This window comes from Eucyclogobius newberryi, unplaced genomic scaffold, assembly GCF_026437365.1.
Source record: "Eucyclogobius newberryi isolate DKJ021-1_F unplaced genomic scaffold, fEucNew1.0.hap1 SCAF_14, whole genome shotgun sequence".
NCBI lineage: Eukaryota > Metazoa > Chordata > Actinopteri > Gobiiformes > Gobiidae > Eucyclogobius > Eucyclogobius newberryi.
Window position 1 is genome coordinate 29802420 of NW_027315768.1, and position 115000 is coordinate 29917419.

The 115000-nt window shown below is 38.9% G+C and overlaps 3 protein-coding genes and 1 long non-coding RNA gene across 4 annotated transcripts; all 4 read right to left on the bottom strand.

The window, feature by feature from the left end:
• Positions 1-12358: 12358 nt before the first annotated feature.
• On the bottom strand, positions 12359-19045 carry LOC140359214 (carboxypeptidase O-like). Its single transcript, XM_072444080.1, has 11 exons — positions 18929-19045; positions 18788-18845; positions 18632-18733; positions 17698-17808; positions 16816-16932; positions 16031-16124; positions 15159-15251; positions 14962-15071; positions 14697-14781; positions 13464-13544; positions 12359-12635 (listed from the first exon to the last, which is right to left on the bottom strand). The coding sequence occupies exons 1-11, from the start codon at positions 18991-18993 to the stop codon at positions 12415-12417; spliced, it is 1137 nt and encodes a 378-aa protein (XP_072300181.1). The 5' UTR covers positions 18994-19045; the 3' UTR covers positions 12359-12414.
• Positions 19046-29723: 10678 nt separating this feature from the next.
• glsb (glutaminase b) lies at positions 29724-92618 on the bottom strand. The gene is made up of 18 exons (XM_072445194.1): positions 92199-92618; positions 80266-80362; positions 79033-79154; positions 78375-78504; positions 69266-69345; positions 67243-67406; positions 65581-65639; positions 58821-58853; positions 57801-57859; positions 55087-55153; positions 54038-54088; positions 52980-53156; positions 49266-49397; positions 48197-48289; positions 36868-36929; positions 31149-31225; positions 30982-31045; positions 29724-29946 (listed from the first exon to the last, which is right to left on the bottom strand). Exons 1-18 carry the CDS (start codon positions 92525-92527, stop codon positions 29799-29801), a joined length of 1944 nt encoding a protein of 647 aa, XP_072301295.1. The 5' UTR covers positions 92528-92618; the 3' UTR covers positions 29724-29798.
• LOC140359942 (uncharacterized) lies at positions 45745-47788 on the bottom strand. Its single transcript, XR_011926893.1, has 3 exons — positions 47598-47788; positions 47274-47467; positions 45745-45839 (listed from the first exon to the last, which is right to left on the bottom strand). It is a non-coding gene; the product is annotated as an uncharacterized lncRNA (long non-coding RNA).
• A 2930-nt stretch (positions 92619-95548) lies between the features above and the next one.
• Positions 95549-111929, bottom strand: LOC140359948 (signal transducer and activator of transcription 1-alpha/beta-like). The gene is made up of 23 exons (XM_072445202.1): positions 111799-111929; positions 111588-111726; positions 110050-110145; positions 109802-109867; positions 109623-109701; positions 108403-108485; positions 108173-108324; positions 106886-107044; positions 106156-106251; positions 105430-105489; positions 105322-105351; positions 105135-105225; positions 103455-103499; positions 103300-103383; positions 102849-102950; positions 101082-101217; positions 100180-100220; positions 100029-100105; positions 99353-99492; positions 98942-99121; positions 98105-98165; positions 97952-98027; positions 95549-97156 (listed from the first exon to the last, which is right to left on the bottom strand). The coding sequence occupies exons 1-23, from the start codon at positions 111924-111926 to the stop codon at positions 97013-97015; spliced, it is 2265 nt and encodes a 754-aa protein (XP_072301303.1). The 5' UTR covers positions 111927-111929; the 3' UTR covers positions 95549-97012.
• Positions 111930-115000: the final 3071 nt, after the last annotated feature.

Below are 115000 nucleotides of genomic sequence, written 5' to 3' on the forward strand. Positions count from 1 at the left end.
ACCAGAAAAGTTACACAATGCACCTTTAAATGAGAGGTTATTTTATGGCACAGTAAAAATCATTTAACAATATATGACTTCATCTTTCAGGACTTATAGTTGGACATAGCGACTTTGCCAGTATCTTGAAATATGCGTCTTTCAAATATCCATGGATCTTGGCCATTTGTCTCATTATTATTTAAAAAATGTTGACAATTATACGCAGACATCACCTTAAAAGAGTTTCGTCAACATACCGTATTTTCCGGACTATAAGTTGCACCTTTTTTCATAGTTATACTTATATGTATACTTTTATATATACTATTTATATACTTATACTCCAGAGCGACTTATATGTGAAATTTTTTGTTATTTTCACACTTGCAACTGCATTTCATACTCCAGTGCGACTTATATATGTTTTTTCTTCTCTATTATGCATTTTTTGGCTGGTGCGACATATACTCCAGTGCGACTTATACATCAGAAAATACGGCAAACAAACGACGGTTGAAGTAACAAACTGCATTTTGAGGTTTACACATTTAAACTCTCTGTGCTAAACTTTTTCAAAACCCACTGCTACTTTATGATCTCACCACTTCCTCCAAAAATGGTCCTAATCTTCTCATTAAGGAAACCGGGCCCGTGTGACCGCGCCCGGCCGTCTCCTCACAGTTAAAACAAAAAGCCTATTAAAGTCCACTCGCGCACGGCTCATTTGGGCCGGCGCTCCGGCTGCGAGGGTGGCGTCTCCTCCCCATTTGAGGCCAACGACGTCGTGATGGAAAGCCGTGTTTTTTCAGATCATTAGTCGCCAACCTACAGGGCACCGTCCGACCCTCTGTCCCGCGGAGAAGCCCCGGCGGTTTTATGGTCCGGGAGAGTCTGTCAGAGGTTGTAAACAGCAGACAAAATAGTCGCGCCATCGCCGAGGAAGTAAACAAAGGAAAACAAAATAATAATACGATTGAGGCTGGACAGTGAAAAGAGAACAATGGGGATGAAAACACTGATTTTATGTGTGATTGGAGGAAAGCTAAAGAAATGTTATTCATAATACTACACACACTTTGAAATAATTGCCGTAATGTTTGTACCGTAAAGTACTTGCCTGACCTGCCAGCCCCGCCCACATTCTGTTCGAATGCGTCTCGGTCTGGACATGGAGTCAGAGCCAATGAGATCGTCGGTCATCCAGTTACCGACAACGCGTCACACTGAGATACGGAAGTAGCGCTTTCCACCCCCGTTCCAAAACATTCAAGATGGCGGACCCGGCTCGTGACCCGGCTCGTGACTCGGCTCGTGACCCGGCTCGTGACTCGGCTCGTGACCCGGCTCGTGACTCGGCTCGTGACCCGGCTCGTGACTCGGCTCGTGACCCGGCTCGTGACCCGGCTCGTGACCCGGCTCGTGACGCGGCTCGTGACCCGGCTCGTGACTCGGCTCGTGACCCGGCTCGTGACCCGGCTCGTGACCCGGCTCGTGACTCGGCTCGTGACCCGGCAAGTAAAGTGCAGTGTGGATCCACGTTGATCTGAACTTTGATCTCTAGTTGTGCGTTCGACTTTACCCCGACTTGCTCCACCGTCACTTGTTGAAGGCGATTATAATTATAATTGGTTTGATCCTTTTTTTTTACATTTTTCAAATACCTGACCTTTGAGGCTCGTGATTATCTTCCGGTTGACTATTTCGTTGAGCTCAGTGTCATCGACGTGTGCGTGGAAAAAATTTCAACGATTTCAACCACTTTGAAGTCGTTGTTCGTCTTGACTTTAAGCTCCGCCTCCGTTGCAGCCGCCAACTCTCGTCTTTTCTGTCGTTTTCTGACAGTTAAAATACATTTAAGAAAATAAAAAAGGGGCCGTTTTAATTTGTCCAAACATGACTATTGTATACATTAATGGCCTTAAAGTTAAAAGTAAAAAAGAAAAGTAAACTTCCCACAAATGGTCAAAATAGAGAAAACTGGGCAACTATTGACATTAATTCTAAGTATTCTAACCGGCACTTTAACATTTACACATCTTGATTCTCTTGCTGATTCACCAAAGCATCTCAGAGGGCAAAGTGGTCTTTCTTGCTTATACCTAATAACTCTGAACTAATCGTGGAATGTACATGACTCCTGAGCCAAAAATATATTCGGATCAAACGTACCGCATTTTAATTTGCGCTGGCAGTATCCTGGCCTTTTGGATGCTCCTCCTCCCACGCCCGCCCACGCCGCTGCTCTCACACACTCACATATTCTCTCAAAGGTTAGGAGTGTTCAAAAGAGGTTTAGCTCAAATTTCATTATTAATAAACTTCACGGGTCCCAATTTCCATGGACCAAACTCACACGTTTAAGCCAAAAATCACCATGTTCCACAGTGTCGTTCAAGTCAATAAATTAAAGTCATTTTTGAATTATCATGTTGAGAAAGCTTTAGTGTAAGTGTAAGTTGTGCTTTATGCGTCGGAACAGTGCGTGGACTAATTTCCAACCCACATTCACTCTCATTCATGCATGAACACTGGAGGAAATGTGGGTGAAGTGTCTTGCCCAACTGCAGAGGTCTCCCATCCAAGTACTGACCACGCCCGTCCCTGCATTAGCTTCTGAGGTCTGGCGAGATCGGAGCACATACTCTGAAGATGTACAACTCTAGTATTATGGTTTCCGTTGATCCGGACAGGACCGCACTCAGTCCAGCAGGTGGCGGTATATACACCTTTTCAGTTGGCAATTAAATGTAACAGAAGAAGAAGAAGAAGAAGAAGAAGAAGAATAAGAAGAAGAAGAAGAAGAGGAAGAGGAAGAGGAAGAGGAAGAGGAAGAAGAAGAAGAAGAAGAAGAAGAAGAAGAAGAAGAAGAAGAAGAAGAAGAAGAAGAAGAAGAAGAAGAAGAAGAAGAAGAAGAAGAAGAAGAAGAGGAAGAGGAAGAAGAAGAAGAAGAAGAAGAGATTGGACTTTGACAAGTTGGTATGGCCACAATCAAGTGAAAGTACTACAAATACTGCTACAAAGACAAGAACTCTTGAGGTTCTGGAAGTACATTTCGCATCACTTTTCCCATAGTGTTTAAAAAAAACATGAATAAATAAGTTCTTCCTGAAATGTGATGAACCGTTATAAGCTAAATTTGAAGTTTTAAATGTGTTTTTGGATCCAGAACTATGGCATTATGGACATGAGACACTGCATAGCTTCTTCATGCTTTTAAACTCTTTATTATGTGAATTATTTGAAAAGTTTATGTGAAAAATGAATGGAAAATGTGTTTCTGGATTGGAAGCTCAGGTTTGACTGTTAAACTCCATTACTGCTTCTTAAACTACTATGATCAGCTCGAACAAACGATATTTAAAACATTTATACTTGTTTAGACTTTAGGTAAATCAATCGATCTACAATGAAAAATAAAAGTTAAAGAATAAAAGGAAAAATGTAGGCCGGCCTGTATGTCAGCAAATGAACCTTGTTACTTCCCACCGCTGCAAATTCTTCTGAATTCTTTTATACGTGAGACTTGCCCTCTCGAGGCCAAGTGAAAAACACAGCGCTGTCCTCGTGGCATTAGCAGAAAATGTGAACCAATTATAATGTGTCGGATCAAACGGCTTAAAGAGAACATTTTGTAACAGTCTGTTCTTTTACTGGAGTTTCAAACAAAGACTGAAACTTTCATAAAAATGGCAAACTCACAACCCGGAGAGAATTTAACCATCTTGATCACACAACTATATATATATATATATATAGAGAGAGAATATAAGTACAAGTTGTATTATAATTATATTTTTTTTAATAGGTTTTGAGGGTCTGCCAAGAACATGTCATTCCAAGCTTCTGTTTGAATAAATGTTTTGCCTCCAAGTTCCAAAATATGCTGTACATTTACTACACATCATGTCACATAATGCTACAACAATAAGCCTCAGATGAAACATTGAAGTATTGTAGTAGTGTGTGTACATAGTGGTGTGTGTATACTGAATGAATGCTTGCGATGTTCTACAATACGGCAATTAAACTACCGTATTTTCCGCTCTATAAGGCGCACTGTCAATGAATGGTCTATTTTCGATCGTTTTTCATATAAGGCGCACCGGACTATAAGGCGCATGAAGCCAAACAAAACGTGTACCACACAAAATCACTTCCAGGTCAGTAAAAACAACCAGAATTAATCCATATAAAAGACGCACTGGATTATAAGACGCGCTGTCGTTTTTGGAGAAAATTACAGGCTTTTAAGTGCGCCTTATAGTGCGGAAAATACGGTACTTGTATTCCTCTCGCTGCAAGTGGACTCGCACCTGCTTTTCTACGCAAAGCTAGATTAATGCCGTACTGTGCAACATTCCAGACGAAACAGTAACATTTCCATAGTGAAGAGTGAACCGTTACCACTTCAGTTTCTTGTCCTTTGGTTGTTGTCTCCACCATTTCTGGGCATCCAAATGTAAATAACGAGTATAATAAGTATTGAACTGCAACATTTCATCCCAGCCAGACATTTCTACATATTATTCACTTTTTTTTTAGTATCTGCAAAACCTTTTCTTGTGTTCACCAAAAAGAAAAAAGAATAAAATCCCTTATGGTCATTCTAAGTTTCACATTTAGTTCAAAGCATCCAACAAAACAAAAAAAAACACAATATGAAAGACGTTTTTAAAAATACAGCCTTACCCTGGGACAAGATGGCCTGGAGGTAAAGCATTCTCCCATGAAATAAGACTATTTTCAAAACATCTCCACGTGAATTTACAAATGCAAAAAGCCGCACTGATTCAAAGTACAATTTCAAGTTTGCAATCCTCCGCTAAGCACAACCACGTCGGGGATAGCTGTCTCCGTGCGTTGGTTCACACTGAGCTCCCCGGTGTATTACAATGATATTGACTATTTCCTGTTGTGAAGTCTTCATTTGGCCGGCGCAGATGCCCTCCTCACCTTTTGCCAATGGGCTGTGACTGGACTGATTGCTGTGTGCTCTGTAGCTCGTCTCTGCGCTTTGGACTCTCGAGGCTGCGGCTGCTCGTCGTGTAGTGCTTCTCAAGATGTGGCGAGGGTACGACCGCCGGCAAGGCTCCGTTGTTCGGAGAAGTGAGAGAAGGATTTGATTTTGGCATTGTTTTTCGTCTACTTTTTGTCGTTTCTCGTGGCTTTCTTTCTTGGTAGTGTTGTTAATGTATAGTCTGAGTTGTACTTAGCTCTGGTTTAGCCCTGGTTTAGCCCTGGTTTAGCCCTGGTTTAGCCCTGGTTTAGACCTGGTTTAGCCATGGTTTAGTCCTGGTTTTGACCTGGTTTAGCCCTGGTTTAGCCCTGGTTTAGCCCTGGTTTAGCCCTGGTTTAGACCTGGTTTAGCCCTGGTTTAGTCCTGGTTTTGACCTGGTTTAGCCCTGGTTTAGCCCTGGTTTAGCCCTGGTTTAGACCTGGTTTAGCCCTGGTTTAGTCCTGGTTTAGCCCTGGTTTTGACCTGGTTTAGCCCTGTTTAGACCTGGTTTAGACCTGGTTTAGCCCTGTTTAGACCTGGTTTAGAGCTGGTACAGCCCTGTTTAGACCTGGTTTAGCCCTGGTTTAGGCCTGGTTTTGACCTGGTTTAGCCCTGTTTAGACCTGGTTTAGTCCTGGTTTAGACCTGGTTTAGACCTGGTTTAGCCCTGGTTTTGACCTGGTTTTGACCTGGTTTAGCCCTGTTTAGACCTGGTTTAGCCCTGGTTTTGACCTGGTTTAGCCCTGTTTAGACCTGGTTTAGCGCTGGTTCAGGCCTGGTTTAGACCTGGTTTAGCCCTGGTTTTGACCTGGTTTTGACCTGGTTTAGACCTGGTTTAGCCCTGGTTTAGTCCTGGTTTAGACCTGGTTTAGACCTGGTTTAGCCCTGGTTTTGACCTGGTTTTGACCTGGTTTAGCCCTGTTTAGACCTGGTTTAGCCCTGGTTTTGACCAGGTTTTGACCTGGTTTAGCCCTGGTTTAGTCCTGGTTTAGTCCTGGTTTAGCCCTGGTTTAGCCCTGGTTTTGACCTGGTTTAGCCCTGTTTAGACCTGGTTTAGCCCTGGTTTTGACCTGGTTTTGACCTGGTTTAGCCCTGGTTTAGTCCTGGTTTAGTCCTGGTTTAGCCCTGGTTTTGACCTGGTTTAGCCCTGGTTTAGTCCTGGTTTAGTCCTGGTTTAGCCCTGGTTTTGACCTGGTTTAGCCCTGGTTTTGACCTGGTTTAGCCCTGGTTTTGACCTGGTTTAGCCCTGGTTTTGACCTGGTTTAGCCCTGGTTTTGACCTGGTTTAGCCCTGGTTTTGACCTGGTTTCGAACTTAGTAAAATTCACCTAGTTCCTAGTAATTATTTCAAAAAGTAATTATTAGACATGGCTGCCTCTGGTTTAATATTTGTCCTAGTTATTATTACTGTTGGAATTGGGATAGTAGTAGTAGTAGTAGTAGTAGTAGTAGTAGTAGTAGTAGTAGTAGTAGTAGTAGTAGTAGTAGTAGTAGTTGTAGTAGTAGTAGTAGTAGTAGTAGTAGTAGTAGTAGTAGTAGTAGTAGTATTAGTAGTTGTAGACCTTCAGACATTACCAAACCAAGTGATATGCTGAACTATATAGATGTAGTTGTAGTATTAATAGTATTATAAGGCTATTATAATAGAGTCCCAGTATTTTACCATATATATTTTTTTATTTAACCAAGAACGTCCCACTGAGATTATGGATTCATTTTTCCTGAGGACCCTTGGCCCCTGAGGGACCTCTATTGTACATGTTTTAGTTGTAGTTGAACGCTACGGGGAGAACATGCAAACTCCACACAGAAAGCCCGGGGCTCAAATCCAGGACCGCCTTCATATTGCAGGCTTAAGAAAAGATCAGAAACTTTATTTGTCCCATATTGAGGAAACAGCCGAAGAATATACATTTGCAGACAAAAGAATAAACAAAAATACACTTACACTACAGTATATCCAACCATTTAAGTACAATGATGACACAAAAGGGTGTAAAACATATTAAAACACAATACTGTAGTAGTGGTCTTGGTTTAAATGTTTTTTAAAGACATTGTTTTTCACGAGATTGAACTTTGACGCCCTCTGCTCCTGTGCATGAGCGGGAAGTCGGACATGGAGTTATTTTCCCAGTATCCTCATGTGGATACGGCGGGTCAACAGTTACGGAGCATTTGCAACGGAGGAAGCACAACTGCGAGCCTTGTTTTCGCGTCGAGGTCTAACGGGACGCGATCGGTCGTAGAGGGGAAAATGTGATGTTTGCGCTAACTTTGCGGCGGCTATTACAGCTGCAAAGGGACGTGTTTGTTCGGGCTTTTTGCAAGAACGAATGCGTGTCGTTCTACCGTGCAAAGAAAACCGTGAAAGAGGGTAAAGACGCCTCAAAACTGCGGTCGGATAAATCACTCTGCAGCTAGCGGTGAACCTGGGACAAAAGGCAGTGAGTCATTCGTGTTTTTACAAGAACCGCGCCCATTACAAGAGGACGTATCAGCAGATCCCATGCAGTCGTACTCAGAGGTAGTACTGTTTTACCGTTTCAACATAAAAACTTTTGATGGATTTGACCACACAAGGACCATGAATAAAAGTCTATCCAATATCTGTATTTCTATTCTGAAGCAACACAAATTGGGACGGGAAAATGCTTGGGAAATGAATGAATACAGAGTTGGAAAGATAAAGTGAAAGTTGTAGACACTTTGGCTAGTGCGAGATCGTACGCTCCGGAGGGACGGTCTGCTGTGATTGGTCGCTCAACGTGATAAAGTTTGTGAGCTGCGATTAAGATTTTGATTTGTTTTGATTCCACATTTACAATCCCAGGCATATAAATCAGAACGTCAACAGCCACTCTACTAAATATATTAAAATTCAATGGGAAAGAGAGGTTTATTTTGTTTTGACGGATGGACAATGGGAAAATAATGGACATCTCAATGGAGGACAAAGTCACGTGTTTAGAAAGAGTTCTGTTGGAAGAATGTGACCTGTTTTTTCACAACACCGTGTCAAAGTGCACTTTATTGAAAGGGGAGGGGCTAAATGTTGGATAAATTGTGGCAGCCAGGCATAAACAATACCACTGCAGACCTGTTTTTGACATTGCAACTCCAACCACAGAGACAGTACGTGGATACTTCTGGAACATACTTCTGGCAGCAGGAAAAAATAAATAAATAAGTGGATGACACAAACTTTGCCGACAGTAAAAGACTGGACCAACATCATAACTGAAAATGTTGAAAATGTGCAAATTTGACGGACAATAGACTAAATGGGACTTTTATTTTGGACTTTGTGTAGCTTAACACTCTTTGGATGCCTCACTTGCTTCATTTTTTATTCTTACCTAATTTGTTCTCTCTGGTCTTGTTTTTTTTTTGTTCTTTTATGTTTTTAATTTTGAAAGAAGAAAAACAGGATTAAGAATTGGACATGGGACATGGTTAAGGTTTGGCAAAGTTTAGGAAGTTCCAACCCTCCTGAGCAAACGATCTCGCACTAATGAAACTCTTTTGAAAAATCCCTGTTTTTCCACATCCATTCATCCATCATTTGAGGTTAGAAAACACTTGACTTTTTCTCAATTTAAGATAAGATAAGATATTTACCGCTTGGTCCATTGGCAATCGTACTTCAAGTTAAAATACAGTCAAAACAACATAAATACTGCTTACTTCAAGTACTTCTGATCTTATTTCTGATACATTTTCCCAGCGTACAAAGACATCAGTGGAACAGTGAAACGTTCCTCTCCATGCAGTATGAGTTGTAATGATTGGTCGGCGCCGACTGCGGCTCCTCCCTCATCGATTACCAGTGACAGTTAAAAATCAGGGCATAATTCCCATTGACCACTGCAGACAGCGCGTGAAGAATGGGACTCTGCGCATTGATTAGCCATAAGTGAATGTGGTGCAGAAGTGTCCCGGGTCGACACGGTGGAGCCCCCTCGCACAAATTAATATCTATCATGCGAAAGTGTGCGGCTTGTGTTGTAAATGACCCAGTGTCTGTAAAGTACGTGGAAATTGTGATTAAACATATGGCGCTGTCCAATCATTGTCATTTATGAAAGTAATGAATGGAAGAGTTACTGTACGTGCGCAAACTCTTATTCTTTTATAATTGTTGATTTGAGGATTAAACAGCAAATGAAGGATGAATTCTGTCAACTGTATAATTCATTAATTTATTTATATTTATGTATTTTCTTCAGTTAAAACATATCTCTCTGAAGGGAGGAGCTGGAGAGATAAAGTCATAGATAAAAGAACAAAAGTTGAAGCATTTTTAAAAATATATGTATTATTTTTTCAATTTTAAAATGAATATGCACAGAACAAAATATGTCAAAAATAAGCTACAGCACATAATATACAGTCAACATAGAAGTCACATTTAGTCCAAAGTTTATCAAATGTTCAGATAGTCTCTTTTTTTCACAATTTTTTCAATTATTATTATTTTTTTCATTTTTTTAATGTCTTTCCGTTTTTATTTTCATTGGAATCGACACATTTTGCTAGATTTGCCCAAATAAATCAAGGAAACATTTGTTTGTCAAAAGTAATCGTTAGTAAATAATAATATTTGTAAAGTTTGGTTTAAAGTACAATTCATTTTCACTGTAGGAACATTTGTCCTCTGCATCGCACCCATCAATGCACCATCATTTCAAACACCACATTTATTCCAATTACTGCATAATTTAAGTCTGAAAAGCTGACAATGCCATAAGAAGAACATGCAAACCACTCACAGAAATGAAACGTTTCTGACCAACATGGCACAAAATGGCATGTTGTATTTAGCAGTAGGTCATAAATTATGTCAGCCACCAATCGGCTACTTTAAATGTCATTATTACGACCTCATACTGTATTACTGCACTATATGTGACACTTATTTTCAACATAACAACATAACATATATACACACACGGTCGGTGACAGATCCTAACCCTCCCGCGCAACACAAACGTTTTACAATCTGGATTTTCAACATCATATCTCCATAAGAATATTCAGTCCTGTATGTCCTTGGTTTTATGCTTAATTATGACATAAACGGATCATAAAATCGACCGCAAAAGGGCAGAAATATCACTTTATATCCGTTATTTTAGAACATGTAACGAGCACAGATCACATGACCAGAGAGCAGTTAAACTAGCTACAAAAAGAAACGCAAGTAGCACAAAACAATCACAGAAAACTAAATCACAACTAAAGAAACAAAAAGGTCCCATCTGGTGCAAAGTCTGGTGAATTTGTCCATTTTATAATTAAGTCTGAATGTGATTTTTCTTCCGTCTTCTTCTGTTACCATGACAGTCCAGTCCTTGTTTGTGGGTGCAAACTGTATCCATTCATTGTGTCTATGGCGGGAGTTTTGAGGCCCAACTCTGTAGCACTTTATCAGCCTCAGTCCAATATTTAATTAGCTTTTCCTCGTGAACAATGAGCCCTTTGACATGGCGTGATGCAAAAAACATGACACATTTTCCCAACAGAATTCCCTCCAGACATGTCATTTTGCTTGTGGTCATTTTTAAAACACGATACATTTGATTCCAATTTTCTCAGCAGCGATTATTCATCATTCAAAGCACCTCCCTCACCTCAATTCTGTTGTAACCCGTGTGTAAATCTTCTCTGCATTCATTCACAATCACGCCATCATAGAGAAGTCACCCGTTGCACGTTTTTCGACGAAGAACGCGCGCGAGTCGAAGCTCAAACCTGCCCGCCAACACGCTTTGCACAACACGCAACATTATTAACACGTCGCCTCTCCGTTTTATCACATGTTTGTATTGATGGAAGACGTTGCCCCGTCTCCTCTTTTGTTTAACATAATCCATTAGCAGTAATCATCGGTCCCTTCCCTTTTGGCCTCTGCGCACGGCCATCCTTTATCCACCTTTTCCAGCTTTATCCGTCTCGTACTTCCTCTTCTGAATTACAAGCGCTCGTTACGCCGTCCCTCCCCGCTCGCCTTTGCTCGTGGCTTGTATGTGTGAATGCTTGATGCTTGTTGTAAGTGATGAAACAGGGGTCGCTCCTTCCCCCCCCCCCTATGGGCCCCTATAAGGCTGTTTGGAGCCGTGTTTCTGCTTTAATATTCCCCCGGTCCCCTGGTGTTTCAGTCTTGCCCCGGTTTTTATGTGAAGCTCGATGTGATTTCCAGCGTGGAGACACCTTTAGGGCAGAGCCATCAGCGCCCGGGCCCCATCCGTCAAACTCCAATCAGGTATCCAGATGTCAATAAGGTGTGTGTGTGTGTGTGTGTGTGTGTGTGTGTGTGTGTGTGTGTGTGTGTGTGTGTGTGTGATTTATATACAGAAAGGAAACAATAGCTCGGATAGCAGTGGTAAAATACAGAGGATAAAGTAAAGTACAGTAAAGAATGACACGCTCAAAGATGTTTCTGGTGAGTGTTGTGGAGTGGTTGAATGCAGTAAAGTGTATGAACGTTGCATAGAAACAGCATAAAATGAAATGAATCTTATGTCACGGGGTGAACAGTGGGGAAAATAAGGTTGTGATATTTTGTAAAGCTTGATTTGTGCTTTGATGATTTACTCTTTGATAGAAACTGTTCTGTTTCTGATTTTCTGTGCGGATCAATAAAGTTTGTCCAGGTTTCTGGTGTTATACTGCCATCTGCTGGAACAACATTTTAAAAAATGAAATAATTGGATATGGCCCTGATATACGGATTTACAAATGATTAAAAAAAAAATACTTCACACATTCAATTCTGGCGTCTATTTTGTCAATCATGTCACAGAAAAAAGGAACTGACTTGATTATCTGTAAAACAAAAAAGGGAAAAGTTAAGGGAAAATCAATCCTAGGACGCATCAATATCAGTTTTACTCCAATGAAGCCTACATTTGATAGATTTTAGTATATTTTATATGCATTTTGCCTGAATTTGTTCATTTACAGGTCCATAAAACTCCCTTTAAGTGATATTGGCTTTAACTCTGAATTGTGAATTGTAAAGACAGAACAGCAGCAGCTTTATTCAACCAAAAAATGTAGAAATAAAACTCATAATGTCAGATCCCAGCCATTTATTCATACTCCAAAGGGTTCAAGAACAGCTTCAAATCAGGGAATATTGTCAGGCTTTTACGTGCAAATCTGCCAGAATTCTAAGTGATTTTAAAACAAACACATAACAAAACATACTGATACTTAATAAATCAATTCCAGCGCCATAAAATGCACAATTTCAACATTTTGACATTTTGAAGATTGAGGTTAATTGAATATCTATGTATTTTTTCATCATACAAATCCATACAACTTAACATTATACGTGTTGAAAAACTATTAGAAGCGTTTACCATCCAGAGAAGAATCAAAATGAATGCCACACTGCCCCCTGCTGCACAAGGCTGGTACTGCTCCTGTTTCACACGCTCAGGAGTAGAGCGGTGATGGAGACACAGGCCGAGGTGCTGAGGAGGGTCAGGACCACACGGCTCCGTTCGAAGAGGCCCGCCACAGCGTTCGGGAGCGTGTTGTTGTTGAAGTGTTTATCGTGGACATAAGAGATGATGGACAGGGCTCCTGCGTAGGCCTCTTCACAGGCCGGCTGGATCTGGTCCTCCGGGAGAAGGTGGCTGAACTCGCCTGCAGATGAAATGCAGACACCATATTCAGTTTTTGAAATAAATATGATGTGCTATTAGATTGAATACACTATATCTACTCTTAGGCACAATGAATGACTGTCACAAGTCATGGCACGAATGACAGCGTCTCGAGAGCACAAGTCAAAACTAAAGTACTTATTTTACAGTTATAACTTAAAGTGCCTATGACATGTTTGAATGATTTTTTGGGAGTTTTACACCAATGAAGCAGCTATTTGTGGCGAAAAGTTGAAAAATCTGTTGAAAGTGACAGGAAGTGACATCACACTCATAGGGACACTCATGCCATCCAAGGTTTATGCATAATTTACATAAAAGACACAACTTTTTTGAGCCTCTAAACATTATTTAAAGAAAACAAAGGTGCTCGCATATATTTGTATTCGTCAAAATTAAACATTTTTGACATTAGATGAGTTTTGGCCCAGTGGTTGCTGGGTAAGGGAAGACATAAAGTTCTTTACAAAATGTCATTAGTTAACACAGTGTACAATTTAGGTTCGTAAGTTAAAAGAATTCAAATCTTTACCTTAACTTAAAGTAGGTTTTCAAGGTTTATTCAAGTAGAACATCAAATAGTGGTAGTGGCAATAACTCACATTGTCTAGTTGGAGCAATCAGTGTGACTTACATGTATGAGTACTTTTAGGCGGACATTGTACTTACTTTTGTGAGTTGAACTACTATTATTTATTGCAGTGTATTTTATCAATATCCTGTCTTAATATCCATTCTTATACCCTTCTTATTCTAAGCAGTAATACAGTGTACAGTAGCACAGCACTTCTTGTATGACTTATTTTACCTTTATCTCTCAACTCAAAGGTGTAGGAGAACGGGATCCCACTGAGACGAGCCCAGTCTCTGCTTGAACCCGAGTTTGGATCTGAAGATGAAAAGAGTAATACCCAGTGGTGGAAGAAGTACTCAGTGTCGTTTCTTAAGTAAAAGTACAGATACAGAGGAAAAACAAATGGTAAAAGTGCTGGTTTAAATGTGTACTTTAAAGGCAAAAGGTAAAGTATTTTTCACAGATTTGAAAGAATGTTGAAACGTTAAATTTAGTTATTTTGACAAAGAATCGTGCTGCTCTTTTGTCAACAGGAGCAATTTCTTAATATTCAAGTGAATTTCATGTGTTTATTTTTGTTTAGCTGAGGCTTGAACTCAGAACCTTCAGGCCGAACCTCATCATAAACGTGAACTGAAAGTAAAAAAATATAAATTGTAAATATACTTAAGTACAGTACTTTTACTTTGTACATTGTTACTTTCCACAGCTGTACCACATATTATATTATTCATTTTTGTACAGCAAAAAACAACAACTGCACTACCAACAGTTTGACTATAAGTATAGTTATTTTTGCAACAATATTTATGGGTCGCATTTTATGTTATTTGACCCAAAATGCAACCAGAAAACGGTTATTAAGTTGTGAATGAAACTGTGAAAGTGCAAAAAGATGATGAACTCTGTCAAAACCATCAGGAGCCCATCCTTACAGTATCAATAAGATAATCCTTTATTGTCCCACATGGGGAAATTTCATTGTTGCAACGCAAGTAGATACAGAGGTAGATACAGAAGAAAAGAACAGATCACTTATAGGAAGTTTGAAAAACACTAATCAATACAGAGGCTTTTATTTTATTTATTCTATTTATTTTATTTATTTTATTTATTTTATTTATTTTATTTATTTTATTTATTTTATTTATTTTATTTATTTTATTTATTTTATTTATTTATCTTCCATCCATCCATTTTCTTCCGCTTATCCGGGGCCGGGTCGCGGGGGCATCAGTCTAAGCAGGGACTCCCAGACTTCCTTTTCCCCAGACACTTCCTCCTCCCCAGACACTTCCTCCAACTCCTCCGGGGTACTCCCGGAGGAGTTGGAGGAAGTGTATTTATTTTATTTTATTCATTTTATTAATTTATTAGTCTATAAGATTAATGGGAAATTTAGTTCTGGAACCTCAAATGTATTACTGCACATATTATTCAATAATATTCAATAATATTGTATCTCACAGAGGATCTGAGGAGAAGTTCCCACAGTGTAGCTCATCCCATGAACCTTCTTCATTTCTGCTGCTGCTGCTTCACCTACAGAGACCTGGACACACAGTGCAAACATTTTAATGTCAGAAAAACAAACAAAAAACACCAAAAACACTATATATATATTAAATGCATTATCATTCATTCTTGTGGTCATTTACAGGCATATTTTAGATTGCCATATTTTTTTCTGCATATATTGTGGTCCAGATTCTTTAATATCTCGGCTTCTTACTAGTTCTTCATAGTTGGGAGCTTTGATCTGAGGGTGTCCATACGGCAGCAGGATGAGCTGTCCAGCAGAGTGAATGGTGAGGAAGCAGAGCACTTTCTTCATCATGTTGTCTGTAAACAAGAAACACAGGACAACAAACTACGTAAAGCTGTAAGAAGAGGGCATGTTGTTTTGAGAAGGTAGTGTTGAGTAGTTACCAATGAAGTTCATGACGGACTGGGCCTCGGGTTCAGATCCAGGTCCAGTTCCACAGTACGTGTTGGAGCAGCTGTCAAAGGACACGCCCACCGCTGGACATGACACATAAATCAGCCATACAATTGACACATAACTGCTACACGTATCAACATAATTAAAGGGTATCTAGCGTTATGAATTATCAAGTTATACAGTTTAGGGTGTGTTCTTGGTTGTCCCTGTTTGATCCATGGTTTGAGCCAACTTTAAACCTGATCTAGACTTTAGTCTTGTCTAATCCTGGTTTAGTTCCGGGTTAAGTCCCAGTGTAGCCACACCCTTATTCATGGGTCAAAAATGACGTCACAAACCTGTTGCTACTGCCATGTTAAGGACGACAGCCACATTGAAGCAGCCCACCGTGCAAAAGTCTAAAAACCAAATGATTCCTCTTCTGTGACATCCACAAAGACCCAGTTTGTCCAAAAATGGATTACTGTGGTCAGGAGAGACCAGTGGAAATCACACCAATCAGAGCGCTGAGCTGTTTGATTCAGGTAGTTAGCAGCTGGCTAATGCGAGTTTAAATATTATTGCATGGCTATGCTAGTAAACATTAGCCTACTTGCAGACATTTTTCAGATAAAAATGTCTGCAAAAGTTTGTTGTAGCAATTTGTGACTGTTTTTAAGGCTGTAGATAAGGATCAAAGCCCATTCTGTCTTCTTGAAGTATTAACTCTTTTCATCATACATTTTATGCACTATTTTCACGACTATCTAACAACGGAGATAGGCTACAGCATGCAGTGACGTCTTCAAAATGGCGGTGACAACAAAAATGTCATGTGACTGAAACCAAAAGATAGCTCAAAATGTATAGGGACACATACTTCCCCAGTTGGCGTTGAAGTTTCTGTTGAGGTCGACGCCATAACAGCTGCTTCCTGGAGGAGGAGTGGAGCGGGACTTTCTCCACCTACGAGTCTGTAAGATTAAAATGGCTTCAACTCATCAAATCTATACATTAAACTGGAAATGTAAGAGGAGAAGAAGCCCACACAAGAACAGCGTAGTGTATTCTATGCATTGTGGTGAAGAAGGATGCAAAGAGCCTTACATTGGAGAAACCAAACAACCACTGCACAGAAGACCACACCAACACCGAAGACACTCAAATTCAGGTTCACAATCAGCGGTCCGCCCTAATCTTAAAGCTACAAATCACTTATTTGAAGACAGTGAATAACTAGAACCCCTCTTTGAAAGGAAATTGTGGGTAAAGGTATAATCTGCCTCTTTGTTTACAATAGTATTCTCACATCTTTGTCAGGTGAGAGTTCAACTTCAGTGCAGTTCAAATTCTAGGTTCTCTGATGCTCTTCTTTTTGGTGTTTGTTGTAATACCATGACATGTTTTCACCGCACAGCAACACCACATGACTCTTCTGAAGATGACTGCAGACAAACACACACTGGTCTTATAATAGTATAGAAAATGATAACATCTAGAGTCAAAGAAGATCAAATGAATCTCTTTGGAATATCTATCTTATCTGGCCAGTGCTGTTAGATTGAAAATGACTTCTGGATGGGATTTGAAACGTGGTCAGATGGCAACCTTAAAAATACACGTCTACTTTGGACTATTCCTGGACACAATGCAGTATTCACTCACACTGTTGTCCACCCAGCTGTGCAGGTATCCGTCCACGTTGATGACCGGAGTCACATAGAAGTCGAGGTTCTCCAGCATCTGCTTCAGGCGCGCGCTGCTTTTGTACGAACGCACCATCTGGAAAACGAAAGCCTATCGTCGATCGGATACAAAATAGATCATAGGATTCAAACTCTGGCCCGTGGGCCAAATCCGGCCCGCCAGACATTTTAATCCGGCCCGCCGAACATTTCAAATTTATATTTAGAAAAAAAAAAAAAACACATTTAAAAAAAATAATATTAATCGATTCATAGAACCGTAGTTACATCCGTAACCGTTTTTATCGCTAAAACTACGCGTCCCACAATGCCGCCGGTGGCCGCCCCTCCCCCGCGGGGCTCTACTGCACTGCTGTGTGAGCTGCCGAGGGAGAAGAGCACTTTAGAGCAGAGGTTTAGTGGTGTGTCACTTCAGGTGTACAGAGAACTACACAGACGTGGAAATGTTAGTTAGTACATTTAAAAAAAAAATTTAGATCTTGAGCTGTTTATTTTATTATAAAGTAAAATGTTTATCTCTGTGTAGAACTGTAGATCAACTCTGAAGTTGTAATGCACATAAACTGAAGCACAGTGTTGGTGAAATTACACTTGTTTTTCTAAATACATTTCAGTTTATGAGAACAAACGTTTTGTAATTTTTTTAATCTATCCAGTAATTGTTTCAAAACAGCGTAGGCTATATAAAGCTCTTTATTTCTAATATTTTTGATATTTTTATGTTTTACGTTATGTTCGGCCCGCGACCCAGCCTGAGCGTCAAAATTCGGCCCACGGCCCAAATGAGTTTGACACCCCTGAAATAGATGATCCACGTGCTTCTCGACTTCCTCATTCAGACCTCTTTGACAAACCACTGGCAGAAAGCAGGGGCAATCCACTCTCGAGCGTGAATCCCACAGTCCATCCAGATCGCCCTCTTCTCTCGCTCCTCTGGGTTTTTGAGTCCGAGCTGAAAATGAAAACGGAAAATTGAACCCTGCCTGGACGTCGAGCCAATTTTGCAGTTTACCTCGCGGTACTATGTGAGTTTTATGGTGGAGGGACTGTTGCTTGCTTGTCTACTATGGAAATCTTAATGTTTTGCCAGGAATTGTCCACAATGTCACGGAGACGACACATGTCAAATGTGTTTTTGAGTAGGGCCGGTGCAAACAATCGTGGCTAGTTGACTGAAAAAGATAATCATAGTCGTATTTTGATCATCTTAATCGTTATCTGGACTATACAGACTCTAAAACGTACGAAAAGACCCTTTTATGACAAAGACAGGTATATTACTGAATCTAAAGGTCTGCGAATTATACGCAATTTCTAATTTTCAATACTAATATACTTTATTTGTAAATGTTCTCTTTCTAGAACCCTTAAGTCACCATATTTCCCTTTTTTCACCTTTTTATTTGGTTAAAAATGATGAAGTCTCAATGTACACCAGAAATAATTGTTTGAAAAATACAGTATCGTATTTTCTGGACTATAAGTCGCACCTTTTTTCATAGTTTTGGCAGGGGGTGCGACTTGTTATTTTTACACTTGCAACCTTATTTCATACTCCAGTGCGACCTATATATGTTTTTTTCTTCTCTATTATGCATTTTTTTGGCTGGTGCGACTTATAGTCCGGAAACTACGGTAATCACTGAGTTGCAACCCTATTTTTGTCCATAGAAAAATCTGGATTAATTGCATCAACAGTTGAATTCATTCATTCAAACATTTGAGGCAAAGAAAAAACATCTCCATTTTGTAATAAAACCTTGCACATGCCAAACCTTCATAAGCGTGATGTTTCTCCCTTCAATCGTTTGCCCATAAACCGTAGAAGAGATCAACTCTGGATTCAACTGCTCCATGTCCAACATCCAGTCATAAATCTGTGTTGAAGATTGAAACATCAAACCGCAATTTATTTTAAAGAAGTGTCTTACCTCGACCATTGGGTGATACTTTGTGTAGTCATATTTCATCTCCAAACCCTTAACAACACTGTAGAGTCATTGCAATGGAAAAAGACGCGTTTTTAATGGGAATAGTGTCCATGGAAAAGCAATGGGATTGTCAAAACTCACCTATAACAATCAATGAATCCAATATTTAGAAAGCAAAACAAAACTAGCACTGATTTAGCTTCCATATCTATACAAATGTTGCTGTTGTTGCTCGGTCTGTGCCCAGAAGCAGTGCCAATGTGCGTGCGGTCAAAGGTGTAAAAGTGGTCAATTATTATCATTTATGATCTACTTTACAATACTTAAGTGTTAAATATGTACATGTATGCAGTGTTGTTGTAGAGCCTGACATTGATAACTTAATGAAATATACTGCATGTATGAGGCAGTGACGTGCGGTGAGGTTCAGGGTTAGTGAGGCACCGACTCTTTCAGTCCGATTCACAAACGTGCATGAACTCAAAAGAGCTCCTTTAACAGGTCGTTCTGGACTAAAAAGAGGAGAAGCTGCAGGAGACTCACATTCATTCCTCACAGTTTGTGCTATACAGTCCCACTAGATCCGCCCTTAGTCCCACAAAGTCAGAAAACTCTTGCAAATAATTAATTAATAAGTTTAAACACAACATTTTTTTGGGGGCAGGTGTCAATCCTACGATCTCTTGAATTCTCTAACCACTATGCTAAGTGAGGTGTAAATGCATCTTGCGTTTTTAGAGATATCAGTCGTCCTAAAACAACCCGTTCAGCTCCGGTGTAGCTCTTCCTTTAGTTATAACCTCTTGCTTTGATTGAAAATCCAGGTTTTCGAAACGTCTTAACTTGGAAATGTAATCGTCCATATTGTCCAGATTCTACATACAGAATAATAATGAAGAAGATAGCGCACCTGTCCACACACCCTGCCGGGCTCAGGAGCGCCCTCTTCCATGAGGCACATGTACTGATGCCTCGCTGAGTGAACTTTTACTGCAGTTTCATAATGAATCTTTAAGTCTAAAACACGTTTCAGAAATACATTTCATACATTATCTAGAATATGGAAGCACTGAGCACATGGTCAGGGTGTTGTATTTGTTCTAAACAGAGGGAGAAAGCGACACATCATTTGCATTGCACCAATTCAGTTTGTGAGGAGTGTGTGTGTGCTCCAGAGGCAGAGCAGGAGCTGCCTCCTCCCTCGCACCTCCCTGTAACAAACATCTGAAGATTTTGACATTATTTGAAAAAATATTGTTCGATATTGGATTCAAACGGAAAGGGGGTTTATAATACATAATATGACAAAATATTAATATCTTTTATATTTTATTAAAAAAAATTGAATTGTTTTTGTTTTTACCCCCCAAGATTGACAGGTGAGGCACTGCCTCCCCTGAATGCACGTCACTGCTGATACTATAGTGAGTGTAGTAGTACTGATACTACAGTGAGTGTAGCAGTACTGATACTACAGTGAGTGTAGCAGTACTGATACTACAGTGAGTGTAGCAGTACTGATACTACAGTGAGTGTAGCAGTACTGATACTACAGTGAGTGTAGTAGTACTGATACTACAGTGAGTGTAGCAGTACTGATACTACAGTGAGTGTAGTAGTACTGATACTACAGTGAGTGTAGCAGTACTGATACTACAGTGAGTGTAGCAGTACTGATACTACAGTGAGTGTAGCAGTACTGATACTACAGTGAGTGTAGTAGTACTGATACTACAGTGAGTGTAGCAGTACTGATACTACAGTGAGTGTAGTAGTACTGATACTACAGTGAGTGTAGCAGTACTGATACTACAGTGAGTGTAGTAGTACTGATACTACAGTGAGTGTAGCAGTACTGATACTACAGTGAGTGTAGCAGTACTGATACTACAGTGAGTGTAGTAGTACTGATACTACAGTGAGTGTAGCAGTACTGATACTACAGTGAGTGTAGTAGTACTGATACTACAGTGAGTGTAGCAGTACTGATACTACAGTGAGTGTAGTAGTACTGATACTACAGTGAGTGTAGCAGTACTGATACTACAGTGAGTGTAGTAGTACTGGTACTACAGTGAGTGTAGTAGTACTGGTAATACAGTGAGTGTAGTAGTACTGGTACTACAGTGAGTGTAGCAGTACTGATACTACAGTGAGTGTAGTAGTACTGATACTACAGTGAGTGTAGCAGTACTGATACTACAGTGAGTGTAGTAGTACTGATACTACAGTGAGTGTAGCAGTACTGATACTACAGTGAGTGTAGTAGTACTGATACTACAGCGAGTGTAGCAGTACTGATACTACAGTGAGTGTAGTAGTACTGGTACTACAGTGAGTGTAGTAGTACTGGTAATACAGTGAGTGTAGTAGTACTGGTACTACAGTGAGTGTAGCAGTACTGATACTATAGTGAGTGTAGTAGTACTGGTACTACAGTGAGTGTAGTAGTACTGATACTACAGTGAGTGTAGCAGTACTGATACTACAGTGAGTGTAGCAGTACTGATACTACAGTGAGTGTAGTAGTACTGATACTACAGTGAGTGTAGCAGTACTGATACTACAGTGAGTGTAGTAGTACTGATACTACAGTGAGTGTAGCAGTACTGATACTACAGTGAGTGTAGTAGTACTGATACTACAGTGAGTGTAGCAGTACTGATACTACAGTGAGTGTAGTAGTACTGATACTACAGTGAGTGTAGCAGTACTGATACTACAGTGAGTGTAGTAGTACTGATACTACTGCTCCTTCCGTAGAGTCTCTCTGTGTTTGTGAAGCCTAAGGATTTAACATTTATTTATCATTAACCATTGACTTTACCCCATTATATTATTGACATTGCGCTATTCTAGTTTGTCATTCGTCCGTGTGCGTTCATTCCAGTCTCATCATGGGTTTCGTGAGCAAAAACCAAACTCGGCAGCTTCTACAGAACAAACAGAGCGGGACCTTCCTGCTGCGCTTCAGCGAGAGCAACAGAGAGGGCGCTATCACCTTCAGCTGGGTCGAGCACACAAACAAAGGTATTAATGTTAATGTTAATCTGGTGCAGCCTCATTATAAAAAACCCTCGGACAACAAGACGTACGTTGTTTCTTCTCGTTTGTCCTGTAGGAGTCATTTTCCACGACATCGCCCCGTTCACCAAAGACGAGCTGTCCAGGAAGTCTCTGGCCGATAGCATCAAAACATTCAGAAAGAAAAATAGCCTAGACAATCCCCTGATTTACCTGTACCCGGCCACGCCCAAGGACTACTCAAATTCAAATGGTATTGCTTTAAATTAAAATGTTAAAACCGTTGACCCAGGCGAGCAGAACCAGCTGTGTGGCCAACATTGTGTGAATGCAGATTTTTTTATTAATAATATTTATGTTTTTATTTTTCAGGAATCGCCAATAACCAAATAGTTGACCCTGACGTGAAAAAGATATTTGTTTGTGAGGGAGAGTAAGTCTTGTTTCAGATTTTAAAAAGCAACACATTCAGGACTTCTGCAAGGTTTTCTGTCACAAAACAATGTGCAGACATGAAATCCATTGATAATGCAATTTTATTGTTACAGTATTGTAAAAACATATTTTTTGTCTCTTTTGTACATTTTATGAAAGAACATGATCAAATGACAAAAGCCTATTATGATGATGATTATTAGGCCCGAGCGCCACAAGCTGGCGAGAGGCCTATTAGCTCCGTAAGGCCGTGCGGCGCACGCCTACGAAGCGCTCGCCCACTTCCAAACACTCACTAACGCACTCCTCCACTCACGCACGCCCCGTGCATACTAATTTGTAGTAGGAAAATGGAACATTACCGTTGTAAACGGGCGAAGCCCGTGCAAAAGTGCGCACTAAACGAGCGCTTTACATTGGGATGATGACTGCGAATGTAAATGTTCCCCATCTCTTGCATGTTCCGTGCATATAAACATGTAATGCAAAAAATGAACATTATTACTGTATAGAGGGCCAAAAACACAAAGTGGGCGGAGCCCACTCAAAATTAACGAAAGTACCCGTCAGTGACCAGGGACCCACACCATGAGGTAGGAAAACGCGAGCGCTTTCCAAAAATGTATAGTTTATGATATTTGAAAAATGGGAAACATTGTTTTCGCATCGGAATATTATTCTTTCTTTCTTCTTCTTTCTTCTCGGGACCAACCCCCCTATTTTTCACCCAGTGAACAATTTCTAAAATTAAAAAAATTGGCGCATCAGCGCCCCCAAATTTACCAAAAATGTATTGAGAGATAGGAAATGAGCAGAAAAAAATCTGATCGTAGAATCATGAAATTTGGCGCAGAGGTAGATGGTGAAAAGAGAAGTAAAAAATATTAATACGGCAACGCCGTCCACCCAACCAAATGTCGGCCATATTGGTTAAAAAATGGCTAAGCATGACTTGGGAGTTTTTCCAAACGTCGTACTTTTACGAACTCCTCCCAGGGCGTTGGCCCTAAAAAGCTGAAATTTGGTGAAAATGCTACTGAGGAGTGGGACATCAAAAGTTATTCAAATTACATTGATACCTGTCACGGTCTCTGTGCGGCGAAGCCGCAAACTTTAGCTAGAATTTCAGAGATTTCCCAAATTTAAAAATTTGCTGCCGTTTGCGCAGATAAAGTCCGAATTGCGTCAAATTAGAATCAGTTGTTAAACTCTTTGCCCTAAACCTACTTGAAGTGAAATAAATAAAGTTGGCGCCACAGCGCCCCCTACAGATTTTATATGGAGGTTAAATGTTTAGTTTTGCGAAATTTTACACAATTTGACACAAAACTCAATTTTGGCATCCCCATCAAAAAAGTCAATGAGACCCATGTCATAATTGTTATGGCGTTGCCGTAGCGATGACCGAAACCTCCCATGTTATTCCTATGGGGAAATCGCCAGAACATGTTTACACTTTAGACTTTCACGAACTCCTCCCCCTCAGGGCGTTAGCCCTATTAACCTGAAATTTGGTGAGACTCATCTTCAGGGGTAAAAGTTATCCACATTTTCATTCAAAGAGTCACGGTGTCTGTGCGGCAAAGCCGCACATTTTGTCAAGAATTCAAAATAAAATTTCTTTTTGATGGTAAAACAAAGGGTGGAAGATGTGACAGCGTCACAGATTCAGCAGTAGGTGTAATAAAAGGACAATTGGGGCGCGTTAGCGCCCCCTCCTCTTGCGGTGTGGCGAGGGCCGATCATTGCCGCTTGCGGCTATATTTATTATTATCATTCGTCGGCACCACTGAAAATTGATTTGAACGATTCACCAATTCTTGTTTTTATTATCGTATTTTCCGGACTATAAGTCGCACCAGCCAAAAAATGCATAATAGAGAAGGAAAAAAAGACATAATTCGCACTGGAGTATGAAATGCGATGTGAAAACAACAAATAATATCACATAAGTCAAGTATAAATATATAAGGCCGCAGTTATTTTATTACTTGGTTCACGGATCTGCCGCACTTAAATTATTGATTTCTAATTAATAAATAAAATATTCTTTAACTAAAATGTTTTATAAAATACTGCAGACAACGCAAAATAGCATTGAATTAAATATAAAAAGCGGTATTAAGTCAAAAGATAAGAGAGCGTGAAGCAATTTTTTGCTAAAATCCTGCGGGAGTCTTTTATTTTGGAAAGCATTGTTCTGAGGACAATGGCGACACCACAGTGGCCAGCGCTCAAAGTGGACGCTGTTGAAATGTCAACTCCGCTCTTCGTACTCAGAGACTTAGGTGCCAATTTCATCAAATGTGCTCTTTGACATTTATATTTTTCCTGCCTGTCCCCATATTTCCTTGAATCATTATATTAATGTTTTATGAAGAAAAAATCTTTTGAAATTGAAATTATGCACACAGTGCACCTTTAAACAGGTTCCACACTGCACCTTTAAACAGGTTCCACACTGCGCCTTTAAACAGGTTCCACACTGCACCTTTAAACAGGTTCCAAACTGCACCTTTAAACAGGTTCCACACTGCACCTTTAAACAGGTTCCACACTGCACCTTTAAACAGGTTCCACTCTGCACCTTTAAACAGGTTCCACTCTGCACCTTTAAACAGGTTCCACTCTGCACCTTTAAACAGGTTCCACACTGCACCTTTAAACAGGTTCCACACTGCACCTTTAAACAGGTTCCACTCTGCACCTTTAAACAGGTTCCACAGTGCACCTTTAAACAGGTTCCACAGTGCACCTTTAAACAGGTTCCACTCTGCACCTTTAAACAGGTTCCACTCTGCACCTTTAAACAGGTTCCACAGTGCACCTTTAAACAAGTTCCACTCTGCACCTTTAAACAGGTTCCACAGTGCACCTTTAAACAGGTTCCACTCTGCACCTTTAAACAGGTTCCACAGTGCACCTTTAAACAGGTTCCACTCTGCACCTTTAAACAGGTTCCACACTGCACCTTTAAACAGGTTCCACACTGCACCTTTAAACAGGTTCCACTCTGCACCTTTAAACAGGTTCCACTCTGCACCTTTAAACAGGTTCCACAGTGCACCTTTAAACAGGTTCCACTCTGCACCTTTAAACAGGTTCCACTCTGCACCTTTAAACAGGTTCCACTCTGCACCTTTAAACAGGTTCCACTCTGCACCTTTAAACAGGTTCCACAGTGCACCTTTAAACATGTTCCACAGTGCACCTTTAAACAGGTTCCACACTGCACCTTTAAACAGGTTCCACTCTGCACCTTTAAACAGGTTCCACAGTGCACCTTTAAACAGGTTCCACTCTGCACCTTTAAACAGGTTCCACTCTGCACCTTTAAACAGGTTCCACTCTGCACCTTTAAACAGGTTCCACTCTGCACCTTTAAACAGGTTCCACAGTGCACCTTTAAACATGTTCCACAGTGCACCTTTAAACAGGTTCCACACTGCACCTTTAAACAGGTTCCATACTGCACCTTTAAACAGGTTCCACAGTGCACCTTTAAACAGGTTCCACTCTGCACCTTTAAACAGGTTCCACTCTGCACCTTTAAACAGGTTCCATACTGCACCTTTAAACAGGTTCCATACTGCACCTTTAAACAGGTTCCACTCTGCACCTTTAAACAGGTTCCACACTGCACCTTTAAACAGGTTCCACTCTGCACCTTTAAACAGGTTCCACAGTGCACCTTTAAACAGGTTCCACACTGCACCTTTAAACAGGTTCCACTCTGCACCTTTAAACAGGTTCCACAGTGCACCTTTAAACAGGTTCCACACTGCACCTTTAAACAGGTTCCACACTGCACCTTTAAACAGGTTCCACAGTGCACCTTTAAACAGGTTCCACAGTGCACCTTTAAACAGGTTCCACTCTGCACCTTTAAACAGGTTCCACTCTGCACCTTTAAACAGGTTCCACACTGCACCTTTAAACAGGTTCCACACTGCACCTTTAAACAGGTTCCACTCTGCACCTTTAAACAGGTTCCACATGTAGCGGCCCCAAAACAATAAATTCCACCACATTCTTTTGATTCGACCGCATTTATTGTACAATATATATTTGCAATAGAGACATCTTATGACACATCACTTTAAACTAGAATCATGTTATTTTACATTCATTTTGTGACTATAGTATTTCATTTTGGTTTAGCCTTTTCTACACTGTAAAAACAAGAGCGTACACATTTCAAAGACGCAGTTTTCACGCGCTCGGAGCAGATGACCCGCCTGCTCGCAATAACATCGATATAAGAAGAAGAAGAATCTACAAACAACATTGGTCTCAAGGATTCTCAACCGGTGGCCCGAGACCCACAAATCTGTTTGAAAAAGAAGTAAAACACACAAATAGTTCACGGGTAAATGTTTGCGACGCTGTAAGAGGTTCATTTTGTAGACACAATCTGATTTCTGGAGTGATCGGATTACGAAACGACATGTAACCGGCTCTGATGAGAGTAGTCTGATTTCTGTTCAAACCTGTCGCACTGAATTGGGTGATGCAGTATCGATATCGTGGGCTGATGTATCGATATGTTGCCATGAGTAGGTTTTGGTTACATTTTACTCTTATTATTCTGAATGTACCGAATTTTGTCGACAAATTTGTGTTTTTTTTATGATTAAAATGTGTGTGTTTTATATTGTTTGTGCAGGTCGTAGCGTAACAAAGAGATACAGTTGTCGTTTGGTTCTCAAAAACATAATAAAGTATAACAGAATAGAGTACCAAAAATCAGATGAAATTGTTGAGTTAACACGTAATTATCTGGTTTTTTTACTGGCCATGTAAATGTACAATTTACCGTATTTTCCGGACTATAAGTCGCACCTTTTTTCATAGTTTATACTTATATACTTACAACTGCATTTCATACTCCAGTGCAATTTATATATGTTTTTTTCTTCTCTAATATGCATTTTTTAGCTGGTGAGACTTATACTCTGGTGCGACTTATACTCCAGAAAATACGGTACTTGAGCGGCCTTGTACTAAACAGTCGGTAGTTTAGACCAATATCCGACCTGTGCATACTTTAGTCGTGTCTGTGGTTAAGATACTTTACTGTATCTTACTGTAAATCTGAACAAACTGTCGCAGAAGCTTCTTCTTAAAAACTACACTTTTCAGCTTTGGCATCGTGGAAATCTGGGCCTCAAAACTCCTGAACACAAGAGATGGAGACTTTCCGACGTGAAGGAAGCAGACCAAAACAACGGAAGTGGATGACACAAACTGAGCCGACGATCTGGGCCGCAAATGATAAAAGACCTTCAACAAATTGGGAAAAATTACGTTTGGACTCGTATTTGAAAATGGTAAAACTTTCAAATGTAAAATATTCTGCGCTTTGTTGAAAAACTGAAAAAGTATATGATGTAAAAGTGTCGGTTTGAACTGCGTTTTTGAACAGATTAGCTGACAATTTGGTGTCAGCGAATGGGAATCCAACAAACACGCTGTTGTCCATGTGAATGAAGTAGTGGGAGAGGCTTGTTGGCACAGATCGGCAGCCACGTTTTCGCCCGTCCGCCCCGGGGCATATTTCAAAATGAACCAGATTATAAATGTTTTGCAGATTTTACGTGAATATTAATTGAGAAACTTGGGTCCCGAGCCAAACCGGCTGAGAAATCCTGTTTAAAATCATCAACACTCGAAAACGGCACAATCTCACAGTCTAAATATCTCGAAATAAATACCGTGTCTATTGCGTGAACCACGAGTAAAAGTACATTCGGATCAAGGCGGTGCTTTGAATCCTGCTGAGGAGCCTGCGACAGACAGGGAGAAACGGATAGGAAAATAGAAGCGGCCAGTTTATAATATTAATATAAAGGCCGTGTAGACACATGACTTCATCTGAACTGCAGCATCGAGTCTCAGAGCAGCGACACAATCAGTTTAAGTACAAACAGAACTATTCTGAAAGTATAGTGAGTACAGTGACAGCATATTTAAGGAAATGTGGACCACGACTGAAGACTGCGTTCACAACAAGCAAAAGTGCCCCAAACAACGATCGTAGATACAAAATATTGGATTATTACTGGGACATGACGGCTGGACTTGTTGTGCCTTCATTCTATTTATGTTTGTCATATTGTATTTTATTTAATTAATTAATTTAATTAATTTAATTAATTTAATTAATTTAATTAATTTAATTAATTTAATTAATTTAATTAATTTAATTAATTTAATTAATTTAATTTATTTTATCTATTTTATTTATTTATTTTATTTACTTATTTATTTTATTATTGTTTTAATTGTAATTGTAATTTTAATTGTCCTGCTTTCTGGTCATTTTTCATGTTTTTTAATACAGTATACAGTATTTACAAAATAAAATAAAATACAAATTAAATTGGATAATTTTGCCTATTCTGGCTTGATAAAAGGTGTAATTTAATCAGCATGAGAAGTATAATTTGAAAATATATTTAGTTACAGAATAAGTGCATAATGTATTTTGTAATGAAGACTTAGAAGAGTTTCAGATTGAGTTACATTATATTACACTGTGAGCTTCTTTATTACGTGTTTATTTATACAATATACTGTAAGAGAAGCTTCTGTGCAGTTTAAAGGCTAAATTTCAGTTTGTCCCGTGTGGTCTGATACACGTTTTCAAGATTATGCTAAAACCATTCAGGAAACTTCTAATGATGTCCAGTTTTATGGATTTATTACAGCGTTCAAATCAGTATTGAATATTATCTGGTCATTTTTAGTCAATTAAAGAGAAAACATTACACTTTTTGAGAGTTTTGGTTCATGTAGGCACCGTAAATAAATACTAGTAGATATTAGCAAATCAAAACATCTGGATACTAAAATTTAGCTAAATATAGAGCATTTTTCTGCATTTTTCGAATTTTTTCTGCATTTTTCTGCAAAACCAGCTCAATCCTGCAGCCGCCTCTTGAACATTTCCACACATTCACCTCTCGATCTGAGTCACTTTTGCACCGTGCGAACACAATCCCAACACAACAATAGAAACATGACACACGCCACTTTCACCGCAAAGAATGAACATCAACAGAGTTAAAATGAGCTGAACTCGCGTTTGTGAGCGTGCGTTTGATCTCCACGCCATTTTGTCTGACATTTAAGAACAAAAACTCATCGTGAAATAAGATGTAGCTCCATTTTTACACTACACCTATTTTTTTGTTCTGGTTTTCGACACAAAATGTAACGAACGTTCAAATCATTTCACGTTATCTACTGTTTTATTGCATTTTCGCTACAGTTTCTTGACATTTCTTTTATTCATTCTAAGCTGCGTATCATGAAATGTGTTCGTGAATGAGTGTTGTAAATAAAACTTGACCAAAACAAATCATAAATACCTTACATAAAGCTACAACGACGTAAAACGCACCTGAATGTGAAGAACACGTGATTTTAACTGATTTTTTTGTTGTTTTTTTTCGCAATGAAGGCGACACACCACGACGATGTAATTTAAAACTCTATATATTCTCTGCTGCTGCTGCTCGGTGTGGATTTAAAGAAGGTGCGAGTTGGTCTAGTGGAGATTGTCCAGGCTCTTGGACTCGCGGTGCGGGTCGCGTCCACACGGGGGCGTACTGTGCTTGTCCTGGAACTGCTGGAGGAGTTCCACCACTGCTTTGTGCCCGAAGTGGATGGCTTCGTCCAGCGGCGTGTTTCCCCACCTGAGTCCACAGCAGGAGGTCAAGAAAACACGGTCAGACGGCACTTAAAGGAGACATGCTGTGAGTTTTTTTTTTGTGTTCACGTACAGCAGATGTTGGTCATTATTTTACATTTTTGCCTGTTGAAAATTGGAATTCTGAGCTAAAACAGCTTAATAATAACACTAACCCTGATGAACTCTGCCTCTAACGAGCGGCAGTTTGTCATTTATGTGTTTTTGTCGTGAAAAAATGGCGACGTGACACTTTATACAGTGCTGTGGGCGGAGATAGGGGGTAGGTGAGCACTCAAGCCTCAGATGCAGAACAATAGAAGTCAAACGTGCATCGATCAATCAAACTGCAACTGTGAGTAAGAAAATGAACATTGTAAAAGCAAATACCGTATTTTACAGACTATAAGTCGCACCTTTTTTCATAGTTTTGGCCAGTATATTTGTACTTATACTCCGGAGCGACTTATATGTGATATTATTTGTTATTTTCACACTTGCAACTGCATTTCATACTCCAGTGTGACTTATATATGTTTTTTCTTCTCTGTTATGCATTTTTTGGCTGGTGCGACTTATACTCCGGAAAATACGGGTAAGTTGATTTTGCATATGTCCCCTTTAAATTAAAGTCTTGCAGTTCATATGTGGAGGTATTAGACACTTTAAAGGGGGCGTGTGCAGCTCTGACTGGTTTAAGTCTGAACCTGCAGAGGACACATGCGTCTCAGGCCGTGGCGGTCTCACTGAGCATTACAATTATTATTTTCAGTCAAAGCTATATTTGGGGCGGGGTCGTGTTTCCCGGGCACGAGCGAAGCCTTCAGCATCGACCGAGATCATGAGACCAGCAAACGAAAAGTGAGATCAATTACTACAGAAAGTTCAAGGTCATCGAGGCCAGAGCTTGAATTGTTTATTTACTGACTCATAATTGTAATGTACAAACCTTTAATAAGGAAGAATTTATTTTGGATTGGACTGTCAAAGCTTAATAAATGTGATAAATGTGATAAATGTTTCACTCAGTTTCAGGACCTACCTGTCTCTTGGGACTGGGTTCACTTTACAGGCTTCAAGAAGGAAACGCACCACCTCTCCGTGTCCTGCAGGGGGCAGTGGTAGTTATTATATCTTATGGCAGCTTTGGTTTTAGATTTACAGCATGTTCTGTATCGTTTTAGACGTTCTGCATGTTTGTGGTTTCACCTTCTGCTGCTGCCACATGCAGAGCCGTCCTGGAGTCGTAGTCTCTCTGCTCCATGTCCATCGAAGACAAGGCAAACCTACATGTGCCAGAGAGGGACAAGAGTGTCACTCTTAAGCTGTCACAACCAACCTACATGTGCCAGAGAGGGACAAGAGAGTCACTCTTAAACTGTCACAACCAACCTACATGTGCCAGAGAGGGACAAGAGTGTCACACTTAAACTGTCACAACCAACCTACATGTGCCAGAGAGGGACAAGAGAGTCACACTTAAACTGTCACAACCAACCTACATGTGCCAGAGAGGGACAAGAGAGTCACATTTAAACTGTCACAACCAACCTACATGTGCCAGAGAGGGACAATAGAGTCACACTTAAACTGTCACAATCAACCTACATGTGCCAGAGAGGGACAAGAGAGTCACATTTAAACTGTCACAACCAACCTACATGTGCCAGAGAGGGACAAGAGTGTCACACTTAAACTGTCACAACCAACCTACATGTGCCAGAGAGGGACAAGAGTGTCACATTTAAACTGTCACAACCAACCTACATGTGCCAGAGAGGGACAAGAGTGTCACTCTTAAACTGTCACAACCAACCTACATGTGCCAGAGAGGGACAAGAGAGTCACACTTAAACTGTCACAACCAACCTATATGTGCCAGAGAGGGACAAGAGAGTCACACTTAAACTGTCACAACCAACCTACATGTGCCAGAGAGGGACAAGAGTGTCACATTTAAACTGTCACAACCAACCTACATGTGCCAGAGAGGGACAAGAGTGTCACTCTTAAACTGTCACAACCAACCTACATGTGCCAGAGAGGGACAAGAGAGTCACACTTAAACTGTCACAACCAACCTATATGTGCCAGAGAGGGACAAGAGAGTCACACTTAAACTGTCACAACCAACCTACATGTGCCAGAGAGGGACAAGAGAGTCACTCTTAAACTGTCACAACCAACCTACATGTGCCAGAGAGGGACAAGAGAGTCACATTTAAACTGTCACAACCAACCTACATGTGCCAGAGAGGGACAAGAGAGTCACATTTAAACTGTCACAACCAACCTACATGTGCCAGAGAGGGACAAGAGTGTCACACTTAAACTGTCACAACCAACCTACATGTGCCAGAGAGGGACAAGAGTGTCACATTTAAACTGTCACAACCAACCTACATGTGCCAGAGAGGGACAAGAGTGTCACTCTTAAACTGTCACAACCAACCTACATGTGCCAGAGAGGGACAAGAGAGTCAAACTTAAACTGTCACAACCAACCTACATGTGCCAGAGAGGGACAAGAGAGTCAAACTTAAACTGTCACAACCAACCTACATGTGCCAGAGAGGGACAAGAGTGTCACACTTAAACTGTCACAACCAACCTACATGTGCCAGAGAGGGACAAGAGAGTCACACTTAAACTGTCACAACCAACCTACATGTGTCAGAGAGAGACAAGAGAGTCACACTTAAACTGTCACAACCAACCTATATGTGCCAGAGAGGGACAAGAGAGTCACACTTAAACTGTCACAACCAACCTACATGTGCCAGAGAGGGACAAGAGAGTCACACTTAAACTGTCACAACCAACCTACATGTGTCAGAGAGGGACAAGAGAGTCACACTTAAACTGTCACAACCAACCTACATGTGCCAGAGAGGGACAAGAGAGTCACATTTAAACTGTCACAACCAACCTACATGTGCCAGAGAGGGACAATAGAGTCACACTTAAACTGTCACAACCAACCTACATGTGCCAGAGAGGGACAAGAGTCACACTTAAACTGTCACAACCAACCTACATGTGTCAGAGAGAGACAAGAGAGTCACACTTAAACTGTCACAACCAACCTATATGTGCCAGAGAGGGACAAGAGAGTCACACTTAAACTGTCACAACCAACCTACATGTGTCAGAGAGAGACAAGAGAGTCACACTTAAACTGTCACAACCAACCTACATGTGCCAGAGAGGGACAAGAGAGTCACACTTAAACTGTCACAACCAACCTACATGTGCCAGAGAGGGACAAGAGAGTCACATTTAAACTGTCACAACCAACCTACATGTGCCAGAGAGGGACAAGAGAGTCACACTTAAACTGTCACAACCAACCTATATGTGCCAGAGAGGGACAAGAGAGTCACACTTAAACTGTCACAACCAACCTACATGTGCCAGAGAGGGACAAGAGAGTCACACTTAAACTGTCACAACTAACCTACATGTGTCAGAGAGGGACAAGAGAGTCACACTTAAACTGTCACAACCAACCTATATGTGCCAGAGAGGGACAAGAGAGTCACACTTAAACTGTCACAACCAACCTATATGTGCCAGAGAGGGACAAGAGAGTCACACTTAAACTGTCACAACCAACCTACATGTGTCAGAGAGAGACAAGAGAGTCACACTTAAACTGTCACAACCAACCTACATGTGCCAGAGAGGGACAAGAGAGTCACACTTAAACTGTCACAACCAACCTATATGTGCCAGAGAGGGACAAGAGAGTCACACTTAAACTGTCACAACCAACCTACATGTGCCAGAGAGGGACAAGAGAGTCACACTTAAACTGTCACAACTAACCTACATGTGCCAGAGAGGGACAAGAGAGTCACACTTAAACTGTCACAACTAACCTACATGTGCCAGAGAGAGACAAGAGAGTCACACTTAAACTGTCACAACCAACCTACATGTGCCAGAGAGACACAAGAGAGTCACACTTAAACTGTCACAACCAACCTACATGTGCCAGAGAGGGACAAGAGTCACACTTAAACTGTCACAACCAACCTACATGTGCCAGAGAGGGACAAGAGAGTCACACTTAAACTGTCACAACCAACCTACATGTGCCAGAGAGGGACAAGAGTGTCACACTTAAACTGTCACAACCAACCTACATGTGCCAGGGTGGGACAAGAGAGTCACACTTAAACTGTCAAAACCAACCTACATGTGCCAGAGAGGGACAAGAGTGTCACACTTAAACTGTCACAACCAACCTACATGTGCCAGAGAGAGACAAGAGTGTCACACTTAAACTGTCACAACCAACCTACATGTGCCAGGGTGGGACAAGAGAGTCACACTTAAACTGTCACAACCAACCTACATGTGCCAGAGAGAGACAAGAGAGTCACACTTAAACTGTCACAACCAACCTACATGTGCCAGAGAGGGACAAGAGAGTCACACTTAAACTGTCACAACCAACCTACATGTGCCAGAGAGGGACAAGAGAGTCACACTTAAACTGTCACAACCAACCTACATGTGCCAGAGAGGGACAAGAGAGTCACACTTAAACTGTCACAACCAACCTACATGTGCCAGAGAGGGACAAGAGAGTCACACTTAAACTGTCACAACCAACCTACATGTACCAGGGTGGGACAAGAGAGTCACACTTAAACTGTCACAACCAACCTACATGTACCAGAGAGAGACAAGAGTGTCACACTTAAACTGTCACAACCAACCTACATGTACCAGGGTGGGACAAGAGAGTCACACTTAAACTGTCACAACCAACCTACATGTACCAGGGTGGGACAAGAGAGTCACACTTAAAGGAATAATGGAGGATTTTTTGGCCCAAATCTGAGTCTTATTTCCTCGTGGCGTGGACGGCCGATTAGTCCTGCCACGTATCAATCATAGGATGCACCTATCGCTCACCTGCAGCCTCGTGCGGCTCGTCCCCAGGAGAGCAGCACGTTTCCGCGTGTCTAAGCGCATTGATCTATCATAATATAGTTCCCTCAGTGTACGGGACAAAATGAAGACGGAGAACCAGACTGTGAAACACTAGAGTGACCAGACTGTGGTACACTAGAGTGACCAGACTGTGATACACTAGAGTGACCAGACTGTGATACACTAGAGTGACCAGACTGTGATACATTGTTTGTTGATTGTTGTATATGCAGTATTTGTTGTATTTGCTGTATTTGCAGTATTTGTTGTATTTGCAGTATTTGTTGTATTTGCAGTATTTGTTGTATTTGTTGTATATGCAGTATTTGTTGTATTTGCAGTATTTGTTGTATTTGCAGTATTTGTTGTATTTGCTGTATTTGCAGTATTTGTTGTATTTGCTGTATTTGCAGTATTTGTTGTATTTGTAGTATTTGTTGTATTTGTAGTATTTTTTGTATATGCAGTATTTGTTGTATTTGCAGTATTTGTTGTATTTGCAGTATTCGTTGTATTTGCAGTATTTGTTGTATTTGCAGTATTTGTTGTATATGCAGTATTTGTTGTATTTGCAGTATTTGTTGTATTTGCAGTATTTGTTGTATTTGCAGTATTTGTTGCATTTGCAGTATTTGTTGTATTTGCAGTATTTGTTGTATTTGCAGTATTCGTTGTATTTGCAGTATTTGTTGTATTTGCAGTATACGCAGTATTTGTTGTATTTGCAGTATTTGTTGTATTTGCAGTATTTGTTGTATTTGTTGTATATGCAGTATTTGTTGTATTTGCAGTATTTGTTGTATTTGCAGTATTTGTTGTATTTGCTGTATTTGCAGTATTTGTTGTATTTGCTGTATTTGCAGTATTTGTTGTATTTGTAGTATTTGTTGTATTTGTAGTATTTTTTGTATATGCAGTATTTGTTGTATTTGCAGTATTTGTTGTATTTGCAGTATTCGTTGTATTTGCAGTATTTGTTGTATTTGCAGTATTTGTTGTATATGCAGTATTTGTTGTATTTGCAGTATTTGTTGTATTTGCAGTATTTGTTGTATTTGCAGTATTTGTTGCATTTGCAGTATTTGTTGTATTTGCAGTATTTGTTGTATTTGCAGTATTCGTTGTATTTGCAGTATTTGTTGTATTTGCAGTATACGCAGTATTTGTTGTATTTGCAGTATTTGTTGTATTTGCAGTATTTGTTGTATTTGCAGTATTTGTTGTATTTGCAGTATTTGTTGTATATGCAGTATTTGTTGTATTTGCAGTATTTGTTGTATTTGCAGTATTTGTTGCATTTGCAGTATTTGTTGTATTTGCAGTATTTGTTGTATTTGCAGTATTCGTTGTATTTGCAGTATTTGTTGTATTTGCAGTATACGCAGTATTTGTTGTATTTGCAGTATTTGTTGTATTTGCAGTATTTGTTGTATTTGCAGTATTTGTTGTATTTGCAGTATTTGTTGTATATGCAGTATTTGTTGTATTTGCAGTATTTGTTGTATTTGCAGTATTTGTTGTATTTGCAGTATTTGTTGTATTTGCAGTATTTGTTGCATTTGCAGTATTTGTTGTATTTGCAGTATTTGTTGTATTTGCAGTATTCGTTGTATTTGCAGTATTTGTTGTATTTGCAGTATACGCAGTATTTACAGTATTTGTTGCATTTGCAGTATTTGTTGTATTTGCAGTATTTGTTGTATTTGCAGTATTCGTTGTATTTGCAGTATTTGTTGTATTTGCAGTATACGCAGTATTTACAGTATTTGTTGTATTTGCAGTATACGCAGTATTTACAGTATTTGTTGTATTTGCAGTATTTGTTGTATTTGCAGTATTTGTTGTATTTGCAGTATTTGTTGTATTTGCAGTATTTCTTGCACCCTCCTCTAGGTGTCAGCACAAGCCACACGGGTAAACACAGTAGTTTATGTCTTAAGTTGTGGTTTATGGAGTTGTTTTAGACCAAGTTTGTTCCTTTTACCTCCTGAGAGCTGAAACGTCTCCTGTGTAGGCGGCAAACAGCAGGTTAATCACTGACTTCACCTGAAGAAACACAAAACTGTCATTTTAAAGAAACACATGTCACAATATGTTATGAATATGAATCATGTGGTGAGATGGAGGCAGAGCAGCAGTTCTGACACATATTTACTCATATTTACACATATTTACTCATATTTACACATATTTACTCACCCAAACTGTAACATGTGAGGACAGTGCTTCTCAAAGTGTGGTGTGGGAACAGCTGGAGGTGCAAAGGAACTCTAACTAACTTTAATAATAATAATATAAACAATAACATTAATAATAACAAAATAAATAAGATCTGAAGTACTAAGAGTAATATAATAATGATAAAAAAAATAATAACATTAATAATATAAATATTAACATTAATAATGATCAAATAAATAATAATAATAATACAACATAATAACATTAATAATAATATAAATAATAATAATAAATGGTTATTGAAACACATTCTGAAAGAGCTTTAATAACAAAGACAGTGGCATTGGTTCATCAAAACATGGAAAAATAAAATACTATTTCAGTTTTGTATCAATACTACAGACTATTCTTAAATATGATCCATCCAGACGCCTTCAGAGTCCATGTTTCAACCTTTAACTGGTTAAAACTGGATTCAAATGTAATGGTCAGAAGCTAAAATGATCGTCATTGCAGGTGAACCAGTCCCATAATGAAAAACTTGTTCATATAAATCCTTTTAATTATGAAAAAATAATCAGTCGACTAAGGAAAAAGTTGACTCCCATCGACTAAAGAAAGAGTTAATCAAGATTCAAGTCCAAATGTAAAACCTCTTCTGAGCTGGTTTATCTTAAATCTGGATTTGATGTAATCCTAGTTTGTCTATAATCCTGGACGATGGCAGAGTGAATAATAAAGCACTTTGGACACGGGCTTCAAGATTATTCATCAATAACCGGGATGATAAAAGTCACAAAATGATCTGAATAAGAAAAAAACAAAACAATCAAACCTATTAATTAGTCTCTTTATGTCACATTAATTTTACTTTATCGTTCAGACACTTTGATTTCACGAAAGATTCCACTCTTGTCTTTGGAATAATCCTTAGATTGTGGTGTTTCTCCTTGTAATTAACTGCACTAATATTGCTGTAGCTGTATCTTTGGGCATGAAATGTGCCGTGAATCTGAGGCGTTATTCTTAGGTTTATTCTTACGCGAGAGATTCATCGAAATTTGACTCGTTACGATGGGAAAATTGCAAAAGCTGCAATTATTTTTTAAACTGCCATAATTTCACCCACAGACAACAACAACAACAACAACAACAACAACAACAACTGCATAACAACTGCTAATCCTGTCGTTTAGATCTGTACAATGTGATTTTATTATTCATTAGTTTGTCAGTTCAGAGGCCTGTTTTAACATGTGAATCTCATCATGAAAACAGACATGACTTTAAACTAACTACATTAAACTAAAAACTGTAATTAGATACTGCATTTTTCACAAATCGTGTGGCCCTACCCTGCGTCTAACCTTTAAGATATTTAATAATGACCTATAATACAATACATGGCAATGAGGAGCTTTAATGTGCAATAACATACAGCCATTTTAAAAAAGCAAACGAAGAATCTAGTTTTGAGGTTTATAAGAACAAAGAAGAATCATTTTGTCCAGGCAAAGGAAAATACTGTTGTTGTTGTTGTTGTTGTGTGTGACCGTTTGGACCTGTGTTTACAGACTCGTGTGGCAGGATGAGCTCGTGCCTCGTCCCACTCCTTTCTGAACATGTGGCACTTTTGTTTCATATATGACATGTTTGTTGTTGCCATGACAGTGATTTTGAATATTAAAAGTCAACAGCGGCACATGTTTCAAACTAAATGAAATACTTGACAAACTGAACGAATTCAGACAAATGTAAAGTGACGTAAAAGAAGCGGTTGCTACAGCTACGCAGCTAAAAAATATTAATAATATAAAATACACATAATAGGCCTGTGTGAATTATGTGTTTTCATCCAATTTAATTCTATCTGTTGCTGTGAATTAAATGTATTCCTGCGACTGCCTTAAGCCATTTGTGGAATATATTACAATATATTCATTGGCAAAACAATCTAAAAAACCCCAAAAAGAAACGGCCTGAAGAAAAGACATTCTGTGAAGCATAACTATTAATTTATATCAATATTTTCTGTATTTTCTTACCTGCAAACCTTTCAGAACTGTTTTGTGTGTGCGGCTTTTCTGTTTGACAAGAAAATGCATCTTAACAGGAAACTATCTCCGCTTTAGAAAACACTGCAGAACATTTTTCTGATTTAATGTCAACATGAGATTGAACTGGACGATACGTAACGAAGGCTCAGACGTGTTTAAAACCTCTTAAGAACTCTTTATATGACGTTGGAAAGCTTATTTTTTTCACAAAACGTTTATTGCATTCATTTCATGCCATTGTATAACCCAAAAAAGCAATACAGGGCAATAAATAAATACAAAATAGCTAAATTATTTTCATACATCTGTCTATTTTTCCCGCCAAAAAATCCAGATTTCAAGAATATCAAACATATTTTCACCCAAGTTCTGTTTTCAATAAACACCAACATGAAAGTGTCTTGTTATCCCCGTGTTCTCTTACTTTACCCCTTGAGCCCGTTCTCATCCATTTATGACCGTGCGTTGTGAAAAAGCACCAAAAAGCTAACTCTGAAGCTAACGCGCTACTTAGCTTTAGCCCTTTTTGTTACAGTTTTTCTGCTAAATAACAGTGCTATAGTGTAAAAGTGTTAGGATTTGACATAAAACAGCAGTAAAATCATATAGTGCTCCCGCTAAGCTAAGCTACACTCCCAGGTAAAGCCTCCAGGGGGCGCAGCGGAGGTTGTGCACAATGAGGCAGCTAATCCATATGCTAATTAGCCTCATTTAGCGCCTGGAGGCAAAATGGAGCGCTACGCAAGAGCTGGCAAGTAACCAAGAATTAGTTGACACTTTTTTGGTACATTTTATGCACTTTTACACAATTATATATATTATAATAAGCAGCATTTCATTGCGCTTGGATCCAGAGCTCTGACAGTTCACACAGTTGTTTCTGGAAATAACTCTGGTGCATTTTAATATCTATATATATTAAAATCAACCGTTTTTTCCCAACAAATCAATATTTACACCACTTACGTTGCCTCCGCGCACATCACCAGAAACTACACTTTCACTGGACAAAATGAAAAGGTGAAATGATTCATGACGACAATAAGCGTTGAAAGACATCGTGGGTAATGAAACTTTATTATAACTTTTTACACGTGACGACAAAAAAAATAATAATCCCGACATCCACACGAGAAGCTTCTTTTACAGCCAAACGAATGAGAAAACAGTCTGAGCGGTGAGACTTTGTACACAATGGTGAACGTACGATCAAAACATGGAAATTAAAAAGGCGGCGACGATGAGGTTGGAAATGCACGTCTTTGGTTTATTGCTTTTTTTGGTTTGACTGATTTAAAACATGCACAGAGTGAACGTTCGTGGCATTTCCAAGATCATCGAGAAGCCATTCGGATCAATTATTGGTACCACTTTGCAACCGGGCCGTTCGAACAGACTTATCATGTATTAGGCCACACATTAGATTGAAAATGACATTTGTAAGTATGCTTTTAATTCAAACACTAAACGAACCTTATTGTAAAGTGATACCTTTTACAATACATTCAAGCCCGGGACAAACATTACACAGTAGCAAAAAAACAAAACCAAAAGCAATTAAGAAGAAGAACAGTGATGTGTTGAATAAAATAAAATAAAATATATATAATCCATGCAAGGAGGTGAAACAAAAGGAAAACATGGATAATTTACACGTATACAGCAAATGAATGGGGGTTATGATTGTGATTCCTGGTGTTCAAAAGCCATATTTACACCGATTTAATAATGAATCACAAGATACGATGCAGCTCGGCCCCGTCTTGGATCCTAACGAAGCACAGATTGATTGATTGATTGATTGAGAGAAAAGCGCCTCCGGTTGAGAAGCACCGGGTTTTGATTCATGTGGGGCAAAGAAGCGGGTCACGCAGATGAAGCTGAGAGATTGCGCGCGGCGTTTTGCAGAAACACGAAGCATAAATCAGCTTTTCCTGACGACGCGCTGACCTAAAAAGCGACCGAAAAGAACACGTGGAAGCACAAACGGACCCACGCAGAACGCTCACTGCAGTTTGAGGGAAAAGCGACGACGATCGTGGCAAACGACGGCCAAAACTGAAAGAAATGCAGCTTTAAATGAATCTACAACGCGTTTAAAAGTTTATCGTTTTTCCACAACGCACGACTCTTTTTAAATTGTTTTATTACACACTTTTGATGTGTAGGAGTTATTACAATACAACTATGGATGCAACACTATGGTCAAAACACTTAAAATCATAATAAGCCAAACATATAAAATAGAATTCAGCTTGATCTATACATTATTAGATGATGAAAACGAGGCTTTTGAAAACCAGGTGACTTTGAACAACATTTATCACAGAAAAACAAAAAGTCAAATGCTTTATTGGCTCCAGCAGCAGAGAGTTTGAAGGACTCACATTCTTTAAGATTTTCACCTCTAAGACTTGAGTTATGACAAAGAACAACACGTTTGAAAGCAGCCGTCCTGTTTCCTTATGTATATAATATTATATTCTCAACTACAGTTTGGGAAGTAGCAACAAAGAACAATCATTATACTAAAATACTGTATAAATATAAAATAGCAGTTGTTGGTTCACAGGAAAAACATCTTAAAAAAGAATAAGAAGTGAATAAAGGCTTGAAATAAATAAATTTATTATGGTATAAAAGTAAGATCGTCAATGGAACAAGCATAAAATATCTGTTTTACATCAAATTAGAAAACTACACTTAAAATAAAGTTATATATACTCAAATCAAGATAAATACTATATTTTCCAAGCACTTATTTACTTGTTATCTTATTTAACATACTCCTTTTCCTGTGTAATAGCTGAATATCTAGTAAAAAGTCTCCTAGTTTCCACTCTCCATCATTCATACTGCAGAAAAGCTTATATTTAACCACCACAGATCAACTTAAGAGGTGATTTTACGCTTACGACTCGTCCAAAGTGCTGCAAACATCTCATTGTATCTCTCCAAACGGGGCTGAAGAGTCACCACTGAAGAGGGCAAATACTTTCAATATTGAGAACCATCACCAATATGAGCTTTTGCAACGTTACAGCGCGAAACATGAACAATACTGCGGGAAACGAGGAAGAATAACGCTGTTAAAACGAGGAAACTCCAACTGATTCGACTTGTACAGCTAAAACATTCGCCCCGATATACAAATATATAATACAAGATAAAACAACGTGAAATATACAAAATCGGCTGGTAAATACGTCGCTAAAGCCCCTAAATGCTGGATCTGAATCTGACTGTGAAAGACTGCGTCATGTGGTCCAGAACACAGACGGAATAAATGCAAATGACGACATCTGAAATCTGATAAATGATCGTTTTTTTTCATCATTATTTAAAGTATTGTCGTCATTTTCATTACAGATTGCACCGTCGAATAAGGAAAGCGAAACAAATTATAACTCAGTCTTGTCGTGTTTAAAACGTAATGAGTAACTTTCCGAGTGGAGCGACACCTGAACATAAAAGTTTCACGATGCAGTTTATATTTTGGCGTCGAGCAGGTTAAAGTGCCTCTGACAGGTCGCACGATTCATTGAACTAAAACGCTGTCAAGAGAAATATATTTTCAATTTAGCTAAAAATTCTAAAAACTTTATCACAGAATAGCACATGTTTTAGGTTCATAATTTCACTTCCTGTTTGTATTTGATGACATCACACAAGGAAATTACCCAGCAAACACTGGGGGAAAAACTCATCCAATGACACAATTTCATTTTTTAAAAATTTGACAAATAAAAATATGAGAGTGACTTTATTGACTTTATTGTTGAATTAAAAAGTTGTTTCTTTGTGTAAATTCTGCATAAAGTGTGATGTCACTTCCTGTCATTTTCTACAGATTTTCAACGTTTTCTCCACAAATACCCGCTCGATCGGTGTGAAACTATGATTTATACGTACGACAGGGTTAAACACACCAAATAAAGTTAGAAAAAATTGAAAATCATAAAAACCTGTCATGGGCACTTTAAAACCTTTATTTCCTTAGTGGTAGAGAGTGAGATAAAACATACATATTAAGCTGATCCTACACACATCTGGACCGGTCACACCTCCTGACTGACAAAAGGGTCAAATGCAAAATGAATTCCACACGACGAGCGTTAAGTTTCCCTTGAAAATGGTCCAAACTTCTAAAACCATTTTAAAGTTATTAAGTATGAGCAGGGACTAAACCACAGCTCAATTGCACATATTACAATGCTATGCTCCGCCCACATTGGCACCGAGTCGACAAAAAAACACAAATCAAATCTTCAAAAACCTCGAGCTCCCTTTGGTGAAATGAAAAGTAAAAACTCTGTCAAACTAATAACAGTCAAGTCCAACAGACGAGTCCAGGCTTATCACTACGACAACACAAAGCCCTTATCAGACCCGTAAAGACGCTGTAGCTACCATCTACGAGCCCCGCCCTCCCCGACGCCATCCACGCCCACGACGAGCAAAAGTCGTCCAATCGGCGGCGAGTTTGAGCTTTTCACGCCGCAAAAAAAACCGAGTCGACAGCTTTAGGTAAAATGACTCGAGTTCAAAATAAATGTTAATAAATGTTAAGTCAAATGTATTTGTTTTATTTGATTATTTACTGGCTTTTATTTTAGCATCTTCTATGTTTTTACAATTATTATTATTATTACTGTTCTTTTTTGTTGTTGGCGTCGCTATGGAAGCACGCTCCTAGTTTGTGCATTTTCTGACTCTAAATATAAAAATACTCATTGGTGTGATAAATGTCAAACTTGATTGTCGACACTGTGGATCGGACTCGATACTCAATACCGATTTTGATACTGCAGTGAGAACAAAAAAAATCCCTTTTAAAAGAAATGTTACCGCATTTTTACCGTATTTTCTATATATAAGTTGCACTATTTTTTCATAGTTTTGGCCGGGGTGCGACTTATACTTATATTTGTACTTATACTCCGGAGCGACATATATGTGATATTATTTGTTATTTTCACACTTGTTTCATACTCCAGTGTGACTTATCTATGTTTTTTTCTTCTCTATTATGCATTTTTTGTCTGGTGCGACTTATAGTCCAGAAAATACAGTAACTTACTTCCTTTACGTTAGTGTGCAATCTTAAACTGTCTCTGAAAATTCTAAACTAAGAAAAGATCCAAATTTGCCATGTTTTGCTGATTTTTGATGCAGTTTCGATACTAGTTTCAGTATCGAATATTTTACAGATTTTCGATACTTTTGACCGCAAAGTGTGATACTAAACGAGTCTGAAGTACAACACTATAATCACGTGTTAACAAAAGTAGAGTTTGAATTCGAGTCATTTCAAAAACGGCAGAAGCGATCGTTTGCGGCGTAAACCTGTGTCTAATCTTTGGCAAAAACAAAAATCAACTGCAACTTCACCGATACGATATATTATTCAAAATCGGACACGTTCCACACTAAAGCAAGGCAGCGAGTGAATCCAAAGTGCAGCCGGTCATAAATCTCTTTGCATATCAAGTGACTGCAGTCAAAAAATAAAAAGAATGTCCCGCCCCTTTAAACGGCGGGACATTCAGGCCTCTACGTCCTGATGCACAAACAATCATTGCTGTTTCCCTTGGCAACGTTTTTGGGTGACATTTTTTTTAAAGAAAAAAAAAAAAAAAAAAAAAAATCCAGCATTTTTGATTTTGAAAAACATTTTTTGAGTAAATAAATTGATTTTTTATCCTTTTTTTCTTCTCCAAAGCAATCACTGAAAAAGCATGAGCTGCACTCTCCGTGTCATTCGAGTTGGAGCCTCATTGTGAGCTGGTAGTAGTAGTAGTAGTAGTAGTAGTAGTAGTAGTAGTAGTAGTAGTAGTAGTGGCGGTGGTGGTAGTAGTAGTAGTAGTACTAGTAGTAACAGAAGTAGTTGTATACTCTCATTAAGAACTGTGATTTCATTCAAAAGTTTTACAAAAGTGCTACACATCAAGAGGATACACTGTACATCGTGTGCACTGGCAAAAGACAAACACTAGTTAGAAAATACTTAATATCCTAATTTTGAGTCGTTTTGACAAATTTAAGACTGATGTTACACTTGTTATTTTTTGAATTTTGTGATGAAGAAATAAAAGTACACATTCCCCTGTAAAAACATAATTGCTTAAAATTTATCAATACATTTCAAATGTTTTAACAGTATTATTATTCAAATGCATTGTTTATATTCTATTTATTTTTTTCATTTTACGAAAATCACTGGTACCGCCCATCATTAATCAGCAAATTAACTTGAAATAAGAAGAAAAAACGAATTAAACAAAAATAATAATATCCCCAGAAAGGAATTAATCTGACCTAGTCCAGTCAAAACATCTTAAATTCACAAGTTGAATTTGAATAATTTGTCGAAACAACTCAAAATCCCGAAGTTGAATTTGAGTCATTTTCACACACATTTTCATTTTGGAAGCGTAACATCTTTATGAAGTGGAACTGAAGTAACTTGTCGAAACAACTCAAATGATTTCTCACTGACATCCACATTTCATGTGGGCACACAGTAATCAGTAGAATAAATAAATAGCGTGTGGGTCTAGTTGTGCTCGCCGCCTGCGCTGGCACTGTCCATCCTATAGACTACAGTGGTGGAGCTGTCCTGGTTGGTCTCCGTGGGGCACACTTTTTTCCACAGAGGGGCTTTGAGCGCGAGCTCCTGCTGCAGACTCTCGTAATCCATGGGCTTGCGCGGCTGCTGCTGGTTTAATCGAACACCGATCACACATTAGTATCGGGGGTTTGGAGATGCTAATGCTACAGATACAGCTAAAGCTAACAGAGGGGTCCAGTGGTTCGCAAACTGTGGCGCGGGTACGACCGGTGGGAGGGGTATTGTGTGGATTACGGGTCGGTTCGTACAGTGGATTTGGGAGGGAACGTGTGCACCTGACGATGATGTCATTGGCAGGACATATACGCAGTGTTCTCGCTGAGGGGTTTTAGCACGGCGGCCATGCTTCGGCTCGTCACCGCCACGCCCAAAAGATCCCGCCAGGTATTAAGACCACCGTGCGAGCGCCGCGGTACTTTCCCACCGCCATCCTTCAACCTCAGCCCAGCGAGAACACTGATACGGCTTCACTTTTCTTCATAACTTCCGGGCAAATAAGTAGTTTGAATTGTTAATGAATAACTTTATGGTCAAGGCCGTGAAAGGGGCTGCACCTGATCATGCCCCAGTACAGATATATTATTAAAGCTGCACTTAAGGTAAAAACTGTTTAAAATTAACTCATTCTGCTTTTCACAGTCTAAGTCTAATTCAAGGCACATTTTTTTAATCATGTTGAAACCCATTTTCCAGGCTTTATATCAGATGAACTGTAGATACACATTAAATCTACAGCAATTAAACACATCCAAATACATTTGAACTACAATATACTGTATTTTCCCGACTATAAGTCATAGTTTTGGCCGGGGTGCAACTTATGCTTATATTTATATACTTATACTCTGGAGTGACTTATGTGATATTAATTGTTATTTTCACACTTGCAACCGCATTTCATACTCCAGTGCAACTTATATATGTTTTTTTCTTCTCTATTATGCATCTTTTGGCTGGTGCAACTTATACTCCTTAAAATACTTATGCTTATAGTCCAGAAAATACGGTAGTGACTTTTTGTAGCTTAATAAACCCTCAGATTCTCCATTATAAAGATAATTTTACACTATTATTTTTCAAACATCCTTTTCGTCATTTTTCCCCGTCATTTTCTCCCATTATTTCTTAGTTTGTTCTTACATTTGATTGACGGCCGTACCTGATGTGAACAGTCTGAGAGCCACTGGACTAAAACGCCGTGACACAGTTTGTTAGTTACACTGTAGTAGTGTCACCGGAGCAATATTCTACCATAATTGTTCTGTGCAAAAAACATTTCACCGCCATCACAAGACACGGACAGCACAACATGCAACATGCAGCGACAGTGCGCTCAGAGGCCGGGCGCGGAAGAGTTCAAACTGCACGTGTTATAGTTGTTAAAAGTGGGGGAAATGCGTGTTAGTTCAAAGCACAGCGTCGGCCAATGCCTGTCCTCGCTCTTTTGTTTTGGCTTTCCGTGAAACTCACACCACGATAAGACACGGACACGTTGTTACGGCAACATCTATGTCAACTTACTATTAGCAAAGGTGCATTTTGGTTTCATAGATACTATTTGAAAAGTTCCAAAGAGTCCAAAATGCAGACACACGTTTCCCCCTGACCAGCTTCCTGTCAGGGTGAGCGGCTTCTCTGACCTGGGGACGACATTTTGTACAACACTTAGCACGGCTGCTCCTGGTTTAGTCCTGGATTTAGACCCAACTTTAGACCTGAATTTAGAACTACGTTTAGACCTGGTCCTGGTTTAGTCCTGGATTTAGACCTACGTTTAGACCTGGATTTAGAACTACGTTTAGACCTGGTCCTGGTTTAGTCCTGGATTTAGACCTAAGTTTAGACCTTGTCCTGGGTTAGTCCTGGATTTAGACCCAAGTTTAGACCTGGTCCTGGGTTAGTCCTGGGTTTAGACCTAAGGGTAAACCTGGTCCTGTGTTAGTCCTGGATTTAGACCTAAATTTAGACCTGGTCCTGGATTAGTCCTGGGTTTAGACCTAAGGGTAGACCTGGTCCTGGATTAGTCCTGGGTTTAGACCTAAGGGTAGACCTGGTCCTGTGTTAGTCCTACTTAAAACCTTTAGAAAGCCAATAGTTTTCCAAAGAGGGAGTTGGAACAGCTCACTTCCAAACTTCTGAGTACAAGACAAATATCCTTATCATGAGTTTCAGATTTGTTGTAGGCGACATGTTGAAGACTTTTGACCGTCCAAAACACGCTACCTTAGTTAATCCTTCATCACTCTGAAACCCATGGATATAGAAGTATCTGTCTGAAGTATTAGCTGCTTTCTTAAAAAAACAAAAAAAGGCCATAGGAGCATCAAGCAGAGTGTTAGTCCAAGCATCTTTACAGTTTGTTATTGCTAGCTGTTAACGCAAACTCAACGGAGCAGATGAGATGGAAAGATGTTATAAGAAAAGACGCCGTTGTGGATTCTTACCCGCTGGTCCCCTCCTTCACGCCGCGGGTCGTACTTCTTTGCAAAGTGCCTCAAGTTGTCGTAGTTGTGGAAGTTAAACTGCTCCACCAGGTCCTGAACAAATGTGAATAAACAGAAGTAATGTGTAAGCCTTGTCTTGGGAGATCAGTGTGGACGACCTTCTGCACGCTAGAGGAGTTTAAGTCTGATTGATCCTTGTGCGGTCGTGGCAAACCTCCAATTGTGAGGTTCCAACAGCTTTACCGCAGCCAATCAGAACAGCCGACAGTGCCAGGCTCTGTTGCCAAGTGATGACTCTTAAGATGTTTTCATCATTCTCCATTGCCGCGGCAGAGACTATGATCTCCAGTGAATATAGTGTGTTTTAGATGCAGGTTTAATTCACAAATGTTTCTTCTTTTTGTTTTATGTTCACTCTAAATAAAAGTGTAGGTGAACACAACAAGTGTGTGGTGAAAACAACAAGTGTGTGGTGGGTGAAAAAAACAACAAGTGTGTGGTGAAAACAACAAGTGCGTGGTGAAAACAACAAGTGTGTGGTGAAAACAACAAGCGTGTGGTGAAAACAACAAGCGTGTGGTGAAAAAAAACAAGCGTGTGGTGAAAAAAAACAAGCGTGTGGTGAAAACAACAAGCGTGTGGTGAAAACAACAAGTGTTAGTGGGTGGAAAAAACAATAAGTGTGTGGTGAAAACAACAAGTGTGTGGTGGAAACAACAAGTGTGAGTGTGAGACAAATCGTTCTCAAATGTCCTTGTGTCTGTGAGGTGTAAACTTTGTGTCACATTTTAAAACAGCAGACGATGTTAAAACTCTCTTGTGTTCAGCAGGCAGCGCTTGACTGGGGATCAATGCCCATTTTAATAGTATTATGGTAAATATTATGTAATGATTTAACTTGTTTCATGAGATTTCTGACTGGTTTCACAGCTCGGTAAAATCCAAATAATCAGTGTCTATCACAAGATCCAACTTTAGTCACAACTATTCCAAATCTAACTCATTTAACCTCTCCGTTCTTTGAGAAGCGGTGGGTCTACTGGAGCGGCTGGCGGTTTGAATGACTTACTGTGCAGAACTGGATGCCTCTGACAGAGTTTCCCACTTGGTCCAGTGGAGGAGACCAGCACATGATGCCCATGACGTTGGGCACCACCAGGAGAATGCCCCCCGCCACCCCGGATTTGGCCGGCAGTCCCACCTGAAGTACGGAAAAGAAACAACAACATACACATAAGACTTTATCTGGTTATCAGCAGAGGCAGAGTTGAGAAGGCAAACATAAATACTGCACTATCAATAATAAACTATATTTACATAGAGTTGAATTCAGGTGAGAGATAAGCACTTTAGTCTGTGTCCAAGTGTGTACAAAGGTATTGCTTACTAGTAATTACTGAATATAACTGTATACAAAATTGAAACGTATAGAAAAGTATAGGTCAGCAGAATACTTTATTTTTATTATTCAAGCGAGCAAAAACTATTCAGCCTTTTTCTTCCTTATTGTGTTCAGTGGATGTTGTTATTGTCTCCTCAATTTTAAGTAAAGTATAAATAACTTTGGCTTTAAATATGAATAAGGTGCATTCTCAAAAGTGTTAGCAACAGAGCAAAAAACTGACAAGATTTTCTTAGAGCTGAGGTAAATTATATCACAAATCATCTGCACTTAGCGTCACATGATCTTTAAGAGAAAACCACTTGTTTTTTGTGATATAAATGAAGAATATTTGGTGGTGGAGACAAATCACAGGGGAAAACTTCTGCTCCAAATTGACAAGTTTGTTAGTTACGTTTTATTTGTAGCTTAACCTGTTACCATCCACCTATTTTCGCCCTGTGCACAATGGTTGGACATACCCAAATGGCATTGCTTATTAAAAGAGGATCTTATGTTCCACATGCAAGTGTGATGCATCATTAGAAAGCTTAGGCCTTCTAGTTTCTGCAGATGTGCACATGTCACACTGTCAGGGCTTCAGAACTTACACTACAGAGGCCCAAACATAAACAAAACATCCTTTTTTAGTCTCGCCTGAATATTGTCAATTTGTAATGGTCCTGAGCATGACATACTTCATTGTGTGCATATGCTGTTCACTGTACATGATGTTTATCTTGTTGACAACAACTGTGTAAAGTTTCAGAGCTCTAGGAACAGGCATTTTGGTGCTGTTGACCTTTTTGTATCAAAAAGTATATTCGGAACAAGTGATCCAAATATGTGCCAACTGTGCCAAACTGTTTTATTACAATTTTAGCTCCTCTATGATCATAAAACATACATTTTGATGTTTTGTAGGCCACTAATACCAATTATAACTGCTAAAAAACAATATATGTGAAAATGTGTAAATATGAGTTTACCCATGAATTTCCCATATAGAGGTTAAAAAATATATATATATATATATAATATTTTTATTTTATTTTTGTATTGGTATAATAATACATATATCTAACAAAATGCACGTCCAAAAGGCTAATAAACTCAGAAAACGTTATGCGCAAAATCCTGCCGAGAAATCTGGCTCTTTACAGCCTTCCCGGAGCCTTACGCACGAGAATACAGAAGATTCTGTGTCAATAAGCCCTTTGTCCCGCCCCTCTTTCGAAAGCTATTCTCATTGGCTAGAATAATATGTCATTCAAAGTCTGCTACGTCATTTGCACGCGGCGCTATTTAGATGTAAACAGACTAATCCATGTGCGTCGCAAGCGGCGCATTTTTTTTTGCGGAGGCTGTAGCAAACAAACCAGTGGACAGAAAAATTCGTGGATGGTCTCATTCTGTAGGTAACAGTCTGAAGAAAAGAAGGATATCCAACATTATTTTATAGGTCAAACAGGTCATTTGTTATGGACGGAGAAATGCGCTGGACAAGCGCATTCTCGTCCGGCGAGAAACTAAGAAAAGTTTGTTTACTTGACAATATCTCGAAATCGGAAAATTTCAGGAAAAATACAAATGGATATTGTTTTTCAATGATTCCTTACACAGACAGACTGAGCACAAGGATGTACAGAATTAAAGCCGTTTCGTCCGTCATAAACAGCAAACAGGTAGGACATGCGTTTGTAAAAGTTGAGACTTTCTCACAAACTATTGGCAATTGCTTCTTGGGGCAAATTATTCAATGTAAATCAATGACATATTCGTTTTGTTGAGAAAATAACCTGTAAAATGATGTATGGCTTGCTGGTATTGACCACGGAAATAAAAGTGATGATGTAAGAGAATATTTGAGATATAGAAAATGCTCGCCGGCGGACAGGTGGGTGGTAACAGGTTTTAAAAGAAAGAAAAACACTGACAAGCTAGAATCGCATGCATTTCAGAACATGTTTGAACAAATCTAGACGATAGTTAGCTGTTTTTACGCAGAATAAGAAAGGACATTTTGTTGTTTTGGAGGAAATGTTGGTAAAACTACTGTACAGCCTGAAGGATTTGCGTCTGTCAAAGTGCAATTTTGATGCGATTATTCGTCAGCAACTTGCACATTTACCACGTCAAAACTAGCTCTGAACTAAACTAAAACTAAACCTGGACAAGATCAGGACTAAACAGGAACTAGAACATCACCTAACTAAGCCCACATCAGGGCTAAACAGGAACTAGAACTACACCAAACCAAGCCCACATCAGGACTAAACAGGAACTAGAACTACACCAAACCAAGCCCACATCAGGACTAAACAGGAACTAGAACATCACCTAACCAAGCCCACATCAGGACTAAACAGGAACTAGAACTACACCAAACCAAGCCCACATCAGGACTAAACAGGAACTAGAACATCACCTAACCAAGCCCACATCAGGACTAAACAGGAACTAGGACTACACCAAACCAAGCCCACATCAGGACTAAACAGGAACTAGAACTACACCAAACCAAGCCCACATCAGGACTAAACAGGAACTAGAACTACACCAAACCAAGCCCACATCAGGACTAAACAGGAACTAGAACATCACCTAACTAAGCCCACATCAGGGCTAAACAGGAACTAGAACTACACCAAACCAAGCCCACATCAGGACTAAACAGGAACTAGAACTACACCAAACCAAGCCCACATCAGGACTAAACAGGAACTAGAACATCACCTAACCAAGCCCACATCAGGACTAAACAGGAACTAGAACTACACCAAACCAAGCCCACATCAGGACTAAACAGGAACTAGAACATCACCTAACCAAGCCCACATCAGGACTAAACAGGAACTAGGACTACACCAAACCAAGCCCACATCAGGACTAAACAGGAACTAGAACTACACCAAACCAAGCCCACATCAGGACTAAACAGGAACTAGAACATCACCTAACCAAGCCCACATCAGGACTAAACAGGAACTAGAACTACACCAAACCAAGCCCACATCAGGACTAAACAGGAACTAGAACAGCACCAAACCAAGCCCACATCAGGACTAAACAGGAACTAGAACTACACCAAACCAAGCCCACATCAGGACTAAACAGGAACTAGAACAGCACCAAACCAAGCCCACATCAGGACTAAACAGGAACTAGAACATCACCTAACCAAGCCCACATCAGGACTAAACAGGAACTAGAACTACACCAAACCAAGCCCACATCAGGACTAAACAGGAACTAGAACAGCACCAAACCAAGCCCACATCAGGACTAAACAGGAACTAGGACTACACCAAACCAAGCCCACATCAGGACTAAACAGGAACTAGAACTACACCAAACCAAGCCCACATCAGGACTAAACAGGAACTAGAACAGAGTACTCACGTGGAAGGCGAACTGTCCGGAGAAGTCGTACATGCCGCAGGAGTGCATGAGGCTCAGGGTGTTCCTCACGGCTTCGGGGCTCAGGACACGCTCTCCCGTGATGGGGCAGATCCCGCCGTTTGCCAGCGTCGCCGCCATGACGCTGGCGCTCTCGCACGTCACCTCGATCGAGCACAGCTGAGGGCACAGTCATACCATTTACTGATCCTGGTTTTGGTTTCTTCCACAAACAATATCACAATCACAAGTGTTTGAGCTTGTTTTTTGGTCAGTTTGAAGTCTAAAAACTAGTTTAATCAAAAAGTAAATAAGGAATCCAATATAGTATAAAAAATGTGTGTGTACAAAATGAACAAAGAAATTAAAACAAACTCTGTCCATTTTTCTGATTTGAATGTCTCAAATAGTGTAATTCTGGCCATTTTTACACATAACAAGCCTTATTTCTACATAAAAACAATACATAATGAAAAACTTGTACATTTTATTCTTACATTCATGTGAGTAAACGACAGGAGAAGTTCCAAATGAATAGCTTTAAATTTGAGATTTTTTCCCGTTCATCTGCAGCGTCTCGCCTTACGTCTTGACAGTGTAATATGAAATAATAATCATAATAATACAAAATCATAGTGAATATATGTACGCATAAATTATGTCATCACGTTATGTCCATGTACACAATTTTTTATTTTGATTGTATTATTTATTATTTTAACCACTTATTTGTACTGTTTTTATTTAGTTTATTTAATTATTCCGATGCATTGCTTTTATGTGTTTTTATTGTTCCGACTGATTTCATTAGTTCTATTTGCTTGAGGTGAAATGTGTTATTTGGTTTTGCTGACTTTTAGAGTTTCTTAGATATTGTTATTTTGTGCAACACTTAAACTATTTTGTTTATAAAATGCGCTAAACAAATAAAGTTAGATTTGACTGAACATTTGACCTTAAACAATATTAAACAACATCATCTTGTTACAATCGAAGATCATACATCTATATAACTTCTATAAAATCTATATTTACATTAGGGGTGTTAAATTGTGACTCACTTGAAAGTAGAAGTCCAGCACCGAAGTCATGTCTGTGCCGTCGGGGAAACACTGCAACGAGACAGAATACAAGGTTTAGCTCTGATTTGGGTCAACACCAGCACCAGCACCAGCACCAGGACCAGGGCCAGCACCAGGACCAGGACCAGGGCCAGGACCAGGGCTAGGGCCAGGACCAGGGCCAGGGCCAGGGCCAGGGCCAGGGCCAGGGCCAGGACCAGGACCAGGACCAGGACCAGGGCCAGCACCAGGGCTAGGGCCAGGACCAGGGCCAGGGCCAGGACCAGGGCCAGGGCCAGGGCCAGGGCCAGGACCAGGACCAGGACCAAGACCAGGACCAGGACCCGGACCCGGGGCCAGGGCCAGGACCAGGACCAGGGCCAGGGCCAGGACCAGGACCAGGACTAAGACATGAACAGAACACGACCAAGTCTATATCAAGTCTATATCAGGACGATAGAGTCTCAGTCCAACAAAAATGTGTTAAAATGTGTCTTTAAACGTGTTAGTTGAGGTTTAATAATCAGACAAATGTGAAGCGTGGATAAAATGTTGAAGATGTGCAACATTTGACAATCAAGTATGGTAATAAAAGCCACAAAAAGAATAATAAAGGGTATATGGTGATATTTCTGCACTTTTGTGATTAATGTTACAGACATTTCACATTTGTCTGATAATCAAACCTAAACGTTTAAACGTTAACGACAAGTTTTAACATATTTCTGTTGAATTTACATAATATCATCTGAATTTAGTCCAAAACGCCCCTAAATACAAATAACTAGGGATGTATTATTATGTATTTATTATTAATAGTAGTTGTTGTAGTAGTAGTAGAAGTAGAAATGATCAAAAAATAAAAATGTACTCAACCTAGTAACTCGTTTTTTACAGTTTTAACTTTGCGTAACGTGAAGAGTTTTCTGTACACGAGTTTGTCTGGGATGTGTCTTAGTAGTTCATGTTTATTTCCTCACAATCCTCCATAAAAAAACAATAAAAAGTGTGTCATCTTTGTAGTAAGTGTCTCATTGGAGGTCACAAACCTTCTTCTCCTTCAGGTAGTAGCCGATGGCGAAGTTCCTGTCGCCCGACTCGCGCTCCGACTGGAATCTGTCAACACAAACACGGCTCATGATTACACAGGAAGTGCCTGACACACAGCCACGCCCACTGCCACGCCCACTCGCCCTGCACGGACAACCAGAGCCGCCGGGAACAGTTGTGGGACGAGCCTGACGTTTATTTGTGCATCGTGTGACTTAGAGAAGTAGTTTAATGGTCAGCGCAGTAGAAGCTGTCGAAATATCAAAAATCGGACACTAATTGGTACCAAAACCAAGACACTCGTTAGGAACTTAAGTATCAGCACTAAAACAATGACATAAACGGGACAAAGTGTTGCCTTTAGTGAACAGTTTTAGAGTGATCGTGAGCTTCATCAGAGCGAGTACAAGCGGAAGTATGTACGTGTTTAAGAAAGAAAGTACTAGTAATATACAGTCTATTGTTTTGTTTCTATTGTGGTATTGAAACATGAGATAGTAATAAATGTGCTTTTATATGAATTAAACCCTTTATTTTCCACATATATTCCAAGCAATAGTTAGATAAACTTCTGTAAATGAGTGAGTATTATTTAGTAAATGACTAACTTGGACTTGGATCTAGACCAAAAAAATATCCTAAACAAATCAGTATTTACACATTTTATGGTAAGATTCCTGTGTTAATAAATAATGTCAATGTCGCACATTTACAAAGACCCAAGCTGCCCAAAGTGCTTCACATGCACAATTTGAGATAAAAAACAACACAGATAAGTACAATTTTGGCGTATGTGACTTTTTCATTCATAAACTTGACAATAAGAACGGTGATGTACAAGACGATGTGAATGAAAGTGAATGGTGTAAATACATGAATAATAAGTCAATTGTCGTGTTCCCTATGCACCGTGTATCCAATTTACAATATCTACTGTTTCGTCTCATTTGAATCTTTTGACTGTTTGTATTCTTGAGACAAACATAAAGCATAAACAAGTGGAACAAGGAGGCAAAGGTCTTAAGTCAAACCCTGGACACAAATAGCTTTTCGTGCCCTGTACAGTATGTGAGCAGCGAGTGTGAGTCAGGACAAGACACTGAACTGACACTTGTGTTTAAAGTGTACTTTTAATCACGTTGTCAAATCTGCACCTGAAACTGTTTTAATGTTTTTTTAATCCACTTGTATCCATAGATATGTAATTTCTCTGGGACATGTTTTCTCAAATTAGCACAGAGGCGCACCAAACTTACACATTTGTACAGGATTTTGACGGATCGTACAGAAGTATTTGTTGGTATCTAATTCCAAGACGGATTTATTAGAAGTTTTATATTTAAAAAATGTTGGTTGAAATTTTTTTCAATTTTTTTTTTATAAAGTCTAATTTATTTAAATACAAAAAAAAAAAAAAAAAAATAAATAAATAAATCCACTTTGTTTTTGTATGTAGTATGTCAACAAAGCAAAAGAAGTTAAACCTGTTTCTATACATTTTTCAGATTTGGAAGTTCCAAATTTGTGCAATAATTTTGGTAATTTTACACATTAAATGCCTTATTTTTTATATGAAAACATGACGTGATGAAAAACTTGTAATACATTTCTTTTTAACATTCATGTGAGTAAACACCACGAGAAGTTTCAAACGGATATCTTTAAATTCAAAATATTTTCCTATTCACCTCTAGCCCTTCGCCTCAACGGTGGCAAAACAGCACAAAATGATGCATGTGTGATTTACATTTACACATGAACGACACATCACGGCTTTTTACGGCAAACCCAAGGCAGGCGGCAAAATCAAACTTGGATATCAACAAAATGAAAGAGCAGACTTATTATAACTTAATAGTTGTGTTTTGCGATCTGTGTTTTAAAAGCCGTCGCAGATTTGGTGAGGTTTTGCGCCAGGTTTTGGAACTAAACAAGCTCAAATATCATGTGTGTGTTTGTGTTTGTGTTTGTGTTTGTGTGTGTGTGTGTGTGTGTGCGTGTAGCTTAAACAGAGCATAGAAAGCACGCAGTGACTTTGGTATGTAGGTCACGTGTTCACAGTTTAAAGACTCTTGTTACTGAGGCGTTTCCTTGAAGACACTGTTTAGAGCTCTATGTGTTTGTGAGAGTCGTGTGTAAGACTCTTCTTCTTCACAAACAAGGGCATTAACTGTAGATTCATAAATAATGCAGGATATATTGAACACGCCGATCTTCTAGTTACGTTTTTTTATACTTTGGAATGTCAAATATTGCAATAGTTGTAAAATGTCAGTGTGAATGTCTTAACACCAGGAATAACTTGGAAAACTATGTAAACCATGAAACAATTTAACCAAATCATTTTAAAAGGGTATGAAGAATGTCATGGATGGAAAGTGGCATGTGAAAAATGTAAAATATAAATAAGACTATATTGTGAATTTTGCTATAGATACTTATTATTTCTATTATATTGTAATTATTATCATTGTTAATGGAGAAAGGGGGTAAGGTCAAATAAATTTTACTTCTTCCTATACACTTTCAAACATTTGTCATTCTTTTTAAACTGGATGTGTGACTAAATTGTGCAGCTTTCAACATGTTTGAAAAATAAATAAAATAAATAAAATAAATAAAATAAATAAAATAAATAAAATAAATAAAATAAATAAAATAAATAAAATAAATAAAATAAATAAAATAAAACTATTGAAACATGTAAACTTACGTGGCATTGCTGAAGCCGACATATTCGTTCCCGGCCATCTGCTTTAAGAAGTTCATGACCTGGAACAAAAAGCGGGTAAATAAATGTGCACGGTCAAACATAAATGCCAAAAAGCATCAAATAAGAGTTATATTATTTTATATGTTTTTTTTTTTCCTGCTCAATCTAAGTCACTGCACAATATTTAGGTAAAACGTATCAATTCATTTGCCTGGGAAATGTGTCCTCTGCATTCGACCAATCACAGGGAACTTCAGATTGTGGCTTAAAACAACTGCTTGAATTAATATAGTTTTGTTTAAAATAATGATGGAAAATGACACTAAACTTGTGTAAAAAAGCAATTAGTAACAAGCACTTGAGAGTCAAGTGCTTTGCTCTTTTCACTTGTGTTACAATTTAAAGGCGGTATGGACAATTTTTCGGTGATTTGAGAACGCAGGTGGAAGTGCGCATGTGCACTCCCCGTGTGGACTGATACAACACACAGGTGCGTTTGTTTATTAGCACAACGGAGCGCATCGCATCTCTCATCTCCCGTAGATTTCTGTCCACCTCTGCGTCAGCTCGAACTGTCTTTCTCAGTCTTCATTTTGCCCCGTACACTGAGGGAACTATATTATGATAGATCAATGCTCTTAGGCACGCGGAAACGTGGGGACGAGCCTGACGCTGCTGCAGGTGAGCGGTAGGTGCGTTTTATGATTGATACGTGGCAGGACAAATGATTTATCCACGCCACGAGGAAATATGATAAAAAAAATTTGCTGAAAAAAATCGTCCATACCACCTTTAAGCAAAAATATGTACAATTTTAATTAACTTTAGTAATTTTTTACCCTTGTAACTGTACTTTTACTAGAGTTTTACTTTGTGGACATACATTTTAGCTCATCCTTCTTAAACTTTTGACCTCGGATTCAACTTTTTCCAGTTCAAAAAGTCCAAGATTCGAGAGGAAACCGTTTCACCAAAGCGTATTATAAAAACATGGTGAGCAAATAGATATGTATTACTTACATAGTCGAATTTCTGTGCAGTGCCTTCTCCCTGCTGAGAAACAAAGAAACAAAGGATCGCGGTTAGATTGCCAAACGCGGCATGCTAAAAACCAAAAGAAAAGCACAAGAGCATCACAAATGAAAGTGCTATCGCTGGCAAAATGAACTCTACAGAAAAAGAAAGTGTGAATTGTATAGGTTTTTGTTTGTAATCAAGTAACGTTTGAGGACACACGTAGATAAATGAGTAATTGGCTTGCAAAAGGGTTAAAGAAGGGGAAAGTTTAGGGAGTTAAGACAATAGTATGAGCGTTTTGAACATAGTGTGGTGTGACAGGACACCAAAATACTGGCTCGTGTTGTCTGTATACAATCCATGTACTTTTGTTATGTACATGTGACAAGAAATGGATCAAATATGTACCTATTTAATACAATTGTTCAGTTAAAATCAAAACCACCGTGTCTTATTTGATGAAATATGAAAGTCTAACCCAATTACTTAATATAACTTATTGATATTAAAGATGCACTGTGTAGCTTTTCTGCTCGTCTCCATTGAAATGTTATTGCTTTGTCTGGAATCTTCCATTAAACTTATCTAATGCCTCTTAAAAGTGTATTTTCCATCCATCCATCCATTTTCTACCGCTTGTTCTCTTTCGGGGTCGCGGGTGACTGGAGCCTGTCCCAGTGACTTTGGGCCTTAGGCGGGGTACACCCTGGACAGGAGCCAACTCATCGTAGTGTTTTTTATCTAGATTTTTTTTTACCAATTTTATCTACAATTTTGGGGAATTCTCGAGCCGTTCTTGAACTTTGCGTCGCAGCAGTGAAATTTACTCAAATAAAAGCGATCTTAACTGTTGTATTTATTGAATTTAGGGCCGTAATCGACTAAAAAACATCCTTGGTCGGTGAAAGACACGCCCTTTTGCATCGACTGAATGTTGTGAGGCAGGAAAAGTTCTCAACATTATTAGTGCAAACTAGAAGTATCAAATATCAGATACTAACAATACGAATAAAGTGCAATATTGAAGAACATCTGATTTATTTATTTGTTGACCTTCTGTTTTAGTATTGCCACTGCGTTTGTTATATGAACATAATCGTTTGTATGTGGTTTAGAGTCTGCATAGTCCAGATAATGATGGTCAAAATAGGATTATTTCGAAGTCATTGCAGCTCTAGACACTATAAAAGACTTACATTCTTACTGTCAAGCAGATGGTGAATGCTCTAGGGACGGGACAGTAAACAATATGATCATTTATTGCGATAAAAAGGGTATACTATAATCATTCATGGCACTTTTTTGCACCAGATTCTTTGGAAAAAGCCCCTTTTTCACGTTTTCTCCATGTCGTTTTCACTTATGAAGTTGTTAATATTAAAAATTTTAAGAGGGCGGGAAGATGAATCATAATCAAATCGAAATTGCCTTTTGAATGGACGTAATTACTTAAGATGATCGCAAAAGCTGCAATTTAAGACGTGCCATAATTTTCTCCACAAGAAACAAAACATCCTGTCTAATTCAGCATAAAAACAGCAAACTGGAGTTTAGATCTGTGCAAACATGCTCTGAAATACACGTGTTTGTCATAAGTCAATTCGCATTTAAACAAAATCCTATTATTAAAACATAATTCGCAATTCATAGATAGATATGTTTCCCAAAGTGTCCAGGCACATTTTAGACCGTCTGCAATTTTGACAACGCCCGTCCCATCCCTAGAACCCTCAGAAAAGTTCCACAGTGCACCTTTAAGCGTCTACGTTTGAAGAAATCATGCAGAACGTACGTTACAGCTCATCATTAACAGACTAAACTATATATGTGCACTCGAGAGTTAAAGAGTGACTAAACGGGGCTCTACTGTTTGTCGGGCGGACCAAAGGGGGTCGAGGGGGGGAGGAGGAAGAAGAGGGGAGGAGGAAGAGGGGAGGAGGGGGAGAAGAGTGCGAGGAGATAGATATGGAAAAGGAAGAAAAAAATTACCAACGTCATTTGACCTGTTGCGGCGGTCATAATTTCCACTGTTCCTAAGTCTGGAAAAAAATGCAACATACAAAAAAAACATGTAGCCTTCAAGCACCGTGTAACAACAGTTCGGGGGGCTCAGTGTGGACCCAAAAGGAGAATGTCCCCCCCCCCCCGGAGCCTCACCGGGACAACTGAACGGGGAGAAGACACAAACGGCAGGAGGATGGATGATGGATGTGCACAGACGATGCAGATGGACGAGGCAATGTCTTTAAATGATTCACTATACACTCATAAATAAATATATATATATATATATATATATATATATATTTATTTATAAGTACTGTATGTGGAAATATTGAGCTAAATAACCTTGATGAAATGGCCTTGCTCGGTTGTCAATGGCGCCGGGTAAATCAATACGCAGATACTTTAGAATTTAAATTGAAATGCTGAAGAAGACAGGATTTGCCCTTTGTCTTACATTAAAAATACAAATATGTTGGGTTAAAGTGTCCTTAGGTTTGTACTTAAGGCGTTTACTTGCGTTTGTGGGTGGATTATAATACTTTATAAGCCATCAACACACAACATGTGCGCGTGTTGTTGAATAAAATGTTTGTAGGAGCATTAATCGTCTGCTTATTAAACTGTTTCCAATGACCAGGTGATAAATGATGGTAATCTACGTGCTTATTGAGTTTACTAAGGAACCAAATGTACATTGTTTGTTTGTTGTTTTTTAGTTATTGTTGTGGTGTCAAAATTGTTTATTGAGCCTTTTCCTTAGTATTGAAATTGAGTTTGAAATGTTGGTATCATCTCATTAAAGTCTTATAGGTTTGGAAATAATGTAAGAGTGGTAACTTTTGTATATTATCCCGTGGACTTTTGGTACGGCCCTGTTTCCAGACCTCATCTGTTTTAGTTATTAATTGTTAAAACACCTATGTTAAGATTGACTTTTAATGATTGAATTGAAACTGATTCTTGGTGTTTGATCCATTCTTCACCGTCACTGGGCTGAACTGGGATATTTTTTTGGGGGACTAACGATTGTCAGACGAGGTTTAATTATAACTAAGTGTAAAATGTCTGTAAAAATGTATCATAAAGTTCAGAAAAAGCTATTTATATCTGCCCGAGAGTCAAACCTGGGAGCTTCCGGCAGCACGACTCTAAACTGTCCTTCTAACTGTGTTGAATAAATGCAACAGTTTTACAGTTTAAAGGCCTGAAGTGTAACTGAAGTTTAAAGGCTCAAAGAAAATAAACAGACCATATCTGAGCCATAACGTGGTCATTCTTTAACCAAAGACCTACATTTAAAGGCCTTGATTATTCATTAATCTCACTCACTAATCTGCCTCCTGAGCCAAAACAACTACAACCACTACAAAAGGTTAAAAATGGACTAAAACAATCAAAGCTGTTACAGGATGACATGGCATTAGTTTAGACGATTTTAATACTTCATCATAAAACTATTGACTTGGATCCAGAGGTGAGTAACTATTACATATTACTGTTACTATCGCTCTGTTACATTTACTTGAGTAACTTTTTCAAGAAATTGTACTCCTTGGAGTAACTTAGATAACCCAGGTTTACCCCTATTTGAGTACAAGTTTAAGAGTAAAAGAGTTTTTTTTTAAATCTTTAATGTTTTGATGCTCCAAAAACATAAACTTCAAACTATAAATCAGATGTTACGTCCAGACGGTTACTCTTACAGTTACTTTTATGGTTACTCTTCAGTTACTCTTACGGTTACTCTTACTTGAGTAATAGTTTTCCCAAAGGCTTTTATACTATAGCTTGAATAATCTCGGACCATCACTTTGTACTTCTACTTGAGTAATAACTTTATTCTTACTCGAGGACAACTGTTGGACACGCTACGTACCAGAGATACCAAAAGAGTCGATCCAATTAGCGTTAGCATTCCCAAAGACCGTTCCATAAAATACATATTTTAATGATGGCAATATTTGGCTTCTACATTGTATCAAAACATTTCCAAGGTGACGACATTAGAGCATTTAATGTGCAGATGAATACATTTTCATACTTTCTCCTTTGGACCAGGCTTAGCATCATTAGCATCGTCTTTTATATCACTTATTAAACACACTTTTATCAACTTCTTTATCTTTATTTTCCATACTCTGCCTCCTTCTTTCCACTCATTCCATAATCTACATCCTACTTTGTTTAATGTATTGCTGATTTGAATTGTTGTCAAGCACCGAAGCATTATTAATAAAGATAATTATTAATAAAGATAATTATGAATAGGATATAATCCATGTACGAGCCAGTTTAAGGCTTAAGCTTGACGTAGGGTTAATGTTAGAATCTCTGGCTTGATTAGCCTCCTGTGCATGATTTAATTATTTACTTGCTTCTTTATGTATCCATTCTGTTTATCTGTGAGGTCTAAGCTGAGGCTTAATCTGAGGTGTAGTTTACAGTTACAGTTATTAATGTCAACACGCTGGACTGGTCTGACCGGGCGAGCGATAGATGAAGGTTTGAACACGGGAATGACAAACATGCAGGCCACAGATCCAGAGTGCTGTCGACCCAAAAGTGGCTGTTCACGGCCACTTTTCCCCCGCCATCCAGCGTTTCAAAATGAAGCGGCGGCGGCGGCAAAACACCCTCCCCCGACGGGAGCGCGGGGGGTCATTTTGAAACCGGAGCCATTCCTTTGCAAACGCCGAGTCTCCCGCCCTAAAGTCGAAGCGCGCATGGTTCCGAGCAATGACACGTCCGGCATTGATGCGGCATCAATGGCCTTCGGTGAGTGCGGGGGGTCGGAGTTCAGAGGGCGCGGCCTGTGTCGGTACTGCCGCCATGTGAAAGACCATGCGTCGAGGGCATTCGTGGGGCCAGGTCGGACCACAACACGTGTAGGCAAGCAACATCAAACAGCAAAGATCACCCACAGTATACATGTACATGAATATACAGACGGGCTAATGTCAGTTTAAGAAGTAGCGTGTGGTGTGCTTGGAGGATTTTGAAAAGAAAAGTGCTTTAGTTTACAGTGCAATCAAGTAATCAGTGCAAAAGCTCGACACTTTAACGATGTAAACAGTTGTAGAACAGTTGGATGATTAACCAAACAGTTTTTTCTTGATAAAAACACAAGAAATACATCTACAAACCTTGTTATTGCTGCGCTCCTGAGTACAATGTGTAGCCGAGCCACACCTGCATTTGACTCGCTCGTGCTCAGGTTATTTTGAGCTGATAACACACACACACACAGTGTGTGTGTGTGTGTGTGTGTGTGCGTGCGTGTCTGTGTGTGCGTGTCTGTGTGTGGTGTGTGTGTGTCTGTGTGCGTGTGCGTCTGTGTGCGTGTGTGTGTGAGAGTCTGTGCGTCTGTGTGCGTGTGTGTGTGTCTGTGCGTCTGTGTGTGTGTGAGTGTGTGTGTGTGTGTCTGTGCGTCTGTGTGTGTGTCTGTGCGTCTGTGTGTGTGCGCGCGTGTGTGTGTGTTGTGTGGTGTGTGTGTGCGTCTGTGTGTGAGGCTAAGGTGAGTGCGCTCCCGGTGGGATTAGCTCCAGACTAAATCCTCGCCACACGTCGTAATCGAATGAGGAAATAAGCCACTAACGCCGGGTCAACAACCACAAATACCTTCACAAACTTGGAGAACAATGAGAGAGTAAAATATAGATATCAAGAGACATAAAGATGAGACGTAACATAATGGCCTCCTGTGCAATGTGCAGCAAATTAAAGCACAACTAGAATTAACTGTACCAGCAATTTAACTAATCACTGTAATCAGGGTCTTAACTGGGTCTAAACCGGGTCTTAACTGGGTCTAAACCGGGTCTAAACCGGGTCTTAACTGGGTCTAAACCGGGTCTTAACTGGGTCTAATGATGTCGAGATTATAAGGTTAATGGATAATTGTGATTATTCAGGTCACAATGTAATAGTAAAAGCTAAAGAAAATTAAAATTGTGACATCTAAAGAAGCTAAATTGAGTCTTTTTTTTTTTTTGTCAACTATTTCCCGCCTATTTTCTCCCCCAAATGTATTTCTACCATTCAGAAAGTTCCATTTCATAAATCTGATCATAAACTTATGTAACGTGTTAAGACGGTGACAGTGAAAGAAGATTACATTTCACTGCTGGTCTCAGCAATCGCTGAATATTCAATAAATATATAATACTTTTTATATAATAATCTTTTTTTCTCTCACAGTAATTGTAAAACTAAAATTTGATCATGTGAATTCCCTAAACCAGGATAAAACCAGGTCTAAACCAGGTCTAAACCAGATCTAAACCAGATCTAAACCAGGACTAAACCAGGATAAAACCAGGTCTAAACCAGCTCTAAACCAGGTCTAAACCAGGTCTAAGCCAGGACTAAGCCAGGACTAAGCCAGGACTAACCAGGTCTAAAGAATCCTGACTCATACAGACTGAGAACAAGAGATGATCTGACCTTGTTTTTTAGCCATAAATACCTCCGTCTCTTGCACATTTTCCCTTCTTTTAACGCATCAACTTTAAGCTTCAGTTGTTTCATCTGGACTCAGTTTAGAAAAAGCTAGACGTTTCGACTCTCATCCAAGAGTCATTATTAGTCAGGCTTTTCACGTCCCTGTTTGTGTTCATAATGGAGGAGCTGATCGATTAGTGCAGAAGTTAAACCGTGTAAAAACTTTACGTTCTGGATGCTACTTTACCTGAACGACAGCGGCGTCAAAGCATAATGAGTTTCTACGTAGTGCGCGGTGAGCGACAAGTGCATTTACCTTTATCAGAGAGGTGCAAACGATGGCGCCGGCGTTCACCATCGGGTTGTGAGGCTTATCTGGAAACATAACAGGAGTTTATCCATCGCGGCCGATATCCAAGAGCAAATGTTGAAATACACACAGAACAAGATAAAGGCTGGAGTAAATATGACACTGATATTACTGTGAGTGCATGTTGATAGTAGAAGCACTTGAGAGCATGCTACGGTGTGAAGGTTCTAGTAGAAATGCTCAAATGTGCATAATGTATAAAGCCAAATCAATTAGTTTAGAGATTACTTCAAAACAGCTGAAAAATGTAGTAGAATTTAATACAATGTGCTCAAATCTCTGTGTTTTAATTATCAGAAAAAGTGCAAAAATATCACCTTCTACACTTATTTGGAGGTTTTCAACGTGACTTTTTTGAATTTGTCTGCTCTTTTTGTAGCACTTTTTACTACAAACTTTAAAGTAGATGTTCAACAATCATAATGTAATCTAAATGTCTATATATTGCCCACCTCTACAAACAAATATGATATAAACTTAAATACAATATTCAGTCATTCATCATGTACTTCACTTTCACTGTACTGGTCTAAATAAAATAAAAAAAACAGGAAGGGTTTTGACTCTATTTTCAAAAACAAAGAGCGAGAATCCTATAAAAATTACGATTGGTTTGTTTGTGCTTATAATATATAGTTTCTTAAATGTCTTTTGTTTAAACGTGTAAATGTTTTTTATAATTGTCTACTGCAAATTTCCCACTTTGGGGATTTTACCTGGTTAAATAAAGGTTCATGAATCAATAAAAAACTGTCTGAACAAATGAAGAAACTAAATCAGTGAATGTTCTGTTACTTAATGATGCCAGCTGATGTAATTCTAGTTATTACATCTGTTTAATATGCGCATCATAGTCATAATCAGTGCTTTATTGTACCACCAAAGGAAATGAGAGTGTAGGATTTGAAGACTGTCTGACTCACTCGGCATGTGACCTCCACACAATGGGTTTCTTACTTCTCTGACACAGATCTCTGACTCACCCACGACATGTGAGCGCGGCCCTCGTGTGCCTCTCCAATTTAGTTTTTCAATCGTTTGCAGTCGTTTACAGAAGTAAACATTACTCACATTACACAGACGATATGTTAACAAAGCATCAGGAATGTGCTAAAATGTCTTGGTTGAGGTTTAACTATTGCATAAAACATGCAATAGACCGTAAAATATATCATCAAAAGGGCAGAAATAGCACTTTTCTGTCAGTTTTAATACCTTTATTAGAGATTATATAGTCAATATTCTAATTTTACAAATAAAACAACAATTGCAATATTGTCCCCTTTTTTTACACTTACCACTATCATTTTTTGCAATTTTGTGATTTTATATATTTTATGTTGTTTTTTAATTCATTTTTGTTTGGTTTGTACGTATTTGTTTATTTATTCTGTATGTATTTATTATTATTTTTACATATTTTCCTTGTTTTGTACTCTGTGTTGGTAAAATGTGCTATACAAATAAAGTTGGATTGGTTTGGATTTCATTAGCATTTCTACAATACCCTTCATGATCTACTTTCTGTGCGATGAATGATAAGATTGTGGTTTGTACATTCATTTAAATCGCTGTAGTTTTCATGCTTGAGTCCACGTTGAAACGCACCTTCTTCGTTGAGAAAGAGCTTGTTGAATCGCAGGCCGCTGGGCTCTTTGCCGATGAAGCTGTGCACGTACTCGGTGCCGTGGTCGTGCACGGCGACGGCGTATTTCAGCGGTTTGACACACGACTGAAGACAGAACGGGACTTTGGTGTCTCCCACGGTGTGTCTGAAAGAGGCAGAGATAAGGCTTATCTACCCAGACAGAAGACAGGACCAGAAAGACCAGGTCCTGGTTTTGACCTGGTTTAGTCCTAGTTTAGTCCTGGTTTAGTCCTGGTTTCGACCTGGTTTCGACCTGGTTTAGTCCTAGATTAGACCTGGTTTAGTCCTGGTTTTGACCTGGTTTAGTCCTAGTTTAGTCCTGGTTTCGACCTGGTTTAGTCCTAGATTAGACCTGGTTTAGTCCTGGTTCAGACCTGGTTTAGTCCTGGTTTAGTCCTGGTTTAGACCTGGTTTAGACCTGGTTTAGACCTGGTTTAGTCCTGGTTCAGACCTGGTTTAGACCTGGTTTAGTCCTGGTTCAGACCTGGTTTAGACCTGGTTTAGTCCTGGTTCAGTCCTGGTTTAGACCTGATTTAGTCCTGATTTAGTCCTGGTTCAGACCTGGTTTAGACCTGGTTTAGACCTGGTTTAGACCTGGTTTAGTCTTGATTTACTGGGTTCTTGGGATACGACTTATACTAAACGTTATAAAGACCTAACAGAACTAAAAAACACACTTTCATTTTGATGTTCGAGTTTATAACATTGACTTGAATAGAAACTGATAAAACTGAGATAAATCACTATCTACATCTTTATCACTTGTTTGTAGTTTTATTACTATTTCATTTTCGCGGTGTGAAATCTTAACCACAATAAAACACTCACTGTTGCTTCATGATGGAAAAATACGAGTGAAAACATTGCTCAAAACTCAAAAACCTAAATGAATCAGGTCCATAAACTAACTCCACTACAAGCACAGTACAGTGTGTACAAATACCACAGTTATCTTTATGACTTCCTCCTGCACAAAGTGACTAATAATCAATAAAGATATACTTCAGTGAACAGCTTGTGCCAAACAGAGGCATTGGAAAGTGTTTAAAGCCTATTATTACTTCCATGAAGCTGTAATACGAATTGTAATGTGAAACTTGTGTACCAATTGTGCTATAAATAAACTTGCCTTGCTTTGATAGTTTCATCAGTTTAAATCTCACTTTACGTCTGTTAAAGTGATAATTGCTGTATTCTACTAGCACACATTGTACACTTTGTAATTCAACATGTAAAGGATTTAAAATGAACCACTTCAGGACAGAGATATCACTTTGTTTGTTGGAGATTACACAAGACCACGCAAAGTAACACCTAAGAAAGGATTTGTCTTTCCGAGTACCCCAGATCTAAAACCAGCCTCAAACAGGACTTTACTACTGCTAATTTAGCTACATTTGGGCTAAAACAGAGCTATAGGAAGACAAAACCGTGGATAAAGCAGACTGTAAACTAAGCAAATATTAGAACTGTAACGACGAGCTATAGAATGGTTTAAGAAACATTTCAGGTAATTTTAATAGTATATATATATAATTATGTTGGATGTATGTATGTCATGTTGGATTTACTCAATATTTCAAAACAACAATAGCGATATACAGGTCACATTATGTTTACTTTGTACTTTTCTACACAATGCAAAGCTCAAAAGTGAATAATAAACACATCCAGAACTAAAAACATAAAAAATCTCAGTATTTTGTTTTTACACTCACAATTTTAGCGACCTACAAAATAACTTGTAGCGCTTTGCCGCAGTTTAGCCTTTTTTCCCGGGGTCAGAGAACTAAATCCAGCCTTTCCACACTGACCCACAAACAAACACAACCTGGACGTGGTGAAGTATAAGTGTAAAAGTGTTGCAGCAGCTCTGACGTACAGTACATACTCCACATATCTGACACACATCCATCTGCAGTGACCCCTGAGTGGCCCCTACACTCTCTCTTTACCTGCCCCTCCCTTCTCCCGCTCGCTCACCTCTGTCCGTCCACGGTGCACAGGGACACGCCCCACAGGTCCGGACTGAACTTGGCCAGCTGAGGAATGTAGTCTGCCACCTGAGAGAGACAGAGAGACAGAACATGTGAGACAAAAGACAAGAGAAGAGGCCGACGCCAAGTGGCTTTTAACATAAACGCTGTAGAAAGAGCTTCCGTTTTAGTCATGGATACTGTTTTAGAGAGACGTTTTCGACCGTCATCCAAGAGTCATTCTCAATCTGCAGATCTAGTGTGAGAACTTAAGATACTGATTTTACTCTGAGTAAGCCCAGGACGGAGCTGGACTTCTTGATGACCATGTCCAGCTTCTTCCTCTCCCTCTCTGTGATGCTGACCACACCGTACAGTAGAGCCTCTCCACTGCTGCTGCTGTACACTGCCCGGACATTGAACCTTAAACCTCCATTCCTGTTTAAAGAAGGATTCTCTTTTTCCAACAAAAAAGGCCTCCATAACCCTAACCCTAACCCTCTTTCAATCCATGTCTTCTCCTGCTTAGAAACACTTGACCTCACTGTCTTCAAAAGAGTGGTCTGTGGCTTTAAGGTGGACATAAAACAAAAAGCGGAGGTAATATTATTGCCGCAAGACAAAATACTTCAGCTGTGTCTGCAGAATTATATCAGGACATTCCCAATTTCACAGTGCAAATGACAATACTAAACTAAATCAAATGTTCACATTTCTACCATGTTACTATACCTCAAGTTTGTGACCGGCTTTACAAAAGTTCTGAAAGACAAAATAAAGTTAAATATGTCAAAAACAGCCAGATAAAAAAGTAATTATATTTAGGACAATTTGTGGACGATAGATTGAGCTAAACCGACTTAATTTTACTTCTTAAATTGTCACGATCATTATTTTTTGGTTCTTTCTGTTATATTATGACCTGAATTATCACGATTATCGATTAAGCAAATGCAGTTTTAAGATAAGATTAAGATTATAAGATAATATTGTCCACACATGGGGAAATGTCATGTTTTTACGCACACTTTGATATTTCCAGTTCATTTCTAGGATGTTCCCATGAATGTTTCTCCTTGAGGCGCTGTGCGTTATTTCACGCCAAGGAGACACATTTCTTTAGTTTACCAGGTCAATCATGTTTCTGGAAGTTCCTCTGATGCAAACGTCGTGTAGGCAAATCGCCCTGAATAAAAATGTGTTGGAAACGCAGATAAATTCTAATGTCATTGCGGATGCTTTTTACCTTAGTGTGTTTGAATTGCCAGAGAGCGCGTGAAAAAGTCACATTACTCCTCACAGTATCAGTTTACACCGCTGACATTTGCTTTGCTTCATGTTTCAACACTCTGACAGCCACAATAACATGTTGCATCTGCAGTTATCGATATCCGTCTGTTATATATATATATATATATATATATATATATATATATATATATCTCCAAACATATATCTAGATATATATATATCTCCAAACAATGTCCACAACTGGAATTATACTATAATTCTGAACACTTTGAACATCTAAACTGTGATTTTCTTTCAAACTATTGTGAATAGATTTGCAATTCATTTAGGATTCAGTTCACACGGTGCATTTAAAACAGATCCAGAAGCATGAATAAATGTATAAATAAATAAATAAATAAATAACAGTTTGTCGAGGGTTAAACTACAGAGTAAACAGACTGGACACTGGGCCATAAACATTAAAATGACTAAAATATATATAAGGCATGGAATATTTTGTATCCCAATTTTCACAACCAAAATAATTGTGATTTACAGTAAAACCACGATCATTACTTAAATTGCTGACAGTTTAAAAACATGAGAAATCGGGATCAGTAATGTGCTAAAATGTGTCTGTAAATGTCTTGTTGGGGTTAAAGTATCGCACAAAACGTTAACATAAAATGAAGCATTAAAATGCAGAAATATTACTTTATACACTTTTTGAGGTGCTTTTTAATATTCCAAATTGCACTGTAATTATCAATATTATCACTGTCTGTCCTTTTTGTTGAGACAATCGATATTATTCTGTTTTGTTCCATCACTATTGTATATTTTAGTCAATTCTTTTTACTATTTCCACTACTTATTCCATTTCTCTGGACCTAGAAAACAGCCCTGAGGCTTAAATGGGCTCAAATTTCGACCGCTAAAGCTCTGCCCAGTCACAACAATCGCATTACTGTCCCTGGACGCTTCCTTTCTCCATGCCAGGTCAGGTGGACGCTGCGCCCAAAGGTGCCCCAAGTTATTATAAGACAGCATCTGTGCATAATGCATGTGTTTCCACTGCTGCGCTCGCAACAGATCAATCTTTTTAAAGCAACTGTTGTTTCTCTAAGCGGCCACTCAATATTTGGTTTGCAGTGGGGAAAGAAAAAATGTGTAATTTGTAGACCAAAGAACCCAAAATTAAATAATGTAAATCGCACATAAATAAATAAAACAAACCATAAACTATTAATTTGCCTATTTTATGAAACAGATATTTTGTAATTGCTATTTTTTAATTTATTAAAATGCAAATTAGAACACACATTCCACTAAAACGTAGTTATATTTAAGATTTTACTAAACAATTCGCAAATTTTCCCCCCAGTTTGACAATTTTTGTGATGTTTATAATGTTACTTCCTGGTTGGACATGAGCAGCAGATAGGTAATTCCACAACTGTTACCTGGCAACCACACTGTAAACAAAGGCCAAAATCCATTTAGTTAAACACTAGTTATGATTTGACAAATAATAATACCTGATAACACCTTTATTTTGTTCAATAACTGTCAGTAAAATGTGACAGTTGTGTGTTACGTTGTCTTGTGTAAAATGACGCTTACTGATGACATCACAGAGGGCTCAGCTCTACTTGCCGTAATTTTAAAAATGTTTTCAATTTCTCTTGACGAACTGCAACTTGACTGATGATAAATATTTACCACAGGTTCTAACCCTCAGAACAAAGTAATAATTATAAAAATATGAAAACCTGCCATAAGCACTTTAAACATAATTCATAACAATAATAATAATAATGGGTTCTTATCTGGTTAAATAAAGGTTAATAAATACATAATTTATAGCTTGCACACTTAGTTTTCATTCTATTTTCTTAGTAAGGCTGCGCAAAATAATAATAATAATAAATATAGCCGCAAGCGGCAATGATCGGCCCTCGCCACGCCGCCGCCACACCGCCGCCACGCCGCAACTACGCAATTGTCCTTTTATCACGCCTACTGCTGAATCTGTGACGCTGTCACATGTTCTCCCCTTTGTTTTACCATCAAAAAGCAATTTTATTTTGAATTCTTGGCAAAATGTGCGGCTTTGCCGCACAGACACCGTGACTCTTTGAATGAAAATGTGGATAACTTTTGATGGTCCTGAAGATGAGTCTCACCAAATTTCAGGTTAATAGGGCTGACGCCCTGGGAGGAGTTTGTGAAAGTCTAAAGTGTAAACATGTTCTGGCCCCATTGGAATAACATGGGAGGTTTCGGTCATCGTTACGGCAACGCCATAACAATTATGACATGGGTCTCATTGACTTTTTTGATGGGGATGCTAAAATTGAGTTGTGTGTCAAATTTCATATAATTTCGCAAAACTAAACATTTAACCTCCATATAAAATCTGTAGGGGGCGCTGTGGCGCCAAATGAATTTATTTCACTTCAAGTAGGTTTAGGGCAAAGAGTTTAACAACTGATTCTAATTTGACGCAATTCGGACTTTATCTGCGCAAACGGCAGAAATTTTAAATATGGGAGATTTCTGAAATTTTAGTTACAGTTTGCGGCTTCGCCGCACAGAGACCGTGAGAGGTATCAATGTAATTTGGATAACTTTTGATGTCCCACTCCTCAGTAGCATTTTCACCAAATTTCAGCTTTTTAGGGCCAACGCCCTGGGAGGAGTTCGTAAAAGTACGACGTTTGGAAAGACTCCGAAGTCATGTTTAGCCATTTTTGAAGCAATATGGCCGACATTTGGTTCGGGGGACGGCGTTGCCGTAATAATATTTTTTACTTCTCTTGTCACCATCTACCTCTGCGCCAAATTTCATGATTCTACGATCAGATTTTTTTTGGGTCATTTCCCATCTCTCAATGCATTTTTGGTACATTTGGTGGCGCTGACGCGCCAATTTTTTTTATTTTAGAAAAGGGAAATAGCCAGAATGTAGAGAGGCACGATTTTTAGAGGTGTGCAAATTTTTGTGACTTTTCGTCAATGTTCACTGGGTGAAAAATAGGGGGGTTGGTCCCGAGAAGAAGAAGAAGAAGAAGAAGAAAGAAAGAAAGAAAGAAAGAATAATATTCCGATGCGAAAACAATGTTTCCCATTTTTCAAATATCATAAACTATACATTTTCGGAAAGCGCTCGCGCTTTCCTACCTCATGGTGTGGGTCCCTGGTCACTGACGGGTACTTTCGATAATTTTGAGTGGGCTCCGCCCACTTTGTGTTTTTGGCCCTCTATACAGTAATAATGTTCAATTTTTGCATTACATGCTTATATGCACGGAACATGCAAGAGATGGGGAACGTATTCGTGAGCTACTTAGCGCAAATGAGTGCTTTATATGGGGATGACGACCGCTTCGCGGTCGTCATCCCAATGTAAAGTGCTCGTTTAGTGCGAACTTTTGCACGGGCTTCGCCCGTTTACAACGGTAATGTTCCATTTTCCTACAACTAATTAGTATGCACGGGGCGTGCATGAGTGGAGGAGTGCGTTAGTGAGTGTTTGGAAGTGGGCGAGCGCTTCGCGCTCGATTTCGTGCGCACTACGTGCGCACTTTCGCAGCCGTGCTTCGCACGGCCTTACGAGATTAATAGGCCTCTCGCCAGCTTGTGGCGCTCGGGCCTAATAATAATCGCTTTTATAAATTAATATTCCAATGATTTTTTTGTATCAGTTCTTTTTGTAGCCTTTTCATTTATTTATTTTTATTTAGAGAATCAACCTGACATTCTGACTTTGCATAACTCAAAAACAACAATTGCGATATTAATTTTTCGACATCGCAGTAAAATAAAAAATATAAAATTAACGAATAAATAACTGCCCCTGTCCATTTCTCCAATTTTTACATTTCTAACCTGTAACGTTTGAACTGTTTTTATCCAAAATTTCGGTCACATAATTTGGCAGTGTAAAATTTCATCGTGTTTTTCTCCATTTAAAAATACAAAATGAAAAATTCCCCTTTCAAAAATGTGAAAATACGCTAAATTTACTGGAAATGTAACAAGTTCCACAAACAGTAACTAATGATATTCAATAAAATCACGGTGAATCTTAAACTTCCTCTTTTCACATAACCACGGTAACCTGCCACATGTGACCAGCTTTATGATACATTCAGCATAACGCACATTGTTCTGAGCTTTGTGGTATTTCGTGAACACTTAGTCATCAGGAAATGGAGCCAGTTTCTCACACACATTTGTTTGTTCTTGTGAACGTTCAAAGAGGAAAAAGTCTCCAACAGACACCAACATATGCGCTGTGCCAGTTACCAAGCAACTACAAGGCTCTTTAAACAGTCCCTTCGTTATGCTAAAAAAATTAAAACGCTTCACTTCGCAGTTAACCTACTTCCATCCGAGCAGCTCTTATTTTTAAGCTGTATTTTGCTTCTCGGTGCTTTGTTTTTCTTCCTTTTATGTCGCATTAGTTGAATAACAAAAGGTGTTAAAAACAGAAATGAATATGGTGTTTTTCTAGTTTCATTTTATGGAGGCCAAGTTCACCGTTTAAACAAAATGACTCGACATCTTATGACCGCTGCACAGAGAATTCCCCTCTTGTGTGTGAAAGTTACAAAAGACCTCAAAGTTCATCATGTGAGAAACTTCCACAGCAAAAAGAAAAACACTGTATTTTTCCACTATAAGTCTTTTTTCATAGATTTGACCGGGGTGCGACTTATACTCCAGAGCGACTTATATATGTTTTTCTCTTCTCTATTGTGCATTTTTTGGCTAGTGCGATTTATACTCCGGTGCGATTTATACTCCGGAAAATACAGTAATATGACCAAAAACACAAGCACACATCGATCAGGCCTGATATTAACCGACTTGCAGCTCAATATGGAACAAACAGGACTGTGTCAAGTAAGAAACACATTATTTAAGACCTCCACCTTCATTTTGAACCATGAGTGAAAAACTGGCACACACAACGCATCCAAACTGGGACTAGAACCTAGACTGAACCTGGACTACGAGACCAGGACCGCACTGGGACTAGAACCTAGACTGAACCTGGACTACGAGACCAGGACCGCACTGGGACTAGAACCTAGACTGAACCTGGACTACGAGACCAGGACCGCACTGGGACTAGAACCTAGACTGAACCTGGACTACGAGACCAGGACCGCACTGGGACTAGAACCTAGACTGAACCTGGACTACGAGACCAGGACCGCACTGGGACTAGAACCTAGACTGAACCTGGACTACGAGACCAGGACCGCACTGGGACTAGAACCTAGACTGAACCTGGACTACGAGACCAGGACCGCACTGGGACTAGAACCTAGACTGAACCTGGACTACGAGACCAGGACCGCACTGGGACTAGAACCTAGACTGAACCTGGACTACGAGACCAGGACCGCACTGGGACTAGAACCTAGACTGAACCTGGACTACGAGACCAGGACCGCACTGGGACTAGAACCTAGACTACGAGACCAGGACCGCACTGGGACTAGAACCTAGACTGAACCTGGACTACGAGACCAGGACCGCACTGGGACTAGAACCTAGACTGAACCTGGACTACGAGACCAGGACCGCACTGGGACTAGAACCTAGACTGAACCTGGACTACGAGACCAGGACCACACTGGGACTAGAACCTAGACTGAACCTGGACTACGAGACCAGGACCGCACTGGGACTAGAACCTAGACTGAACCTGGACTACGAGACCAGGACCGCACTGGGACTAGAACTTAGACTACGAGACCAGGACCGCACTGGGACTAGAACCTAGACTGAACCTGGACTACGAGACCAGGACCGCACTGGGACTAGAACCTAGACTGAACCTGGACTACGAGACCAGGACCACACTGGGACTAGAACCTAGACTGAACCTGGACTACGAGACCAGGACCGCACTGGGACTAGAACCTAGACTGAACCTGGACTACGAGACCAGGACCGCACTGGGACTAGAACCTAGACTGAACCTGGACTACGAGACCAGGACCACACTGGGACTAGAACCTAGACTGAACCTGGACTACGAGACCAGGACCGCACTGGGACTAGAACCTAGACTGAACCTGGACTACGAGACCAGGACCGCACTGGGACTAGAACCTAGACTGAACCTGGACTACGAGACCAGGACCGCACTGGGACTAGAACCTAGACTGAACCTGGACTACGAGACCAGGACCGCACTGGGACTAGAACCTAGACTGAACCTGGACTACGAGACCAGGACCGCACTGGGACTAGAACCTAGACTGAACCTGGACTACGAGACCAGGACCGCACTGGGACTAGAACCTAGACTACGAGACCAGGACCGCACTGGGACTAGAACCTAGACTGAACCTGGACTACGAGACCAGGACCGCACTGGGACTAGAACCTAGACTGAACCTGGACTACGAGACCAGGACCGCACTGGGACTAGAACCTAGACTGAACCTGGACTACGAGACCAGGACCACACTGGGACTAGAACCTAGACTGAACCTGGACTACGAGACCAGGACCGCACTGGGACTAGAACCTAGACTGAACCTGGACTACGAGACCAGGACCGCACTGGGACTAGAACTTAGACTACGAGACCAGGACCGCACTGGGACTAGAACCTAGACTGAACCTGGACTACGAGACCAGGACCGCACTGGGACTAGAACCTAGACTGAACCTGGACTACGAGACCAGGACCACACTGGGACTAGAACCTAGACTGAACCTGGACTACGAGACCAGGACCGCACTGGGACTAGAACCTAGACTGAACCTGGACTACGAGACCAGGACCGCACTGGGACTAGAACCTAGACTGAACCTGGACTACGAGACCAGGACCACACTGGGACTAGAACCTAGACTGAACCTGGACTACGAGACCAGGACCGCACTGGGACTAGAACCTAGACTGAACCTGGACTACGAGACCAGGACCGCACTGGGACTAGAACTGGGCCGAACTGACCCGACATCAGGACTAAACTGGGCTCTCACCGTAGTCACTCTGATGTTGAACCCTGACAGAGAAACTACTCACAGTCGTTATGGTTTTCATCCAACAGTGTCTCTGATTATAATAAATAAAGATAAATAACTGTTTGTCCCCGGCAGTTGTTTCGTTGAGGTTCTCGTCCAATCAAAAGCCCCATAAACGATTGAAAATATAACTAGACAAATAGCTGCTTTTACAATATAAAGTACATTTTTGTATCGATCTGTATGAGGAATATTGTGACAAAAACATGGATTTTACAACTGACAGAAAATCTAAAAAGCTGTATCTGTATGTTTTCTGGTGAAGGGTCCGAAACCTTCTTTTCTCTATGAAGATGTTATAGCTTTGCCAGGAATCATGATCCAAATGTCATAAACCATCAAACCAACTATTTCTAGTAATAAAAAACGCCTTTATTTTAATAAATGCAAGATTTAAAACCATACTGTGGAACATTCTAGACAAAGATCACCTTCAACAAAACCACCAACCGAGTGCACCTTTAAGTCACTCGTCTCTTTAATTATTTTTTGAGCCGATACCGATATCCAATATTTGTCTTGCTGCTGTGGCCAATAACCAAAATTTGCCAATCTCGATATTAAGATTTTAAAAAACAAAGCAAGGCCCACAAATGTTAAAAGAGGCTGTACCCAATTTGTTTTTCCATGTAATAAAGTCAAATTAGTCTTGCTGCTGCTCCGAGGACAAACCGGGAACGACACAGAGCGGAGCAGCCAAATACCGTCAAGATGGTCGATATCGGACCGATACCGCGATCCGGGGAAAACCCTCCGATATTGCCAATACCGATAACGGAAACCGACACATGGCCGATCCCCCGATGACAGAGAGCTGCACTCGCCTGTCCGTCGTTGAGTTTGCCCGCGCTCTCGTACAGCTCGTCGATGTGCGCTGTGAACGACTGGAAATCCGGGATGACGAACTTCTTGCGGAAAGCCTGAGTCAGAAGCACGATGTTGCTCTGGACACACCTGGAGGAGGACCAAAGGGAAAGGTTGTCATTTCACTTTTTAGTATCAGTATTCATGGCATATTTGCACCTGATTCCATCGCTTGTTTTTGTAATTGTAATTGTCTTGGTTTCTTTTGACATTATTTTTGTTCCCTTTGAGTTATTATAATTACCAATCATGTAGGCTGCTTTCATGTTCTAGAGTCTAGATATGATGTGAATGAAAGTTAAGGTCAATGCTAAGAGGAAGTACTGCAAAAATCCATAATTGTTTAAACTAGGGACCACAAAACCACTGTGATATGATGTTGAGTTTACTGACAATCATGTTTTTACGATTATAAAACATCAGCTTTTATCAATGCCACATAAAAAGCTCAATAATAATAATACAGATGCTAAAAGTAAAACCAGCATTTCATATCTTTAGCTGTGCTCGACACTATCTTTTCTGCCCTCTATGCCACGATAAAAGCGTATAATGTGATGAAACGGATGATTTAAAGGTGCACTATGTAACATTTGGTTTAGTCACGCCTGGACTCACTTTTTGAACAGGTGTCTGTCCAGTGTGACCCCGTCTGCCGTTTCCTTCAGTGTTTCTTTGAGCGTCTCCATGCATTCCTTCAGCCGGGGGTCGCCTGTGAGCAGGCCTGTGGTTTTGAGGGCCTAAGGAAGGATAAACCACAAATAAACTGACTTTTATACGGTTTTAAGACAAATAACATAGAAAATGTCAACTCTATTTCGAGAGTGAGGAAAAGGCTCCATGCCAAGAATATAAAACAGCTTTTCAAGACATTAGAATATACCGTATTTTCCGGATTATAAGTCGCACCTTTTTTCATAGATTTGGCCGGGCTGCAATATATGCTTATACTTATACTCCGGAGCGACTTATATGTGATATTATTTGTTATTTGCAACCGCATTTCATACTCCAGTGCGACTTACGTATGTTTTTTTCTTCTCTATTATGCATTTTTTGGCCGGTGCGACTTATATTCCGGAAAATACAGTAGTTTTTACACATACACAGGACAATTTTAACTGTTCAGAAAAGGTCCAATTGTCATGTGATTTTTCTATTTTCACATTTCACTTATTTATTATTAGTATTATTATAATTCATTTTTCTTTTATTAATTTTGAATTTTTTGTCTGAACTAAATCCCTTTAAAACACTGTATTTACACTTAAAACAACTCAACTGGTTTAACACAATGTAATTACAATGTCCATATCAAATAAATACATGTTTAAAATCTTTTTTAAAATGAATATCTAATTTTGATCCATTAGTATTTATTTTTTTGACAAATATAGTAGGAAAGGAATTAACTACCGGTGATATGTTATGCAAATATAAAAAAGAAAAGAAAAAAATGATAGAACGCTCTAAGTGAGGAAGAAACGAGCGTCCACACAAAAGGGTCAAATTCACACATTCAAGATGTTTTAGGGAGAAGACCGATAACAACGCTGGGACAGTTTCCATAGCGATGAACGTACTGACCCTTTGTTTTGAACACTGCTAATAGACAAGGCTGATGCACCGGCATTCAAGTGGCCGGTCAGAAGAAAGAAGCCAATTTTTCCGGGTTCAGTAAGAGCAGATTGAATTGAAGACCGCGCTCACACTTTAGTCCTGATGTAGACCTGGTTTGGTTCTGTTCTAGTCCTGGTCAAGGTCAAGGACAGGTTTTGCCCCAATGTTGATGTCATGTATAAACGCAGCTTTAAATTGGGCCAGAAAATTGACCGGGCAAACAAATCTTACCGTGAGGAATTTGTGTGCCGGGATCGTCTCTTGACCTTCAGCGACCGTGTAGAAGAGCAGGTCCTCCAGACTGGGGAGAATGCCTGGATTTCTTCTCCTGTCAAACAAAAACAAAATCAATTATTCATTAATTTTTTTATTAAATTCTGCTCAAAAAGTTCGACATTCGAGAGACGGCTGAAATTTGAACCGTGAAACTAATACAAAGAGAGTGGCGTGCGTTTCATTGCATGTTTGTAGCGTGCAAACTTGACATTTCACAGACTCTTCCGGGAGTGTCGTGTTTAAAACAGACCTGGTACTTATGTAAACACTCTATCATATTTATTTTAACAGTGCAGCAAATGAAAAACTGTGACTGCGTCGTTTGAAGACAGCGCAGACAGGAAGTTGTTGTTTATACGTTCATCACATCTGAGTAACAACTGTCACTATCGAACGTCAACCTGTAGTTTCTAAACTTCACTTATTACTGTAGGATTTGTGATTCAAAACATACAGTTCATTGTCAAACAGTTGTTGTCCGCTATGTTTTCTGTGCATCATTGTCCAGAATCATGTTAGAAATGTTCATTACGAGGTCGTTAGCTCCGAAATTAGCATACATCACACTGCTAACGGTGACGATCTACACAAAGCGCTTTTACACGTGGTAATGTTTTCTGTTACGTGTGGTTGAGTGTTTGTCATTCACCAAATTCACCCGCTCTGGTTTTTCATAGTTTGCAATGTTTGGAGGCTAACGCTAACTCTCCCGTCGAAAACGCATTAGCGCTAACTCCTGGGATGCTATCAGGCTAATGGGATGCAGCGTTTTGTTTCCAAACACTGAAGGATCTACTAATTAGACAGGTTATTTTCTTGTTTGTAAAATAGATTATATTACTATTCCACCTTCCAAACTTTTTTCACACGACTAAAAGGAAATATCTGGCATTCCAAGAAGATCTAAACCAGGTCTAAAATAGGATTAAATCAGATCTGACCTAGGGCTAAACCAGGTCTAAAATAGGATTAAATCAGATCCAAACTAGGGCTAAACCAGGTCTAAAATAGGATTAAATCAGATCTAAACTAGGGCTAAACCAGGTCTAAAAATAGGATTAAATCAGATCTAAACTAGTGCTATACCAGGTCTAAAATAGGATTAAATCAGATCTAAACTAGGGATAAACCAGGTTTAAAATAGCTCTACACAATGGTTCTAAAGAAGACAAAATGTGGATTAAAACGACTCTTCAGTCAGCAAATATTTACATTTCTGCGGAATACGCGTACCACAGTTTGAGAACAAATGATCAAGGTTATAAAAAAACCTAGATTACTGCGCCAAACTGTGCTCCCGGCGCGGTGAAGCTTTTGCCACTTGCCGCACCAGGGTAAATAAAGATTATCAGCAGCCATTGGTCAGGCCTTATCACATTAGAGAGGGATTTAGTGACACGGAGAGGAAATATTTAGTCTGGGAACAAAGCAGAAGCTGCGCGTGTCGAGTGTACAATTTAGAGATTAAATGGATCAGATTTCACAACTGCAAGGAATACCTGGCTCCTGTACAATGGCTTTGATTGAGTGTAATCGTGGTAACGTTATACAGGAACCAGGAATAATTGCATGAAAGATCGAATCCACCAGCAGCACTGTGCGAGGAGAAAACCAGGACTAAACCAGGACTAAACCAGGATGAACCGGGACCAGATCAAAATAGACCTTTAATAATGAGGACAAACTACTTCGACCTATTATAATACGTTTAATTGAATAAATGTAAGATATATTTGTTTATTACCAAACTGCGGAACATTCCAGGTGAAAGAAAAGTGACATAGTTCACATTTGACATGCACTTCTGTCTTTTAAAATGGCGTTTATTTCCTCGTTGGAGGAGGAGGAGCTTGTGACGATGATGCTACTCGGACAGATACTTAAAGCTAGAGTTTGGCAGGACATTGGACGCCTAAATTCCTGGGATTCTCCGGTCCGTTCGCCTGTCCCGCCCTCTGTAGACATTTGGATTAATTAAACCAACACAGAGGCCAGTTCACATGAGAGTTATGACACAGCGGAGTGGCTCAAACACGTTATTTAACACACGCAGCGGTTAGAAAGTGAATAAGATTAAAACTACTACGTATTCATAGGAGGGTAATGCATTAAATGCTTTGAACTTTAACTTCTTACCTTCAGATATGATTTGTTTTCATGTTTATTCTTTTGGAAATACCAGAATACGTGCATTATTTAACCTTTTGTCTGTTCAATTACATTCAATTAAATCATAAATCATATTATAATTATGTTTTACATCCAAACTGTTACTCAGAACTCAACTATTAGTGTCTGGAGTAATTATTTGTGCCACTACTTTAACCTCCTACTTGAGTCATTTAAAGTAACAGTACTCTTACTTAAAGTGCATATTTTAGCTACTCTACCACCTCTAATTATAACTAAATGTGTCAACAGTTTGGACTTATTCCCAAATGTTGTGTGTGTAATTCCCTCACCCCAGACACTTCCTCTAGCGTTACAAATGGAGTTTCCAAAAGGAGAAAGCTGCAGAAACTGGACCAGCCCAAAGGGAAGCTTAAGTGGCATTAAAAAGGGCTGGATAGAGATGCCAAAAAATGTACTGTATGTCACTCTTTTCTTGGAGCCAGATCACAATTCTGATTTTATTACAACACATTTAGAGGTGGGAGATATATTAAAACATGTGTAATATCACAGTTGTCGTTTTGGAGATCTGCTGAATTAGCATATGTAGTCTATCCTTTCCTTTATAATTAAAACTATTGAAAATGAGCTCAAAAAGAGACAAAAACGTCTAGTCTAATGTCTATAACGAGGGCATTAAGTGATATTTCTGTACTTTTGTTTGGTTAATTTGATTGTCAATTCATATTTTGTGCTTTTACAATATTGACAATATGTCGATTTATCCAAAAGAGCAAATAGTCACAGGAATGAGATCACCATTCATCTCCCAGCACTATACTGAAGTACTGTTGGTGCACTGCAATTGCTTTAGCTACAGCAAAAAACTTGATATTGCTTCATTTTGCAGTAACGACTAACCAACTAATTGTCACAACAGAAGTCGAATATAAGGATTTATATGGAGCACAACAGAGAGCAGAAGGCCTGGAGCGAGTTAGTATGAACTTTGGGAGTGAATTGTTGGTTTAATCTGCATATTTACAGACAAATTCACTGTTTACAAGTTTTTTTCTGCATTAATATTCATAATCATTCAGTTTGAGAGCTTAAGAGGAACAAGATTTTTGAAAAATACCCTACAAAAAATAATAAACAATGTCTGACGTTCATCATTAACACACATTAGTCTTAAATATGTTCAATCTAGAAGCCTTCGGGTAACACATTTCAACCTTTATTAAGTCAAAAATGTATTCAAAAAGACTCAACGTACATTGTTACTGTACGACTACAATACTCGTTAGTTGCAGCCCTATTTTGCGGTGAGAAGCCCTCGTTAAAGTCCTTCAAATCCAAATTGAAACCAGTGCACATCCGAGCCACAGTAACTGGATCTGTCACGTCCGCTCGTCTCTCATCTCATCCACATCAGCGTTTCAAACCCCGCTCGGCTCCTCCCTCCTTCTCTTTATTGCCCTCCAGCTTTTTTCCTTCTGGTACATCGACTTCAAACCCCGGGAGAAAACACTCGACGAGCACGAGCAAAGTGACGAACGCGTGCAAACAAACCGGGGCCGCCTAAAGTGCTGTGCATCGGGCGGAGGCTAATAGTAAAGGCAGTGTTATTCGCTCGACATCTGCCACGTAAAAGCAGCCGCTCAGAAAGGCCTATAAATGATAGTTTTACACCAATCGAGCAGGTGTTTGTGGAGAAAAGCTAAAAAATGTATAGAAAATTGCAGGAAGTAACATCACACCAGGGACACTCATTCCAGTCAAAGTTTACGCAGAATTTACACAAAATGAACACATCTTTTGACGCTTTAAACATTTATTCAAACAATAAAGTCGCTCTCATATATTTTTATTCGTCAAATTAAAAAAATTGTGACGTTAGACGAGTTTTGGCCCAGTGTTTGCTTGTGTGATGTCATCAATTACAAACAGGAAGTGAAATTATAAACCTAAAGAAATTGATATTCTGGAATTAAAATGTTTATAATTTTAGCAGCATTTAAAATATATTCATCTTAACTGCATTTTAGTTCAATGAGTCGCTCAAAGAGGGAACTAGGGCTGTGTATTGCCTAGTACCTCACGATACGATACATATTCCGATACAGGGTCCACGATACGATACGAATCTTGATACAGCGAACTTGATACAATACGCGTCCTGATTCACGATATCCCTTTAAACCGGTGTTAAAGGTTTACTAAAATTATGTTTTGATAAAGTGGAACAAAATGCATTAGAATTTCATGTCGGTGTAATCCCTCATTCATCCAGGCGTGTTCCATAGTAGAAAAAGCTTCAGTTGTAGTGATCTGGACTCAGTTAGAAAAAATAGACGTTTCGACTCTCATCCAAGAGTCATTGTCAATAAAAGAATTTAGGTCGAGAACTCCGATATTTATCCTATTCTGTGGTAAGTCCAGCCCATTGGGAGGAGCCTTCCTGAAGAAGAAAGAGTTGTTTCAACAGAAACTCCCCCCTTGTATCTACCGAGCTAGCCTATTCAGAATTTTAATGGGCTATTAGAATCCTCTTTGTCAATGCTGTGGACCCACATATCAGGTTTACAAGAGAAGACGCTAAGGAGAATCGCTTGGCCTTTCTTGATTGTTCCACGATCAGAGGAGAGGACGGGAAACTCCAAATAGAAGTATATAGGAAACCTACACACACGGACCAGTATCTGCTCTTTGGCTCCAACCACCCACTACAGCACAAGCTGGGGGTGATCAGAACCTTACAACACAGAGCTCAAGCTGTGCCCACCAGCTCAGAGGGCAAGAAGAAAGAGGAAAAACATGTCCGAAATGCCCTCTCAGCCTGTGGTTACCCCGCTTGGGCTCTCAACAGAGTGAAGAGAACCAAGAAGCAGGACAAAAGGGAAACTGAACAGAGAAGGAAGGGTGTTTCTATCCCTTATGTGTCTGGCCTGGCGGAAAAACTGCAGAGGATTTTTAGACAACACGAAGTCCCTGTTTATTTTAAATCAGGAAACACTTTAAGACAAAAACTGGTTCACCCTAAGGACAAGTTGCCGACTCAAAAACAGAGCAATGTAGTTTATTCGATCCAATGCAGTGAAGAAAGCTGTAAAGAACGGTACATAGGTGAGACTAAACAGCCTCTGCACAAGAGGCTCTATCAGCACAGAAGAAATACAAGTTCAGGACCTCAGAGTGCCGTGCATCTCCATCTTGAAGCCTCTAATCACTTGTTTGAAGACGGTGAGGTGAAGATTTAAGCAGGAGAATAGATGATTTGAAAGAGGAGTTAAGGAAGCTATTTTTGTTAAAAAAGAAAGACCTTCTTTAAACAGGAATGGAGGGCCAAGATTCAATCTTCCTGGTATCTATAATGGTATACTGAACCCCTGGAAAGGTAGAGGACCAGGGAATTTAGATGCTAATCAGGTACTCAGGGTGGTTGAGCCAGGGTCTCACAAAGACAAAGAGGATTCTAATAGCCCAATAAAATTCTGAATAGGCTAGCTCGGTAGATACAAGGGGGGAGTTTCTGTTGAAACAAACAACTCTCTTCTTCAGGAAGGCTCCGCCCAATGGGCTGGACTTACCACAGAATAGGATAAATATCGGAGTTCTCGACCTAAATTCTTTTATTGACAATGACTCTTGGATGAGAGTCGAAACGTCTATTTTTTCTAACCGAGTCCAGATGACTACAACTGAAGCTTTTTCTACTATTAGAATTTCATGTTCACGATGTCCTCGATATCAGAACACAACTGTCCCATGATGAAGTCACATGTTCAGCACCTCAGACTCCGCCTTGTTTCAGCAGTTCAGCAGGTTCAAAAGTGTAACCCTGCTATTTCTAATGACTTTATGTTGTTTTTAGCGTATCACGATGCGTATATCTGCATCGATACACGTATTGCCAAGACGTCCATCACGATATATCACGACATCGATATATATTGAGCGCAGCCCTAGTGGGAACTGCACAAAACGTGACTACTCTGCTCTGTCATAGGTTTGTAAAACATGGATGTGGGCCAGTTTGTAGTAAATTATCAACATTCCGGGCCCAAAATACTGGCCAAACACACCGGCCAATCGCCGGCGACCTTGAACAAAGCCGCATCGATCGTCGCCAATAAAAAATAGCAGTCAAAAGTATTTAATTACCCTCCTCGACAGTGACACAAGTGTATATTTCACTGGAACAGCCCATTCTGCTGCGGCTGGACGGAGCAGATGGCTGATTAGCATGTCCCGCTGTCGCTGGACTCACTGACCGGCCGTCTCCAGATCATTTTTGTTCACGACTGATGGGATAAATGGACACAGCTTTAGCGGAGCGGAAAGCATTGCCTTCTGAAACCCCCGCTGCTCTGTGTACTTTGCTCCCCGCTCCGTTTACCCGCGGATTGGTGCTCGGTGAAGGGGAGACGACAAGCAGAAACGTTGGGCGTCGCCAGGAGACGGAGCAAACACTGCGGGAGACGTCACTGAGGTGGATTCGCAGCGGGGCAGTTTGTGCGGGGTGCAATATTACGCAATACGGATCGCAATGTCAGCTTAACAATAATCAGATCGCCTTATCGCAATTAGGGATGTCACGATATCAAATTTTAGTGTTATTGTGAGAAAAAACATTCCGATTACAGTATTTTCCGGACTATAAGTCGCACTGGAGTATAAGTCGCACCAGCCAAGAAATGCATAATAGAGAAGAAAAAAACATATATAAGTCGTACTGGAGTATGAAATGCAGTTGCAAGTGTGAAAATAACAAATAATATCACATATAAGTCGCTCCAGAGTATAAGTATATAAATTTAAGTCCCACCCCGGGCAAAACTATGAAAAAAGGTGTGATTTATTGTCCGGAAAATACGGTAATCGCGATCACTGAGACTGTGACTGAACAACAGCAAAATCTTTCACTTTCTTTAATTTTTCCTGGTCTAACGTTCCGGGTTAGTGAAGTTAGTGACCGGCTTAACCAAATTTTACTTTCTGAACGTCAAAATAAAGTTGAATGTGACAAAAACCACCAGATAAAAAAGTTATTTACATTTAGGTCTATTTTTTGGGCTGTAAATTGGACAAATTATACTTTATTTTGCTTCTAAAACGGTCACTATTATTATGTTTTGATTCTTACTATCCATAATTGCAACCCATCATAAGAGTGTGGTGCATTTGTTGTTATATATTGTAATGTGTGAGCTACTGTGGATCAATAAAGCTGGTCAAAGTAAATGTGCCTTTAAATACTGTACCGTATTTTCTGGACTATAAGTCGCACCAGCCAAAAAAATGCATAATAGAGAAGAAAAAACATTTACAAGTCGCACTGGAGTATGAAATGTGGTTGCAAGTGTGAAAATAACAAATAATATCACACATAAGTCGCTCCGAAATATAAGTATATAAGTATAAATATAAATATATATATATATAAAGTATAAGTCGCACCCCAGCCAAAACTATGAAAAAAGGTGCGAATTATAGTCCGGAAATACGGTATCTGGATTGAGGTTAAAGGTTATTGCACAAACGTGAATGGATCTTTCACTTTTACAATGCAGAATGACGGAGACGAAATACGCAAAAAATATCAATAATAACGCAGCAGCAGCAACAAGCTGAAGCTAAATAAATACAACTTTAGATTGTGTTTGAATTGATAGTTTCAGTTTGTCATAAATCATCTGTAAGAGAAAGAGAAAACAATTCAAGGAATTATCTTACCAATCAGTTTCATTATGATCCGACTTTTATTAAATGCGCAGTCTATTTGTAGGTCAGCAATATGAATTCAAACATTACATGATTACAATAAAAGCACATTATTTAGGGCTGATTCACATTGAAACTATGGACTGTAACTATGGATTTTAACATGTGGCAATGCACTGAAGCTCATCACATAATGCACATAACACTGCGATCGCTTAGATTTGAGACTCGGAATACCGTATTATCCGCACTATAAGGCGCACTGTCAATGAATGGTCTATTTTCGATCATTTTTCATATATACGGCGCATTATGCTAAACAGAACGTGTACCAAACAAAATCACTTCGAGGTCAGTAAGTACAACCAGAATTCATCCATATAAGACGCACTGTCATTTTTTGAGAAAATTAAAAGGCGTTTAAGTGCGCCTTATAGTATGTAAAATACGGTACTACAATTCTGTTTAAAGTTTACATTTTAACATGTCGTGGAGCATTAAAGTGTGACTGAACCACTTTAGAAAGTATAAAATGGTTGTAGAGGTTTAAACTACCGCGTTTGCAGCTTTTATGCAACAAGTCAAGATATTAACATTTTTTCAATTACAACGCCATGAATCACAAACCTGACAGCTCGAGTCTAACGTTTCCTCAATGACAACACGTGCTTATTTTTACTCCATAATTCTCGCACGCCCCTTTGTAATCGAGCCAACTCCTCGGGCAGGTTACAATGGCCCCGCGCCAAACCAATCCAGAGCCAGAAAAACTACTCTTATGCATACTCTGTTTAAAGTTTGAAGTCAGCCGCTTGCATTTTGTTAGTTTGCTCTTACATAATAACAAACCTAAGCGTCAAAGTGTTTAACACAAAAAAAAGACATATTTTATAGTGCAAACACTACAGAACAATAGGCTCTTATTGGCTCAGATATGGACCACACCAGAAGGTAAACCTGAAATGCAACAGGACCAAAGCAAGTCAACTTCAAGACCAACGAACGTGTGAAAATGCCCAAAACAGTTATTACCGTATTATCCGGACTATAAGTTGCACCTTTTTTCATACTTTTGGCCGGGGTGCGACTTATACTTATATTCATACTTATATATTTATATTCCGGAGCGACTTATATGTGATATTATTTGTTATATTCACACTTGCAACCTCATTTCATACTCCAGTGCGACTTATAAATGTTTTTTTCTTCTCTATTATGCATTTTTTGGCTATATATATATATATATAATATATATATATTCCGGAAAATGTTTTAGTTTTGTTTTAGTTTTTACATCCCTTTTCTAAACCAGTATGACATCACTGTTTGTCAGTGCGGCATAATCAGAATACAGTACTCTTGTTTACAATCATAATTCATTTCAAACTTTTCAGAATCAGAATCAGAATTCACAAACATAGGAACTTGTCTCTGTGATTCGGTGCAACATAAAACAATGAACAATGAATAAGTCAAAAAGAGAAACAATTTAAATCTGCTGTGGGATCAAAACAACAATAAGCGATCAGATAAAACATGATAACAGTACAGACTACAGTTGAACCGTGTAACAGAATGTGCCCGCATTGGAAATCTGTTCTGTTGTAACACGAGAGCCGTCTCAGGTCGAATGTGTGCACAGTGCATATCTGAACACGTATGTGAAGTATGTTCAGTCCTCAGCAAATCAAGACACGACACGGGAAAATGGAACATGTTTGTGTGACTGCGGCCGCGAGCGCTGTGGGGCCCGTCCACCTGTAAAACCTGTTCAGAACGTCCCTGCTTCAACTCCACTTCCACCGTTGCGATCGCTACAATTAATTAATTTGAACTGTGATCTATATTCAGACATGTCTTGTCTTTCGTGCCACTGTGCAAATATCAAAAGTATTTCAGTTAAGACGTGTCAGGGCCATTTCTTCATAGTTTTATGTCAAACTCTCTCCACGAGCAGCAGATTGGATTGATCCATCTGTTTCATGTATTCTGTTTGTCCTTAAGAGCCTATTTTACTTTAAAAAACAATGGACAAAAATGACAATTATTCACTAATGCTCTAATTTTCCCTTTTTTTTTTTTTATTCTTCTTCAGATTCCACTCCCTTATTTACTACTTTTACGACTTGCCTTATGTTCTACCTGGTCCAGCTTGTTTTTGTGTGTTTTGTATTTACCGTATTTTCCAGACTATAAGTCGCACATTTTTTCATAGTTTTGGCCGGGGTGCAACTTATATTTATACTTATATACTTATACTATACTTATACTCCAGAGCGACTTATATGTGATATTATTTGTTATTTTCACACTTGCGACCGCATTTCATACTCCAGTGTAACTTATTTAAGTTTTTTTTCTTCTCTATTATGCATTTTTTGGCGACTTATACTCCGGTGCGACTTATAGTCCAGAAAATACGGTATTTATTTACTATTAAAATCTTGATGTTGTTGTGTCGATGTTCATACAGGACTAAACAATGGTTAAGTAAACCAATACTTTTGGACTTTGAAGATCCCGACTACACGACTACAACAATCCAATACAAGACTCTACACAGTACACACTAAGAGTACACACTATCTTATTACTACACGTTTATGACACCTACTTTGTGCATTCTCCTACACAGTACACACTAAGAGTACACACTATCTTATTACTACACGTTTATGACACCTACTTTGTGCATTCTCCTACACAGTACACACTAAGAGTACACACTATCTTATTACTACACGTTTATGACAACACCTACTTCATGCATTCTCCTACACAGTACACACTAAGAGTACACACTATCTTATTACTACACGTTTATGACAACACCTACTTCATGCATTCTCCTACACAGTACACACTAAGAGTACACACTATCTTATTACTACACGTTTATGACAACACCTACTTCATGCATTCTCCTACACAGTACACACTAAGAGTACACACTATCTTATTACTACACGTTTATGACAACACCTACTTCATGCATTCTCCTACACAGTACACAAGTTGTAGATTGGGATGGAAATGCCACTTGTTGACTGCACTGGGGGGAAACTAGGCTGGGTTAAATTATTCAGAGGTTCTACTTTGTGCGATACGAGTTTCCTGGATGACGGAACAACCATGGGGCCAATCTAGACTTCTATTCAACAAACAACACGGAAAAAAGGTAGAAAATTTAAGTAAGTGGAGCTGTGCGGGATTTAAATTTTAACGATCTGGATATTATGGCAATAAAAGCATCCAAAATTTCAGGTCTTATTCAAAAGCAACAGTATTTTTGATGCCTCCTTATTGACCCTTTTATGGCGGTAAATAAAAAACATCTAAAACTCCTGATTAGACACAATTGAAGGCAAAATCAAACCCATTCAGAAACATGTCATAAAGGATTTTGAGAGCCAGTGCCACGCCCCCTTTTAGTCGACTAAAGAGACTTTAGTCGACTAATCGATATGTCTCTTTAGTCGACCAATGATGTCTTTGATTCTTGCCGCCTGCTGTAGGTCATATATTAAGCTGGTGAAAGAAACTAATACTTTGTCGCTTGAGGTCAATAAACTAACGCAATGGAAAAGTCTATAAACCACAGTTAATTCTCCTATTTTACCACAAACACATGGCCTCGCATCCTCTCAAGGTCATTTATGCGCAAAGGTGAGCGCGGACACGAGCTCATCACACACACGCGCGGAAGCCAAGTGCGTAGGACACGAGCCGCACGTGCTTCGACGAGGTATTACGACGTAGTGACGCGCGCGGCTGCTCCAATTGGGCTCGAGCCATTTCACTTCCACAGTCGTGATGTTCTCTACACTTTACCGTTATAACGTGCCGGTAATACGCACGTTACTGTAACAGGCATGCACGTGACAGCGACATGCACGTGATTGTGACATGCACGTGATTGTGACATGCACGTGATTGTGACATGCACGTGATTGTGACATGCACGTTATTGTGACGCGCGCGTGTTCTCGTGCCACGCGCATGGATCCGCTCGTGCGTCACGGTTTCTGACCCAAGTTGGAAGCACTCACTTGTCCGTGTCGGCGCCGTCCTTCTTCGGCTGCTCGTCCACCACTACCGCGCCCTCCGTGTTCGTGCAGAAGGCGCGCAGCAAGGACGCGGCGCGCAGGGGGGACGCGGCGCGCAGGGGCTGCCGGTGGATGGCGGAGGCGGCGGAGGCGGCATGAGGGTGAGACTTGGCGGCGGCGCAAGGAGCGTCTGTGGCGGAGGCGGAGGAGGTGGTGCCGATGCCGAAGCAGCAAGGGCGCGCGGACAACCACGACTTCTGTGCGGGCAAAGGTCGCTTCAAGCCGGCGTTGGACAACTCCTTTAGTACTCCCGAGAACATATAGTGTAACATCTCAAGCCCGTCGCGGAATCCGTGGGAAAATGTGGCGTCCGAGCGCGTCCGGGAGCGAGAGAAAGTCGAGGCACGCGGGATGTCTCACGCAGACGCGATGACTCACGGGCACCGGCGGCCAAAAATAAATACCGAGCCGATGGTCACGCCCCCGCTCTGCCGCCATTGGCTGAGGCGACGGCGTTTCCGCGTATGCGGGTGATTCAGGACCGCCCCCGCGTTGCCATTGGGCGAGCGCGGCGTCGATCAACGCGGAGGGACGTCATAGAAATTTTCCGTTTACCCGGAAGTCAGATCGAGCGAGCCTTTGGAATGTGTCACAGTCTGTTGTATCAGCTAACAACGGGGTTATACATGGAAACAATCATATATGTGCGCATTTAATGATTTATATTTGGATTTAGAGCTACATATACTCATGACACCAAGAAAATAGAACCTTTAGCACTACTTAAAGTGCATATTGGTGTTGTTGTGCCAACGGAAAAAGGTTCATTTACCGCCACCTTCTGTAGTTGAACGTCTTCTGTAGTTGTACGTCTTCAAAGTATGTGTTTTACGCTATACCGTTAAATAAAGGAAACAGTAGAGAGGAAGAGAGAAAATATGGCAGATTTTCCTGTTTTTCCAATGATTACGTTGTATGGTGGGAAAGAGCATAGAATCCTTCTGTGATATCAATAATGAGCGACATTCCAACGAAATTGCGTGTAAATACAATTTACACGCAACTGTCAACCTTTTTTTTTTTTTACAGTTTAAACAATCATTAAACAAAAATAGTTTAAATGATATAGAATGAGTTAGCAAAACTCTAAAACAACAGTTATTATTATATTGTCCATGTTTGACATACCTCCCACCTCTCTCTGTACTTGTACAAAGTCAACACCAGGCAGGACACAGGTAACTACAGGTAACTATATGCTGTATGCAAATCTTTGTACAACCATAGCCTCGAGCACTCTGGGGCCTCTCTGCCTGAAATTATACATCTTTTGGGATTCCTGACAAATAAGTGGCTCCTAAACAAGTATTTGTCACACAAAAGTCAACACTAAAAGAGCAGATAACATAACAATGAGCTTTGAAACCATGTTATAACAGTGTTGGAAAGAATACTTTGAAAATGTATTTTGGACTCAACTCAAAAATAGACAAATTCAACAAACAATGGACAAAATGGGACGTTTTTGTTAATATGTGTTAATCCCTCTTTACTTTGGATGCTACCAAACTGTTTTACCTGCAAATTTTATTTTTTACTTATTCTCAGTTCAATGTGGTCCTGCCCAGCCCTTTTTTTCTCCATTATTTTTACATCTTAATAATAATCATCATCATCACATATTCATATACATAGGTCAGTTTGTTTTATGTACATTTTTGTAGCTGTATATTTTTAAAAAGACAAAAAATAGGGGGAGTATTTACTTACAGAAAACTGAAAACCATGTATTTTGTACTTGATTTGGTGGGCCAATCAGAGAGTCTTGTTGTCTGAATACTTAAGAATACTTTTGCATTGAGTTGCATTATATTATAATGTTTTTGTTTGTAAAAAACAAACAAAAACAACAACAACAAAACAACAACAACAAAAAGACGTAGGAATAAAATCAGCTTTATCTTTTTTACAACACAAAATCCAGGTAAGAACATTTTGACTCTCAATTCCAAAATGTGCTAATCCGACAAAAGAAACAGTCGACAAGATATTAAGGCTACTCAATTATGGAAAACATAATTAATCGGCCTGTTTGGGTCATAAAATCATCATTATTTTAAGTTATTTACATACTGTCGAAAGGTATATGTAAAAGGAGTGTACTTATATGAAGAGTGTACTTATATGTAAAAGGAGTGTACTTATATGTAAGAAGAGTGTACTTATATGTTAGAAGAGTGTACTTATATGTAAAAGGAGTGTACTTATATGTAAGAAGAGTGTACTTATATGTAAAAGGAGTGTACTTATATGTAAGAAGAGTGTACTTATAGTAAAATGAGTGTAATTATATGTAAAAGGAGTGTACTTATATGTAAGAAGAGTGTACTTATAGTAAAATGAGTGTAATTATATGTAAAATGAGTGTAATTATATGTAAAAGGAGTGTAATTATATGTAAAAGGAGTGTAATTATATGTAAAAGGAGTGTAATTATATGTAAGAAGAGTGTACTTATAGTAAAATGAGTGTAATTATATGTAAAAGGAGTGTAATTATATGTAAAAGGAGTGTACTTATATGTAAGAAGAGTGTACTTATAGTAAAATGAGTGTAATTATATGTAAAAGGAGTGTAATTATATGTAAAAGGAGTGTAATTATATGTAAAAGGAGTGTAATTATATGTAAAAGAAGTGTAATTGTATGTTAGAAGAGTGCACTTATATGTAAGAAGAGTGTACTTATTTGTGACTGCGCTTTAAAAAAATCTGAGTAATAACACATGTGACCGACACAAACAACGCTACATATTCCTTCTAGTTGTTGTTTTGGAATTTAAAGCTTCTTGTGTTTAACCTCACCTACTTTCTCAATACTACAAAGGTGCTGCTTGTTTGTAGTCGGATTACATCACATAACAAAGTGTAAATATATTGCATAAATGCCCGGCAATAAAAGACAAGCGTTTATTATCCCCGTTATAATATAACCATATTATGGTTATATGGCACGTTGTTGTTGTAATAGCAGTTTATTGCGGAACGTGCGGATGTTTTGCTCCATAAATTGATTTTAAAATGCTGTTTCAGACGCATTACAGGACCAATTTAAAGGGGCACCATGTAACCTTTCAGGGGAAAAGCTCGCCCCCGTTCTCTTAATGTTCCATGTAGCAGCATTAAACGTCACGCTAGGGCAGTAGTCGACTAAAAACATACTTAGTCGACTAAAGACGTGCTCCAGGCAGCAATTAGTCGACTAAAATGGGGCCAAAAGGGGATTTTTTGAAAGTTGAAAAATCCACAAGCTCACGGGGAATTCATGAACAAAAAAAACATATTTAAGTTGAATTATTTTATTTTTTTGAGCCAGGGACAGGGACAATGTACATTAATCTTAACAGGAGAGATTCTGATGTTATTAGTAAAAAGGTAGAAGAACTCGTTATCTCGCGTTATCAAAATACAGCGTTTTATATTCTGGTAATATTTGTGTTTACTTCAATAAATATGTATTCATAGGAAATTACAGCATACGCCATTAGAATTTTAACTTTTTTTTTGATGCTTCGTCATGTCCTTTGTCTCGATTTAATCAAATTGACCCTTTTATAGTGTGTATATATAGTGTGCAAATATAGTGTGTATATATAGTGTGTAAATATAGTGTGTATATATAGTGTGTAAATATTGTGTGTAAATAAATATTTGAACTGGATTTTCAAAGTTTGTTTAAATGAGTAACTAGTATTAGTAACTAGTTTATTTCCTTTGGCCCGCACTTTTGTCTGAGGTAAAGTGATAATAATATCTATATAACCAAGAAAGTGAACGCAGCTCCAATGTCAATCTACAATGGGATAAATTATTCTTTTACTGAACCCTGGTGGCCTTAGTTGGTATCTCCTTTTTATATATATTTATTCAATTCAATGCAAAATCATGTTCAAAAGTTAGTTAAAGTAGTTAGTTAAAATAAGTCTTAAATCTTTACATATATTAGTAGATAATGTATTATAATCAGTGAGGTAATCATTAAAATCGAAATCAGAAAACAGAATAATTAGTTCGATGTTGATAAAAAAAAATATACATATATTTGTTTTTAAATCCCTCCAACCATTGATTAAAATGTTTAATTTCTGTCACTTTTGTATCCTGAAACTCAGCTTAAAGGCGGTATGGACGATTTTTCGGTGATTTGAGAACGCAGGTGGAAGTGCGCATGTGCACTCCCCCGTGTGGACTGATACAACACACACGTGCATTTGTTTATTAGCACGACGGAGCGCATCGCATCTCTCGTCTCCCGTAGATTTCTGTCCACTTCTGCGTCAGCTCGAACTGTCTTTCTCCGTCTTCATTTTGCCCCGTACACTGAGGGAACTATATTATGATAGATCAATGCTCTTAGGCACGCGGAAACGTGGGGACGAGCCAGACGCTGCTGCAGGTGAGCGGTAGGTGCGTTTTATGATTGATACGTGGCAGGACAAATGATTTATCCACGCCACGAGGAAATATGACAAAAAAATTGGCTGAAAAAAATCGTCCATACCACCTTTAAGATTTAAATTAATGTTCTCAGAGATGAATAGTCAAGTATACCGTATTGTCTATTCTTTTTTGTACAATATTGAGCACAAAAAGTCAATTATTTGGAAAACAAGTCACAAAATCCTTCTCATTCACGTGAAGAGCACGACCCAGCAGAAGGCTACTACTTAGTACCTACTATAGGCTTACAGTTTTAAAAATATGTTTCCTCATTTTGGTGTAAAAACATAATTTGAACATGAATTCCTCGCTGTGGAAATCATAATCCATTTGCCGAGTCAAACTGCGTCAGAAGTGGAAACATTTGCTCAGTCGGAGGTAAAGAAGTGGGAGGTATGTTTGAGTCCAGAGCGTCAGGGAATAACTCCTGCCAAAGCTCCTCACTAGAGACCGACCACGGAGCCTGAAAAGAACAGAAGTACATTATGCTTAAAGTAAAAACACAATATAATCAATAATTTTAAATGTACGACGGCGAGAGCGGCGTGTTAAAGGTGCATTATGTAACTTTTCTATCTGTGGAGAAGTCTTTGCTTTGTCTGGATTGTTCCACACTATGACATTAATAATATTTATCTTCCATTAATTCAATAACTAGTGTTTTACTGCTCAAAAATACCTTAAAATACATGCATTCTTATTGTGAGCCGGGTTATATCTCCACGGATATGACCTGTAACCTTTTTTTTGTTTATTTATTTAATGAGACAGGTACAACATTCAACATCTTTGCAAGTCCCTGTGATGGTTAAATATGTATTTTCAGGGCATTTAAAGTGTCTGTCGTCGCCCCCTGCTGTCTCGTGGCGGAAAACCAGCTTTGCAACATTTGCCGACATCAAAACAACTCTACTGAGAAACCCTCGCCCATTTTTCATATTTGGAAAATGGTTTTGCATGTGACTTGACTGTCTTATTATGATAAAGAAAGACAAACTATTTGGACTTTCTGACCATGTATTTTCACCAGGGAGCTGCAGGGGGAGCTATAACTATGCGCGGAGTTACTTAGTTCTGCTTGAACCTAAACAGGATCTTGTAATAGGTTGTAGTAAGTGTCCATTCACATTATGGGAGCCAGTTTGAAAGGAGACATTTTTATACCTCCCATTGTCTCACATAAAAGTACACAGCGCATTGTTAAATTGCGGGAAACACAGAATATCTTTGTTTTTTAATTTTGTAGCATCTTTCTCACCTGAACGTCTGTCTCTACATCCATGACTGTTTCTCTGGGTGGAGATGGAGGAGGAGGAGGAGGAGGAGAGGGGCAGCTAAATCAAGGAGGAGTCAGGTTAGAAAAGTCACAAATAATACAGGAGTAAATGACAGAAATGACAGGCTAATTTACTCTGTAACACTGATGATTGTTCTCTTGTGGTAGCCATCTTCGTTCACGGACGGGGAGATTTCTGAAGAGGAATTAAAATGAGATATTCAAAACAGGTCATGTTAGAAAAATCACAAAGGTCGCAATATATTTCTAATTGGTTTAACTTGGAGTGATTCCAGGGAATGTTTTTTCAACGCAGTGAATAGTGCTGAGTTTAAACTGTATTCATTATTGTTGGGTTTGTTGTTGTGACATCCCTTTTGGTAACTAAAAACACATTTCTGAAACCTGATCATGCAAAAAATGTGGCAATTTTTAGGTTTTAAATATAGCTGGTTAGTTTTAAATTCTTAAAGGAAACATATGAAAAATAATGAACAGCGTTTCCTCATCATTATCTTACTCACAGTTGTATATGCATCGATTCATGTTTGAATAATCCTGAGTCCTGTGCTAAGAAAAGTCCTGTTTTCACCTACCCCCTATCCCCTCCCTAGTCTTCGTATTTAGTTGTGAATATTTGAAAAATGAAGACTCAGAGTGATAGGTGTCATGGATTCACTTTTCAAATATAAAAACATGTAAACAACAATCTTCTGCTTGTTACATGAAGAGGCGGAGCTTATCAGAACAGGAAGTCAATGGACCTGATTCTATTATTAAGCTGTCGCAGATCAATATTGCGGTTTATAATGAACAACAAAATGCTAAATGGTGATCTACTTATGTTATAGTTCAATATTAAGTACTGATAAAAACATAACATGTCTCCTTCACGATTAGAAGTTTTGGGAAACGCTGCGCTCCATTCCGCAGCCTCCCTCTTAAGTACACATAAGTACACGATGTCTGTACCTCGTGTGGTGTAGTATGGTCCAAAGGCGACGTCCTTGGGTATGTCTGGGTACAAATAGACCAGAGGGTTGATGGTCCTCCTCTGCGGCGCTCGCAGGCCGTAGTGATAAATGATGTCGGGTAGAGACATGGACGACAGCTCCTTCTTTGTATACGGGGCCACTGCGTGTACGTTCACCTCTGCACAACACACAACCAAGACAATGCAGTTTTACACTTAACAAACGCAATTATAACTGGGATATTGCAGTGCGCCACACTGAGGGGAACATAGAACTACACAGACCGTGGTTCTTTGTACTAATTATACACCACACTACAATACAATACAATATAACTAATACTGAAGCCTTATGTAAATAGTGTGATTAGTGTTGTCGTTGCATCTCTTTTCACAACGCACAGACCCACCTCCGTTGCTGTGCTCGACCCAGCTGAAGGTGATAGCGCCCTCTCTGTTGCTCTCGCTGAAGCGCAGCAGGAAGGTCCCGTTCTGTTTGGTCTGTAGAAGCTGCCAAGTTGTGATCTTGCTCACAAAACCCATGATGCACCTGAAGCACAAGCAAAGAACTAGTGAAACTCCGTCTGAAACGAAGGGCAATTATCTGTTTAGGGTTAGGGGACGTCAACCAACAGCAAAACAATGTAAATGTGCCTGAGTTAGCTGAAATGCCAGATGTCAAGAGGCATTCTGAAAGTGAATGCAATTGAAAATTACACATAAAAAAATGACAAATCTTTGTTTCCACAAGCCACGTTTTAGCATTCTTTTTAACAGACGAGGATGAGGGAGACGAGGATGAGGGCTGCACTGACACACCTGCACTGAGAGGGCTGCACTGAGAGGGCTGCACTGAGACACCTGCACTGAGAGGGCTGCACTGACACACCTGCACTGAGAGGGCTGCACTGAGACACCTGCACTGAGAGGGCTGCACTGAGACACCTGCACTCGTAAATTAACTCTTTGCCCGATTTCGCTTAAATTTGGTTGGCGCAGCCACAAACTTTGCCCAGAATATAGACAGTTGACTCATATAAACAGGGAGCGCTTGCAGATATATTTTATTCATAGTCTTATTCTTACCCATCGCGCCAAATCTCCTTCAAGTGTTTTTGAATCAAGTCCAATATTCCATTGATCCAAGTCCACGGCCCATCATTCTGTAAAAAAGTAATTGCAAAAACCTTTTCAGTGCCGTCTTTAACACTGAATCATTCAACTGTTTTCAACAAACCTTTGCAAAGTTGTGCCAGTAAACAAGATCAGCTGGATTGTCTGCGACAACAAACAACATTAAATCATTTAAAGCTGTATTTTAATGAGACACTGATGGTCGTGCTGCTGATCCCGATGCAAAACACGTATTACTGTTTCTGTTTTATCTCATTATGTTATGTATGAGTAGTAAATTATTCAATCTTACATACTTTTTACTATTGTGAACCTCCTTCATTATGAAACAAAACACTGACAAAGGCTGCAGCAACTTATCGACTACTAAAAAAATCAATGACTATTTAAATAATTGTGCATCGTTTTCTTGACTTTACAGACCATAAAACATGTGGCAATTTATATATTCAATTAAAAGAATAGATCACAATGTCAACAAATGAATAAACAATTTGTGATGTATATTTAGTTATATTCAGTGGTGGAAGAAGTACTCAATTTAGTTACTTAAGTCAAAAGTGTAGCTATGTGAGCTAGTATTACATTAAAAAGTACTTTACACACATTCTAGATCTATTACCGGCTCAGATGTAGTAAAATGTAGAAGTCTGGATAAAGAATTGACAGATTTTTGGTGAATAGAAGCGGCTGAATTGACTTATTCTTCTTGTGGTTGCTTTTTCTCACAATTTTTAGGCAAAACGTTACCTTAAATATGCTAAAAACTAAACTAAAACTAAAATATTGCCATTCTTCGGTCCAGTTAAAACTTTAAAGTAAAAAGAATTTACTCAGCACAGCATGTTGACTTTTGTACTTCCCACCACTGTCACTAACGCTCCTCTTTTTTAAACAGTGTCCATGTAGAAATAGAAAATAGTGTCCATTTAGTGCAGAAATGAACTTCTAAAACAGTCGTAAGCTGCTGCTCTGCTCACAATGTCCTGGACAGCCAAAACTTACCAACGATTTTGAGCTTGAGTTCGTGAAGTTGGTCGTCGTTGAGCTCTTTGTCTCCGGCCGACTTGAACTGCCAGCTCAGGACCCGGGACAGCTGCTCCCAGGAGAGAGGAGGAGGCTCCACAAACACGGAGAGACTCTAGAAACCGAGACGAGAATCAACCGCCACAGCAAAAGTACAACGTGCAGAAGTGCGTGCCAGCGTTTTAAAAAGCAAAGCAACTCAACAAGGGACGGATTGTGAGTGGAAATAACTGGATTTCACACCATTTCGAAGTAGAAATAATCACTCAAATGTATTGTCTTCAAGTTTGAAAGCACTTACATCATTGCGAGATAGGGTAGAGACGAGATTAACTTAACGATTGTACACGTATGTGGAAAACGATCTTGTGAAATTGTGTTCCCGGTGAGTTACAGCCTTTGAGAAGCTGTAGTGACAAAAGGCAGTGCTACAGTAACATCAGAAGTATTAAGCCAACGTGATAATATCGTGAACGTTGTTTTGAAGATATGGAAGATTTGAATGTCGAGTGTATCGTTTAAATGCCACAAAAAGAGCTGATTACAAATATACATGGGAAAAGTGATGTCGTACTTTCAAACAGACATTAACATTTGTCTGGTGATTAAACGTACATTAATACGTTTTGAGACACGCAACACTTATCGTAACACTCAAAAACAAAATCGAGATATTCATTTTTCACCCCGAAGTAAAGTACAATGAATCATTTTTGTGTGAGGCCAAACTTGTGAACTTAAAGCGCATATGACAGTTTAAACTACACATTTCACTGTGTACTGAGTTTACTAAACATTTTGCCCGTTTGTCCCCAGTTCAACCGTTTCTGTAAAGTTTATAATTGTACTTCCTGGATGGACATAAGCAGCAAATATGACAAAGGTAGAGGTAATTCCACAACCATAATGTAAACGAGAGCAAAAATCTATTTTTCTGGCTGAGTCCAGATGACTACAACTGAAGCTTTTTCTGCAATGGAACACGCCTGGACGAATGAGGGATTACACCGACTTTATAGGAGATCTTCTACTGAGAGTGTTTTTCAAACTTCCGATAAGTGATCTGTTCTTTTCTTCTGTATCTGCCTCTGTATCTACCTGCGTTGCAACAATGAAATTTCCCCTTGTGGGACAATAAAGGAATATCTTATCTTATCTTAAATACGCAACAGTTATGATTTGACAAACAATACCATATACCGTATTTTCTGGACTATAAGTTGCACCTTTTTTCATAGTTTTGGCCGGGGAGCAACTTATACTTATATTTATACTTATATACTTATACCGGGGCGACTTTTGTGAGATGTTATTTGTTATTTTCACACTTTCATACTCCAGTGCAACTTTTTCTTTTCAATTATGCATTTTCTGGCTGGTGCGACTTATAGTCCGGAAAATACGGTAACACCTTTATTTTGTTGAATGATCGTTTAAACTGTCAGAAAAGTATGTCAGTTAAGTTTATCGTGTGTTTTCAATGGCACGTCGCACATTGATGACATCACAGAGGGATTCTATTGTTTTTTTCCCCCAAACTGCAACTTGATGAATATTTACCACAGGTTCTACACCACCAGACTGGGTAATAATTAGAAAAACAAGAGAACCTTTTTTCTTATTAAACATAATATGAAAAAACGAACCCTAACCGCACAATTCACGATTTATTATGTGAAAATCTGGTGTCTCGTCCCATCCCGTTTTGGTGTCCAGTAAATGCAGTAGGCGTGTTCTTGTCCTCACCGTGGGTTGCTGGATGGAGAGCAGGTTGTACCACAGGACAGAGGCCCAGGCACTCGGGGCCTGATTCACGTTGCACACAACCACAACAGGAAGAGAACTGGTCTAAACACACAAACACAGAAAGTGTCTTTAAAGGTGCATTATGTGAACTGTCCCGGTTCTGGTCGAGTCATCTGCAAACTCCAAATGGATATCACGCCGATGGTCCACAGTATGGCACTAAACTCAACTATATTTGTGTTTTTATTGCTCAAACACAAGCACTCTTCCGAGATAGATCACTTTCTGCGAAGTGATGATGTCTAAAAGTTGCACCGCGCACCGTTCTGTGTTTTATGGAGTTTCAGTTTGTCGTTGCTTTGAAGAAACAACATTTTTTGGGACTAAACAGGAGAAACGGACTTCAAAACGGCACCGCTTCACACAGTCTGACACGTTCGCGCAGCGTTACCTCAATGTCACATTCGAATCCCGGCATCTGAAGCTTGGTGACGAATTTGATGATGTGCAGTTCTTCCGTAACACCAATGGAACTCTGAGAAAATGTACAATTAATTCAAATGTGTTGAAAATAATGAAAAATATCAGATGTTTTCAGCGCCTCACCTCGTTACTCCCTTTCACTTTGGATTCTTTTCCAAACTGGATTGACTGCAAAAATGACATTTAAAACCATACACAATTATCAAAATGTGCTCCAAGTGCTGCCCCGGTGGTCGAGTGGTTACAGCACAGCACACGTCACAACAGTTTGCTGCATGTCCTCCCTTCTCTCTCATCCCCCATCGTGAAATGGGGGGGAAATCTTAAAAATAAAATGAAATAAAGTTCTCCAAAAACACACACACAAAGCAAGAAAAGCAAAATGTGTCAATAGCAACAGTGTTGAAATTTGATGTAATTCTCCAGCAAAGGCCAGTATTTTATTCAACCAGCTGCTTAAAGAATACACAAAGCTTTATTTCAAGACTAATCGTGGCTGCACTGCTTTCTTATCTAGTTTGTAATAAACCCGAGTTGTGGATGAGTACAGTATTTGATACTTTTTTCATAGTTTTGGCCGGGGTGCGACTTATACTCCAGACCGACTTATATGTGATAGTATTCATTATTTTCACACTGACAACCACAAGAGGGCGCTCTAGGCTCTAAGCAACGCAGAAGAAGAATCTACACTTCCTCTACCTCTGGAGTAGTAGCATTCTTTATGCTATAATTATCTGAATAACTGTTAATATGTTACGTTAACATACCAGACACTTAATTTCCTCAAAAAAATGCGATTTATACTCCAGTGCGACTTATATGTTTTTTCTTCTTTATTATGATTTTTTTTGGCTGATGCGACTTATACTCCGGAGCGATTCATAATCCGGAAAATACAGGAATTCAAATTATATATATTTGAAATCCTCAAATATATATAATAATATTATATCAAATTTAACAACAGCGCTTCAAAAAGAGCAATGTTAGGCTGAGGCAAATAATATGTCTGTTTGCCATAACCCGACCGACCCGGCTTCTTTTATTTTTCAAATATTTCGCCTACTCACGACCGTTCTTTCCTATAGCGCCATGTAGAATAACATTATCGCGCTTTATCGTTATTATCGTTCATCCCATGGGACAAATAACGCAATGCCTAACACATGTGCGTCTTCATTTTCGGTCCTCCACATGCTTCTGTATTAATCAGATCATGCAGGAGGGAACCTGAATTGTCTATCACAAGTTAGTTTGGATCTGTCGGCGCCACTGTCCTGGCCACCACTCATATCGTTCTATGTCATGGTGTGGCTTCATTTAAATTTGATTTCCGCTATGCATTCTGGGAGGGAAACACGCCCAGTAGCGTCATCACAACAAACATGGCGGCGCCCGTGTCCCCCGCATGTTCCCCCCCGCTCGCCTTCGCTACCAAAATAAAGGATAGCGGCGTACAAAAGGTCGATAAAAATGTCTTAAAATCATGAGATTTAGTCTCCTGATCGGGTTGATAGAGACGTTTTCCGTCATTGACTGTTGAAACCTGACCCCTGGTGGTCACTCCGACTCAAAAAATTGCCAAATTTGGATCCTTTTTTTTTTGCTTTCAAAGTAAAAAAAATATAAGAATTTACCTAACGACCGACCCACTTGAAAAATGTTGGGTCGGGTTACAGCAAACAGACAATTTATTTGGGGTAGCCCTATAAAAGACACATTTTAGCACATTTTGGGAATTATTTGTGGGACAAACTTCTTGGATTAAAACTGAAGTGATAGATTTTCAGAGGTTCTTACCAAAGACTCAAACTCTGCCACCAGCCCTCCGTTCGGCGTGTACACATCCAGCCATTTACTCTGGCTTTCCACAAACACAATCCGGCGAAAGCTTGGGCAAAAAGTATCTCAGTTAAATTCATAAACACTATGTAAATAAAGAATTATTCTTATTCATGATGGCAATTATTGACACAATTGTATTTACCCTTTTATGGTTCTGACCTCTTCAACGTCCCTAAAAAGGATTGTTTATTGTTTTAAAATAATGTCCACATGTTTTAAAATGGTCATGGTGCACATAAGGTCCACCTACTTGTCAAATACAGGCTTGACTTTGAGCAGGGTCTTAAACATTGGCAAATTAACCAAAAATCTGCACAAAACAAAAACAAAAATAAACACAAGTATAGTACCATAAATTCCAGACTATAAGCGGCTTATATGTGATATTATTTGTTATTTTCACACTGACAACCACAAGAGGGCGCTCTAGGCTCTAAGCGACGCAGAAGAAGAATCTGCACTTCCTCTTCCTCTGGAGTTTGTGGAGTTGTTTAGAAGTGACACAGAGGAAGAAGAATTCAGTGGATTTAGTGATTTGGGGTAAAACTGATGCTTTGGTAAACTTGTTAGCATGTTCTTTATGCTATAGTTATCTGAATAACTGTTCATATGTTACGTTAACATACCAGACACTTACCACAGTTCTGTCTGTGCCTCATGTAGCTGAAGGTGTTAGCGTTAGCATACGTCATGTAGCTGAAGGTGTTAGCGTTAGCATACGTACACCTATTCACCATGTTCTCTCATCTGTTATTATTTTAAACTGCATTTCAAGAGGAAATGTCTGTTCATTGTCTTGGATTTTATCAAATATATTTCCCCCAAAAATGCAACTTATACTCCAGTGCGACTTATATATGTTTTTTTTCTTCTCTATTATGCCTTTTTTGGCTGGTGCGACTTATACTCTGGAAAATATGATACATGTTTTCAATTTGCGTGGGTCCAGATTGAAATGTAACTGTTGTTCTCTTACCTGAGTGACACGGTAAACCGAACTTTAGTTTTGAGTATGCACGGTCTGCGGGTGCTCGACTTTAACGACATGGGCTGTTTCTCCACCACCAGTGCACTGCAAAAGAGTTTGTCGACATGTTAGCCGTAACTGCCTCTGACAGGTTGGACCACTCACTGAACTAAAATGCAGTTAAGATAAATGTTTCAGTTTAGCAAAAATGTACACTCATTTTATTACAGAATAGCATCGCTTTTAGGTTCATCATTTCACTTCCTGGCTGTAATTGATGACATCACACCAGCAAACACTGAGCTAAAACTCATCTAATGTCATTTATTCTTTTAATATGACAAATAGAAATGTATGAGATCATCTTTATGTTATTGAATTACTGTTTAGAGAGTCAAAAAATGTGTTTCTTTTGTGTAAATGCTGCATAAACTTTGGATGAATGAGTGGTCCCTGGTGTGATGTCACTTCCTGTCATTTCCTGCAGATTTTTCGACTTTTCTCCACCAACTGCTGCTTGATTGATGTAAAACAATCATTTATATTTACAACAGGTACAAATACACCAAATAAAACCAAAATTAGACCATCATAAAAACCTGTCATAGGCACTTTAAACGGGAAATAGAGTTAAAAAAAAAAGTAATTGTCCAGTAAAAAGTGTCTGTCACAATCTACCATTAAATAAAGAAATACAGTGAAATACAACAGTAAACGTGTGTGTGTGTGTTGTTCTCACTTCTTCATGAGTTTGGTGAGCAGCGAGTTGGTGAAAGAGTTGATTTGTTGGATGACTTCAGACAGGTTGGACACGGGGCTGATCTGGGGTCTGCTCTGCTCCTGTAGTTTCTTCAGCTGTTGGACGATCTGAAGAAGACTCTGCGCCACACGACTGAACCTGAGAGGAACAGCAGCGTTAGAGACCAGCCACTGGGAGAGTGTGGGCGGGGCAGCACACTATAGTTCCAACACGTACACTGCTAAACGAGAGGGAAAGTCGCCACTTGGATTCAACTAAGCAAATACAGCAGGTACGAGCAGATAATCACTGCACGGGTGATGATCTTCCAGCTGCAGCACGTTATCTAAACCCGGCTGATGCAGTGAGCGGCTTCTCATTTAGGAAACAACCCTGTGGCAGGAGCGTCCAGTGACTTTTATGGATGGGCAAGCAGACAAAAAACACCCATCCTACTGGGCTGAACTCTCACATCCGTAAAAGTTGCTGAATGGAGGAAATAGTCACTTCATTGATCATTCATTACACGCAATAAAAAACTGTCTGTATTTCTAACTAATATCTATCATTAGAAACGTGAACAGAGCCCTAGCTACAAACAAAGACTGTCGCTCATGCTCAGTGAGGCACAACCTGCAACGACTCGATTGACCCGCTCCACAGCACCATCCCGAAAAGATCCTCGGCCTTCGCACGATCGGCCTTTTCTTTTTTAATTATCCGACAGTGGAATCGACTCCCAGAGAGTCTGAAATTGTCTGTAGATATTCTTAACTTCATAACTTCACTCAAAACTTGAAAAAGCACGTCCTGGATAATCATCAGCCAATAACTGTATTTTTTAGTCTGTCTGTATTAACTCTGTAACTTGTAGAAAATAATTTGTTTTATAGTGTATTTTACTGAGTTAATAATGAAATGTAACGTGTTGTAATTGTAATGAAATGTCTGGTGCAGATCATCTTTTCCCTTAAATTAATGATTTTGTACATGGTCCCTGACAAATAAAGACTGAACTAAACTAAACATCCAAGAATCCCCCACAGGTTTATTCAGTGTGGTTTGAGCTTAGATCCATGTGTTTGAGGCTGTGTGGTCCTCAGAGCATGTGCAGACCTCTAAAAGCTCATGTTAGAGGGCGGAGCACGAACCGGCCTTTGAACACGCCCACAGACTGAGCCGCGGCGGGAGAAGAAGAACCGAGCTTCCCGCAGTACTGCTCAGCGACCCGTAGAGGCCACTAAAAACACAGTAGCTTCCAGCCAAGCTTCACGCAACAAAACTCACCATTTCTCCAGACGCTCCAGGTCGATGCTGATTGGATTTCCGATGCAGGACATTTGCTGTTTGCGTTTCCACTCGGGAAGCTCCACAGCAACCAACGACTCGACGACGTGAGCGCCGAGATTCACCGACTTCACGATCTGGTCCACCACCAACTGCAAAGAAAAGGAAGTTGCAGATTCACTCTCGAAGTCACGACGACGTCCGCGGTTTCGGCGTCGACGTGGCTTCACCTGTTGTGTCTGTGCGATGAAATCTGCTTGTCTCCGACACTCAAGTTGAACCGCCTCGCGAGAAAGACCGTTCACTTTAGCCACTGAGGAAACAACAAAAAGAAGGTCATTTAAGTGAAATAGTGACGCGTGTAGTGGCTAATCTTTGCCTCGCAATCAGAGAAAGCGTGAGCGCGGAGACGGTGTCGTCGTGGTCTATTTCTAATTCATTCTTCGTTCATATTTTGGGAATTCCAGTTGCATCGTCGGCCCCGTCCTTGATCGTCAGCGCAGTTTGTCTCATCGATTCTTTGTGTCCCGCTGTCAAGAGTGTGGTATCCAAAGGTTTCCGTTCACAGTGTCCGCGGCAGGAATTCTGAGGCCCAAATACTGTACGTTGTTCTGAATTCAAGTGGGATGGCGATGTCGAAAACGTTTGTTTCATCTCCATTCATCTTCTATTTATGGACAATCGGACGGTGTCGTAGCGAGCGCTTTGACCTTTGACACGGCGTGATGAAACACTGTGACACATTTTCCCAACATGATTCTCTCCAAACGTGTGATTTTGTGGTCCTCCGTTGAGATCGCTCACATGTTCTCCCATTCTTCATCCGTCAAAAAACTAAGTTACCTTCTTTTTCCCCATTTATTTTTTATATATTTAGCAGAATGACTGATTAAAGATTGTTAATAAATGTATATAGTTTAGACATTATTCACCTTGAACGTTCTGATTTATAAGGCTCAATAAAGATTTAATTTAAATTAAGTTATAATGCTCATTGCTTTGTTTACTTTCTTAGTTATAATAATGAACTCCTTATTTCTAAATAAATAAAATAAATAAAATAAATAAAATAAATAAAATAAATAAAATAAATAAAATAAATAAAATAAATAAAATAAATACAGGATTCCGTCAACATTTCAAAGCTTTTCATTTGATTTTCTTTTATAATAATAGGTTAAAAAAACAACACATTTATACCTCTTAAGTTAAGCAGACTTTAAATCTCACGCCGGTGCCGTTTGGTGTGAAACTTTAACCATAAGCCAACCACAAACCTTTTCATAGCCTATTGCAGTTTGTCTTTCCAAGTACTTCAACCTGCTGATGTCGCAAACGTTACTACAACTTTCTTATTGTAAAAACTAATGCCGAGAAGTACTTAAACCCTGCATTGACAACACAATAGAACTTGAAAATCAAACACAAAACTCCTTTACGTGTCGCTCACCTTGGCTTTCCCACGTCCTCTGAACGTACACCAGCTTCTCATTCAAAGCCTCCAGGGACTTGATTTCTCTCTCAGTTTCCTACATCATGAGAACACAATATTATCAACAAAGTAACACAAAGAAACACACACAAAAACAATGGATTTACAGATCAAAATGAATGAAATGTTGAATTTACCCAAGTCTGTTTATTCAGTTCTGTCACTTTGTTGTCCAGATCTTTTTGCCTTTGCTCCTCAACGTTCTGGAAAATGACAGACTGTTGTTTTATTGAGGAAAAAATGCGCTTAAACACGATAAAAACAATTGCAATTTGTGTCACTATAAAAGCATTTCTAGTTTCTGAGGTAAACCAACAATACTGAGACATCTGAATGAGTAAAATAAGACTTTTGAGGTGTATCCTCCTCATTCCGATTAAATTACCTGATTTGTCAAACAGGAAGTCAAGATGGCCTTTTCCTCCCTCAGACATTCAGCGAGGAGTTCAGCCAGCGCCAGAGGACGAGATTCAAAGTGGTTCTGTAACAAATCGTTATAAGATTGATGACGAAGGATGAAGAATGTGTTCGAAATGATGGATCCGGCCAATCCTCTGTCAGTAAAAGTGTGTTTTTTTGGCATGAGTTCATGTTTGAGTCAAGTTATTATCAAACTCCAAGTCCAAGTTCAAGAATGTTCGAGCTGTCGTGCTATAATGCGTTAGTCTCTACCAGTGAGTTATGATAAAGGCTAGAGAGCGCTAAAGGCGGTTAAAGGCGGTTAAAGGCAGTTGCGGCGGCCATCTTGCAAGTGGTGAAGCAGCAAAATGCTAACAGGAAATAATGTAAAAACTGAAATAAAATAAATTAAATGAAATAAAGGCAAAACAGGGTGATAAAATGAATAAAAATAAATGAAATTAAGGCAAAACAGGGTGATAAAATGAATAAAATTAAATTAAATTAAAGCAAAACAGGCTGATAAAATGAATTAAATTAAAGCAAAACAGGGTGATAAAATGAATAAAAATAAATTTAATAAAGTCAAAACAGGGTGATAAAATGAATAGATTAATACAGAGAGGTACCTGTGTCTGTCAGGACATTTTTTCTCTGAATTATGAACATATTATTCACCCTAAAAACACTACCCTGCTTTGTATTTGATGGTGAATTGAACCGTGTTTGTGTGTCACTACGACTACATGGACACATCGATCACAACACCACGGTCAGGGAGAATTGTAATGCCAACTGTCGTGACTTGTTTTTGAATAACCGCCGTACAGGTCGTTCTGGCAACAGTTACTCACGTTCTGAGCCGTTTTTTGGCCCCGATCGTGGCGGTAAAGAGCGCCTTGGCCAGGGGGCGGTTTCAGGTCGAGCTTCTGCTGCTTTAATGACCTTAACGCTGGCGTAAAGAGGCGGGACTTGGGCTCTGGAGGCTGGAGTGGGATGGTTCCAGTGGTGATAGTGTTTGAGCCAGTGATAAATGTGCTGTTTAATGCACAGAACTGTCATGATGGGACTGTATTCATGATTCTGTAATGTATAGTTATTTATTTATTTTTATTTCTGAACATCTGTACATTTTTGTGTAAATTTGCTGTGTACGTACTGAGAACAAGTTTATCTTTACTTTATTTCCTCAGTCAAGTCCTAATTTATGCCTTATTTGATTCTATAGACGTCGCTTTTATTATTTTATTATTCATTGGTTTGTGTTGCACCTTAAAACAAGTTCCTATGTTTGCGAAATGTGTTCAATGACAACGGCAATAAACCTTTCACTGATTCTGATTTATTATGATTATCTCGTCTCTGTGGGAATAAAAATACGACTCCAGGAAATGTCTTGTGCACGATACCCTTGGTTTTTTATCACTTTATTAGTTTATTAGTTCTAATTCTGGCTTTTCACAGAATGCCCCACACATGCAGGTACAGTCACCTTGAATCACCCTGAATGCTCATGTGACTCACCATCACAAAGTCTCTCATGGCTGAGTAGTCGGGCCCCATCAGGACGTTGTGGTTGTGAACCGACTCATTTTTCAGTTCGTCCAGTTTCAAAGCCAGAGCCTGAAGCGTTGCCCTCGCCGTAGACTCATCTGTGATCTCCCTGGAGTCGAATAACGTAGTATTAAAGTACTTCATTTGTGTAGTATTAAACTGTTGTTCACTCATTCAATACCAGTTTTGGCTCTCTATCCAGTGGCAGAGATAGTGGCGGATTTCTCTTGGAAACTTTGCCTCGTACAGTCCACACACTCGGCTCTGCATCGAAGGGCCCAGATTGAGCAGCTCCTGCCATTGGGCCATAATCTCACTGTGGGCGGAGACAAAGTACATTTTATATATTCACTACTATTTATTACTTTACTATATTCACTACTATTCATTATTTTACTAGTCATTACTTTACTATATTCACTACTATTCATTACTTTACTATATTCACTACTATTCATTACTTTACTATTCATTACTTTACTATATTCACTACTATTCATTACTTTACAATATTCACTACTATTCATTACTTTACTATTCATTACTTTACAATATTCACTACTATTCATTACTTTACAATATTCACTACTATTCATTACTTTACTATTCATTACTTTACAATATTCACTACTATTCATTACTTTACTATTCATTACTTTACTATATTCACTACTATTCATTACTTTACAATATTCACTACTATTCATTACTTTACTATATTCACTACTATTCATTACTTTACTATTCATTACTTTACTATATTCACTACTATTCATTACTTTACAATATTCACTACTATTCATTACTTTACTATTCATTACTTTACAATATTCACTACTATTCATTACTTTACTATATTCACTACTATCTTACTTTATTATATTCACTACTATTCATTACTTTACTATATTCACTATTATTCATTACTTTACTATTCATTACTTTACTATATTCACTACTATTCATTACTTTACTATATTCACTACTATTCATTACTTTACTATATTCACTACTATTCATTACTTTACTATATTCACTACTATCTTACTTTTATATATTCACTACTATTCATTACTTTACTATATTCACTACTATCTTACTTTTATATATTCACTACTATTCATTACTTTACTATATTCACTATTATTCATTACTTTACTATTCATTACTTTACTATATTCACTATTATTCATTACTTTACTATTCATTACTTTACTATATTCACTACTATTCATTACTTTACAATATTCACTACTATTCATTACTTTACTATTCATTACTTTACAATATTCACTACTATTTATTACTTTACTATATTCACTACTATTCATTACTTTACTATATTCACTACTATTCATTACTTTACTATATTCACTATTATTCATTACTTTACTATATTCACTACTATTCATTACTTTACTATTCATTACTTTACTATATTCACTACTATTCATTACTTTACTATTCATTACATTACTATATTCACTATTATTCATTACTTTACTATATTCACTACTATTCATTACTTTACTATTCATTACTTTACTATATTCACTACTATTCATTACTTTACTATTCATTACATTACTATATTCACTATTATTCATTACTTTACTATAATCACTATTATTCATTACTTTACTATTCATTACTTTACTATATTCACTACTATTCATTACTTTACAATATTCACTACTATTCATTACTTTACTATATTCACTACTATTCATTACTTTACTATTCATTACTTTACTATATTCACTACTATTCATTACTTTACAATATTCACTACTATTCATTACTTTACTATTCATTACTTTACAATATTCACTACTATTCATTACTTTACTATATTCACTACTATCTTACTTTATTATATTCACTACTATTCATTACTTTACTATATTCACTATTATTCATTACTTTACTATTCATTACTTTACAATATTCACTACTATTCATTACTTTACTATTCATTACTTTACAATATTCACTACTATTTATTACTTTACTATATTCACTACTATTCATTACTTTACTATATTCACTACTATTCATTACTTTACTATATTCACTATTATTCATTACTTTACTATATTCACTACTATTCATTACTTTACTATTCATTACTTTACTATATTCACTACTATTCATTACTTTACTATTCATTACATTACTATATTCACTATTATTCATTACTTTACTATATTCACTATTATTCATTACTTTACTATTCATTACTTTACTATATTCACTACTATTCATTACTTTACAATATTCACTACTATTCATTACTTTACTATATTCACTACTATTCATTACTTTACTATTCATTACTTTACTATATTCACTACTATTCATTACTTTACAATATTCACTACTATTCATTACTTTACTATTCATTACTTTACAATATTCACTACTATTCATTACTTTACTATATTCACTACTATCTTACTTTATTATATTCACTACTATTCATTACTTTACTATATTCACTATTATTCATTACTTTACTATTCATTACTTTACTATATTCACTACTATTCATTACTTTACTATATTCACTACTATTCATTACTTTACTATATTCACTACTATTCATTACTTTACTATATTCACTACTATCTTACTTTTATATATTCACTATTATTCATTACTTTACTATATTCACTACTATTCATTACTTTACTATATTCACTACTATTCATTACTTTACTATATTCACTACTATTCATTACTTTACTATATTCACTACTATCTTACTTTTATATATTCACTACTATTCATTACTTTACTATATTCACTACTATTCATTACTTTACTATATTCACTACTATTCATTACTTTACTATATTCACTATTATTCATTACTTTACTATTCATTACTTTACTATATTCACTATTATTCATTACTTTACTATTCATTACTTTACTATATTCACTACTATTCATTACTTTACAATATTCACTACTATTCATTACTTTACTATTCATTACTTTACAATATTCACTACTATTTATTACTTTACTATATTCACTACTATTCATTACTTTACTATATTCACTACTATTCATTACTTTACTATATTCACTATTATTCATTACTTTACTATATTCACTACTATTCATTACTTTACTATTCATTACTTTACTATATTCACTACTATTCATTACTTTACTATTCATTACATTACTATATTCACTATTATTCATTACTTTACTATATTCACTATTATTCATTACTTTACTATATTCACTATTATTCATTACTTTACTATATTCACTATTATTCATTACTTTACTATATTCACTATTATTCATTACTTTACTATATTCACTATTATTCATTACTTTACTATATTCACTATTATTCATTACTT

Bases quoted from the DNA above. Each gene is read 5' to 3' on its own strand.
- LOC140359214 (XM_072444080.1), bottom strand. From the start codon at position 18,993: ATGGAAGCTAAATCAGTGCTAGTTTTGTTTTGCTTTCTAAATATTGGA. The intron at 17,809-18,631 runs GTTTGGCATGTG...TTTCATTTTCAG, and splicing joins GAAACATCACGCTTATGAAG to CTCGGACTCAAAAACCCAGA. The intron at 15,252-16,030 runs GTATGTGTCCCT...TGTCATGTCCAG, and splicing joins CTTCAACGCCAACTGGGGAA to CGGTGGGCGTGTCCTTTGAC.
- glsb (XM_072445194.1), bottom strand. From the start codon at position 92,527: ATGTTACACTATATGTTCTCGGGAGTACTAAAGGAGTTGTCCAACGCC. The intron at 65,640-67,242 runs GTGCGTTTCAAC...TTATGTTTCCAG, and splicing joins GCTCTTTCTCAACGAAGAAG to ATAAGCCTCACAACCCGATG. The intron at 29,947-30,981 runs GTAGGTCCTGAA...CTGTGGACTCAG, and splicing joins AACCCAGTCCCAAGAGACAG to GTGGGGAAACACGCCGCTGG.
- LOC140359948 (XM_072445202.1), bottom strand. From the start codon at position 111,926: ATGGCCCAATGGCAGGAGCTGCTCAATCTGGGCCCTTCGATGCAGAGC. The intron at 111,727-111,798 runs GTATTGAATGAG...ATTCGACTCCAG, and splicing joins TGGATAGAGAGCCAAAACTG to GGAGATCACAGATGAGTCTA. The intron at 103,500-105,134 runs GTAAGAACCTCT...TCATTTTTGCAG, and splicing joins TGGCAGAGTTTGAGTCTTTG to TCAATCCAGTTTGGAAAAGA.